At 46.0% G+C, this 144,179-nt stretch overlaps 2 protein-coding genes across 5 annotated transcripts; both read right to left on the reverse strand.

The window, feature by feature from the left end:
• Positions 1-847: 847 nt before the first annotated feature.
• Positions 848-20,022, reverse strand: LOC129703428 (PHD finger protein 13-like). 4 transcript variants are annotated; one of them, XM_055645858.1, is made up of 6 exons: positions 19,861-20,022; positions 18,891-18,922; positions 13,672-13,764; positions 8,174-9,077; positions 7,317-7,358; positions 1,353-4,399 (listed from the first exon to the last, which is right to left on the reverse strand). In XM_055645858.1, the coding sequence occupies exons 1-6, from the start codon at positions 19,892-19,894 to the stop codon at positions 4,173-4,175; spliced, it is 1,332 nt and encodes a 443-aa protein (XP_055501833.1). In that variant the 5' UTR covers positions 19,895-20,022; the 3' UTR covers positions 1,353-4,172. The 4 variants fall into 4 exon arrangements, with proteins under 4 accessions (XP_055501832.1, XP_055501831.1, XP_055501833.1 ...); XM_055645859.1 differs by lacking the exon at positions 19,861-20,022 and adding an exon at positions 19,169-19,323; XM_055645857.1 differs by lacking the exons at positions 18,891-18,922; positions 19,861-20,022 and adding an exon at positions 18,537-18,778 and having other exon boundaries at positions 848-4,396.
• Positions 20,023-24,106: 4,084 nt separating this feature from the next.
• abcf3 (ATP-binding cassette, sub-family F (GCN20), member 3) lies at positions 24,107-74,164 on the reverse strand. The gene is made up of 23 exons (XM_055645864.1): positions 74,008-74,164; positions 68,126-68,270; positions 64,599-64,675; positions 60,789-60,844; positions 60,346-60,443; positions 56,482-56,604; positions 54,673-54,939; positions 53,951-54,031; positions 51,228-51,287; positions 50,507-50,563; positions 47,097-47,119; positions 45,640-45,695; positions 43,784-43,984; positions 42,083-42,159; positions 39,994-40,038; positions 37,578-37,710; positions 36,339-36,437; positions 34,296-34,320; positions 31,024-31,046; positions 29,656-29,667; positions 28,666-28,823; positions 26,110-26,197; positions 24,107-24,976 (listed from the first exon to the last, which is right to left on the reverse strand). The coding sequence occupies exons 1-23, from the start codon at positions 74,153-74,155 to the stop codon at positions 24,818-24,820; spliced, it is 2,211 nt and encodes a 736-aa protein (XP_055501839.1). The 5' UTR covers positions 74,156-74,164; the 3' UTR covers positions 24,107-24,817.
• Positions 74,165-144,179: the final 70,015 nt, after the last annotated feature.

Raw genomic sequence — 144,179 nt, forward strand, 5'->3', positions numbered from 1 at the left:
ATAATTACATGCATAGTAGTTGGTTAAGATTACAACAGCTCTTGGAGCCAAGGTATTTCAGATGCTGGAATCTTGAGCAAAAAACAATGTGCTGGAGGAACTCAGTGGGATGGACAGGCGATGTTTCAGGTCGAGGCCCTTCATCATACTGAACCTGGAGCCCCATTGAAATACAGCATGGAAATAGGCCCTTCGACCCACCAAGTCCACACTGACCATCGATCGCCCGTTCACACTTGTTCTATGTTTTCCCACTTTCTCATCCACTCCCTACACACTAGGGTCAATTTACAGAGGGCCAATTAACCTACAAACCCGCACGACTTTGGGATGTGGGAGGAAACCAGAGCACCGGAGGACACAGGGAGGTTACGAGGTCACAGGGAGAACGTACAAACTCCACACAGACAGCGCCAATCTCACCTTTGTGCCATCCTGCAATCTTCGTAATCCATGACAAAATTCAGGTGATTAAGTGCAAGGAGCAGATCAGCCACATTCCCACTGGGGTAGAAAATGATCAAGGGTGAATAGCATCTTCCTGCATCATAGCTCCTCCCCTTCCAGTGGGAAAGGTCTGATTTAATGTTCAGTTTAGTTAAGAGGGCGAATGTATAAATTACAAAAGACAGCACCCAACGTCAGGATCGAACCCAGGTCCCTTGATCTGAGAGGCAGCGGCCCTACCCGCTGCACCACTAGTGGCAGCACAATGGTGTAGTGGTAGAGACGCTGCCTTACAGTGCCAGAGACCCGGGTTCAATCCTGACTGCGAGTGCTGCATGTGTGGAGTTTGTACGTTCTCCCTGTGACTGTGGGTTTTCTCAGGGTGGTCCGGTTTTCTCCCACAAGTAACTGTGATGCTCTACCTCAGGACTTTGACACAATGGGGAGGAAAGATCAGCAACACCACAGTGGAGGGTGTTACAGGGAGAACGTACAAACTACAGCAGCATACTGCACAGAAACAGGCCCTCCAGCCCAACACCTCCATGCCGACCAAGATGCCCACGTATGGCCCATATCCCTCTAAACCGTGGATAGACACAAAATGCTAGAGTAACTCAGCAGGTCATGCAGCATCTCTGGAGAAAATGGATAGGTGATGTTTCGGGTCGGGACCCTTCAAGCTTCTCCTGAAGGAGCTGGAACATGCAAAGACTCTCCTTGGACTTGGCAGAAAGTGTAAAGTGGCTGCTCCGAATGAAAGGGAACTCCCCTGGATTCCACCCTTTCCCCCCACATCTGCACCACAGACAGCTGCGGGATGAAGGTGGCTCCACAAACAAACTCTCTCCCACACGAGAGAGGTGCAAGAGGATGCAGTCTGACTCAAACCTGTAAATCAATCAGTCACAGACACCATACATCAACACCACACACCAAGAGGTTTATTCTGTGTAGATTTATTTTACCTCTCAAGAATAGAAAATCCAGCAACTGTGGTGATGGAAAAGGAGGTTGGGTCTGGGGGGGGGGGGGGGGGCAGGAGGAGTTGGGGTAGTAGAAGGATGAGAATGGGAAGGAGAAGATTGCAGAGTGAAAGAACGATGGAGCAAGAAAGTGGGTAAGGAGGGTGTGGTAGGGATAGGGAGGAGGGGGGGGGGAGAAAAGAGGTGGGGGAGCTTTAAAAATTATTTTCTCATTTCCATCTCCCTCGTGACCAAACCTTGCAGCACTATAAATCATTTGCACAGAAATAGCCTTACAGAATAAAATAGGAACACGGTGAACACCTGGCACTTTACATCCGGAGGTTTCACATATTTTACATTTGTTCAACATAACCCAGCCGAGCACTGTCCGTCCCCGGGTATCGTGGTTAACGATTTAGTGCAAATTTAAACCACCAATCCCCAAACTTCACGGGCCACTCCATAACACCCACTGTGCCTTTCCAGAACACTATTTACAGAAGAATTTCAAGGCTATTTACAAACGCACCGTTAAATGGCATTTAGCACTGGGCTACAAGACCCAGGTGTGACATTATTAAGACTCTCTGGGCTGTTTACAGGGGCTGGGGTAACCCCCAGCTACAGTGTTGTGAGAACATCACCATCCATCCCGTGACTGCATGCCCCACCACCGCCTCCTCCTGGCTGACTTTAGCTCCTATTGAGGTGCCATAGTCATCGGGCTTGCCTCTTCTCCCTTGCATCAACAGATGGCCACTCACCTGCTCACAAGAGAACCATGAGCTTTCTATGGGCAAAACTCACCAGGAGTGTATCGTGGGGTGATATGGACCAGAGTGGGGACTGTAGACCCACTGCAGACCCATTGACCCCATAATGGAGCCATAACCTGAGTACGGATCACCAGCTCATTGGACAGCCTTCTAACAATACCTCTCCTGAAAGCCCAAATTCCTCAAAACAGGAACTCGAAACAAAAGAAACATCCATCATGGTGGTAAATAAAGGAACCCATCAATCTGCCTGAGGAACATTGATTCCAGAGGTGTCAGAGGTCCTGTCACGCTGGAGTGGAAAGTGCACCAAGAACTAAAACCAGAGAGGTTCAGCTTAAGCAAGTGGACTCTAAACAGTGGACTTGTGCTATGGAACTCATCCAACTAAGCCGATACCCACCAACAAGACTGCTAAACAAAGCACTTGGGGATAGAAACCGCCTGGATCGTGGTTACAACTCTCCTATCTAGATCTGTACATAAACTGTCTGCTCACTGACAATTATACCCGTTCCAAGATGCCGGGAACTCAGAGCGAGAGGGTGGTGCCTGGAGAGTTGGATTGGACCCACACCCTCTGTGCTGCACTAGTTACCCCAGCCTCTATTGTTAAATACACCGCCATTAGTCACAAGCAGCCAACTACCCCCCTGCCTTACATCCACCTGGTTAAATGGAAACAGTGTAGGCCAGTCTGCATCTTCGGTGGTGGAACATAAAGTGCTGGAGTAAATCAGCAGGTCGGGCAGCATCACTGGAGAACATTGAAAGGTGATATTTCGGATTGAGGCTCAACATCACCAATTCATGTTCTCCAGATCTGCAGCCTAATCTGCCGAGTTACTCCAGCATTGTGCCCTATTAAACAGAATCTGCAGTTCCCTGTTTTTTCATCCTACAGTGGTGGGGACAGTGAGAAAGGCAGAGAGAGGTGGTTGCAGAGCAATTTGGCTGTGTGGCCAAAGATTGGATTAAGGCAGTGCAGAACGAGACACCTTGGCTAGGCAATCGAGTTGTGACTTGGCCAAACACTGCAGCACCCCCGACCTCTGCCCTTCTCCATCACAGCTGGGCTTTTAGCGTTAGACCCCTCGACACTTGCACACATCAGCCACAGGTAAGGCAAGGGACAGGTGTGCAGAGGCTAAAGGCCCAGCCAGTGTCTTGAGTCCATTGTCTGAAAACAGGACGATCACAAACTGCTCATCCCTATCATTCAATGGGTAACAATTCTCAAACTTTAATTGCACTTCGTTTTAGAACAATATACTGGCAGGGGTGCATGGATGAACCAAGTGGGGCTATTGAACCATAACCCAACTTCCAACGTTAACCATGGTAGTAGACACATTCATGGAAGCCTAGATCTTCTCAAACCTGGACCTAGGGCTACTCACGTGATCTTTGGTGGACAGTGAACAACATCCCGGACACAGGAGGGGGCAATATCTTTGTGTTCCCCCTCGACAGGTTTTGTGCACATCACACCGCTCTGAAAAGGATGTTCAGATGCCTCCACTCCCTACCCCCTGCCACCCCCGTACCAGCTCCAGGAGAGTCCCATGCCCCTCACCATAAACCACACCGCAACCCATACCCACCCACCAACTGTTCCATTGACAATGGGCATGGTCCACACTTCCAGTAACAAATAATCTATGGCATCTCTTTACATTGAAGTCCTGCTCCAAAGTCAGTGAAACCACAGGCCCTTAAATAGGACAGCGCGGAACATCTTGCCGCCTTGGTCCCAGTCTCCAAGTCCCAGATTTTAATAAGAACTCCACCAAAGAAACAAGGTACGACGGGTCAGATGGACTGAAGGGTGGGCTTGGATTATGTACACATTCAATGCACGGTGAATCCTGCACCATTGTGCCTCGTCTGAAAGGCATATCTTCCACGTGGGACCAGAACCAAAGGGTTTCACAGTTCCAAGTGTTCCTGATTGTCCATGAGACCAGCCAGAATCGCCCGGCTACTCACTGAATCGTTTCTTGGGCCCGGTCCGAGCCCGGTTCGACCTCCTGATGTCTTGCTTGGAGTCCTTGCACTTCTGGCAGATGAAGACCTCGGGGACGTTCGATTTCCTGATCTTAGCACAGGATAGGTGGATCCAGGTGCCACACTCGTTACATTCAATCATCGGTCTTCCCGCAAAAGGCTTCATACAGAAACACGTGATCAGATCCCAGGAATCGTCTTCTGAAAGGACACAATCAGTGAATGGAGGATACGTACAATATTCAGTGGGGATAGAGCCAGAGAGCAGGGACACAGGCTCGTTCACCCAACTCATCTATCCCAACCAAGATACTCCATCTAAACTAACCCCATTTGCACCTGATCATCCAAAAACCTCCCGTTATTTTTGCTGTCATTGAGCAGCTAGTCATTGAGATCATAAAGTTATACGGCTATCACCCCTTGTGTGAAAACGTTACCCCTCAGACTCCAATTAAATCTTTTCCCCTTCGCCTTAAACCTATGTCCTCTGGTCCCCTACTCTGGGCAAGAGACTCTGTGCATCTACTCAATCTATTCCTCTCATAATTTTATACACTTCTATAAGATCATCCCTCATTCTCCTGCACTCCAAGGAAGAGTCCCAGCCTACTCAACCTCCCCCGATAGCTCAGACCCTCTAGTCCTGGCAACATCCTCGTAAAACTGTACCCTTTCCAGCTTGACATCTTTTCTATAACATGATGCGCAGAACTGAACTCAATACTCTAAATGCAGGCCCCATCAATGTTTTATACAACTGCACCATGGCCTCCCAACTTCTATACTCATTGCTTTGACCAATGAAGACCAATGTGCCAAAAGTCTTTTTGACCACCCGAACTGCCTGCGACTCCACCTTCAAGGAACCATGCACCTGCACTCCTAGATCCCCTGCTCTACAATTGTCACTGTATAAGTCCTGCCCAGGTTAGACTTCCCAAAATGCAACACCTCGCATTCCATCACCATTCCCCAGCCTAGGAGTACACCAGCAGACTACCCCAGGAGTAGACCAGGAGACACACCAGGAGTAGTCCGGGAAACTTCCCCGGGGACTCCCGAGACTACACCATCCGACTACCCCGGGAGAGAGCACTCTCAGCCTGCAATTAGAAGGCCCTGGATACACACCCACTCCATGGTCTCAAACACAAAAGTATCAGCTGATGATGAGTTGCCATGTGGAGGGGCCAGGACAGGAGGTGGGTGTGGGAGGTGTAAGATATCGCCCTGCCGTTGTTGCTGGGCTAAGAAAATACTACCAAGCGCACACAAAACATGCACCAGCTGGGTAGCTCACAACTCTCCAATCAGTGTAAGATAATTCTTAAGATAGACACAAAGTGCTGGAGTAATTCAACAAGTCAGGCAGCATCTCCAAAGATAAAGGATGGGTTTAGGTGATTTAGGTCACGGCCCTTCTTCAGAAGGAGGGCCCAGACCCAAACGTCACTCATCCTTTTTCTCTACAGATGTTCCTGACCCGCTGAGTTACTCCAGTATTCTGTATTTAGCTTTGGTATAAACCAGCATCTGCGGTTCTTTGTTTCTAAGCTCGTCAGGGGAAGGGTCCCAACCTGAAACATCACCTATTCCATGTTCTCCAGAGATGCTACCTGACCCACTGAGTTACTACAGCACTTTGTGTCTTTTTCTGTAAACCAGCATCTGCCGTTCCTTGTTTCTCTCTAAGATAACGCATTTGGAAAGCAGTGACAGGATTGGTCAAAGCCAGCATTGATTTATGAAGGGAAAATCATGCTTGACTAATCCTCTGGAATTTTTGGTGGATGTAACAAGTAGAGTGGATAAGGGAGAGCAAGTGGATGTGGTATATCTGGACTTTCAAAAAGCCTTTGCCAAGGTCCCACACAAGAGATTAGTGTGCAAAATTATAGCACATGGTATTGGGGGTAGGATATTGACATGGATAGAGAACTGGTTGGCAGACAGGAAGAAAAGAGTAGGAATTAACAGATCCTTTTCAAAATGGCAAGCAGTGACTAGTGGGGCGCCGCAAGGCTTGGTGCTAGGACCCGTTTTTTACAAAATATATTAATGATTTAGACGAGGGAATTAAATGTAACATCTTTAAATTTGCGGTTGACACAAAGCTGGGTGGCAGTGTGTGCAACGAGGAGGATGCTATGAGACTGCAGGATGACCTGGATAGGTTGGGTGAGTAGGCAGAAGCAGGGCAAATGCAGTATGATGTGGATAAATGTGAGGTTATCCACTTTGGTGGCAAGAACAAGAAGGCAGATTATTATCTGAATGGTGTCAGATTAGGAAATGGGGTGGTGCAACAAGACTTGAGTGTCCTTGTATATCAGTCACTGAAAGCAAGCATGCAGGTACAGCAGGCAGTGTTGGCCTTCATGGCGAGATGATTTGAGTATAGGAGCAAGGAGGTCCTACTGCAGTTGTACAGAGACCACACCTGGAGTAATGTGTGCAGTTTTGGTCTTCTAATTTGAGAAAGGACATTCTTGCTATTGAGTGAGTGCAGCGTAGGTTCACCAGGTTAATTCCCGGCTTGGTGGGACTGACATGAAAGAATGGATCGACTGGGCTTATATTAACTGGAATTTACAAGGATGAGAGGATACCTTATAGAAACATATAAAATTCTTCATGGACAGACTAGATGAAGGAAAATGTTCCTGATGGTGGGGGAGTCCAGAACCAGAGGTCACAAAGGGGTAGGCCATTTAGGACAGAGATGAGGAAAAACTTTTACACCCAGAGAGTTGTGAATCTATGGAATTCTCTGCCACAGAAGGCAGTGGAGGCCAATTCACTGGATGTTTTCAAGAGGGAGTTAGATATAGCTCTTAAGGCTAACAGGTTCAAGGGATATGAGGAGAAAGCAGGAACGGGGTACTGATTTTGGATGATCAACCATGATCATATTGATTGGCAGTGCTGGTTCGAAGGGCCGAATGGCCTACTCGTGCATCTATTTTGTATTCTTCTTTAATTCTTTCTCTCTCTCTCTCTAAACACCATGTGGTCTTTTAAAATAATTCTGCCACTATTCTATTCCTGCCCTGATTAAACTAGTCCAATTTTCATCTCAAGTACACACACTCAGTTGGACCACCTTCAGACTTACCTTCAATTTTGAGGTTTTCTGTTGAAGTTGGGTCCGGAGGTTCTGTGGGATAAAACCTTGGTTTAGTTTATTGTCACATCCACTGAGGAACAGTGAAAAACTGTTTTTTATTGTGTGCTATCCAGTCAGCAAAACAACTATACATGATTACAATCAAGCCATGAACTGAAGGGGCCTTCGCCCCCTTGTACATGTACCTATTCAACACGATCAAAGTCAACTTGTACCCTAACCTGGCCTGGTCTGCAGTCCTGAACACTCTCGCCCAACATAAACCCATCAGTTAGTCTACACTGAGTTAACTCCAGGTCCAAGTGGGCAGGACACCAGTTCATTGCTGGTTGATGGTGGGGAATGGAGGGACATGGATCATGTAGGTGCTGGCATCATGTTTGGCACATATATTGGATGCCATAGAGCCTGTTCTTGTGCTGTAATGTTCTATGTTCGATAACAGAAATAGAGATCTAAGATGTTGGTTAATACACAAAAGGACACAATGTTCTGGAGTAACTCAGCAGGTCAGGCAGCAACTCTGAAGAACGTAAATAGGTGACATTTTGGGTTAAGACCCTTCTTTATACTGCCAGTCTGAAAGTCTTTTTCGCACAGAGGGTGGTGAGTATATCGAACGAGCTGCCAAAGAAGAGGTGAGGCAGGTGCTATAACAATATTTAAATGTTACTTGGACAGGTACATGGATGGGAAAGCTTTGAGGCATATGGGCCATATGCAGGCAAAGGACCTGTTTCTATGCTGCGTGACTCTGGTGATGCCAGGTCCCATGATTGTACACTGTAGCCTGCCATATGCTTTATATTCAGCAAATCTTTACGTTACAAGGTCACTGTCCTTACCTGAATTGGCCGTGGTCCCATCCAACACTCCAGACTCTGGCTCGTTCCTGTCCTCCCCCTCCTCCTCCTCCTTCTGATCTTCCATTGGCTGATCTTCCATTGGCTGATCTTTCACCGGCGGATCTACCGTTGGCTGATCTACCGTTGGCTGATCTTCCGTTGGCTGATCTTCCGTTGGCTGATCTTCCGTTGGCTGATCTTCCGTTGGCTGATCTTCCGTTGGCTGATCTTTCACCGGCTGATCTACCATTGGCTGATTTTCCACTGGCTGATCTTCCATGTTCTGACCTTCCACCTGCTCCTTTCCATCAGGCTGCTTCACCTTCCCCTGGTCTGTCATCACCTCTTTCTCTGGCTCGCTCACTGGGGTTGTCCCAGGATCTACGGCCTGCTCCTTAACCTCCTCCAGCACTGGGACTGGCTTGCAGATCTCTTCAGCCTGCAGGTCGATCTTCAGCGTTTCCTCGTCGGACTCAGTGTCGCTCTGCGGCATCTTCTCGATAGTTGGCCGGGTCTCCACTGCTTTGGGAAGCTGGACGGGAGGTTGGGACACTTCCAGCACCTTGTTGATGTTTTCCAAGCCCAACCTCTTCCCACCTTCAGGAGTCTTCCTCCTCCGTGCACCATCCAGACTAGCTTTCTTTGAGGAGATCTTCTTCTTCGGCTTCTCGGACTTGAACTTCTCGGGGGTGTTGAAGAGCGAGCTGGAGAACCCAGGCCGTTCCAGCCACATGCCGTCCACCTTCCCCCGCTTCGCCCCGTCTTTGGCACCCACGCACTTTAGCTTCCTGCCGCAGTGCAGAATGTGGGAGTCTGACGAGCGCGAGGATTCCCAGCTGTCGCTGTCCAGAGTGCTGCCCGTGCTGTTGCGAGGACTCAGGTTGGCGTGTGCCCAGGGGTCATGCTGAGGACGGAGAGGGACAGAACGTTAATTAAAACACATAGTGCTGGAGGAACTCAGACAATGTAAACAGTTAAACACAGAACAGTACAGCACGTGTTTGTGCCAAACAAGATGGCAAGTTAAACTGATCTCATCTGCCTGCATATGATCAATTTGCCTCCATTCCCTGCACCTACCTAAAAGCCTCTTAAATGCCATTATAGTATCTGCCTCCACCACCACCACACCTAGCATTGTGTCCCAGATGCCACAACTTTCTATGTAAAAAAAATTCCCCTCATATCTATATACTTAAAACTCTGATCTTCGATGTGTGTGTGTGTGTGTGTGTGTGTCTGTGATCACATCTTGTCGAAAAAACGACGCGCTAATGGCAACATTTTTGCATATTCCGGTAAAGATTTTTCCCCATGGAGTCCGAAATCGCCATCTGAAAATTCCATGCTTTATTACTGAAAATGTTCAAAAATCGGACACAACGTTGAAATAAAGATGACTGTGTTTCTCTGATGACATCACAATGGGTCTGCTTGCTGCTGTCACCCCCCCCTCTCCCCTCCTTACCTGGTGTGGGTGTGTGTGTGTGTGTGTGTGTGTGTGTGTGGGTGTGTGTGTGTGTGTTAGTGTGTGTGTGTGTGTGTGTGGGGGGGGGGGGGGGGGGTGGTTAGTGTGTGTGTGTGTGGGGGGGGTGGTTAGTGTGTGTGTGGGGGGGTGGTTAGTGTGTGTGCGCATGACGCCACAGGCCCCCCCCCCTGCAACCGCACGTTGAGGGGCCGGGACCCAACGGGTCCCACTTGGTTTCCCCTCACATCTCCACTAAACCTTCCCCCTCTCACCATATAGCTATGCCCTCACGTGTTGGACATTTCCCCACTGGGAAAAAGGTTCTATCTCTTCCTTTCATAATTGTATCAAGTCTCCCTGCTTCAGAGGGCGGTGGAGGCGGGTTCGGTGGATGCTTTCAGGAGAGAGCTAGATAGGGCTCTTAAAAATAGCGGAGTCAGGGGTTATGGGGAGAAGGCAGGAACAGGGTAATGATTTGGGATGATCAGCCATAATCACATTGAATGGCAGTGCTGGCTCGAAGGGCCAAATGGCCTACTCCTTCACCTATTGTCAACATTCCGGAGAAAAAAATCCAGGTCTACCCAACCTCTCCCTGAAGCTAATACCCTCTAATCCAGGCTGAGGGAGTAGGCGAGTCAAAACTGGGGGGAAAAAAGCGGTGGGGGTGGGCGATAACCTGGCAAGTGATAGGTGAATACAGGCGAGGGGGGCAGAGTAAGTGACAATGGGGATAAAAAGATGTCAGATACGGAGAGAAGAGGAGGAGTGAAATCTAAAACTGGAGGGAGAGATATAGGTTGAAGGGGCGTGGCGGGGACGATGGGAAAAATGTGTGCGCTCTATGGGGGAAAACAGGAAAGAGGGAGAGAAAAGAATAGGTGTCAAAGGTGAGATTTGGACGGGGAGAAAGCTGCTGTCACGAAAAGGAGGAAGATTTTCATTTAAATGCACTTCTAGCTATTTGCCAGTGTGTGGTCAGAGTACATAGTAATGCAGAAACAAGGAACTGCAGATGTTATTTTACAAAGTGAAACAGTAAGTCAAAGTCTAGTAAATTCAGTGAAGAATTAGCAAAATGAAACATGACAACACATCATGCTGTCTTAGAATAGTATTGATGCATTTAAGAGGAAGTTAGATACATTCATGAGGGAGAAGGTAGGAGAAAGATGGTGGGCACAAGATGCTAGAGTAACTCAGCGGAGAGAAGCAATGGTGACGTTTCAGGTCGAGGCCCATCTTCAGACTGAAGTAGAAAGATGTGCTGATAGGATGAGATGGAGGGGTGGAGAGAGAGGGAGGAAACTCTCAAAATGCATAAATAGACCAAAGAGCTGGAGTAACTCAGTGGTTCAGGCAGTATCCCTGGAGAACAAGGATAGTTATGTGGTGTTTCAGGTTGGGACCCTTCTTAAACCTGCATCTGCAGTTCCGTGTTTCTACTGGTGGACCATGTTCTTTTGCTGCTCTGTAAATACATTTTATACTCATCCCTTACTTTTCAGATCCATATATTGGACAAGTAACTGGAATCACAGAGGGTCTGAAATCACAGTCTGAAAAAGGGACCCGAAACATCACCTCTCCATATTCTCCAGAGATACTGTTTGATCCACGAAGTTACTCCAGCACTTTGCATATTATTTGGGTGAGTAACTGTTCTCCCACGCTGGAATGTACAAAGGAGCCCGATTCAGAATCAATTCTGGCACCATACCTACAGCAGGTGAGTGTTGTTTGACCAAAGACAGACCAGCCCGCGGTCAATGTCTACAAGAGAATACCAATGGCGAGGCTGATGTAAATACTTGCTACAAACCAAGATGCAAAGATATATGTGGATACAAGGAACTGCAGATGCTGGTTTACAAAAACAGACACAGCATATTGGAATTACGCAGAGGGTCAGGCAGAATCTCTGGTGAATAAAGATGGGTGACATTTCCGGTCAGGACCCTTATTCAGAAAGATACATAGCACGTTTGTGTGCAGCAAAAGGTATTACCAATTTTGCCAGTCTTAGGCAGAGCTGTTGGTGGAAGAACGTTAGCCAATGTAAAAGGGAAATTATGATTTTCACCAGATACGTTTTTAAGCCATCCACGGGGAGCATTGACGTAAAACCACATCAAACAGGTACAGCAAGTCTGTGATAAGAGTACAGGTACAGCATTGATTTGTTTCCAGACCCTTGGTTCCAGAACCTTGTCGGATTATCCATTTTGCCAGACCAACAGGGGTCACGTAATAATTCAACAATCCATCTCTGACCCACTAATTATACCCCTCATGTCTCTAAAGCACCATGGACTGCTAGAAACTTAAATAAAGAATTAGAAATTAACAAAGAAGTAAACCATTAACTCTTTTAGGACAGAGGCACACGTCCCAAAAGAACGTGCTCCACACACAATGCTCTCGGAATTTTGTCCGGAATAAAGGAGGCACCGGACCATCAGATGCTGGAAAATCGGTGGTTTACCTGTATATTATCAAAATACTGGACCATGTGAAAGTGGAGTACAGACCTGTGACCACCCTTTTCTGCCACTGGAAACATTTTCTCTTATCTGCTGAAGCTTCTCACAGATGCATACAGCGTGGAAACCAGGTTGGAACCTTCGGCCCAACTTAACCCGCTGACCAACATGTCCTATCATTCAGACATCAGCTAAATAAACCATTGACCACTCCTGGAAACAACTAGTCCCTTGAGATGGTTCCAACTGTGATTTGCCTTGGCAAGAATCCAAACCATATGTTTCTCATTTTTATTTAAAACAAAAGAATCACAGAATTTTGAAGCAGGAGGCTATGGCAGTGGCAGGTCTATGTCAACCCTTGGAAAGAGTCCATCCACCAGTCCCATTTCCATACAGAGGATCCTGCTCCATTTATCTGGTTCCCGTTGAATCTGCTTTCACTGTCTTTTCAGTCACCATGTCTCAAGTCACAACAATTTATGGTGTAAAAAAGATTCTCATTAGCCTGGCCGCTCCTTTGCTGCTCCCTGCAATCCTTATTGTCCAGCTACAAAAAAACTTGCCACTGGTAACATTTTCTCTTGATTTACCTGCTGAAGTCACTCACAGATTCATACAGCGTGGAAACATACCCTTTCATCCCAACTTACCCTCCTGACCAACATGGCCAAAGCTGAACACTATACTTTAAATGTGGCCACACTAACGTCTTATATAACTGCTAGATGACTCCTCAACTCCTACTTAATACTGACTGATGATTATGAACCAACCTCCTCTGCTCCAGAGAGCAGCCCTTCTCCTCCAGTCACCCCAACCAGGTGAAATCTTCCATTCACCAGACTACTCTGCTAAATCTCCTCTATATTCTTTCGAACACTTTAATATCCTTCCTAACATGTGGAGCCCAGAGTGGGACACAATCCTTCTGCTGAGGTCAAACCACTGATCTACAAAAGTTTAATAAGGGAGAGTTCCTCTGACAGATTTATCAAGAGTTTAAGGTCAAAACATTCCTTTGTCTAGAATGTTCTATTTAGTTATACTTTTTTTGCACTTTATTGAGGTTAAACCAACAGGTACACAAAAAGGCTGGAGAAACTCAGCGGGTGCAGCAGCATCTATGGAGCGAAGGAAATAGGCAACGTTTCGGGCCGAAACACTTTGGCCCAAAACATTGCCTATTTCCTTCGCTCCATGGATGCTGCTGCACCCGCTGAGTTTCTCCAGCTTTTTTGTGTACCTTCGATTTTCCAGCATCCGCAGTTCCTTCTTAAACAGAGGTTAAACCAACACTGTACCCAAGAGAAAAAAGCAGGAGAACTTACAGCTTGTAATGTCTGTGTATAACCCTGTTGTGGCTAGAACAATGAATACACATCCAACATCTTGCAAGAAGAGTTTATTTCCAACTAACAGAAACCCCTAGAAAGTCACTTGACCTCGGCCACTGGCCAACTGACCAGCTTCTACTCCTGGCCTCAAGGGGCGCTGGCATTTACATTACACAGCTGATCTAAGCAGAACAGGCAGGGTAGCCTTACCTCTTTGGGATATGGAATATAGCCAGCATACGCCAACACAAAGGTACAGAATTGGTTGAAGTCCTCCACTGTCCTTTGCCTCTTCTTTGGTGGCTAAAAATATAAAACAACATAATAAAATAACGTAATGTTTCAAAGACTTGACAAATCCATTTAGACAACCGACCCAACTGCTCCGGTAGATCGATGAGCCCGCGATTACCTGGACCCACTAATGACCCGGTTTGATTCCTATCAGATGTCTGACACTGGCCCATATTTCCACACCCATCCACCAGCTCCGTTATTCTACATCCACACCTTTGCCCGCTGTATAAACCTCCAGAGTCCTGTTGTTGGGGATGGACTGGAATAGGTGTCTTGGTTGTGGTGTTATTCTACGCATGGAAGATACAAGATCATGGAGAGCACTTGACAAGGTGGATGCCAAGAGGATATTTCACTGATGAGCTGAATCAAAAGCCAGCATAAGAGAGAAGATATAACAGTATCACATTCGGCCCACGATATCCATGCTTTACAAGGTGCCAAGTTAAACTCGTCTCCTCTACCTGCACGATCCATACCCTTCCTTTCCTACATATCCATGTGTCTATCTAAATGCTATTATCATATCTGCTTGCACTATCATCACTGACAGCGTGTTCTAGGCATCCATCACTCCTTAAGTTAAAAAAACCCGCAACGGGTGACGACTCAATATTAAGGAAATTAAAATCTCCCACTAATACTATGCTATTATTCTTATAGCTATCTGCAATCTCTCCAAACATCTGTTCCTCTAATTCCCGCTGGCTTTTTGGGACCTATAATAGTCCCATCCTTTACGGCCGACCTATAGAGCTCACTGGTTTATTCATCACGAATATCCTCTCCTAGCACTGTGTTTATGTCCTCCTTGATCAAAAAGACAGCATCCCTCCTTTTACTTGTACCTCTATTACACCTGCAGCACCTGTACACTGGAACATTGAGCTGCCTGTTCTGCCCTTCTCTCAGCCTGTTGAGGCTATACTATCCCAGTTTTGTCAGGCCAAGTTGCTTTTGGAAAGTCAAATGCAAGAAGACCCTGAGAATCATTGACATGCAGAAGGATATTGGGGTGCAAGTCCCAGTGCACTGAAACGGGAGAGGATGGTTAAGAACACATACAACATGCTTGTCTCCATCATTTGGGGCATTGAGTATAAACTTCGGGAGATCATGCTGCAACAGTATAAAGCGTCTAACAGCCACATTTTATAGCACTGTGTGCTCTTCTGGTCATCACACTATGGGAAGGATGCGACGGCTTGGGGCAGGTGCAGAAGTAGTTCACCGGAACTAGGTATAAGAAATAGAAGGACGGAGACCACATGCAGGCAAAAGGGATTAGTTCGATTGGCACAGAGAAGGTGTGCCGAAGGGCCTGACCCCGTGTGCACGAAGTGAAAGCAAGGGAGTAATGATTCAATGGCTGCAGATAAACGTGTAGCTATTACTATGTGTATGTAACAAGTTGCTAGCTATCAAAATAAGAAACACCATTAAACACTATACGTCGAGAAAGGTTAGATCATCAACTATAAGTGATTTATTGGTGTTCTAAAGGCAATGTATATCCTTAATTAACTATTATAAAATTGAAATGTCAGTCAACCAAGTCAAAATGGAAGGTGTCTTGGGCTAAGTACAAATGACTCTGGCATTATGCAGGGATGAACAGATGAGATTCCAGTTTGTTATCCCCACACCCACTGTTAAAACTACTTTAACCTCGTCTAGTCACCAACCGAGAGGGATGCACAATATCTGGAAATGTGTAGGCAGGCAATCAGGGCTCTCGTACTCCAAAGACGTACAGTTTGTAACTTTGTAAGTCAATTGGCATCTGTAAATTGCAGGATGTGACAGTGGGGTATCATAGACCTGGTATACGCAGTGATCGGTTGTCGGCGTGGATTTGGTGGGCCGAAGGGCCTGCTTCCACACTGTATTTTTAATCTTTGAACATATAACAGGAGATCCCTGAAGGCAGCAGGACAAGGAGAGAGATGGTTCAAGCAGATGAACTCCATGTACCTCTTTGGTTGATCAGAAGCCAGCTGAGCCACATCTAGATAACAGCAAAAAGTTCTGGTCTCCACATTACTGAAAAGGTGCTGGAGGGAAGCGATTTAGCAGGATGAAGCCACAGCTGAAGATTTGTGTTACGAATAGTGGCTGCCCATCATCTACAAAGCCATGGTCATACGGAGCACTCAGCCCTGGAGTGAGTGGCCTTGCTTTGCTTATTTCTATGAATGCACGATAACACACTGCATCTTTCTCCAAGGTGTTCTAAGCATAAACCACAATTCAGCAATTTACTCCACTGTTCTCAGACACAGCAATGGAACACCGGTAATCCACCATCTCATGTACTTCCCCACAACCAAGTCTGACCTTCTTGCCACATTATTATACAATGACAGCCCTGTCCCCACCGGTACAGTACTCCAATGTTATACAGACCCATCCCAATTAGTACTGTCTAAGAGCGTCATACAGTAATAGACATGTGCCCACCAGTACGGTACCATAGTATTATAGTGATAGACCAGTCCACAATGGAACTGTACCCCAGTTTTATATAGTCAGACCCGTCCCCACCAGTACTGTACCCGTGTTCTACAGTGACAGACCTATCCCCACCACTACTGTACCCCAGTGTTATACAGTGACAGACTCGTCCACACCAGTTCTGTACCCAAGTGTTATACAGCGATAGGCCCGTTCTCACCAGTGTTATACAGCAACACGTTTCACCTCTAGCCTTCGTCACTTACTTCATCCATCTGCCAATCAGTCCCCATCCTCTTCAATCATCTATCTCCACCTTTCATTTGCCAGGCTTAGTCCCTCTCCCATCATCCCCCCCCACCTTCACCAATCCGAGGAAGGGTCCAGATCCAGACCCAAAACATCATTAGTCTATTCCCTCACCAGATTCTGCCTGACCCAACCGAGTTCCTCTGGCACTTTGTGATTTTGCAACATTATCTGTACTGGCGAAGAAGGTGGGGTGGAGTGACCAAAATAAGGTGGGGCCACGGAGGGAATTGAGCACAAGGACAAAGTCAACAAATGCTGAACCCAAGAACCAACGCAATGCGTTAAAATGTCCAATAGGAACATCTTTAAAACGCATACCATTCCATAGTATTTGTTGTAGCCATAGCGATCGGATGCCCCATACTCGCCCCAGTCACTGGACATAGCCCCCAGTGCCCACGTCAACCTTCCCCACACAACTCGTCGTTTGGAGTGGAGGGGCGGTGGTGCAGTTTGGAAGCACTCAATGTCCACATGCTTTCTAAAACAAAACCCCCCGCCTGCCTCAACTTAAAATCGGGCACCTCTTGATTTTTTTTAAACCATCTTGTCAACGCGCGATCCCCTATGGCGAGCTCTTTGCAACAAAACAGAGGGAGTGGGAGGCAGGCAAAGGAGGAAGATACGGAGACGGAGGTGGGAGGGGTACGAGTGGGGGAGATCGAGTAGAGAGAGCCCGGGAAAGACAGCAAAAAGGAGGCGGGGAAACAAAAGAGGGAGAGAGGCACGGGAGGGGAGGGGGCAATAACATGAGCAACGCGAGCAATGGCGAAGCGCCGAGGGTTCTCGCTCCAGAGAGGGAAGGGGCGTTGGAGGGAGGGAATAGGCGGTAGAGGGAAGGAGGGGGGGGGGGGGGGGGGAAGAGGTGGAGGGATGGGGGGGGGGTGGAGGGAGGAAGAATGGGAAGAGGAGAGACGGAAGGGGGTGGAAGGAGGAAGTATTATGGGGGGGGGGGGGCTTGCCCGTGGTCCCACCGAACGAGCTAGCTAGTAGGCAGCGCCCAATGAACTGCAGAAACAGCAACGAAGGCAGCCGCGGGCATGCACACGCACACAAACGGGGCTGGGAGTCGCTGGCAAGCAGCGACCCGCTCTCACTGTTACATTATCGGGTCGTTACAACGCCCGCCATGAGGAACGAAACATTTTAACCAGTTTCCAGAATCCGCGACCATTTGAAGTCTTAGATTTCCCCGACAGGTCAATTGAAAAAGGAGCCGGGGCCGCTCGTTTAGGATCATCAACTTGATTTGTTTTTTAAACCGAATTATGTTCAGAGCACAGGCTGAAAACATTGGGCTCAGGAGGATTTGCAACATGAGAGCAGCCCGGGGTTGCGAACTCGCCGCCCAGTCCCAGACACCGGACGGAGCCTGCTCCAGATCCACGACGGCGACAAGGAGAGGGGGGGGGGATGTGAAGGGGGACAGCGAGAGGGCGGGGGGGGGGGAGGGGGGACAGGGTGAGGGGCGGAGGGGGGGGGGGAGGGAGGAGGAGAGGGGGGTGAGGGGAGGAGGGTAGTGAGGAGAGGGGGGGAGAGGGGGGGGGAGGGGGGGGGGAGGGGGGGGGGGGGGGGGGGGGGGGGGGAGATGGCTCCGTCCCTGGTTCTTGGCGAATAGCCCGGCAACCACCCCTACCCACAGAACGCGGGAGGGAGTGGGGGGGTGGGGTAGCAGGCTCATGGCAACACATGCTGTGGAGGGGGGAGGGGGGAGGGGCAGGGGAGCGCAGCCCGGTTAAAAAGTACGAAAATCGGGCCTACAGCGAGATTAAAAATAACATAAAACTAATGGCAGCACAATGGGAGCAGGCGGTCTGCAGGGCAGAGTTGGGTGGGGGGTGGGGGGGGGGGGGGAGAGAGGAGGTGTTTGGTGCCTCGGGCGGGGGGTCGCGATGGAGTAGAGACCCTCACTTTTCCTGTCCCTCCCCAGCATGGGCTGCGACCAGCCTGCTCCCTCCTCGCACCTACACTTCTGCCACTCTTTGCAGCCTTTTGTTTGAATCCACACTCACTTTTTTTTTGACATCCACCGGCAAGATGGCGACGGTGGAGCCGCGCTTGTACCCAAAGTGCTCAGACCGTCCACTTCGGGCTTTATCCCACGCAACAGGACCCGGAGGACAATACTGAAGCCGTGGACAACATCCCCGTCGATCTCTCATACATTTAGCCGACTTCACTTCCCCTACAATGCATCATCGATCCCGACAAACCCCCAAACACAGCTCCCCTCGGCAGCGTTTCCTCCCAGGCTGCCTGGTAGATACCAGGAGCTTCACAAGACTCCACTACACACACAATGCTGAGCTTCCCGCAAGGAAGCAAATCAGGAAAAAGCAAATACATCCTGGACTGTAGAAACTCACCTCAGACATCGCCGCCGCTCCGGTGGCCGGCTCTGCAAGAGATAAACGCCTTAAGATTAATTGTAACAAAATGCACACACACAAACAGCGAGAGACACGGGCAGCCTCATACACAGCCACAGGAGACACACAGGAGAGACACAACCAACCTCACTCGCTCACTCACTTACTCACTCACACGTAGCAGAGACGCAGGGAGAGAGACACACACACATACGGAGTTGCGAAAGAATACAGCGAGTGCCCAGTATAACTTGCGGACCTAAAGATCCACTCACAAGTCAACGTGGGGTCTGAGAGGCAACTCGGCGTGCTATCGTGTGCAGATCTGGATTAAATTGTGTCCTTGTTTACCGAGGATAAAAGTAAAGCAGTGGGAGGCAGAGGGAAAGGGAGAGGCAGACGGAGTGTTAAGCAGAGGGACGGGGAGGGACAGGCAGAGAGACGGGGAGGGACAGGGCAGAGAGACGGGGAGGGACAGGCAGAGAGACGGGGGAGGGACAGGCCGAGAGACGGGGAGGGACATGGACAGGGAGGCAGAGAGACGGGGAGGGGGAGGCAGAGGGACGGGGAGGGGGAGGCAGAGGGACGGGGAGGGGGAGGGGGAGGCAGAGGGACGGGGAGGGGGAGGCAGAGAGAGGGGGCAGGGGTCGGGGGGAGAGGGAGGCAGAGGGACGGGGAGGGGGGGGGGGGAGACAGAGGGAGGGGGAGGCAGAGAGACGGGGGGGTAGACAGGGAGGCAGAGGGAACGGGGAGACAGAGGGGGGGGGGGGGTAGACAGGGACGGGGAGAGGGGTAGGGGGGGGGGGCAGTGGGACGGGGATTCGGGGGGAGGGACGGGGAAGGGGGCAGAGGGACGGGGATTCGAGGGGAGGGAGGTGTCCAGCCGCTGCCCCACACTCACTCTCCATTGCCCCAAGCCGCAAATGAGTGAGCCCCACGATCACAAACTCGCCGCCAGCCCCCTCACCTGCACACTCTTGGCTGCTGATCGGAGATGTCATGCCGGTGTCCAGCCCGCGACTCGATGACAAAGGGGCGGGCGGGAGGGAGGGAGGGAGGAGACCCGGGGCGGGGAGGGGACGGCGGGAGCGCGGCGCCGGCGACAGACCCGGATCCCACCCTCAGCCACGCTCCGCCCGCCCCTCAATGACGTCAGCCGCGGCCGGACCGCACCACCGCCCGCCGATCAGGGGGCGTCGCGGCAACGTGAAAGGCAAACTCCAGTAAAACAGCCGCCACTCACCACGCAGACCAATAACAAACGTCTGAAATCTAGTTTAACTTATGTGGTGGAGGAATCACATGGTAACGGAGGGAATTAACGTTAAATCTGCTTCCTCGGTCTTCATTGCTCCCCCCATGCAGTGGCGTGGGGGCTGATTGTCAGTTGGTATCGCTCGCTCTGGTCGCCGTCTATAAATAGCACGGCGGAGCGCAGGCGCCTCAGTCCGAGCCGAGCGCTCGGCAGCTGCTGGTGGCGGGAGCATCTCACGGAAATCTCGCCCTCCACAGGACACGGAGCCGCGCGCCTCAGGTTTTTCCCGCCGCGTCTTTGTTAATTCGTTACCCAGTAACGTCGCGACTTTCACCATGGAGGCGACGGAGCGAGCAGAGGGTCGTGGTCAAAACGCTGAGGGATTCTGCTGTGCTACGGGCGGGTGAGGAAGCCTGGGCCTGGCGGCGCCAAGCGCTCACGTTATGCTCCTCTCGCTGCCTTCCGGAAACGCTGAGCGCAACCGGCCCTTCAGCCCTCAGCCAGTGCTGGTTCTTAACAGGTGTCTCAAATTCACTGACTGTGTGCATCCTTTAAACGCTTCCCCAACCCGTTCCAACGAGGAGCTCGTCAACTAGAGCACGTCTGTAGGTGACAAACAAGGACTTCCTGTGACATTCGCAACTGCCCTTGTTCTCTATTCACCTCCCACCTGTCTTCCCATATTCTTTTAACATTCCTACAGATGCTGAGCGTTGTCACTGTTGTTACCCAGCTTTGGGGTTTTTTATTGCAGCGTCCGAAGTCTTGTGTGATCAGCGCTATATTGATCTAGCCTATTATTCCTCTAAACCTTCCTGACATGTTGGGACTTCCAAGGTTGCTACAAATGTCCTCATTGGCCTTGGGCAGGCTTGGCAGGTTGTAAACCTGATGATTTTTTTATGATTTAACTGTTTCACTCTGTGTCTGCTTTTGGGTGATTTGGTTTAGTGGCATTGTTTAATTCTCAAACTAATCTGGTAGTTTGTGGAGATGCATGAGACTGCAGATGCTGGTTTACAAAAAATGAAGGGTCCTGACCCAAAATTTTAACGATCCATATTCTGCAGAGGTGCTGCATTACCTGAGTTACTCCAACACGGTCTTTTTCTGTTAATTTTTTTTTTTAACTCTTAAAATCACACCTCGGAATGGACATGTTGTAACTGCACAGTTGTGCTGTTTAACTTCCCCAGGATTGGAATAGAGCTAGTACAATCCCTGCTGCTATGTTCATTGTGATTACTTACTTGAACTCAACTTACTTGAACTCAATGAATTTTGGAAGTGCAAGCAGTATAATGTGCAACACATTGCCGTACAAGGCAAATTTCTACACACCCCCAACCCCACCCTGCTTTACTAAATGGATCTTTGTCCCTTGGCACCATAATTGAGTGAACAGTGTGTCAGTAAGGGTCACAATGGTCCGACTTGGACACACTTGGGGCTACAGTCTTGCTGTAGCCTGTTTGAGATTGTGATTTGCCTGGGAACGTGGCGCAGATGGAGTATGTTTTATCACTGGATTTATGATTTGGACGATTCTAAGAGGTGGTGTTCAGCTCAGAATATATTCTTGCATTTCAGACAAGGCATCCAGCTGTACTGTGAGATGAGGGCTTGGACATTATATTGAATGGCAGAGATTTCAAGGGTCAAATGGTCTTTCATTATTATAATCTGACCCTTAAATCATTTTTTTTGATTCCTCTGCTATCCACAAATCTCTCAATCTATTTTGAATTAATCTGTTACTGAACCTCTTGACTTTCTTGGGGTATAATTTCTCACCCATGACAGTATAATTACATCCTAAGATTTGAAATTTCAGTCTTTTATTTTGAATTTCTTCCCCAGCCCCCCAGCCCCCTCCAAGTTTCAGATGACCTAGCCACTCAAATATTTTCCATGACTATCCAATTGAGCCCTCAAACATAGTCACCTCTCCTCCTAAACTTGAGATTCTGCCTACTAGTTATAAAGAAAACTGTTAAATATTTCCCGCTCTCTTTTGAGATCAAATTTGTCCCCTTTTAGTAAGAACCCCAGAGATGTACCCAAAGATGGTTGTACCTAAATCAGATGTGTTCTTGCCCATGTCCTGTATGATTGCATTTTTTATTTGTACTCATTCTCTTGCAATGAAAGCCAACACATCTTCCTATGGCGGAATGGTTTGGATCATCAGCCATGATCATATTGAATGGCGGTGCTGGCTCGAAGGGCTGAATGGCTTGGATGATCAGCCATGATGGCCCGAAGGGCTGAATGTCCTACTATGTTCTGTTTCTAGGACACTCTGGATCAACATTTCTGAATCCTTTATTTAAAAAAAACACCTAATTTCTGAAATCTGCTACAATTACTGTCTCTTCACTAACCCCAAACAATTCCAGATGTTAATGGAGCATTTTTCCTTTCATAGGTCTACTGTCTTTTTTTTAGTAATATAAGGCTTTTGTGACTCCGGTTTTCATAGTGATGCTTGATTCTGAATGGGCGGACCACTTAAATCCCCTGTCCATTTACGTTCAGGCCCGGGTGACCTTGAGTCACTTCCAAACATATGTCCTGACTTGAATTAGAACATTTGTGACAAATGTCAGTGTGCTGGGTGGCTCATCCCCTAATTTGAGTTCCAATAGCTTGAATGACATTCTTGCAGATAGGTAAATGTCATGATCAGACTAACTGAATCTGTCAGTTTCAGCCTTGACTTCTCTGGTTGTACAGAACTGTGGGTGGAGAGTCGAAACGCCAGTAAGCATACGAAGACAGAAGACTTGAAGTACACAGGGAAGAGTTTTTTGAAGAGATCATCACGAAGATTGAGGGAAGTGAGAAATATTACCTACATGGACTTTACCATGGCCTTTGACTATGTACACTGGTTTGGAAGGTTAGATCACATGGGATCCAGGTGAGCTAGCCAATTGAATACGAAATTGGCTTGAAGGGAGAAAAGGGTCGTGATAGATGTTCAGACATGACCAAGTGGTGTGCCTTTGGGATTGGTGCTGGGTCCACTGTTTGTTTATATTCATGATTTGTATGTGAATGTAGGATGGCATTGATATTGGTGATAAAATAAATGATGAATGCTATCTACAATCACAACAGGATCTTGATCAACTGGGCCAATGGGCTGACAGACTGAGTTTAAATCTGATAAATGTGAGGTATTGTATTTTGGTAGGTTAAACCAGGGTAGAAATGTAGTGCCCATCAGAAGTCGTAGAACAGACCTAGGGATTTGGGTACATAGTTCCATGAAGGTGTCACCACAGGTGGACAGTGTGGTAATGTTATCATTTCACATGCTTTCCTTCATTGTTCAGTATTGTGTACAGGAGAGGGTAAGTTGTTATAGCTGTACATGATGTTGGTAAGGTCACAATTGGTGTACAGTTCTGGTCACCCTGCTAAAAGGATGCTTCTGTAAAAAATGCAAAAATAGTATGAGAATGTTACTAGTTCTGAAGGGTTAGAGAGGCTGGGTCTTTCCCTGGAGTGTAAGAAGCTACAGGGTTACTTTTGAAGTAGATGCAATGAATATCTAACCAGGGTAGGAAAAGTTATTTTCAATTTTCCCTTACGGTATTTCTTGACTATCGGTCTCATTCAAGATTTTGGCTTTGGATGGAGTTTGCCACCAGTTTTGGGCTGCATTCACAAGAAACCTAACTCCATGAAGACTCCATATAACTATTCCCCAGTTAAGTGTTATCCAACCCCTCAATTTCAAGATGCATGCATAGGTTAGTTCCTTCCTTACTAAGGTTTTAGAAGAGACCATGTGCATTATAGTGCTGAGGCAAAGATCATTCTGCTGTGTGGGTTTCTGCATTGTAGTGAGGAGACGGTTCTACAGAACAGAAGGGTTTTGATGGTGTGGAGGAGAGGACAATGACTATTAAACAAATAAAAAAGCATTAAAAGTACATTTTTGAAAACATTTATGGTTGTCAAATGATTTATTTATGTTACTCATTTTGAGAGGTTGTGCAATGTAGCTTGTTGTATTGAACAGTCCACACCCATCCCAAGGCAGCAGGACCTGGAGACCCAATGACATCCTTGTCCAATGCCTGGCTCAACACAGCCTCAGCTGCAGGTTTCAGTGACATTGCTGGGATAATCAGCCTGCACTGAGTAAAGGGGAAATAACAGCAATTGAGGGTGAACCTGAAAGCAGGTTCTGGCATCTCCTCACTCACTGAGAAACAACTGCAGCTGCCATTAACACTTATTCACACCGTCTACTTGGGCCTTTTTCAAAATCAGCACAGATGGATTTGTTAACAACTCACTGACGGTGACTGCATGTTGAGAAAAAGGCAAGGGGACTATTAGTAATTAATTACATTAAATAATAATAATGGGTTATTGCATTGAACTCCAAACATTGCTGAAAATTATCCACCCATTGGTTTGTCTTTACGTGGAACAGGTGGCGATGGTGCTTGGTTTAATTTACACCCAAGTTCATTGTCCCTGGATCAAACATCAGGGGATGTGGGCAAGGCCAGGTTGTGATAATGAAAAAAAAATGAAGTGACTACAGTGGGCCATTGTCACACTTGCCCACTGAAAGCAGCAAGTCCTGGATGTCTGGATTGCAATGGTGGGGGTGGGGGGGGGGGGGGGCACATCAAAGAGCAGGACCTCATAGAAATCCCTCCCTACGGAACTGTTCCTGGAGGATGTCCTTGTACTCGTCGAATCCTCCATCCACTCGCTTCACGGTGCCACAGCCACACACCCACAGCTCCCTGCACACCATGCGAATCAGCCGCTCGTCATGGGACACCAGTATTACTCCACCCTGTCAGAGCACAGTGTTACTGCAGCAACTACAACTGTGCCTATCCAAAGAACACACACACACAGTTGTAGTGGATAAATACAAACATTTACTGGTTAAACATCATTACCAGAACAGTGCTATGAAAAGTGCCTGAGGTGTAGGAGCCAAAGCCAATTTGTGCATGCTCAGTATCACACTAGGGCTTGCAGGATCTTGCTCAGCAATGTTTAATACTAAAGCAGTGTAATACTGATCTGTGTGAAAGTGGCTGTAGGAATGGTGGTTCTCTCATCCATTTTGCAAATTAATCTATGAGTCAGAATTTGTTAACTGCATTTTCAAAATAAGCAACAAACCGATGGCCTCCATGTATGCAGTTGAACTTTTACCCTTTATGGCAATTGTCAGTCAAGTGGTGAGAGAAGAGGGAATGTGTACAAATCTCAGTTACTGACTGGTACAACTTCTCAAAAGGGCAAGGACAGTAGGTATATGTACACACCTCTAGGTTCCCCTTCAATATACACATCCTGACCACAGCTGTTATTAATGTAATCCTGATTCCTACGTATCAATGCCATTGTTATGTTTATTATTATTCTCTTTGCTCTGTTTTTTATGTTTTTTGGGGGGGAAAAACAATAAAAAGATTTTAAGAAAGAAAGAAATTCATAGCTGTTCCTTTGCTGGGTCAAAAAATTCTGGCATTTAACAGCACGGTGGGAACACCTTTGGCGATTAAAGGAAATTTTAGATGGCAATAAACAATCAAGAACAACATTTAAAGTGTGCAAGATATTTAAATTGTGTTTAAGGTGTTTTCTGCTAATGCAGATATCTGGCTTAGAAAAGTACAGAATAACATCCCCTATTGTTGGTCAGTAATTGTTGGTCTTAAAAATAGTGGAGTCGGGATATGGGGAGAAGGCAGGAACGGGGTACTGATTGGGGATGATCAGCCATGATCACATTGAAAGGCGGTGCTGGCTCGAAGGGTCGAATGGCCTACTCCTGCACCGATTGACTATTGTAATGTATGCTTGACAAACAAAGAAATCTGGTTCTTCTGGTCCTGATTAGAGCACTCACTTCATACTTCAATCACATTTATGAAAATCCCCCACTCTTCCCCCCGCCCCCAAATATTTTACCTTAAACTTCTGTAATGATATTCCCAATGCCTCAATAGTCTCCATGTCCAGATGGTTGGTCGGTTCATCCAATATATAGAAATTGGGCCTGCAGATTAAAGCACAACACATTACTTATTAAGTGAATGAAAAATAAACATTGTGATAAGCAAGCAGCAAGACAAGACTCAGACATCATATACTGTACAGAAATGTAGCGAGAGAAGGAGTAAGCCGGTCATTCTTGTGGAACTTCACGATTGTTTAAAAAAACACAGACCTTGGTCAGCATGGATGAGTTGGTCCAAAGAACCTGTTTCTGTGTTCTTTAACTGATTCAATCCACTACATCTGGTCAGATTTTGCCCAGATGTCAGCAGCTGATGTAGACACCAAACCATTAAATTGAATACAGGGCGAGAGAGGACCACTTGAGCTGGCAAAATTTGAATATGTACTTAGCCGTACAGCGTGGAAAGAGGCCCTTTGGCCGAATTTGCCCAATGCAACCAATATGCGCCATCCACACTAGTCCCATTGTCCACGATGGGCAATATCCCTCGAAACCTGTCCTATCCCTGTGCCTGTCCAATTGTCTCTTAAATGTTATTATAGTACCTGTCTCAACTACATCCTCTGGCAGCTCGTTCCATATACCCACCACCCTTTGTGTGAAAAAACTCCTCAGCTTTCCCCCCCCTCACCTTAAACCTATGTTCTCTGGATCTCAATTCCACTGTTCTGGGCAAAAAACGACATTTACCCAATCTATTCCTCTCATAATTTTGTATACCTCTATAGGATCAACCCTCATTCTGTGCTCCGTGGAATAAAGTCCTAACCTACTCAACCTCTCCCTTTAGCTCAGGCCCCTGAGCCCTGGCAACATCCTTGTAATTGTGGCCTCACCAATATAACACTAAAAGTCTTCCTATTGTTTGTGTTTGTGCCCACGATGTGTCTCTGTGTCACTCTGGTTTTCCTATCATCTTCCAAACGCTAGGCCACAGCCTTCCCATTTTCACACATCCTACTCACATTTTTCCCGCGGTGGAGATAAACATTTTCCCGTCGCATTCCCACCTATATTTCCGAAGTTATTAATCCTTGAAATTTTTAATACAGCCCAATTTCTTCAAACTCATCCACTTTGGGGGAAAAAAATCCGAGTGACGTCACAGTGCACTCGCAAGGCAGGACGATACATTCCGGGATGGAGGGGCACTCCAGCGCTCGTGGTGAATGAGGAGTGGAGAGGCGAAAGATCCTGGGAAGGTGAGGAGCGTGGGGGGATTGAAGGAGAAGAGGGGGTAGAGAGGGTAATTGCCCTCTCACCCCCTCCCTCTACCCTACGTCCCACTCTCTACACCCTCCCTATCTACCTCACTCACACCCTCTCTACCCCCTCCCTCCCCCTCTACCCTCCCTCTAGTGACTGAAGAGGGTGAAGAGGAGGAGGGGGTGCTGGGGAGTGAGGAGAAATGAGCCACGCCTGCGCAGTTGAAGGCTATGCTTGAGTGGTGCAATATTGCGTTGGGGGAACTGGTGAGTGGTGGAATCTTGCGTTGGGGAGCAGACCAACGGGTCTGCACTTGGTCTAGTGTCTTATAAAACTGTAACATGACCTCCCTGGCAGAGTTGAATAGTTGTGCTCTCTGTTGGAGCTTCTGGGCTTGAATCATTCCGGCATGACCAGAGTCAATGCCAGCCAATACTTTAAGATAGCAGTTACAACAGCATGCTGCACACTTTGAACCCGGAATAAAACCCCCTCCTTTTGATCTTTATGTAGTGGAGGTGTGGGAAGTACTGACATTAAGACCGGGATAGGATTTTACTCAATGATGATGCAGGGAAGTAGAGTGGCTCAGTGAGTGATGCTGCTTCACAACCCCCCCCCCCCAATCCAGGTCGATCCTGACCAAAGGTGCTGTGTAGAGTTACTAGATTATCTTTCTGATTGTTTAGTTTCTTCTGGATTCTCTGGTTTCCTCACAAATCCTAAAAATGTGTAAGCATGAGAGTTGGCTATTGTAAATTACTCCTAGTGTAAGTGATGGGAGGATAATCACAAGAGTTTGATGATCAGATGCAAAAGTTCAGGTGTTATAGGGAAATAAGGGGGATGGGACTGATCAGATTGCCATGAGAGCTGGCATAAACCTAATGGACCAAATGGCATACATTGGAAGAATATTAAATATGGATGACATTCGTGAAGAAACAAGAACATCACAGCAAAAGACAACTATTGAGTGAAAAAGAAAGGACGTCAGAAGCTATTTTGTTTGCAAACTCCACTTCGGTGTCACTAGTAGTATAGGAGCTGGACCAAGGAAGGCAGCAGTAGAAAAAAGAGCAAGGAAAAGCATATGGTAGTTTTATGAGCACACTTTGTGGTACCTCCGAGATGCCCATTTAACTTGAACAAAGAAGTGATGCAAATAAGCAGAGGCAAAGGCAGCTGATTCGGAGCATCACGGCCAAGTTCTCCGGTTGAAGGCAAAGGCACTGGGAGTTTAGTCTGAAGCGAACTAGACAAGATGTGCAAATCAACAGGAAAGTCAGGATGATTACCGGGGCATCGTCATCTGTGCAAACGCCACCCTGCTCTTCTGTCCTCCCGACAGACTGGCGACAGGTCTCACAGCCAGGTCTCCTGATATACCATAACCACCCAGCTGATGTCGGTATTCCTCTTCCGTCCTCCCTGAAAATCCATAATGAAAAAAAATCTTTTAAAAGCAGCACGATATTATTAATCCATTCAATGGCCACACTAGTGCTGTCTACACTTGCTGTTTATTTCCAAGGTGTGTGTTACCCAAAGCAATCCCTGGACAATGACCCCAACTCAGTGTAGCCAAGCCCAGGTAAACAACTCATCAGGGATCACAAGGATTAAAATTATTGGAACAAACTAAAATCAGCCAAGACTTTCCTCATTATTTTCGCTTTGTTCTTTTTAGAACAAAAAGATTAAGAGGAAAACAACCAGAATCTGCTCTACCATTTTCAAAGAGGCACAAAGAACTGCAGATGCTGAAATAGACAATAGGTGCAGGAGTAGGCCATTCAGCCCTTCGAGCCAGCACCGCCATTCAATGTGATCATGGCTGATCATCCCCAATCAGTACCCCGTTCCTGCATTCTCCCCATATCCCCTGACTCCGCTATTTTTAAGAGCCCTATCTAGCTCTCTTGAAAGCATCCGGAGAACCTGCCTCAGAGGCAGAGAATTCCACACTCACTGTGAGAAAAAGTGTTTCCTCGTCTCCGTTCTAAATGGCTTACTCCTTATTCTTAAACTGTGGCCCATGGTTCTGGACTCCCCCAACATCAGGAACATGTTTCCTGCCTCTAGCGTGTCCAAGCCCATAACAATCTTATTTTCCAATGAGATACCCTCTCATCCTTCTAAACTCCAAAAGTCTCATCCTTCTAAACTACAAGCTCAGCTGCTACATTCTCTCAACATATGACAGTCCCGCCATCCCGGGAATTAACCTTGTAACCCCACGCTGTACTCCCTTAATAGCAAGAATGTCCTTCCTCAAATTAGGGGACCAAAACTGCACACTACTCCAGGTGTGGTCTCACTAGGGCTCTGTACAACTGCAGAAGGACCTCTTTGCTCCTATATTAGATTCCTCTTGTTATAAAGGCCAACATGCCATTTGCTTTCTTCACTGCCTGCTATACCTGCATGCTTACTTTCAGAGATTGATGAACAAGGACCCCCAGATCCCGCTGTACTTCCCCTTTTCCCAACTTGACGCCATTTAGATAGTAATCTGCCTTCCTGTTTTAGCTACCAAAGTGGATAACCTAACATTTATCCGCATTAAACTTCATCTGCCATGCATCTGCCCACTCTCCCAACCTGTCCAAGTCAACCTGCATTTTCAAAGCATCCTCCTCACAGTTCACACTGCCACCCAGCTTTGTGCCATCTGCAAATTTGCTAATGTTACTTTGAATCCTTTCTTCCAAATCATTGATGTATATTGTAAATAGCTGCGGTCCCAGCACCGAGCCCTGCGGTACCCCACTAGTCACTGCCTGCTATTCTGAAAGGGACCCGTTAATCCCTACTCTTTGTTTCCTGTCTGCCAACCACTTCTCTATCCATGTCAGCATTCTACCCCCAATACCATGTGCCCTAATTTTGCCCACTAATCTCCTATGTGGGACCTTATCAAAAGCTTTCTGAAAGTCCAGGTACACTACAAGCACTGGCTCTCCCTTGTCCATTTTGCTAGTCACATCTTCAAAAACTTCCAGAAGATTAATCAAGCATGATTTCCCATTCGCAAATCCACGCTGACTCGGACCGATCCTGTTACTGCTATCCAAATGTTCGGCTATCTCATCTTTTATAATTGACTCCAGCATCTTCCCAACCACCGATATCAGGCTAACTGGTCTATAATTCTGTTTTCTCTCTCCCGCCTTTATTAAAAAGTGGGATAACATTAGCTACCCTCCAATCCACAGGAACTGATGCTGAGTCTATAGAACATTGGAAAATTATCACCAATGCATCCACAATTTCTAGAGCCACTTCCTTAATTACACTGGGATGCAGACCATCAGGCCCTGGGGATTTATCAGCCTTCAGTCCCATCAGTCTATCCAACACCATTTCCTGCATAATGTGGATATCCTTCAGTTCCTCTGTCACCCCAGATCCTCTGGCCACTACTATATCAGGAAGATTGTTTGTGTCCTCCTTAGTGAAGACAGATCCAAAGTTCAACTCATCTGCCATTTCCTTGTTCCCCATAATAAATTCACCTTTTGCGGCCTTCAAGGGTCCAACTTTGGTCTTAACTAATTTTTCCCTCTTCACATACCTTAAGAAATCTGAGCACAATGTAAAGTGCTGGAGGAACTCAGTGGGTCAGATAGCATTGGTGGAGCAAATGGTCAGACGATGTTGAGTCTCAAGAAAGGTACTGACCCAAAATGTCATCTATCCATTCCCACCACAGATATTGCTGGATTGCCGAGTTCCTCCGTTTCATGGGTTAACAATTTTACTATTTGTTTTCTATTTTAGTGATAATATTATTGAATATCAGCTACAGCTAACCTAACTCTATGGAATAAAGCTTCCAAGTTTCATAGCACTGAGTAAACATCTCATCTTAATCCAAAATTAAGTTGGATAACTTCCTATCTTGACAGTGTTCCTACTTTACTCTGGGGGGAAAAGCCTTTGCCATAACCCTGTTAATTCCCTACAAAAAAAGAAAAAAGTATTGGATTAAATCAGTTGGTCAGGCAACATCTCAGAATAGATACCCAATGTGCTGGACCCACTGAGTTATGCCAGCCTTTTTCAGTATACCAGCAGCTGCAGTTCCTTGTGTCTACAATTCCCTTCTGAATTTCAGTTTGGTCGCTCGATCCAACCTCCACTAGGTACAAGCCAAGCCGTATTCTCCTGTTCCTCATAGAGCAACCTGTTTATTCCAGGGAATAAGCCAGTAAATCTAAACCACATAGTTTCCAAGGCAAGTATATCCTTCAAAACGCACCCTTGGGTACAGAGATCAAAACGACAGAGACTCTCTGCATTAGGGAAACTGGATTAAGCGGCTTCTGTGCAAACACCAAGGGTGTACACAAATGATCCTGAGTGCTGATCTTAACTCTCCAGCCATCTCCCACTTTAACTTTGTGTCCTTGACTCAACACAAGGTTAGAATAGCATCTCATCTTCCAAATAAGCACAGAATAGTCCTCAAGATTGGACATTGTTCAACAATTTCTGAGAGCGAGCCATTCAATTTTGTGTCAAATTTATATGTAACAATTGATATGGGGCTAACAGTGGCGCAGTTGGTAGAGCTGATGTCTCACCGTGCCAGGTTCCCAGGTTTGATCCCGACCTCCGGTACTGTCTGAGGTGTTTGCACGTTTTACCTCATGGATTTCCTACAGCTGCTCCAGTTTCATCCCACAACTCCAAAGATGCAATGGTTTGTAAGTTAAGTGACCCTATGTAAATTGTGCCTTGTGTATAAGAAAGTGGGATAAGAAAGTGGGATACCATAGAACTAGTGTGAATGGGTGATCGATGGTCCGCATAGACTTGGTGGGCCAAAGGGCTGTTTTCCTGCTGTATCCCTAAACTAAAATAATAAGCCAATTTTCCCCTCTCCACTGATGCTGCCTGACCAGCAATCTCTTCTGATATCCAGTAACTGCTGTGTTTTGTCTCTAGCACTTTTTTTTCCCACCCACCCACTTTCCTTCAGCCAGGTTCACCAGCATTCACCATCCTCTCCCAGCCAGCTCCACCATCTTCTGTGTCAATCTATCACACTAGCACAGGCATTACTTTTCTCTCCACCTCTCCCCCTCTACAAATTAATGTCCCATTTCCAGCTTACCTTGGGCTGAAAGACGTCAACCTGAAATGTTAACTGTGTTTCTCTCTCCACAGATGCTGCCTGATTTACTGAGTATATACAGCAGTTTCTGTTTACACTTGAATTGTACTCTTACTGAAATCTCACGTAACTGCTGTAAGGCTTCCTTTTCTACTCCAATCGTTCATCCATAATATAGAACCAAATTGCCTCAGTGCCCTGATCCATTGCTCTCACTATTATTTGTAGTGTTTATGTAAGCCGCATTGTAAATAACCAATTCACTATTTTAGTTCAAAGTTTCTAAGTATAACCTAACAGTGTGTACTGTGACAATCATCCTTGGACTTAATCATTTGTGATGTGATTTTGTTCATTTATATTTAGATGAGTATCAGATGCAATTTAATTCCAAGATGGGTGGTCGATTGGACTCGGTGGGCCGAAGAGCTTGTTTTTCCACGCTGTATTTAGCAATGTTACAAAATTTTGAGATTTAAAAAATCAAGTCTGCAATTTATCCCATCAGATAAAGCATAACAATAAGTTTAATTTGACACCAAATTCACTTTCATATCTCAAGTATTAAAAAAGTTATGACCATTTTCATACTCGGAAATTAGCATCTTGTTCCCTATTGATTTTCAATGTGATGAAGCCGAGTTTTAGTTAAAAATATAAGAAGATATTAAATTGGTTTCTGGGCTAGCTTACAGCTTAATTTAGTGTCAAGTTCCACCCTTAGGTTGTGGGTGTGGGAGATTAAATCCTAGCATGGTCCCCAATGACAGGCTAAAGATATCTTTGAAGTAGAGATCAAATAACCAATGTTTAAGCAGGCATAAAGGAAGAGAGAAATAAACCTTGTTCTTTGTAAACAAGTGACCTATGTTTATGAGGGACCAAATGACAGAGGAAGCAGCGAACAGAGCAAGGGTCGTCTCTTTGGAGATAAAACAAATGGACAATGTTTTTAGTATATCTTGTACCATGTAAAAAAAAGGTTTGATGTGATGCATTCTGTGGAAACCTTTTCCAGTACTTCTGACCATGACTAATGTCTGTGGAATGGGGTTTATTTAAAGCAATGTAATTCTGGTCAGAGAAGGTGACCGAGGACAGTCAAGTGTCCACCCATGTTAAAGTAAAGTTTTGAACTGGTCTACCAAACAGTTTTGTGTGGTGTCTGTTTATTAAGAAGCGAACCTGGTTTAGTAGTTAAAATAAGTAGCTTTTTCAAATGGACATTACAAAAAAGCTGTGATCTTGGATAATCAAACGCCCATTTCTTAAGGAAAGATTAACATTTTAAATAGCCTAAGTGTCCAAAGATTATTCACAAATAATTCACAATATAACATGATTTTGATATCTAATTTACATTAATTTATAGGCAAAATGGAAGGAATTTAGTGTTCAATTGCTGTAAATAAATGCCCATTTAAATCGGCTTTCTAGTGGGTTCATGTGGAACGCGCCGGTTTAGAATGTTGACATAGCGCTGGATTAGTGCCCTCAAATGCCGAGAAAAATACTGCCAAATACCAAAATGAGCTATTCGTTATAGATAATTTGATATAATATATCCCCATTTAATGTAAAAATAAGGTACATACCTTTAATTGTTTGACCATTTGCGGAATTAAACAGTAATTTTAAAACTATTCGAACTATATTATCGAGGCCTATAAAACTAATAATACCTTTTGCGACCGGGTCTTGCAGCGATTTTTTCGTTAATGGCTGAACGTGTATAACCCGCCCCCTCCACAGCGCCAAAATCGCGGGCCTGCTGAGGGCAGATTTTTCCCTACTGGAACTAAAAACTGTGCAGCTGACTGAAGTAGCCAAACTTTGGGAATGGCCATCATTTCACGTCCTCACACTGAAGGGGTTATTCACATTGGTCAGGTTCCAATCTCCTGCCTATTTCTCACACTTGTCAGCAACTAATAAACCCCAACCAGGGACCATGGTGCGAATTACCTGGGAATTTTGTAGCCATGAGAATGAACGGGATCCCGAACGTCCTCACAACTGGTCTTCATCACTCCACCCAGTATTATAATAGGAAACAAAAAATATAGATCTAGCCAGAAGAGGGACCATTGCTTTGTTTGTCATCCGGGGATATAACATAAACCAATCCAGGACTGTGCAGCCAAACTTTGGGAATGCGAGCAGGTTCCAATCTCCTTATGATTCACTTGTCAGCAATGAATGAGAAGAAACTGAGTGGAGTATGGCAGCCAGAGAGGAATTGTCAAGGGGAGGCAAGAGAGGTGAGGCAGAATGGGTAGAAAGAGAGAGGCTGAACAGGGGACATGAGAGCGCAGTGGGAAAAGAGAGGCTGAACAACTTGGACAGAGGGTGTAGAATAATTTGGACAGAGATTTGATGATAGACACGTGGGCAGGTCACTCAATAATGTCCCACTTCCATGTTATGTGGTGTACAGCCCAATCCCGCCAAATGGAAGTGTATTTGCCACTCAGATTGATTCTGGTGAATCTCCCTCTTTGGGACTGTTGCGCAGCAGGTTGAGCCAGAGCCTCACAGTGCCAGAGACTTGACCATCCTGACCATGGGTGCTGTCTGTGTGGTATTTGCATGTTCTCCCTATGACTACGTGGGTTTCCTCCGGGTGTTCCGGTTTCTTTCCACATCCCAAAGGTGTGCGGTTTTGTAGCTTAATTGGACTCTGTAAATTGCCCCTAATGTGTAGGACATAGCGCTAGTATACGGGTGCTCGATTGTCGACATACTCGGTGGGCCGAAAGGCCTGTTTGCATGTTACATCTCTAAACACTAGACTGTTACTGTAAATTGTAATAAGTTGTCCAAATAGGCAATCAGAGTTATATAGCATTGGAACAGGCCCTTTGGGCCAAATTGGGCAGCATGGACAAGATGCCCCAAATAAGCTAGTCCCATGTTTAGCCCATATCCCACTAAGCCTTAGATACATGCACAAAAAACTGGAGTAACTCCGCAGGTCAGGCAGCAGCTCTGGAGAAAAGTAATAGGCAATGTTTAGGGTTGAGATCCTTCTTCAAACTGAGAGTCAGGGGAAAGGGAGACATGAGAATTATACGGTGATAAAGAGAGATATAGAAAAAATGAATAAAAGATATGCAAAAGGTAATGATCAAAGAAAGGTGGAGCCCACAATGGTCTATTGTTGGCTGCGGTGAGGTGATAACGAGTTATATAAACATTGAAACTCAGCAGGACGACAGTGAAACTAGTACAACAACTAGGGTGTGGATGGACGGGGAGAGAAGAGATGCAACGGTTACTTGAAGTTAGAGAAATCAATATTCACACAGCTGGGTTGTTCCTTGTCCCTTAAGCTTTCTGTTCAAGTTTCTTTTAAATGCTGTTATAGTACCTGTCTCAACTACTTCCTCTGGCAGCTCGATCCATATACACACCACCCTCTGCGTGAAAAGTTGCCGCTCAGGTTCTATTAAATCTCTCCTTAAACCTGTGCCCTCTTGTTCTTGATTCCTCTTCCCCTGACTGTGCATTTACCCACTCTATTCCCCTCATGTTATTATGCACCTTTATATGATCACCCCTCAGTCTCCTACGCTCCAAGAAATAAAATGATAGCCTGCACAACCTCCGCCTGTAGCTCAGGCCCTTGAGTCCTGGAAACAGCGGAATTAGACTCAACAGAAACTGATATAGGAATTTGATAAGTAAGGAAAGCCATCGAAGAATAAGAGTAGTTGGAAAAGAAAGGGACAATTAGATATCTAATTAAAAGTCCTCTTCCTATGGTATACAACTATCAGCAGATTTAACCACAGTATCTTTCCAAGGGCACTCTTCCTCAACTGGGCAAAGTTATTTACATGGTTTTACAAGATTGTACCTGTGTGCGTGTCTAATGCCTTGAACTGGTGCTAGATCCCCGAGCAGTATCTTTAACAGTGTTGTTTTACCAGCGCCATTCTCCCCCACCTGTAGACAGAACAGAAATTATAGATCAACAACAGCAAGTGGCTTCTGCACTACAAAGTGTATGATATTTTGAGACACTGGAAGGACTTTGGAAGGACCTAGATCCCAGTAGAGGAGTATTAAAAAAAAATGCAGGTGAAGAGATATATTAATTGATAGAAGAATTATGAGGGGGAGGAGCAACCTGCACGTGTTCTCGAAGAGCCGTGACTGTAAGGAAGGTGGGATTAGACTTGATTTCAAACGGCACAAACATATCCTCTGTAAATTTTCTGTTGCCTTATTGCAGTGCTCACAACTGAAGCGCACACAGCATGCCCAGAGGGACCTTTCATTTGAGTGCTGCAGAGGCCGTTGTGACAGCAGCTGTGTATGTGATGTCCACACAGAGCACAGCAACACCCTCAGGCATTCACTGTTCCCATACATCCCATGTCTGCCCTTCCCTACTGATCACCATTGTGCTCTCCTCCTGAAATCATCCCTGTTGATGGGAACACTCAGACCAAAGCCTCTGCATTTTGCCAAAACAGCAATCATGAGACAGCAGTTCTGTTCGACCATGGAAAGACTAAAACCTGATCCAAAGCCACCGCAACTTCCATGGTCTGTTTTACACCGAGAGACATGGGAGACTGTAGATGCTGGAACCCAATTCAAAATCTAAACTGTGGTCAGGCAGCCTCTATGGAGGCAAACAGATGGTCACTGTTTCAGGTAAAGACTCAACACTAGGATTTCAAACCAAAATGCCAACATCTCCTGCCTCTAATGATGCTGCTTGACCCAGAGTTCCTCCAGCAATTTATTTTTACAGCTTCACATACAACCCATAAACCCCCAACAACCTCACAGGATAACAATCAAGAATAGGGACTCGAGTCAATTGTCCCTTTCTGAACACAAGGGAGCTGAGACCAGTTGTGGCCATATCACCGCTGCAGCTGAACACCATCTTATGCTGGGGATCAAGTCCTGATGTAACCATGCAAATGCTCTCCTCTGCCTAACTGGGTGAGCAGACAGGAGAACCGCATCGGCCAGCTGTCAACAAAAAGTGCACTTTCAACCACTCTGATCTGGTGCAGACACAGACATTAGGAAGTTTAAGGCATCCAGTAACAGAATAAATGTACTTACGATGCAAATTCGGGAGTCCTGATCAGCAGACACTGAGAGGTCTTTAAAGATGGGACTCTCGGGATTATAATTGAAGTCTACCTCAGTCATCTGTAAGATTGGAGGGGACAGCTTCTCAAAATTGTCAGGGAACCTGAGGAGGAAGACAGAGTGTCACAGTATGAATTCTCACAGGGGAACATAGAAAGTGTCAGATCACGGGGCCAAACTGATGTCAAATTACAAACACGCGCAAAGCCTTGCAATCAATGGGAAGAACAGTCAAACAAAAGAATATGCCTCCAAATCCTTTGGTCACCGGTTTTGCAAGGTTTGGTAATAACGTGCCTGCATTACACAGGATAATACCTGGCTTAGACTATAGTTCTCAGGCTTTTGCTTGCAGCCCTTCTTAAATAGAGACATATTAGCCACACTCGAGCTATCTGGCACCCTCACCCATGTCTAATGGTCATTCATTTATCAGGGCTCCTGCACTTTCTTCTTTAGCTTCCCAATATCCTTGGATGTATCTGATCAGGCCTGGAAAATGTATCTACCTTCGTACACCTTTTGACATCCAGCAGCTCCTTGACCATAACAAGGACTGTCCTCAAGATATTTCCATTATCTGTCCCAAATTCCCTAGACGTCTTTCTCCACGGTAAAATGAGAGGAGAAATACTAATTGAAGACCCTGCTCAAGAGACTCTTAATTCCAGTTGCCTACATCTGAAAATGCTTACTTTAAGCTTGACATCTTTGCCTTATACCCTCGCCAGAATATGCTGGCCCTAAGCCTTCACCAACTCTCTTTTAGAAGAATCCTACTCGTCAGATATCGATTTATTGATCATCTGCTCCCAATCTATGTTTGTCAAGTCCACTTTTGCACTGTTTCCTGCCATCTTAATTTGAGGACCACCTTATACCTTTCCAGAACTACCTGAAACAAGAGAATTGCAATCACCTTTCTCAGAGTTCACTCACGAACACTTCCACCAATTGTCCAGTTTCATTTCCTGATATAGAGTACCTACCTGTCTCTACTGCGACCAGAAATTGTCTGCAAAAACACTCTAGGAGCATTTAACAAATTCTGCCCCATCTAAGCCCCTTGCACCAAGTAAATCCCAGTCAATATTGGGGAACTTTAAATCCCCCATTATTGTAATCCTATGCTCTAGCACCTTTCTGTGGTTTACTTACAGACCTGCTCCTCTAATTCCCTCTGACTAATTGCAGGCCTGTAATTATAAACCCAAACCAATATTATAAACCCAGGCTCACCCCTCTCTTGTTGCTAGGTTTAACGTGTAAAGTCTCATTAGATACCTCCAGGATATTTTAAGTACAACCACGATGTTCTGCCTATTTGGCAGTGTGACTCTCCTTCATTTCAGATTTCCAACAGCTGTAGTATTTAATACCTTAGTTCCACCACCCATACCTCCTCCAGTAGGAGGATTTGATTAAAAACCCTGCACCTTTCTCTCTCAGTGGTCTCCAGATCTTAACCCCCCCCTTCCCTTTCCATCCCCACCCATCACAACTATTCTCCTTTACTGTCTACAAATAAAACAGTTGATTTCTAGCATTTCCTACTCCTGATGAAATGCCATTGGCCTGAAACGTTAACTGTTTCCATCCCTACAACCAGCTGAGAACTCCCAGCATCTGTCATCATCACTGTGGTTGGTCTGAGATTCTCAGGTTTTATTGGACAGACATTCATCTGCACAAGAATATTCCATTATATTCCTTGTAAGTGGTGGAAGGCTTAACTATTCACCATGGACCTCCTAACTTCTCCTGAACGCACTTATCATTGGGTCTCAATCCTGAAAACCCCTACCCAACAACTCCGTTGGAGATCTTCACCAGGACTGCAGCAGTTCAAGGCAGCTCAGCCTAACCTTCTCAAGGGCAGTTAGGAATGCTGCCCAATCAGTGATGCCCAGACTCTACAAATTAACTCACTCTCAGCGTCTCTTGTAGCCACAATTTAGATATCCGTGCTCTCAAGATTACAAAGGTCCCTGCCTATTTCTCTTCTCAATCGTCGCTCACTGATCTTTCGGGGCATGTAGAAATTGAAATTGGAAACTACAACAGATTTGAAGCAGTTTCCTCATTTTTGACACTTCAGGGAATGTTCTAATCTGCTGGGATATGTTGGGGACAACATTCTCAGTGCAATTTCACCAGTCTCCTCAATATTGAGCACGTCATCCAGTATTCCACTTGCACAGGAACAAACCAGTAACTCATCATACAGACTGCTGAACCACTTGGAATTGGCTCTCTCTTTGCCTCTGCCTTTCTCACTGACAGCAGCATTGTTAAGTTTGCAGAGATAGTTCCTGTTCCTCAGCACATACACCAATGGCTTCACTCTGAGCCACGCCATTCCTTGGTCCCCACGCATGCTTCTCACCTGATCGTCACTTCTGGCTCCTTCTCAAGAGGCTTCAGCTCGGGCCTGGGGAATAGAAATGGCTCAAATTCAAAATGCATTGGAAACTAAACAACCAAAGTACAACTTTTTAAATTACACAAAAATACCACAGATTACGGAGAACAGATCACTTAGTTAGAGTTATCAAAACTTCAATCTAAAATTATAAAATTCTCTCTCTCTGTTCTAACTCCAGAATTTGCAGGTTACAAATTAGATTATGCAGACATATGGCAGTTCGGCACATTCAATTAAAAAATCTCCGCTGCAATATCTGGGGATTTCATTGATATTGTCACTGAATAGATCAGCAACTTATTCCATGATGTATTCAAGCATTACAACCAGAATACACTCATGAGTTAAAGTCCTGATGGTAATGAAGCTGGTCCATAAATGGAGAGGCTAGATCCAGTAAATACTTCACTAGTAAGCTTCCAGCACACTCTTAACTCATTCTGGTTTACCAAATTCTGGTTTACTAGAATGATGTCAGGATTAGAGTATGTTAGCTATAAAGCAAGCTTGGGCAAACTTGGATTGTTTTGTCTGGAGTGTTCGAGGTTGAGGAGAAGCCTAATAGAAATATGTATAATTATGCAAGACATAGATATTGTAGACAGTCAGAACCTTTTTCGCAGGATGGAAATGTCAAGGATCAGAGAGCATAGTTTTAAGGTCAGAGGAGCAAAATTCAAAGGGAAAGATATGCGGGGGCAAGTATTTAAAAAAAAAGGTGAGTGCCTGCAATGCGCTGCCAGGAGCGGTGGTAGAGGTAGATATGATAGAGGTGTTTACAGGGCTTTTAGATAGGCACATGGCTATGCAGGGAATATAAGGATATAGATCACAGCAGGCCGAAGAGCCTGCATCTCTACTGTACTGTTCTATGTTCACTCACTGAATTATGTGCTAACTCAAAATGATAATTATTCGCCTTTACGACCATCTTTTACATCACTTTCAGGACATCCCAAAATCTTTTTGGATTGTAGCCAAAATCCATAAAGCTGAAGAAAAGGAGCTAGAAATAATTAGTGGAGGCACAAGGAACTGCAGATTCTGGTTTACAAAAAAAGATCCAAAGTGCTGAAGTAACTCAGCGGGTCAGGCAGCATCTCTGGAAAACATGGATAGGTGACGTTTCGGGTCGGGAACCTTCTTTGGTCTGTAGAAGGGCCTTAACCCTATCTATGTCCTCCAGAAATGCTGCCCGGCCCACTGAGTTATTCCAGCACTTTTTATCTCTAGAAATAATCAGTCTCAGACAAATACCCTGTCAGAATGCATCAACAACACACTGGCCTTATCTCTTGAAGAAATATTTAACATTTCAGGTAAAACTCTCCATCAACTTTTCACTCGAGCCGTGTTCACTATTTAGCAACCAGCAGCCAAGTGTATGCTGCACTTACCTAATGATAACACACTGCATTACTGCGAGCAACAGACTGTAACATTCAGAAAATATCAGCCTCTATTCTTCTTACATGATAGTCAAGATTCATGATTTATTTTAATGTTGGATAACAACTTGTAACCAGTTTTACATCTAAATTACCACATAGTGATTAAATGGTGCAAAACTGCCTTTAAATAGGTGGCACAGTGGCACAGCAGTTAGAGCCAGGTGTTGTCTATGTGGAGTTTGCACGTTTTCCCTGTGACCGCATGGGTTTCCTCCAGGTGCTCTGGTTTGCTACCATATCCCAAAGACGTTTGGGTTGGTAGGTTAATTAGCTTCTGTAATTGCCCCAGGTGTTAAGGGGGTGGATTAGAAAGTGGGATAGCATAGAACTAGTGTGAATGGGTGATCGATGGACGGAGTGGACTCGGCCCAAAAGGCCTGTTTCCATGCTGTATCTCTGAACTAAACCTAACCGCTGATCCATGGAACAGCAATGCCAGCTGTGTTTTGAAAAATCGTCCTTGGGAACAAACTGACAACTCCTCCAGATTTTTCATTTCAACAATTATTCAAAGAGAGCATAGAACAGCAAGTCCAATTTAATTATCCAATTGTTTTGACTTATTATTAAAGTCCCTGTTGTGTGCCTCCAATACTTACAGTTTTTCCAGAAGTTTCAGCTTGCTCTGTACTTGTGAAGCTCTGTTGGCATTGTATCGGAACCTATCAATGAACACCTAAAGGGTTTAAATACATTGTTTGTTTAATAAAAAGGATCATCACCAAGGTTCACATGTTTTCATTCTCAGGATCTTGCTGTCTTAAGTGCAGCGGATAAGCACTGGTCCCACACTGCTCCCCCTTTCCAGCAGATCTCAGTTGGTGTATACCTGAACCACAGTTCCTTACAATCTAACAGTCTGAACATTGAGTTCTCCACTTTTAGATAAGCAACTTACAAACAATCCCCCCCCCCCCCCCCCCCTCTCACTACTCCCCTCCTCCCCCTTCCCTGTGACCCACCTGTATTGCACACATCCCTCCCCCCCCCCCCCTCCTGTCCCCTTCCACCTATATTCCTGCCTTTAATTTCACAATTCGTACCTCTATCCTTATCACTCACTGGGCACAGTTCTATGGTCTGGGTCTCACAGGATATAAAGTAAAGCTGCCTACATGTGATCCATCTCTCTCCATTCCCTGCATGTTCACGTGCTGTCTAAAAGCCTCAAACACCACTGTTGTATATGCTTCAACAACCACCCCTGACAGCTCGTTCCAGGCACACGCCATTCTGTGTAAAAAAAAATTGCACCATACTTTTCCTTTAAACTTTCCCCACTGTCCTTGAAGCTATGTCCTCTATTATTTGACATTTCCACCTGGGGAAAAGAGTTCTGACTGTCCCCCGTCTAATTTTATGTATTGCTATCTGGTCTCCCCACAGCCTCTGATGTTCCAGGGAAAACAATCCAAGTTTGTCCAACCTCTTCTTATAGTTAATACTGTCCAATCCAGGTAGCATCCTGGTAAACCTCTTTTCTGCACCCTCTCAAAAGCTACACATACTTCCTATAATGTAGTGCCCACAGCTGCACAAAATACTCAAAAAATGGCCCAACCAAAGTTTTAGAAAGCTGCAACATTAGTTCCTGACTTTTTTTTAGAGATACAGTATGGAAAGAGCGCCTTCTGCCCACTGAGTCCAAGCCAAACATTAATCTCACACTAGTTCCATGTTCATGCACTCCTTGCACACCATGGGCAATTAACACAGGCCAATTAACCTACAAACCTGCATATCTTTGGGATTTGGGAGGAAACCCCACAGGTCACAGGGAGAAAATGCAAGCTCTGTACAGACAGCACCCGAGGTTTGGATCTAACCCGGGTCTCTGGCGCTGTGTGACAGCAGCTTTACCAGCTGTGCCACTATGCCCACATGGTGTCGCTGTTCCACGCAATGCCGTGCCCAACTCACCACACGCCCCATGCACCTTAATCTTACGGATCAGCCTACCACGAGGGACCTTGTCAAATGCCTCAATGACGTCCACTGTAAGCAATATCTATGCCGTATCCTCATCAATTACATTCATCAACCCCCTTCAAAAAGCACAAGGCATGCTGACTTTTCCTAACATGCCCATTCTCTTTCAAATGGGAGTAATTCCTATCCCTAAGAATCCTCTCCAACAACTTCCATACTAATGACCTGTTTTCCTTCCTAAACAAAAGACAGCATTGGCTACTTTCCAGTCCCGGCCTGTGGCTGGAGAGGATACAAAGATCATCAAAAGCCCTAAACAATCTTCTCTCATTGCAAGCTGCCAGGGTTCACCTGCACTGCTGAACATTTACCTGTATGTGCTCTCTGTACTGATGCTGAGCCTCATATTCCCGCTGCTGGTTTTTCAGCCTTTCCTCTTTAGTCTTTATGAAGTTTTCATAATCGCCTCGATACGTCTCCAAACGCTGCGAATGCAGGTAAACAATGTCGGTGGCCACGGCGTTCAGGAAATTGCGGTCATGCGACACAACCAGGATAGTGGACTGCCAGGTCTGAGAGTAGAGAGAATGTTTCAGCACACGTTAGAATCGCAACAGCTGGATATGAAAAGCCCTCTCAACAGCAAGGGCCATTCCAATTGTTTGTTTGCTCCAATTAGCAGTATATTTTGCATAAAAATGCATTTAAAAGAATAAACAAAACTTTCCACATTTGAAAGCAGGGCCAGGAACAAATTAGCAATAGGATAGGTTTTGGGAGATGAACACAAATCATCAAATTAAATCCAAAGGGAATGCTGTACATACTCAGAATTTCAGGCAGCATCTGGAGGGGGTGCATTTTCAGGCTAAGGTCTTTGGTCAGAACATTAAGCAAGGTGACAATTTGGTGAGATGACCATAATTGCTGTTTCTGCCCTTTGCACTACAAACTCCCCAGGAATAAGCAGGATCATAAATTTAAAGCAGCAAACGGCAGAAAGGCCAGTGGAAACCTGAAACTCTCGCCTTCAAAAAGCTGATGGAAATGCAGGCAAGAAGGAAAAAAAATTAATAGGAACTTGAAGGGCAACCTTTTCACATAGAGGATGGTACAGGTCCACCACCGGTTCTCGGCACACTTGGTTCCAGAGTACTTTCTAGATTATTTGTTTTGCCGGAACAACAGAGGTCACAGCTTCGGAGAGGAGTCCAAAGGTATCGGAGATATCAGGCTGAAAGTCGGCTACGGGAATGGAACTGCCGGTTCTGGCAGGGCTTGGGGTTCCAGTGCCCCGGTCACATGGGGCAAATTCAACCTGCCAATCGGCGCGGAAGTCCCGATGAGGTTGAGATCAACCGTCTCACCCATCCGAGGCACCACATTTTCAGAGGGACTTCGGGGTCTGGATTTCAAGTGTGCTATCGTAATTTTGACCAGATTAAAGGAGGTGCCGTCTCCAAGCGCCGGGAAAATCAGTGGTAGACCGTACTTACAATCTATCATTGGAAGTGGTTGAAACAGGCACAATAAGAACATTTAAAAGACACTTGGTTTAGATGAATATAGGTTTAGATGAATATTGGTTAAAACAGGCAAATGGCTCACTTGCACGGGGGCCGAATGGCCTGTTTCCATGCTGTACGACTCTCTGAACGAAGATCAATGGGAATATGAAGCTGAATTAACAGAAGCGAGTTCCCGCTGATTTTATGAAAATATGGTAAGTAAATAAAATCTCACTCAGCACCGATCAAGGCACGACAGAGGCAGTGGGGGGGGGGGGGGGGGGGGGGGGGGGAGAGCAGGTATGAAGAGTATGATTTATCTGGGTATGTTCAGTGAATAAGATTAAGGCAATTCAACTCTTCTGATGTTGACCGGATGAGGAGATGAGCATGAATGAACCTCTCGATGATCTTCAGCCAAATTTACACTTTGTTTCTATGAGTGAAGTTTCTGAACGAGGTAGTGAGCAGCACAAACCTTCCCCCATGGGTATTCTGCTGTATTAAATGCCCTATTAACAGCCATAGTGTTGATTCCTCTGCTTGAATCTACACGACTCACAACCAAGAATTCAAGGCAAATCTCCCAGCAAATGGAAATCCCATACAGCTCCGCAAACCCCTGTCCACAAAGCAATCTGCCAAAGTCCGTCTCTCTACTGAAGGACATGCAATGATATAGCAGAGATGGCGTCAGTGCTAGCGGAGTAAGGGCTCACCTGCAAGTAGTTTTCCAGCCACAGGATGGCCCGCACATCCAACATGTTTGTAGGTTCTGAGAAAAACAGAAGTTAGTTTTAGTTTAGAGATACAGCGTGGAAACAGGCCGTTTGGCCCACCAAATCCATGCCAACCAGCAATCACCCATACATTAGCACTATCCTACCCACCAGAGACAATTTACAGAAGCTAACTAACCTACAAACCCGCACGTCTTTGGAATGTGGGAAGAAACTGGGCACCCAGAGAAAAACCACGTGGTCATGGAGAGAACGTACAAACTCCGTACTGAGAACCCCCGTAGTCATAATCGAACCTGGATCTCTGGTGCTGTGAGGCAGCAACTCTATCATTGCTACACTGTGCCACCCGGTAAAGTTTATTCATGTCACATGACCGAGAACATGAGAATCACCAGGGTTGAAGACAATGCTCTATCTGTACTTCTCTATAGATAGGAAGTCAGCCATTTCATTGTGTTCAACCTCAAATATTTCCATAGGAGATTGTATGGATATACACAAGATTTATGAAACATTGTACTTCAGAACGGTTCTAAGACTATGCTGATACCCATGGCTGAATACAATCGCAGGGATAGGAGCCCACCATTTACAGCGGCACTACAGTTAGGACCAGGTCCCATTCCCACAGCAGATTCCTGAACAATGTTTGGAGAAGAAAGCCTGTCAATCTAGACAGGCTGGCCCAACATTTGCATTCAGTTCCACACTGATGTGGGTAACTTAATTGTTTTCTGACATAACCGAGGAAACACTTTACTTCATACTATTAGGTGAAATACCAGGATAACCAGGGAGGGGCAATAAATACCAATGCAGCCACGTACACCCACAGGCAGAGAAGGAAGGAACAGATTCTCTTTGTGCTGTGGACAGTTTGAAAGGACAGAGTTTGAGAAACGGATGATTTGCATCTCCCCTGCTCAATGACTATGGTCCACACAGCAGGCATGAGCTGCAGTGCTTGTTACTTAGCCTGGCCCCGTCGCCTGCCTCATTTACTGAGGTGACCCTGTCCTGTTACTCAGCTCTCATTGTCTACAACTGCTCATCTTAGCCACAGTGCTGCTCCGATGAAGCATGCACATGTGGTCATTGTGGACAATTTGTGACCAACAATCAGAGCTGATGCTTCTTTCATCCAGGAGTAGCAACTGGCAGGGATCAGAATTCACCCTTCGATAGCTTAAACCAGGAGTGTCGGAATGTGAGAGGTATCGACAGGGGCATGCAACTTCCTACTGGCATGGTGTCACTTTAATGCACATGACACGCAAGTGAAGGTGAGAGAGAATTCTTGTTAAGCACAATCATTGATATTGTAACACAACACTGATTAAACAAGAGCTCTGGCACCAACTGGTTGCTTTAGAGATTGCTGAGAACTGCAACAAGGTGAAGCACAAGTCACTTTTCAAAAAGAGTGAACTTACCATCTAATAACAGAAGATCAGGCCTGCGATTGAAGGAGAGAAAGATTAATGCAGCCAATTGCCAAATACCACACTGCTTGCTTCAGGTTTGAACCCTAACTATCAGTAAGGGAACATGTCAACCTCGAATTTCTGGCTGACTAAACACCAAGGTTGAGCACTGAGAATCAGCGAAGGGCAATTTGTGAGCAAACATTCAAAAAAGGTGGTAGAGTGAAACTACTATGGTATGGAGTTTATCAAATTACAACAATGGCTTATAATCTGCTAGGTTAGTATTTTGCACATACTGTAGTGGAGATCACGTTATATTTTCTGTTGTTGTGGGCTGTGTTCTGCCCTGCAGAACAACTTATTTGCCACCCTCAGCATATCTGCTATTGAAATTAAGACATAAACTTGCTTTTTGCTCAGTAAACTAGCAGTGCAGGACCTTTACACCTGAAGGCCACTGTTTTCAGACTCCTGTACCTTCTTCCCCATGGTAGGTAAGAAATGAGAGTGTGGCCAATGAGCTGTGCGTCTTCGATGATGCTGTATGCCTTTTTGAGGCAGTGCCCCCCATAGATCCATTCAGAGTCACACAAAGGGTTACGGGTATATGTAACAAGCTGCCAGAGAAGGTAGTTGAGGCAGGTACAATAACAGTACTTAAAAGACATTTGAACAAGTACATGGATATGAACGGTTTAGAGGGATATGGGCCACAAATTGGCAAGCGAAACTGCCTTAGATGGGGCATCTTGATCAACATGAACAGGTTGGACCAAAGGGCCTGTGGCCAGGCTGTATGATTCTGTGCAAACAAGAATCCTGCTCGAGTTCAACCGGAATTTTGCACAGTACACGGGATGGGATTTTTGCAACCAGTTTAATGATGCAAGAAGATTTGTAAGGGCACTGCCAATGTATCAGACTGTCCTTTCCGAACCTTCATGTGCGGAGATGCTCACTTAAGGTAAACAGAGAGAGAACATGGGGCTCCATTTCAGTACAGTTATCCAAGAATTATTTTAATTAACAGATGGGAGGGAAAGAAACAATCTGGTCTCTACACAAGGATAAGGTGTATGCACTCAAGTGTAGCATAAACAAAGCTTGCAACAGGGGCGAGACTGGAAGGTTTATCAACTGTTGTCCCAGCAAAACATTCAAAGCCAAGCACAAAAATTATAGCACAAAAACAGCAGTGCCCATTAACATCAGAGAATTCAGGAGTTGGCGGCAAATGCAGCTGTGTGGAAGGCGTGGTACATGGGAGCTGGTCACCAGCACATGTTCTACTCTGGCATAGACTATTCTGCAAGGTTGTCCAGCATGGAAACTCTTTTTTTTTTTTTTTTTTTTTAACATATTTTTGTGATGGAGCATCTCTGACATATGCAGAAATAATTTTCAATCCTTATTTACTATTGAGAAGGTGTTGGCGAAGTGTCTTGCTGAAATGCTGCAGACCTGGTGAAGGTGCTCTCACAGTGAGTTTCCAGTTGAAATGACACCCAGCAATAATGAAGGATTGCTGATATATTTTCAAGCCAAGATGGTGGGAACGGGAGAGGGGTAAATGAGGATGGGGGTGATTCCAGATATTGTAGATTTGGGTGATTCTGGAGGACCTCGGTAAGTAACTGCAATGCATTTGTTGTTACATGATACAGACAACAGCCACTGGGCACTGGTGTGGAGGAAGTTAGTGTTTACGGGTGGAAATATAGGGTGTCAATCATGAAGACTGCTTCATCGCATATGTTGATAAGCTTCTTACGTTTTCAAGCTGCACTCACCCAGACAAATGGAGAGTGTTCCCGACTTGTCCCTTGTAAATTTTGGGTGTCAGGAAGCATGTCACTCTCTGCAGGATATTCAGCCAACCATGGTATTTATCATAAGGTCATATGTGATAGGATCAGAATTAGGCCATTCGGCCCATCAAGTCTACTCTGCCATTCAATCATGAGTGATCTATCTCTTTCTCCTAACCCCATTCTCCTGCCTGCTCCCCATAGCCCTTGACACCTGTACTAATCAATAATCTATCTATCTCTGCCTTAAAATATCCATTGACCTGGCCTCCACAGCCTTATGTAGTAAATAATTCCACAGATTCAGCACCCTCTGACTAAAGAAATTCCTCCACATCTCCTTCCTAAAGGAACATCCTTTAATTCTGAGGCAATGACCTCTAGTCCTACTCTCCCACTAGTGGAAACATCCTCTTCACATCCACTATCCAAGCATTTCACTATTCGATGTGCCTGGTCAAGCTGACTTTCTGCTCCATGGTGACTCCAGGATGTTGGTGGTGGCGACGTGGTGACAGTAATGTCACTGAACATCATGGGTGGGTAGACTCTATCTTGTTGAAGATGATTATTGCCCGACTCATCAGCCTACATCTTAATGTTAGCTGGGGCTTACTTCACCTTCTTGCCAGGAAAGTGCAAATGGAATGGATATTACTTTTTGCTGATGAATTCACAGAAATGCAAAACAGAAGTTTGCAATTTGAAATTATACAGAAAAGGCTAGTAAAACTGTTGAAGGAGAAAGTTAATGTTTCAGATCATTGAGCCTCAATAATGAAAGGACATTGACCTAAAAGGTTACCCATACATGTCTTTCACAGATATTGTCTGCATTGAGCATTTTCAGCATTTTGTGCTGTAATTGGTTGTCAACTAAAATAAATGGGGAGACCAAGATATAGTAATAAATATTATTAACATAAATACAGGTAAATCTTTTGGCCACCAAATAAACATTGTGTCAAATGCGACTGCTATGAATTCAACTCCCCAAGGCTCGACATCAATTGGTACTGTTGTACTCAACAGTTTACTGAATGCTATTTCAATTATTGCAAGAATACTTTATCAATCTTCTACCGAGCACACTGACTTGTTGGCCTGGATTGTTGATTCGAACACCAACAATTTAGGAGGCTATAACAGTGGTAGACTTTGCCTGGCTCATCACAAGTACTGACTTCCCCACCATCAAAGGGAGCGACAGGAGGCGTTGCCTCTAAAAGGCAGCCAATACCATCAAAGGCCCACGGAACCTTGGCCACATTCTCATCTTGCTACAATCATCGGGGAGGTGGTACAGGAGCTTGAGATCCTTGTTTAAGAACAGCTTATTCCTATCAATCATCAGGCTCTTGAACCACACTGCACAACTCCAACTTAAACCCTACCTCTGCAACTAACAATGGACTATGTACAAGTACAAGACTTCAATTTGCAGTATTCTGGTCCGACTACTATTACTGATAATTCATTGTATAATCATTTGTTGTGGTGTTGCGATAACGTGCCTGTAAAGTTGCAGAAAGCAAAAATGTTACCATTCAGTTCCCAGTGGATGTGACAATTAAACATTCTTCACTCTTGACATGGAAAACCACTTACTTGGCAAACAGTGCCCTGGCTAGAGCCAGTCTCATTCTCCAGCCTCCAGAGAACTCCCTGAAACAAGCACAAAATCACCATTAGGCTCTCGAACAGAAACATCTCATCAATCTCAAATCAATGAAGGAGTAACGCAGGATGAAAGGCGGAAGAGAATAGAAAGCAAGTAATAGTGGATGGAAAGGATGTACTCTTCCAATATGCTCCCTCACTCAATAAAATCAGGGAATTAAACACGTGGTCCCCAATACATTCAGTCTGAACCCTATATACTTGCCCCGCAGTTCAAAATCTATCAATCTCAACATTGAGTGCACAATATATCGCCATCCACAATTCTCTGTGGCACGGAATTTAAAAAATGTATGACCTTTTATGAAACATTATCTATCTTAAATCGTAATCCTCTTATCTCAAGTCTATCTATGCCCCAGGTCCATGATTCCTCCATAGCAGAAACATACATAAATCACCCTCACCATCCAAATATTATGTTTGAATTAGGATCACCTCACACTTCTAAACTTATTTGTAGAATTGCAGAAGTAAAGTAGGAAAGAGGAAACCAAGTGCATTTGAGGTTACCAAAGGAAATGGGTAACATGGATCACCATTTCATGATGTCATCCAATGTTCTATGATTGACTAATTACCATCAGTGATAATTGACTATCTGATATTCCCATGATTCATTTAACAATTATTTTTTGCAACTTCTTACCTAGTCATTTGTTTCTGCATTTTGGAGCTGAATCCCAAACCTGCTAGAACAACCGAAGCCCTAAAAATAGAAAAATGAATTATCAGACCAGACATAGCTGCAGGTTTCTATGCAGCATAATTCATACGAACTAGGGAGAGAGAGAGCAAATGTGCATCAGATACACAGCACTGCATGCTCTCTCTCCCTCTCTCTCACACATATAAAACATTAGCAGACAGATTTCCCCCGATGATGGTACCAAAGGCTCAAGGGGCAGAGACAGTCAGACATCACAGCCGTGGCTCCAGTTCCGTTTAATGGATGGACTTTGAAAGACCCACTGACACAACAGGTCTTCTGGTGCTTTAGCCCAACATTTATGCTTGTCAACATTACCATATTGATTACCATGTTTGTGGAATCTTACTCTCCACAAACTGCAATTGTTCCTTCATTATAACACGTCACATCAAACTGTTACATCACAGGTTTAGTGCACTGGGGTATTGCCAGGTTGCAAAGGGCAGTGGACAAGTACATGGAGAGGAAAGGTTTAGAGGGTTGCGCAGGCAGGACTATCGTAGATGGGGCATCTTGATTGGCATGGGACGTTGGGCTGAAGGGCCTGTTACTATGCTGTATAACTCTATAAATGCTTCTTTGTATGAGAAGTTACAAATAATGCGGAACATTGTGCAGAAGAACATCCCTACTTCCGACCTTAGAATTGAAGGGGGGTCATTACTGAAGCAGCTGAAGATGGTCAGGCTTCAGAAAGTGAAAAATATTCTCCTCGAGAACAATGGGATCTTGATTAACCTGGGCCAATGGTTTAAGGAATGGCAGATGGAGGAGCTTGATTCAGATCAATGCAAGATGTTACATTTCGGTAGGACAAACCAGAGCAGGACTTTCATAGTAAATAGTTTGATCTTGGGAGTGTTGTAGAACAAAAAGACCCAAGCATGTAGGTGCACCGTTCCAGAAAGTGGCAGACAGGTGGACAGAGTGCTGAAAGCATTGACAGGTTTGCTTTCATCAGTCTAGTATGGGATGACAAGACATTGGTAAGGCCACACTTGGAGGTCTGGAGTTCAGGTTACAGAATGGTGTTAAATGGGGAAAGGTGTAAAAAATATAACAATGTTACCAGGTCTGAAGGGCTTCAGTTCGGAGGCTGGGTTATTTTTGCCTGGAATGTGGGAGGCTGAGAGGTGACCTTGTAAAGGTTTACAAAATAATGAGGAGCTGAGATTAGGTAAATGGTCGCAGTATTTTTCCGAGCGTCTGAGAGTCTAAAATTAGAGAGCATAGATGCGAGTGAGAGGAGAAAGATATTAAAGGGGGCCCAAGGGGAAAGGTTTTCACCCCGAGGGTGGTGCGTACTTGGAACAAGTAGACAGAAGAAGTGTTGCAGGCGGATCAATTACGACATTTAAAAGACACAGATAGATACATGGATAGGAAAGGTTTGATGGGACATTGGCCAAGATAGGCAAGTCGGACTGGTTCAGTTAGGCGGCTTGATTGGCATGGATGGGTTGAGGTGAAAGGCCAATTTCCCTGATGCATTAGCTCTAGGGCATGACTCTGAGGGACTCCTGCACAGATGTTCTGTGGCTGAGATGGTTGACCTCAAACCACTTCCGCAACCTTCGTTTGTGCTAGGCAGGAATCTAACCAGGAACCCCAGATTCTCTTAAATTTCAGTTTAGCCAGGGCTCCATGAAGCCGAAGCAATGCTGCCTCAGTTCCACTCACTTCACCTCTGGAGTTCAGCTCTTTTGACCGTTTAGACTAAGGCTGTAACGAGGTGAGGAGCTGAGCAGCTTCAACGGATCCCTAACTGTGCTTCTGTGAGCAGTTGTTTCCTCGTAAGTGCTGCTTGATACCAAGATGGCTTATCCCTTCTAACACTTTACTGTTGATTGTGAGTAAACTAAATGGGATAGCAATTGGCCAGGTTATATTGCTTTGTCAGATAAAAGGTTGGTTATATAGGAAGGTAGCTGAGGTGTGCCTGATGAAGCCGAGTTTTAGTTAAAAATATAAGAAGATATTAAATTGGTTTCTGGGCTAGCTTACAGCTTATATTTAGTGTCAAATTAGGCTTGCCTTAGGTTGTGGGTGTGTGTGAGATAATAAATCCTATAACATTGTCTCCCAAGTGACAGGCAGAGGAGCAGCTAGAGAGATAGCTGGTCAAATCTTTGAAGTGAGATGCCATAAACCAAATGACCAATGTTTATGGGGAGGAGGCAATAAAGGAAGAGAGAAATAGCCAGTCACATCTTTGTAAACAAATGACCTATGTTTATGAGGGACCAAATGACAGAGGAAGCAGCGAAAAGAGCTAGGGTGGTCTATTTGGAGATAAAACAAATGGACAATGTTTTTAGTATATCTTGTACCATGTAAAAAAAAAGGTTTGATGTGATGCAATCTGTGGAAACCTTTTCCTGTACCTCTGACATGATTAATGTCTGTGGAAGGTGTTAAGGGGACAAAAAAAACCCTATTTAAGGCAATGTAATTCTGTTGTTCAGAGAAGGTGGCTGAGGACAGTCAAGTGTCTGTGTTGGTCACTTGACTGGAGTTCTCCCTCCCTTCCATCGGCCGATGTTAAGTAAAGTTTTGAACTGGTCTACCAAACAGTTTGTGTGGTGTCTGTTTATTAAGAAGCGAACCTGGTTTAGTAGTTAAAATAAGTAGCTTTTTCATGCCCACCATTGAAAACATACCTGGCTGGAGCCTTGTCTGCCTCGATCTCCTCCAACTTGGCATAGATTTCCGTCAGCCGACCGCTCTCTGTACCATTGCCTCTGGAAGAGAAATTCATAAAACAGGTTTGTTTTGCACGATCGCTGAACTCCATTGTTAACTTACATCTTGTCCTTCATCCATCTTCTCTTCTCATTGCTTGACTTTCCCAGGATGCACAAACTGCTGAACAGGCATTTCCAACTCGGCCCAATCCATCCTCATTCACCAACACAGTCACACTATCCCAGCAGGGAGCCACCTTGAGTAAGCTGGCCAATTTGTCCTCTCCTCAAGCGGACTCCAAGGACAATATCGGCACCAACGTCACACACAGAGATCAAATGTGGGTATTTCTACTGTCTCACTCAGCAGAATTACCTAATAGTATTACCCAACTCATAATTGGTCCCTTCGATTAATAAGTTGGAAAGAAATTGACAAAGGTCGATTGTGGAAGATCCATGGAATGAATTCAGGTCAGTTTCCTGAAGCGACATGTTGCGAATCAAACCAGTGGAACATAGGTACAAGCACAGACACTTTGGCCCACAATGTCCGTGCTGAACATGATGCCAAACACGATGGTCGGCACGGACTCGGTGAGCCAAAGGCACTTGCTCCCATGTTGTATATCTAAACCAAACAAAGCGACTAGTGAGCTTTTGCAAACACAGCGCACCCGCTGCTGCACTTTACTTACAGGCCGATGTTCATTTTTGCTGTTAGCTCCCTCTCCTCGCACACCAGGCTTTCACGCACCGTGTCGCACTCAAGCACACTCTGCAGAGCCAGCGTGTCATCGCCAACCACCTCTTGCTCCACGTGCAAGATGCTGATGTGCGATGGAATGCGGAGACCCCGTGCCGACATCATCTTCAACAGCGTCGTTTTCCCCAAGCCGTTCCGACCAACTAAGCCATAACGCCTACCGTAAGCAAGATGCAAATCTGCACCATTAAGTAAGGCCCTGCAAAGCAGAATGGTCAGGTAGTGAAATAGATAAACTTTGCCGAATAATTTAATATTCCACCATATTCTTTTAGGACCTCACCTATACCTTCAGGCTCCCACGTACAGATCACTATGGTCCCTAACGGGCCCCATCTCTTTGGCCCATAATGAACTTATAGAATGCCTTTGGATTTGCCCAAATCCTACCTGCCAGCGATTTCTCATGAACACTCTCAGCCTTCCAAATTTCCCTTTTAAGGACCTCTCTGCACTTAGTCTCTACATCACAGGACTCTGCCCCTCTTAGATCTCCACATCTGTCATAAGCTTACTTTTATCTCTTTACCCATCCCCCAATATCCCACGACATTCAGGAGATATTAATTGTAATATATCAAAATCTCCTGCATTTTGGATGGATCCCTGAGATTTGAAGACAAATATTATGTCAATATAAATATAAAATCAAGAACAGGGAAAGAAAGAAAGCACAAAACCAGTAATTAGCTTAGCCCAAAATCTCCACTTGGGGAAAATGCTCAACACATTGAGGTAAGAGCAGAACATTAAGAAAATAATTTGACAAATTCATTGGAGTTCTTTAAGGATGTAACAAACAGGGTGCATAGCAGTGTATTCAGATTTCCAGATGGCATTTGACAAGGTGCTACATAGAGGTTAAAAATGCACAGATTGGAGGCTTTTCCTGTTTAAGTTCTTGCATTTTCTCCTGAACCGATGATTCCTACACAGTCACTCCTGGCATCCTGAGGAGTATCCATTTGCTGTAGTCTGTTATGTTCAGAATCAGAAGCTCTTAAAAATAAAGTACCCCCTCCACAACCAATTTATGAGACAATAGCAATAAAATTTGCTTGTTAATTTATACGTTTCTATGCGAGATAAGTGAATACCCGTGGTATGCTTTACCAATGTATGCTATTAAGAACACTGCAGGACATTTGAAGTAGATCTGCTATCAAGCTTGTTTTTCAAAAACTAATTAAAATCATGGTGAAATCTCAAAATAAAAAAGTTCCCTCTACATCTCAATAAAGACTGCCTGTGTGTGTGTGTGAGTGGACTAATTGGGACATGTAGGTTTGATTATGGGATTTGACCCTCACTATCACAAACCATTATTCAGCAGGGAGACCACTTTCCTGACATTAAGCTTGCTGACATTTAAATGACCCGGCAATTATGGAGGCCTCAGGAGAGCTACTTCTATATTAACCATAACTACATAACCCTGATCTACATTGTAATGCATGCAGTTATTTCTTCGATCTGCTCTCTGTAATGTATGGAGACCATCAGAAGCTGCCATTTTCCCCCGAGTCGAACATACAAGGAAAAGATACCAGGAATTCTGAACATGCATAAACACAGAGCAACACGGGAGGAGGAGAGTAAAACAAAACAAGATCCACGCAGTTAACATTCTGGCAGAATGGAGATTACATGGCAAAAACATGAAGTGTTGCCTGGTCATGGCAACTGATGTCTATCAGTTTGCAAGAGGTCCAAACAAGAGTCAATGTCAAATGATACTCACCTGTCTCCATAGGAGACATCAAAATTTTCAATTTTAATGTCATACGACTTGTTCTTTCCAGAGGCTTCCAAGCGAGTTTCTTTCTTATTGGAAGCTTGGCTGGCCGATGCTTCCTCCAGGACCCTGGTATAAATAACAGACAATTATAAAGCAAAGACGAAAAATGATTGCAGAGCAATCAATATTTTTATTCAGGAGACGATCACAAATAAGCATCAATTGCTGTTCTAAACTGTAACATTTGAACTGTGGAAATATTAGATTAGTGCGAGCACTAGCCTGGACAATATTGCAAGGCTTTTTCTATTGTCAGATACAAATAATAGTTTTGGCATTCCACCTCACTTGTCAAACTATTTTACACTGATAGATTTAGTCATAGAATCATACAGCACGGAAACAGGCCCTTTAGCCCAACTTCCCCATGCCGATCAAGATGTCCCAACTAAGCTGGTCCCATTGCCCACTTTTGGCCCATTTTATTCTAAACCTTTCCTATCTGTTATTCTAAACCTTTCCTAAATGCTGTTATAATATCCAACTCAACCTCTCCCTGTAGCTCAGACCCTCAACTCCTGGCAACATCCTCATACATCTGGTCCCCACTCTTTCCAGCTTAACATTCTTCCTATAGCAGGGTCCTGAAATTCAAAACTGAACACAATAATCCAAGTGCATTCTCCCCAATGTCTTGTACAACTGTAACATAGCATTCCAACTTCTATATTCAAGAATTAAGCATATGCCAAAAGCCACGTGGTGGATCCTCCTATTATTGACTGCAAGAAATTGCAGAGATGTGGATGTAGGCCGGCCATCACACAGACTAACCTCTCCACCCATGACTCCATCTACAACTAACACTGCCTTGGGAAAGCAGCCACCATAATCATGGACCACTCACACCGCAGACATTCCCTCTTCCCATTCTCCCTTTAGGCAGAAGATACAAAAGCTTGAAATATACCACCAGATTCAGGAACACCTTCCTCCTCGCTGTCATCAGACAGTGAATGGTCCTCCCACAAGATGGGCAGCTGCCACCACCTTGTTTAAACTGCACTTTCTCTGTTTCTGTAATGCTATAATACCATACTCTGCACTCTGGTATGTTTCTCTATGCTCTACCTGTTGTATGGCTTAATAGTATTCATGTATTGTATGATTTGACTGAACAGCAGGCAAATAAAGCTTTTCACTATATCGCAGTACACGTGACAATAATAAATGATACAATACCATTCCACTGATTGCTAAATCTACCTTTTAAATTAGTATGGGTTAAACGAAAAAGGAAAGACTTTGCCTTGTCTTACTGTACCTCGTCACTGCTAGCTCTCCTCACCAAAGCATCTGCTTAACGCCTCTTCACTTTGGTCTCAAGCACGGCACTTCCAACTCAAACCAGCTGCTCCGAAAATAGTTGCTCCATTGTAGCTTGCAGCCTTTTTGAACTGCTCCTTCCCCGGCTGACATGCTGCTGGCATGCTTACACTGCATCTGGAATTCTATGATATTGTGGTCACTAACACGTGGAGATATGTAACCACAAGATCTCTTATTAAACCTTCCTCATTACTCGTGACTAAATCTAAAGTAGCTTGTTCCTAGGTAGGTTCTGTAACATACTTCTCTAAGAAATAATCTCTGACGCACTCCACACATTCTTCTGCTGCACCCCCCTTGTCACTTTAGTTCATCTAATCAATATATAGATTAAAAGCACCCAGTACAATTGCAGTTCCCTTCAAACATCCCAATTTAAGATTCACCTTTTCTCGAGCACACGTTCTGGAACCACAGTACTATCCACTACCTCTATATTGTAACTCAACATAGCCTGGCGTCTAATTAAAATTGAATCTGAATTGCTGCTGAATACTATTCTGCTTCCTTTTCCTTTTGGTCTGTTTTCAGCGCCCAGTGCTTTCAGCGCCCAGTGCTGGTCACGCTGTAACTATAGCTATTAGACCACACTTGGATGTTGCCATCTGCACTGTCAACTCATCTATCTTACTGCATGTGGTACATGCATTCAAATAAAGACCATTATGGTTTGATCTTTAAGTTTAGTGTATTATTGTCATGTGTACCAAGGTAGTGTGAAAAGCATTTCGTCGTGTACCTTCAAGTCAAAAAGACTACACATCATCACAATCAAGCCGTTAACAGTGTGTAGATACAGGATATGGGATATAACATTAAGTGCAAGATAAAGTCTGATTTAAGATAGTTCAAAGGTCTCCAATGAAGTAGTTGGCAGTTAGATAGTTGATACCACAGATCCTAAATTGGAGCAAGATAGACCACTCCTGCTAAATGCAATGGGCTGACGTGTAGTACGCAACAGAACGGAACGTGGGCCTTTTTTTCATCCATTTCCGTAACCGGACCCGACCCAACCCGACTCGCAGTGTAATCAACATTGCGGCGGAACAGTTTGTGTTAATAAATTAAAATTCTGAAAATAATATATACTGATTTTTACCAAATAACATTTATGTTTACGAGGATGTTTCCGTAACCGGCTTCCGTCTCCACACTAGTATCTTTGCTCCGCTATGGGATCTTTGGTGCGGAGACGGAAGCCAGGTTAACGAAATGGGGACGAAAATTACCCATGAATCTGCCCATGACTGTACTATGTCTTTTTCGTCGAGTGGACTATCTTGCTCGCTATAGGATCTTTGGTTTATACTAACTCAGAATTTGTTCTGTGCAGCGAACGTGTGCTTACATTTTACTGCACACTTTGCTTGTCGTTCTCCTTCACTATCCTATGTTACCACGCACTAATTTCCTCAATTTATTATCAACCCGTCCTTGGAAACCTCTGACCTCCTATTTAGTTTATTGCCCTGTGACAAACCTTCAGAGTCATATATAAATTAGCAAGGTACAGGCACATAGTTCCTCCAAAAGACATGTGGGACTGATGATAAACTAGCAGTTTCAGAGGCACCGTCTTAACTGTTTTGGTCCAGAGTTAGTGAAGTGACTTTACAAGACCATCCTGGCATGGTGAGTCTCCAGTTCAGGATGTGCATCATATCGGAGGATCAAACTATGTTACACTCATGATCGCACTGAGTGTGGAATAGATTCAAAGATATGAATGATCAAATTCCGCTCATTCTAAAACATGACTTAGTAAAAAAAATTGGAATTTTAGTTACAAGCTCTTCAACAGAGCCAACAGATGATCGGTATTTAAGGAAACCAGTGGTTACCAATTTCAGGTTTACAAACAAGAGCATTAAAGATATCTTCCTAGACTTGAGATTGATATGCAAGATCGGCAACACTCAAATAGCTGTAGTGCTTGTGAATGGCCATTTATTTCCTACAGATGAATATGCTCAATTGCTATACACTTTTAACTCCCCGTCCCATTCCCACACTGACCTTGCTGTCCTGGGCCTCCTCCACTGTCAGAGTGAGGCCCAATGCAAATTGGAGGAACAGCACCTCATATTTCGCTTGGGCAGCTTACAACCCAGCGGTATGAATATTGACTCTATAACTTCAATAGCACTTGTTTTCCCTCTCTCCATCCCTTCCCCCATCCTAGTTCTCCAACCAGTCTGACAGTCCTCCTGATTAAATGTTATCCTTGTATACTCCATTGTCACCTTCTCCTAGCTAACAATGGTCGATTCTACCTTTTCCTTGATCTCGTTTTCACACCTTACCCTTCCATATCTCTGCGTCCCCCTCTCCCCTACTTGAAGAATGGTCTCGACCCGAAACGTCACCCATTCCTTCTATCTAGGGATGTTGCCTGTCCCCCTGCATTACCCCAACATTTTGTGTCTCTCTTTGGTGTAAACCAGTATCAGCAGTTCCTTCCTACTCAATACTTACAAGGGAACTGCTGGTTTCAGGGAGGTCTTCTCCGTCCTCTTTTCTTGCTTTGCTTTTAGCTTGGCTTCAGCTTTCTCCAGTTTCTTTGCATCTACCGTCTTAAATCACAATTAGTGAAAGCAGGAGAAAACGTTAACCAATTTATCTATAGTATATATTGCAGTGAACATACACACACACGTATATTTTTTGTTGTTTATTATGGTGTTTACAGCGTACCATGTTTGCATATCTATTGTGCCGCTGCAAGTAAGAATTTTATTGTTCTGTTTTGGGACATATGACAATAAAACACTCTTACACACTATGACTTAATAGATTGGTTACATTAAGATTTTTCTATTTCAGAACTTAGACTTTCACTGGATCAGATCTCAAATCAGTCAATCATGTCAGTAACACAATAGTTAGAGGAAGTTGCCTTTAACAAAGGAATCGCTTACCGTCCCCAAATCCCGTCTCATCATCCAGATTCCTTTGACCTCTTCAGTCTTGTAGTCTGTATCCAATAAATAATAAAAATGTCAGACCATCCCCTATAACTGATATTCTTTAACCAATGTAGTTCTCATATTGGCGAATTTAGCTTCAGTACTCATAGCGCACTTAGGGGTGAAATAAACTTCCCGATGTAGTTGATCTCTATATTGGTCAAATTGTCAAACATTGTTCCATTTACTTTTCTGCTTAACAACAAAACTGTTTAACAATAAAAAGCCAGAAACCTTTACAAGAGCAAAATAAAAATGAAGTACTTCACTGCTTGTAGTTCACAAGTGCAGGGAAAAGCAGGAAGAAAATTAGACTAATTAACCCTAAATTAGCTCTACCTTTCACTGAAGTCACAGCTGATCAATGTCCATATTCCCTCTCCAAACAATTGTTCAACAAATAGAAACATAGAAATTAGGTGCAGGAGTAGGCCATTCGGCCCTTCGAGCCTGCACCGCCATTTAATATGATCATGTTTATCAACTTGAGGTCATTCAGCATCAGATCTATATGGTGACAACCAACCAACCAGGGAATTTAAAGTAAAACATAAGTAGAAAATTGCAGAAATACTTAGGAGGTCAGACGACATCCACAGAGAGAGAAATAGTTAATATTTCAGAGGTCAAGCAGGTAAAGTTAGCTGCTGCCTTATTCAGGTCTTTCCTGGTTGAATGATTTTATATTTCAGATTTCTAGCATCTGCAGTATTTTGCTTCTGTAGTAGATCACCAATCATTGACCACATTAAGACCTCTAGTTTTATAGTCCAGCTCCTTTGGCATAAAACCAGACTTACTTTGTTTTTTCATGAACCCCAATCGTACCTGTACACTTGCTTAGTGTTGCATTTTTAAGAATTCCAAATTTGCTGGTCCAACAGCCAGTTATTTAAATAATCTATTTCACGAGTATTCCAAACAGAACAACTTTATGATTTATCACAGAATATTCCATTTACTAATTTCTATCACACTTAATTATCAATTTCTCTTCAAACTGTTTGTATCATCTTCGCAAGATGATAGGGCGAGAAAGTGGCGCAGCAGTAGAGTTGCTGCCTTACAGCGCCAGAGACCCAGGTTCAATCCTGACGACGGGTGCTGTCTGTATGGAGTTTGTACGCTCTCCCTGTGACTTTCTCCAGTTTCCTCCCACACTCTAAAGATGTGCAGGTTTGCAGGTTAATTGGCTTCGATAAAAATTGTAAATTGTTCCTAGTGTGTAGGATATTGCTACGCGGGCGATCATTGGTCGGCACAGACTCGGTGGACAGAAGGTAGACAAAAATGCTGGAGAAACTAAGCAGGTGAGGCAGCATCTATGTAGCGAAGGAATGGGTGACGTTTCTGATCGAGACCCTTCTTCAGACTGATGAGGGGATAGGGGGGACGGGAAGAAGAAAGGAAGAGGCGTAGACAGTGGCCTGTGGGAGAGCTGGGAAGGGAGGGGAAAGAGGGAGAAAGCAAGGACTACCTGAAATTGGAGGTCAATGTTCGTACTGCTGGGGTGTAAACTACCCAAGCGAAATTTGAGGTGCTGCACCTCCAATTTACAGTGGGACTCACTCTGGCCATGGAGGAGGAGGCCAGGGACAGAAAGGTCGGATTCGGAATGGTAAGGGGAGTTGAAGTGCTGAGCCACCGGGAGATCAGGTTGGTTATTGTGAACTGAGTGGAGGTGTTGGGCGAAGCGATCACCAAGCCCACGCTTGGTCTCATCCATGTAGAGCAGCTGACACCTAAAGTTCTAGGTGAGGTTGGAGGAGGTGCAGGTGAATTTGAGTGCTGGATGGAAGTTTGTGGTGAAATGGATGAAGTCAGTGAGTTCTGCATGGGTTCGGGAGGTAGCACCAATGCAGTTGTCAATGTAGCAGAGGTAGAGTTCGGGGATAGGGCCATAGTACGCCTCGAACAAGGATTGTTCGATGTACCCTACAAAGAGGCAGGCATTTGGACGTTCTCCCTGTAACCTCATGGGTTTCCTCCTGGTGCTCTGGTTTTTTCCCACATCCTAAGGACGCATGGGTTTGTAGGTTAATTGGCAATATAAATTGCCCCTAGTGTGTCGCGAGAAGATGAGAAAGTGGGATAACATAGAACTAGTGTAAACTGGTGATCAATGGTCAATGTAGGTGGCGGGCCGAAGGGCCTGTTTCCTCTTGCTGTGCCTCTAGCTTAAACGTAAGATATCAGACAGCTTCTCTGGAAGACATAGATAGGCAATTTTTCAGTTTAAGACCCTTCTTCAGACTCAACATGGATAGGCTGAATAATGGTCCTGACCTGCAACGTCGCCTATCCATGTCCTCCAAAGATGCGGCTTGACCTGCAAAGTTACAACCTTTGTTTTTACAACCTCTTTTTGCCTTCCATCCTTTTGGGAGGTCATCACATTAACAGTTTTCCAATATTTCGATACCTTCGAGAATCTAAAGGTTTTTGCAAGATTATAAATATATCTATTATCTATAAGCAATCATAAAATATGGCAAAATAGAGAGTTCCAGTCAGCAGCATAAAGGAGCTTGGCTAATGCTTGTAAAAGCAACACGGGCCCAACTAATTGTTAATTGGGCTTTTATGAAATCATCAGAATGCTGGAATTATTTAGACATTTGTGGTGAGAGTACCTTCTATTTCAAGCAACCAGTATTAAAAAAACATTATACCTGAAACAATACAGGCAATTTACTGAATGGAACTCTTCTTGCCAGTATCCTGTCTTTGGACATGACATTATAAATGTTCATTTCAATTTCCTGGTATATTAATCAACTAATTTATTAAAATAATGAGTTATGTTCAACCCACAGTGAACATACTCCTCTCACTCCTTTGGCAATATTTTTCAGGATGCTAATACTGCAACAAATGACATGCTGGACAGAGGGGTTTGTATCTGAGCAGTGGAGGTTTCAAGTTTAGCCATTACTGCCACTGAAATCTGATTATTTGCTACAGAATTTACACCTTGTCGCCATGGTGTATCAATGGTTAATAACATTTTGGTACCCTCCAGAAAATTGACACATGGACAGGTACATGGATAGGAAAGTTTTAGAGGGATATGGGCCAAGTGCGGCAAGCAGGATTAGCTTAGACCGGGCATCTTAGTCAGCATGGACAATTTGGCCGAAGGGCCTGTTTCCGTGCTGTACGACTCTTGACTGTAAGTAGATATTTAAGCAGATGGATGGGGTGCTGATTAAGGAGTTTAGTTCAACTTGTGCAACACAGACATGTCATAGTGTCTGTTCCTGTGCTATATATGTTCTATGCTCTAGAGCTATGAAATGTGTGGTTTGAGAGTGAGAACACAAATCAAGAAGGTTAGAGTGGGGGTGGAATGAAGTATTGAATTGGCACTTTAAATCTGTCCAGAAAGGCCCCAGGTTTGAGGTGCACTGCTAATCATTTCACAAGCAGCAGCAAATGGTTCCAAAAATTATTCCGGGCCTCAGATAGAAATGGCGAACATCTGCTGTGGACTGTGTTCTCATCCTTGTCCATCAACCGTCACAAAATTAATGCAATGTGAAGTCAAGATCATTGAAGCCACCATATCAGAATGGCCTGTGAATCCTCAGTTGGTTTCGTTGCCACAGAAAGAATATCAACTGTGCGAGATATCACCCAAAACATGCAAGCATTTTAGCAAACTCTTTCAAAAAAAGGGAAGACAATGGATATAAGGATTAGCAAATAGCAAGTAAGAAAATTAAAACTCCGTAGCATTGCAGAAATGAAAGTGTTACTCACCAGTGCTACCAGTTACTTGCGAGAGCTGTATTGGTGCTTTCAGTAGTACGTTTGACTTTGAGGAGTTGGATGTATTGCTAGCAAGGGAAACAAAAGGGTTAGGCTAGCTTTTAGCCTCTCACCGTTGGAGGCAATATGGCATTGACGTAACACACAATAATCATTTTGTAAGTTATGAAGAATTTCATGTAGATTAAAAGTCCCGATCTGGAGCTAGAATGTTGTAATAAATGTATTTAATCTACTGTGGCATCAAAAGTAAAAGGAGTCACCTGCTGAAATATGTGTCAATGTTTAAAGAAGCCAAATATATGGACCAACGGATGAATTAGTCAAAGGTTCTACAGTATAACAAAAATAGTGAGGACCTTTAGTCATTCACCCGTCAAAGGAGCCATGAGCCTTTCTTATGATCTTCAATGATGATTTCCCTGTTGATCAAGCTAGGATTCACTCAACAGTTTTTATCTTGCTCTTGAGATCACCACACTATAGGTTATGTTGTCACCACACTTCAGGAGAGTTGTGAAGGCTTTGGAGTGGGTGCAGAAGAGGTTTACCAGGATGCTACCTGGATTGGAATATATAAGCTACAAGGAGAGGTTGGATAAATTAGAATTGGAGCATCAGTGGTCAAGAGGCACTCTGATGGATGTTTATAAAAATATGACAGGCATAAATAGGGAAGACAGTCAGTCTTTATTCCAGGACATAAATGTCAACTACTAAGAAGGCATAAATTTAAGGTAAGAGAGGCAGGTTTCCTGGATTGTGCTGCTAGGGAAGGTGGTAGAATCAAATATGATAACATTTAAGAAGCATTTAGCAGACACTTGAACAAGCAGGGAATACATGGATTTGGACCATGTGCAGACAGATCGTATTAATTTAGATTGTCATCACGGTGAGTGCAGACATGGTGGGCCACAGGGCCTGTTGCTGTACTGTTCTATTTTGTTACTATAAACTATAAAGAAAATTGAACGTTTGAGAAATAAGAAGGAAGCATATGGCAGGTCTAGGCATTACCGTAGCTCTCCACTCTGTGCTGAGCCATCTGGAGCAGGGGCAGAGCTACGTCCGGATGCTCTTTGTGGATTATAGCTCAGCTTTCAATAGAATCATTCCGGACATTCTCATTGGTAAACTGGTCACTCTCGGCCTCCCCACTCTCACATGTGCCTGGATAAAAGATTTCCTCACCAACCGGCCCCAGACTGTGAGACTCGGCCCCCACCTCTCCTCCACTCGCAGGTTGAGTACCGGCTCCCCACAGGGCTGTGTGCTAAGCCCCCTCTTATACTGTCTCTACACCTACGACTGTAGTCCGGCCCACAACAACAACCGCATCGTCAAATTTGCTGACGACACTACTGTAGTCGGACTTATTTCAAAGGGAGACGAGGCAGCCTACAGAGAGGAAGACCTGAAGTTGACAACCTGGTGCTCAGAAAACAATCTGGCTCTGAACACCAGGAAAACAAAAGAGCTCATTGTCGACTTCAGGAGGCACAGCACCGACTTAGTCCCCCTACACATCAACGGCGAGTGTGTGGAGAGGGTCAACACCTTCCAGTTTCTCGGCGTCCATATCGCTGCTGATATCTCCTGGACAGACAACACGACAGCGGTCATCAAGAAGGCTCAGCAGCGGCTGCACTTCCTGAGGGTCCTCAGGAAGCACAACCTGGACTCTAACCTGCTGCTGACCTTCTACCGCTCGTCCATCGAGAGCCTGCTGACATACTGCATTACAGCATGGTATGGCAGCTGCACCATGGCAGACAGGGAGAGGCTTCAGAGGGTAACTAGGACAGCGCAGAAGATCATTGGTTGCCCTCTCCCCTCCCTGATGGATATCTACACCTCCCGCTGCCTTAGCAGGGCAAAGAATATCATCAAAGACAGCTCCCATCCTGCGTTTGGACTGTTCGACCTGCTGCCCTCTGGAAGGCACTATAGGTGCATCAAATCCAGGACAAATAGACTCAGGAATAGTTGCTTTCCGAAAATTATAACTACTCTTAATTCAAATTCACACATGCACTGACTTCACAGCCCAACACCCGGACTTCCATCTGTATATATGTATATAGCGCCGCAGTATTGTGCACCTATCCCCCCCCCCCCCCCCCCCCCCCCCTTCTCCCTTCTGTTTTTGTTTTTCTGTTTCTTGTTTTTTGTACTAAATTATATGTATGCACTGAGTACGAGCAGCTTTTAATTTCATTGTACATGTATAGTGACAATAAATGGCATATCTATCTATATCTATATCTATTTACTTTTGAGTGAATCGTAGAGGTTGATAAGGGATGCAGGAGTGAACTTGAGACAGAAATTAGGAGGTCTATAAGGGGACAGTTCTGTTTGCTCTTCTATAGGAAGGATGCTGTGGGGTGTATAAAATCACATGGTTTAGATAAGGTATATTGTCACAGTGTTTTTCAGTTGAATGGAGCAGTAGCAGATAGAATTTAATACGCAAGTGTAAAGTAATGCACTTTAGGACTTCAGTAAAGTAAAACTGTAACAGGACATATACCGTAAGTGCAGCGACCTCAGGCATGTTGATGTATAGCTTGACTTTAGGGTGCAAGTTCCAATCCCTACCAAAACGAAGTTCAGAAACTTAATTTTGATAGGGCTTAATAGATGTGGTGAAACAGTTTTCATATGTAGATGAGTCTGGAGTCAAATACTTGACGGCATAGTTTTAAGTTAGGTGGGGCAAAGTTTAAAGGACATTTTGGGGCAACTTTTTTACATAGAGGGTGCTGAGTGACTGAAACATGCTACCAAGAATAGTGGTTGTGGCAGATACAATAGTGGCATTTTGGATAGGCACATGGACATGCTAGGAATGGAGGGATATGGATTATGCGCAGGTAGATAAGAGAGAGTCTTGACATCATGTTTGGCATGGACAATATGGGCCGAAGGGCCTGTTCTTGTGCTGTACAGTTCTATGTATGTACAACTAAGGTCAGCTTCCCGGACCTCACAAAATTGTTTTTCCTCATCACTAAAATTGACCATATTCTATAAGTTTACCATCCAGTGGCTAAACATTCAGTAACTAACAATGGCAACAAATGCAGATTTTGCTAGCAACAGCAACGTCCCATTGGACAATTAAAATCCAGCTGTTTAAATTCACACACCTCATCCTTCCTCCAACTAATATTTTACATTTCCTTTCATGATGTAGCAATTTGGTTCTCCTTTTATGTGGTGACTAAATGGCCTTACAAGACTTTTTGGGATTTTCTGCAGAGATAGCCAAGAGTTTATTGGTCATTTCTCAATACTGCACAGTTACAAGTTTGTTTGGGGGGGGCGGGGGCAGTAATGAACTGTCCCTTGAGACAGTAATGAACTGTGCCTACATACAGGCCTCATGTTCCTGATGCAGATATCTAATTATAATATCTTGGTAGAGTTTAATTTCCAATAATTAATAACTCACAACTTAGTAAACAAAACATCCGACAAAACCAAATGTCAGAATAAAAACATTTACTCACAGTTTAAGCGTATTAAACATTTTTTCACAGATCTCGCGGACGTCATCTTCGTTTTTTGAGACTGACACTTCCTGAAGAACATCGCCAATTGCTTCAAAAATCTCATCAACAGATTCAAAATCAGCGGCACTGCTGTCCAGCACACCTGAGGGAAAAAAGACCCAATGGTCACTGCGAGGTTCAATGATATAAGCAAAGTAAATGCCAATAGAAAGACAGCAGATATCACCTTATAAAACAAGCCAGAATATACTGGCACAAAATACATCACAAAACCACTACACTGGTTTAGAACCTTTCCCTTTGAATTTGTTCAGGTTGTCATAATTTTGTGCATTAAAAATTGGATTTCAGTAGTGTAATGTTAGATATATGAAAAATGTACTCACTGTTAACAAAATGAAAAACATACTTATAGCAATAAAAAGCTTTTCACTGTACTTCGGTACACGTGACAATAAACTAAACTGAGCTCCACACAAATACCACTCTACTAAACTTTCACTGTGTCCTTTACAGACCATACTGAGCTAGTGGCTTAAGAATTGTACTGTTGTAATTCAGCTCCGTCACTGTGTAACATCAAAACAATGCTGGTGGCGACAGTGCTGTCACTTTCTCAGTGTGGGTCACAGAACTGTTGGGTACAGGTCCATCATTATAGAAAACCTGATAACATAAAACAGATATGCGAGCAGAAATGGTTTAAGGCCAATAAATCTACAAAAATAACTGCGTGACAGTTATTTAAGAACAGTCCACTGGACAATTTTTTAAAGATGTTTGGATACGTGCTGTAGCTTAATAAAACTTCAAAGCTGTCCTTGGATGGCAGCAAAAAATCTTGCCAATAGCTGGAGGCACTGGCTTTGTGAAAGCATCATTTGCCACAGTAAGTGACTTGTTAACAGGGTACAGTCAGTCCTGGCAGAACAGGAACATATATTTCCAAAATTATGCTGATTAGAACAGAATCAAATGGGAAGGCTCTGAAGGAGTGTAGTGGTTTCATGGTGTATCCTTCATCAGCTTTGAATTACAGCATGATCTACAGTCCCTTCATACAACTATCTCCTGACAATTAATCGCAAATGCTCTGATTTGAACGTGACTGCTGCATCACATTTTTTCATCAATACAATCTGTATATTATTTGCACTAGTTGCTAAACTAACAATTACTCATCACAGCAAACTGTGGGAAATGTTTCCACTCTTTTCTTGCTCCAGTGCCAGTATAAATATGCTCAATGTACCCCAGTGTCAAACATAGCCGAGCAGTCAGTGGATCACTAGCATTCAGCTATTCCATTGAGTCATGAAAAATAGTTGGACATAGTTTAGCCAATAGTCCACCGGGTGACACCCGTAATGGCCGCCTCGCCAGCAGTTTGTCTTGTCCCTTCTCTGTTTTTTTAATTTTAAGTAGGTCTTGAATGTTTGTTTTAATGTCTCTTGGTATGTTTTGTGGGGGGTGGGAGGGGGGAGGGGGAAATCGGGAGAAAATGTTTCCAGTCATTTACCTCAAAGGAGATGCAATTTTTCTCTGTGTTGCATCTCCGTCCCTCCCTATTGCCTACACGTAGAGTGGCGGCCTTTCCCGGAGACTGGCCCGGTGCTTCACGCTGTGGTTACGGCACGGACTTACCATCGCAGAGCCTGGGATCTTTTGCCGAGGATCGCCAGTGTTGGAGCTCCGACCGCGGGGCCTGTGGACTTTAATACCGTGAAGCAGCGGTCTCCGTTAAGAAGCAGCCGATCTGGGAGCTCCATGGTCCAGTGTTCTGATCCGTCCGGACGCCGGAGTTTCAATCATCCCAACAAGAGGGCTTGAACGGCGGACCGTCAGCAACGGCAAGTGCAGAGGGTTCAAGGCCCCGACCATGGGTGAACAAAGGAGGAAGATGACTGAACTTTATTGCCTTCCATCACAATGAGGAATATTGATTCCACTGGTGGATATTTATGTTAAACTTTATTTTATGTGCTGTGTGTAGTTTTGCTATTTCACTTAGTATGGCTGTATGGTAACTCAAATTTCACTGTACCTTAATTGGTACATGTAACAATTAAATTGAATCTGGAATCGTGAATGAACTTGTATGGAAGGGGGATTTCCATTGCAGGTGGATGAGGCCCGGAGCTAGGAGGTAATCAGCACGTGGGCCTGCTGGTGCCAACGCATGGTGGAATGGAAGGAGATTTCCATTGCAGGTCTGGATATATTCGGCATACTCTGAAACTGAGCTTAAACAATCTAGGACATGGGCTCAGCTTTGAAAAAATGTATATCCTAAAAATTCTGCATGAAAGTAGTGAAAATTCAAATTTAAAGTCACGTTTGTACAGCACGGAAACAGACCCTTCAGACCAGGCACGTGCCGTGAGTAATTACAAAGGGTAGGCAGCCAGTCGGCTTTTAAAAAAAATCTTAAACTGCGCATGCGCAGTACTGGACCAACAAATGAGATATCAAACAGACGAAATGGCACAAAGAGATGTTTCTTCCACTTAATGGGATGAGGTGTAATTTCAGCATTGGAAGGGAATACCAGTGAATTATGGGTTCAACAGAAGCAAGCAGGGGATTTGTTAGAGTGAAGATAAATGTCAAATAATATAAATTGATTAGTCTTCCTTGGCTGTTTCTCAGTTTCCGTGTCTCTCTTGCGTTTTATTTTTGTGATGCCTTGAATTCTAGAAAATGGAAATGCCATAGAAGCTGAGACAGGTGGGTTAACATGAAATGTTTGAAGTACCTTTCACCAACACCTAAAGTCACAAATAGTTGGTTGGCCTAAAAAACAATCTTAAAGGAAACCTCATAGCGATTGGAAAAATGTCAAGCTCTGACAAACATATGAAAGGTTCATTTATAAATAGCTGATCTGTCATCCTGGCATAAACACTTTCCGAGGAACTTTCCTATTTCTAGGTCTCTAGAACTGATGCACTACAATGCTGAGAACTACATCCTGCATCTTCCTCTTTGCTCTATCTATTATACTCGAGTTTGACTTGATTGTATGTGTCGTATATATGTGTAGGGAGAAACTGGTATAAACCGAAGACAGACACAAAAGGCTGTAGTATCAGTGGGTCAGGCAGTATCTCTGGAGAAAAGGAATAGGTGACGTTTTGGGTCGAGACCCTTTTTCTGAAGAAGTGCAAAAAAAAATCTAAATTGCAATAACAGTGGGTGCATTAAATTTGTCTTTAGGAGTGTATGGTGCACATAAGCTGGTGAAGTGATAGAACTGATTTACTGAGAAAAATAAAACTTGAAACATTGAGCTCCAAATAATAATTACAAGCACGGCAGTAATACTATGCACAGCAAATTCAATAATACCTTCTTTTATGACCTTGGGGAATTTGAGACCTGTTTTCAACACCTTAAGGGCCTGTCCCACTTATGCGACTTTCTCGGCGACTGCCAGCACCCGTCATCGGTTGTTACAGGTCGCCAAAAATTTTCAACATGTTGAAAATCCAGCGGCAACCAGAACAAGGTACGACTCTTTGGGCGACTACTCACAACCATACAGGCTTCACCCCACGACATGGCAGTCGCCCAAAGAGTCGTAGCGTCTTTCTGGTCGCCATTGAATTTTCAACATGTTGAAAATATCGGCGACCAGCAACGACCTATGATGGGTGCCGGTAGTCGCTGAAAACATCGCGTAAGTGGGACAGGCCCTTTATTATGACAGGACAATGAATGCTGAAGTTCGACTGCATACATATTAGCATTAATTTTCAGAACAATAATCACTTTCTGGATTGTGGTCACTGTAGTTTTCATACCTTGGACAAAGTACCAGTGAAGCATTTGGTACGTTTACCTTCTTACGTCATAATTCAAACTTCACACAAACTATATTCAAAAACACTGCTGAACGACTAACACCATGGTGCAATAGACCCATGGAAGTTAACGGAACTTCAGAAGTCATTAAGATGTTACGTTGGGAATGAAGATAGTTCCAGTAAGATAGGTCGTGGTCAGATGATTCTGTGACCCTTAAGAATTAATGAAGGACGTTTGAGGATCTCAAGAATTTGCAAACTATTTTGACATGCTTCACAGTAGTGAAAATAATGTGTGTAGTAAGATCCTGCAACTTGAGAATAAATCGGATTACAAATTATAAATGCAAACAATAAAGTGCTGGAGAAACTAAGCAGATCAAACAGTATCTGCAAAGGGAAATGGACATTGTTTTGTCAGAACCCTTCTTCTGACTGATGGAGTAGGTTTTCCAGCTTTCTTTCCCCTTCTCCATGAGTCTGAAAAAGAGTGCCGACCCAAAACATCGTCTGTCCATTCCCTCCCCAGATGCTCCCAGCACTGCAATGTCCTGTTTCTCCAATAACCAGCACACACCACTGTCAGCGCTGACTGGCCAAAAATGCAATGCAGCAGCAAAACTAGCCATCTGACTGGCGGTGGAGGGCGCAGCGTATCACTACTTGGTGATACCCTGTGGTTAATGGTCTTGCTTTGCACCGAAAATAGAACATAAAAGAGTACAACACTGGAACAGGTCAGTCGGCCGCGATGTCTGTGCCGAACGTGACCAATCTCCTCTACCTGCATGTGATCCACACCACCCCGATCCCTGGATATACGATACAATACGATAGAACTTTATTTATCCCAGCAGGGAAATTGGTCTGCCAGCAGTCATAAAAGATAACAAGATACATGAAACATGAAATTAAAGTGATGAGTGGAAAGTGCAGGATTGAGGATGAGATATTACAGTGCCCAGCTTGAAGCCCTCCAAGACCATCTCCAGTGAATCCAACTCCACCCCTTGTATGGAGCCAGCCTTCCTGATGAGCTTGTTAATTCTGTTGCCATTCGTGGCCTTCGCTCTGCTACCCCAGCACACGACAGCAAAGAAGATGGCACTGGCCATTACCGATTGATAGAACATCTGCAGCATCTTACTGCAGTCGTTGAATGAGCGGAACCTCCTCAGAAAATACAGACGGCTCTGTCCCTTCTTATATAGTGCCTCAGCTTTCCTGTACCAGTCCACTTTACTGTCCAGGTAAATTCCAAGGTACTTGTACTCCCTGGTAAACTGCATATCCTCACCCTTGAGGGAGACAGGGGGACAGATCTATGTGCCTATCTAATAGCCTCTTAGATGCCACCACCCTTTCTGCCATCACACCCTTTCTGCCGTCACATCATACAGAAATCCATGCAGATAACATTCACAGCCTACCCCCAGTGATCACTTTTGTTCACCTCCCCCAAAAACACGCTAAAATTAGTAAGACTGAATTCTCTGGTGGGAGGGTTCATTTGATATTGCTTGGAGTTTCTTCTTTCATTATTGATTCAAGTCTTTGAAACATGCTCATATATCGTCACATCAGAGTGGGAATGTCAAAGACTAGAGGTTGAAACTTAAAGCTGAAAAGGACAAAGTTTAAAGATGTGCGGAGCCAATTTCGTTTGTAAAGATTTGAATGCCTGGAACATATTGTAAGTGGCGGTGGAGGAAATTTTGAGTGTGGCGTTGGAGGAGTGTGTATTATTTGCTGGGAGATGAGATTAGGTTAATTTGGCATGACGTTGAGCATAGACATTGTGGGCCGAAGGGCCTGTCCCTGTGCTGTACATGTTGTAACACGGCTGGAATCACTGAGAACCGCTGCCAAGCGGCATGGTATGGGGTTTGGTGCCAACAACCCACCCAGACGCGTGGCTCGGTGCCGACACGCCCGGTGTCCCGGGGTCAATTAGACGCCGGTCGGCCGGCCGGCGAGTCCTTTCGGAGTCCCCGGGACAGTGGGGATTCCGCAATTTGGGTCGCGGCTCTGTGGGAAGGGGAACGCACGGCTGCAGTAGCCCGGCCACCTCACCTGTCACGTATTGGAAGAGTTCTAAGTCAATGTCCGGGAACTCGTGCCTGATGATCTCCACATAAGTCGCCATGTTCCTCCGCCCAGAGCCACGGCCGGCCGGCCCGTGGCCACCGCGACTGCGCGGCTCTGCCACACCGCACGGCATGCCGGGACCAGTAGTCCGGAGCATGAAAATAAAACAGGGTTTACAGTGAACTTTCACTACAATTCCCAGAGAGCAGTGCGGACCGGCTTCTAGATCGCGCGAGGGTTTGCGTGGGGCGGGGTATTCGCGTGTGATTGACAGCAGCGGTTGCCAACTCGGACAAGCGGCCTGAGTGGGCCAGGCTGTCTCTATGGTGAGGATGTACGTGGACGGTCGAGAGTTCGAGTCCGGATTGGGACCCTTCTTAAACTAGCCCGTTCCTTCAGTTTGACCGATGGCTGTTGTCTACTTCCAACTGTAGTGAGAATGGCCCAGGTTATCAGCAGTTACCCTATCATACAGTGTTCCTCACTGTTTCTCCTCCTGGACAAGACAAGGCCGTGTTAGCCAATCCCATTCACACCTATTGGTGCAGCCTGGTGGTAAGGGAGGTAATGCCTCACATTCATACAGTCGTACAGCCCAAAGATCTTATACAGTCGTACAGCCCAACGGGTCTGCACTTGGTCTAGTTATATATTAAAACTGTGTGGCTGCCGCCTGGCATCCGGCTGCCTTTCTGCCTTTTGATTCGCTGCTCCTTCCTATCAGCTTCCAACACACTTCAAAACAAAGACTGGAACACTCTGAACTTTTCACCTCAATGGGATATCACAGCAAGTGCTTCAACAGGAGGGGGAGGGCCAATTGATATTGCAATTGGAACTGCTGCTGCAGCAGGCAGGGGTGGTGCAATTGGAGGTTTTTTTCAATCCACTGCTGAGGGAGGCAGGGGAGTGCTGGAATCTTACATTTGGGAACGGGTTCAGTTCCGTTGGAGGAGACGGGTGCATGGTGGAATATTGGGTTGGGGGATCACACCATTGGGGAGCAGACCCAACGGGTCTGCACTTGGTCTAGTATCTTTTAAATGTTGATACTGTACCTGCCTCAACTACCTCTGGCAGCTTGTACTGTACACCCACCATCCTCGGTATGAAAAAGTTACCCCTCAGGTTCTTACTCTCACCTTAAACTATCCTCTGGTTCTTGACTTCCCTCCACTCTCGCAATTAGAAACATAGAAGCAGGAGTAGGCCATTTGGCCCTTCGAGCCTGCACCGTCATTCAATATGATCATGGCTCATCATCCAACTTCGTATCCTGTACCTGCCTTGTCTCCATACCCCCTGATCCCTTTAGCCATAAGGGCCACATCTAACTCCTCCTTAAATATAGCCAATTAACTGGCCTCAACTACCTTCTGTGGCAGAGAATTCCACAGATTCTGAGGAAGGACATTATTGCCATAGAGGGAGTGCAGAGACGCTTCACCAGACTGATTCCTGGGATGTCAGGACTGTCATGAAGAAAGACTGGATAGACTTGGTTTATACTCTCTAGAATTTAGGAGATTGAGAGGGGATCTTATAGAAACTTACAAAATTCTTAAGGGGTTGGACAGGCTAGATGCAGGAAGATTGTTCCCGATGTTAGGGAAGTCCAGGACAAGGGGTCACAGCTTAAGGATGAGGGGGAAATCCTTTAAAACCGAGATGAGAAGAACTTTTTTCACACAGAGAGTGGTGAATCTCAGGAACTCTCTGCCACAGAGGGTAGTTGAGGCCAGTTCATTGGCTATATTTAAGAGGGAGTTAGATGTGGCCCTTGTGGCTAAGGGGATCAGGGGGTATGGAGAGAAGGCAGGTACGGGATACTGAGTTGGATGATCAGCCATGATCATATTGAATGGCGATGCAGGCTCGAAGGGCCGAATGGCCTACTCCTGCACCTAATTTCTATGTTTCTAGATTCACCACTCTCTGTGTGAAAAATGTTTTTCTCATCTTGGTCCTAAAAGATTTCCCCCTTATCCTTAAACTGTGATCCCCTTGTTCTGGACTTCCCCAACATCGGGAACAATCTTCCTGCATCTAGCCTGTCCAACCCCTTATGAATTTTGTAAGTTTTTATAAGAAACTTCTATCCTTCGATTCCTAGCAACCTCCTCATAAATCTTCTCTGTACTCATGAGATCTGGAATGGTCGTGGTCCTTGCATGTCCATTGGTTGTGGCTGGGGATTCAGAATAATTGTTTGCAATGTTTCATGCAATCATAGAACTATGGAAATGATATAGTCATAGCATAGAGTGATACAGCCCTTCAGCCCAATTTGCCCACACCGGCCAACATGTCCCTGCCACAGCAGTCCCACCTGCCGGCACTTGTTCCATTTCCCTCAAAACATCCTATCCATGTACCTGTCTAACTGTTTCTTAAACGTTGGGATAATTCCAGCCTCAACTACCTCCTCTGGCAGCTTGTTCCATACAACCTCCACCCTTTGTGTGAAAAAGTTACCCCTCAGATTCCTATTAAATCTTTTCCTCTTCACCTTGACCCTATGTCCTCTGGTCCTTGATTCCCTACTCTGGATGGCACAGGGTAACCAGCAGCTAATGCTCACCTCCATCTCCCCTGAGAAGGTCTTGGTGAGGCCTTGTAGTTTAAATTGTTTTTTAAGCATCCTTCAGTTTTGTGAAGCTCTGAAGGTTCAGTTCTGAAGGTGAGCAGCAGAGGGCATCATCACCCTCCACTTACTGAAAGAGCATGACAGGTGTGCTGAAGAAAGATATTACAGTGCCCAAGTAATATCCATTTCTGTTGATTTTTAAAAATAATTTCTACCTTCATCTATGAGGTCAGTTTTGATGTAATAGTGATGCTGCTTTATGCTAAATTTAGACACATGGTAAACAAAATGCTGGGGTAACTCAGCGGGACAAGTAGCATTTCTGGAGAGAAGGAATAGGCGACGTTTCAGTGTTGAGATCATTCTTTAGTCTGAAGAGCCCCTGAATTCACCATGATGGAATTTCGGTCACAGTCACAGAGGTCGACGTCAGAAAATCCTTCAGAGGGGTGAACCGTCGGAAAGTGCCTGGACCTAATGGTATACCTGGTCGTGTTCTGAATACCTGTGCGGACCAACTGGCTGGAGTTTTTACGGACATTTTCAACCTCTCACTTCTGAGGTCTGAGGTTCCCACCTGCTTTAAAAGGGCATCAATAATACCGGTGCCCAAGAAGAGCAAGGTGACGTGACTCAATGACTCGACCAGTGGCACTAACGTCTGTGGTGATGAAGTGCTTTGAGAGGCTGATCATGGCGCAAATCAACTTGTACCGCGACAAAAACCTGAACCCACTGCAGTTCGCTTACCACCACAACAGATCAACGATGGATGCGATCTCGCTGGGTCTCCACTCCGCTCTGGACCACTTGGACAACAAAAACTCATATGTCAGGCTGTTATTCATTGACTACAGCTCAGCATTTAATACAATCATCCCCTCCAAGCTGGTTACCAAGCTCTCAGAACTGGGTCTCTGCGCGTCCCTCTGTAATTGGATCCTCGACTTCCTCATTCACAGACCACAGTTTGTATCGGTGGAAATGTGTAAGCCTCGATAACAATCAGCACGGGAGCACCTCAAGGCTGCGTACTCAGCCCCTGCTGTACTCACTCTATACTAACGACTGCGTAGCCGGTCATAGTGCAAACTCCATCATCAAGTACACCGTCGACACCACTGTTGTGGGACATATCACTGATGGAGATGAGTCAGAGTATAGAAGGGAGACCGACCGACTGACCAAATGGTGCCAGCACAATAACCTGGCTCTCAACACCAGCAAAACCAAGGAACTGATTGCAGACTTTGAAAGGGGTAGGATGGGGATCCGCAGTCCCGTTTATGTCAACGGGTCGATGGTGGAAAGGGTCAAGAGCTTCAAATTCCTGGGCATGCATATCTCCGAAGATTTCTCCTGGTCCCAGAACACGGATGCAATTGAAGAAAGCACATCAGCGACTCTACCTCCTGAGAAGATTACGGAGATTCGGTATGTCGAGGAGGACTCTCGAACTTCTAAAGGTGCACAGCAGAGAGCATGCTCACCGGTTGCAACGTGGCTTGGTTTGGCAACTTATGCACCCGGGAGCGAAAAAGACTGCAAAAAGTTGTAAACACTGCCCAGTCCATCATTGGCTCTGACCTTCCTACCATCGAGGGGATCTACCACAGTCACTGCCTCAAAAAGGCTTGCAGCATCATCAAGGACCCACACCATCCTGGCCACACACTCATCTCTTCGCTGCCTTCAGGTAGAAGGTACAGGAGCCTGAAATCTGCAACATCCAGGTTCAGGAACAGCTTCTTCGCCACAGCCATCAGACTATTAAACTCAACGCAAACAAAAATCTGAACTTTAATAGCATATTGCACTTTATATACTTATTTATGTGTGTATATAAATATTCAATGGTATATGGATACACTGATCTGTTCTGTATTTATTTATGCCTACGATATTCTGTTGTGCTAAAGCAAAGCAAGAATTTCATTGTCCTCTCTGAACACATGACAATAAACTCTCTTGAATCTTGAAGCTAGTGGTGAAGTCAATGAAATTAATGATTCTTGCATGGGACCCTTTTATGCATGCAAAATCTTTATTTTGCATGCTATTCAATCAGATCAAATAATACTATAAATAAATACAATCAAATTAAACTCGTACAATAGGTGGAGCAAAGGGGAAGAAACAGAGACATTTACATATTAGGCTATACAGAATATAATTCTCAGCACTGCAGCGTATCAGTTCCATAGACTAAGTAAAATGTTTCCAATGAAGTAGAGGTGAATTGGACAGTACCCTATCTTATGGAAGGATCATTCAGAAGCCTGATAATAGAGGGGAAGCATGTCTAACGTCTGTGTATCTGCCCCAGGATTGTGTGACAGCATGGTGCAGAGGGACTATAATGTAATGCTGTGTCTAACCCCTGCTGACTCCATTTTGGAACTGCGTGACAGTTTATGGTTGTCTAACCTGTACTGTATCTATTCCGAGATTGTGTGACAGGATGCACAGAGGGACTATAATTATGCTGTCCCTGGACGGTGTAGAGGGTGATTTGTCCTGTCTCACACTTGCTAAAATTGCCCTGAAATGTTTGTTGAGTTCCAAATACCTACAGTATATTGAAAGCCCGCTCTAATATTCCTGCAATAAATAGAACTCGTGTGAACATTCAGCTGAAGCAGTGGTCCGTTGATTTGTGGTTGTCGGCCAGTTAGTGAGGCTGTCCCAGTGAATTAGTAACGTGTTTCAGATGTTAAAGGGCCTGCTGTGTTCTTCCATTTGTGGTTTTCCTTTCTGCTCACTAACGTACTTCAGAACAAGTCCCAAAAGAAACAACAGAACTTGGTGAAATTAAAGCAGGAACTAAAGAGGTTGGGCAAGCTAGGACTTTATTCCTAGGGATGCAGAAGGCTGAAGGGTGATCTTATAGAAGTTTATGAAATTATGAGGCGAATAGATAAGGTGAGTGCACAGTCGGGAAGAGGAATCAAGAACCAGAGGGCACAGGCTTTAGGTGAGAGTGGAGAGATTTAATAGGAATCTGAGGGCAGCTTTTTCACAGAGGTGGGTACATGTAACATGCTGCCACAGGCAGGTACTATAACAATATTTAAAATGCACTTGGACAGTTGCATGGATAGGAATGGTTTAGAGGGATATGGACCAAATGCAGGCAGGACCAGTGTAGGTGGGACAAGTTGAGCTAAAGGATCTGTTTCCGTGCCGTATGATTCAATTACTCTATAACTACCAACATGGTGATTGTGCACGTTACAATGAAATGAAACTTTACAAGAACCCTCTATATTAGTATGCAGATCCTGAAGCCCTATTGGATAAATTAAGTACAATTAACGGATATTAAATGAAAGACAATCTAGAGTGAAAATGATCACTGGATTTGCACGAGGCATTTTCCTATCTATTATGTGGGATGTGGACTCTGCAGACTGAGCCTGCATTTAAATGCCCCTCACTAGTTGCCCTTGGAACGGTGGAGGTGAGCCGCCTTTTTGAACCGCCACAGTCATTGAGGTGTGGGTTTCCGCAGTGCAATTGGAGTGTGAGTTCCGAAATTTGACCGAGAGGCGGTGAAGGAACGGTGATATATTTCCAAGTCACAACCTGGTGTGTGGCCAGGAGGACAACTTCCAGGTGGTGGTGTTCCCTGTGCTTTTGCTGTCACTGACCTTCTAGGTGGCAGAGGAGGTGGGTTGCAAGGTGCTGTGTGAGGACCTCCAGTTGCGGAGTTACTCCAGTGCAACAGGTAGATTAATAGACGTTGCTACTGTGCTTCGATCTTAGTTGGTCGTACAATATTTCATGCCCCACACGGATTTTCTGGGTTCGTAATGATGCTTCTGCTTTGCGATGTACCCAAAGTGATTGTGTAGTGGGGGTAAACAAAAATGCTGGAGAAGCTGAGCGGGTGAGGCAGCATCTATGGAGCGAAGGAATAGGCGACGTTTCGGGTTGAGACCTTTCTTCTGAGGGTAATTGCCACGTCAGCAGTGCCTGAAGAGGTGGAGGTAGAAACTTGGATGCATTTCACCAACTCTGTCCCAACATCACTGTGCGAGCACCTTCATCAAAAAGACTGCTCAAATGGTTCAACAAAGCTGCTCACCCCCACATTCTCAAGGGCAAATAGGGATGGGCAGGAAAAGCTGACTTTATTAAAAAGATCCATATCCAGCAAGGATACAGCAAAATCAGGTGGCAGCTCAATTGTCAGCGAAGCATCACTCCCTGACAAACTCAATGCGTTTTATGCACACTTTGATAGGGAGAACACTGATGTGCCTTCTCTCCACTGCCATCAGGTAGAAGGTACAGGAGCCTTAAATCTGGTACATCCAGGTTCAGGAACAGCTACTTCCCCACAGCCATCAGGCTATTAAACTCACCATCAAACAAACTATAACAGCCTATTGCACTTCATCTGTTTATTTATGTATATATATATATATATATATATATATATATATGTGTGTGTGTGTTTTTGTGTGTGTGTGTGTGTATATATATATATATATATATGTGTATATATCCCCCTCACAGTGAGTAGTTGTGTGTGTGTGTGTGTGTGTATATATATATATATATATATATATAGTCTATGCTATATAGACACACTGAACTGATCTGTATTTATGCTTACAATACTCTGTTGTGCTGCAGCAAACAATAATTTCATTGTCCTATCTGGGACAATAAACTCACTTGACTTGACTTGACAAGGAAAGAGTGTTTGCAATGTTGGACGGCCTTATGTAAAGGAGGCACTTTAAAAAACAAAACAGTGTCTAATTGGTGACTCATTATTCAACCCATGAGTCACTTTAGTTTAGTTTATTTATTGATACATGTAAAAGATACACAAAAACCTTGTTCTGCATGCTATCCAGTCAAATCAGCCAATACACGAGTACAATAGATCCTCTTCAGGAACAGCATGTAGAGAGTAGCAACGTTCCAGCGCATCTTGCAACTTCCAAGTCTCTGAAACGTCTGATCTATGGCCCAAGGAGTTTCTTACTTTAAAGCCCAGTGTCCTAGTGGCACTGGATGGATGAAGTAGGGGTCGGCCTGGCCCAGTTCGATGCCGTCTGCTCCTTCTACTGCCCTTCCGTACAGCTGCCGCAGGCTGCGCTCGATCCGCTTGCTCACCCGGCTGCTGTAGGGCCTCTTACGGCCACCTCCTCCAACAACGCCACCCACGGTCACTGCAAATGCTCCATCCATCGCCTCCAGCTGGAGCCCCTCCGCTTCTGTGCACCGAGGTCGTCGTGTCCTGTTTCCTGAGCCGGTCACGGAACTTTAGGGCATACTCCTAGGGCGCGGAAGGTAGGTTTGTAAACTGTTCACAGAAGCCAACTTTCCCCTTCACCATCCATCACCACCACATCTCCATGGCTTCTTTAGTCTCAATTCACCATTCTGTTGTAAAGGATTGTAAAGACTAAAATTGGACTCTTGAAGACTGAAAAAGAAGAATTTATTATGAGGAAGAAGGAAATGGCAGATGAGTTGAACAGGTACTTTGGATCCGTCTTCACTAAGGACACAAACAATCTTCCTTATGTACGAGTGACCAGAGGATCTGGGGTGACGGAGGAACTGAAGGAAATCCACATTAGGCAGGAAATGGTATTGGGTAGACTGATGGGACTGAAGGCTGATACATCCCCAGGGCCTGATGGTCTGCATCCTAGGGTACTTAAGGAAGTGGTTCTAGAAATCGTGGATGTATTGGTGATCATTTTCCAATATTCTGTAGATTCAGGATCAGTTGCTGTGGATTGGAGGGTAGCTAATGTTATCCTACTTTTTAAGAAAGGCGGGAGAGAGAAAACAGGGAATTATAGACCAGTTAGCCTGACGTCGGTCGTGGGGAAGATGCTGGAGTCAATCATAAAAGATGAAATAGCAGCACATTTGGATAGCAGTAACAGTATCGGTCAGAGTCGGCATGGATTTGCGAATGGGAAATCATGCTTGACTAATTTTCTGGAATGTTTTGAGGATGTAACTAGGAAAATGGACAAGGGAGAGCCAGCCTGTGGATGTAGTGTACCTGAACTTTCAGAAAGCATTTGATAAGGTCCCACACAGGAGATTAGTGGGCAAAATTAGGGCACCATGGTATTGGGGTTAGAGTGCTGACATGGATAGAAAATTGGTTGGTAGGCAGGAAACAAAGAGTAGGGATTAACGGGTCCCTTTCCGAATGGCAGGCAGTGACGAGTGGGGTACCACAAGGCTCAGTGCTGGGACCACAGCTATTTACAATATACATAATGATTTCGATGAAGGGATTCAAAGTAACATTAGCAAATTTGCAGGTGACAAAAAAGCTGTGTGGCAGTGTGCACTGTGAGGAGGATGCTATGAGAATGCAGGGTGACCTGGACAGGTTGGGTGAGTGGGCAGATGCATGGCAGATGCAGTTTAATGTGGATAAATGTTAGGTTATCCATTTTGGTAGCAAAGGCAGGAAGGCAGATTATTATCTAAATGGTGTCAAGTTGGGAAAAGGGGAAGTACAACGGGATCTGGGGGTCCTTGTTCATCAGACAATGAAAGTATGCATGCAGGTACAGCAGGCAGTGAAGAAAGCGAATGGCATGTTTGTCTGCATAACAAGAGGAGTTGAGTAAAGGAGCAAAGAGGTCCTTCTGCAGTTGTACAAGGCCCTAGTGAGACCACACCTGGAGTATTGTGTGAAGTTTTGGTCTCCAAATTTGAGGAAGGACATTCTTGCTATTGAGGGAGTGCAGCGTAGGTTCACAAGGTTAATACTCGGGATGACGGGACTGTCATATGCTGAGAGAATGGAGCGGCTGTGCTTGTATACTCTGGAATTTAGAAGGATGAGAGGGAATCTTATTGAGACACATAAGATTATTAAGTGTTTGGACACGCTAGAGGGAGGAAACATGTTCCCGATGTTGGGGGTGCCCAGAACCAGGAGCCACAGATTAAGAATAAGCGATAAGCCAATTAGAACGGAGATGAGGAAACACTTTTTCACATAGAGAGTTGTGAGTCTGTGGAATTCTCTGCCTCAGAGGGCGGAAGCCGGTTCTCCGGATACTTTCAAGAGAGAGCTAGATAGGGCTATTAAAGTTAGCGGAGTCAGGGGATATGAGCAGAAGGCAGGAATGGGGTACTGATTGTGGATGATCGTCCGTGTTCATATTGAATGGCAGTGCTGGCTCGATGGGCCAAATGGCCTACTCCTGCACCTATTGTCTATTGTCTATTATGGGACATACTTCAAGGTTTGTTCCACAGTTTTATTTAAAGAAAAGTCTGACAGACTCCAACATCTTGATACTTTTCCACTATAAGGAGACCTGGAGCAACTTTGTGCTTATATTCTTTCCAGATGTTGATACTTCCTACACCTCTATGGAGCTATTACATTAAAGCTCGCATATTGTATAAATATGGCAAAAAAAATCTGGCTGGATGCTTCATCCAAAAAAATTATTTCACAATTCTCTGCCAGATCCGCAGACTTCACAACTGCTCCTTCCCCTCAGTTTTTCTGTTCTGAAGGTGTCGACCTGTGATCAGTTCCATTCCACCCACACAGGTGTTGCCCTCAATTGCCGTTTGCTGCATTTGAACCCTATTCATGGTCAATGTCTGCTCACAAATTTGCTCCGGCATAGACTGTAAAAGAATAATCTGGGGGGCATGGATGATTTCATAAATTCATAAGGGAAAGGAGCAGAATTAGGCCATTCAGCCCATCAAGTCTACTCCGCCATTCAATCTTTCCTAATCTATCTTTCCCTCCTGCTTTCGCCCCATAATCCCTGACACCCATACTAATAAAGAATCTATCTATATGCACTTTAGTAATATCCATTGACAAGGCCTCCATCGCTGTCCGTGGCAATTAATTCATCAGATTCACCACCTTCTGTCTAAATACATTTTTCTTCATCTCCTTCCTTTTATTCTGAGGCTATGACCTCTGATCCTACACTCTCCAACTAGTTGGAACATCCTTTTCGCATCCACTCCATCCAGGCCTTTCACTATTCGGTAAATTTCAATGATCCTTCTAAACTCCAGCAAGAACAGGCCAAGTGCCTTCAAATGCTCATCATATATTAACCCAATCATTCCTGGAATCATTCTCATAAACGTCCTCTGGACCCTCTTCAATACCAGCACATTCTTCCAAAGGGGCCCATAATTGCACACAATACTCCAAATATTTATATTCTTCTGTTTTCTCTTAAACCTAATTTGTGATGCTGGTAAGATATCCATGTTAGCAAAGGATCAGAGAAACTCGAGAACAAGCCTGGGATATTCAGCCACTTAGACCTGTCCACCAGTCAGTGAGACCGTGGCTCATCCACACTCGCCCACCTTGATCATGAACCTGTAATACCCCCACCAACAGGCAGTTCAAGTGTACCTCCATGGTCTTCTTGTGGAAGGAGTCCCATATTTACACCAGCCTTGGTGTAGACATCCTTTCTGATATTACCCTCGTCCCTTAATTTAATGTAAACCTTTTGCTCTATTAGAATCATACAGCACGGAAAGTGGCCCTTTGGTCCAACTCGTCTATGTCGACTAAAATTTCCCATCTGAGCTTGTCCCATTTCCCTGCGTTTCTTCAGCCTGAAGAAGGGTCTCGACTCGAAACATCATCTATCCATGTTCTCCAGAGATGCTGCCTGACCTACTGATATACTCTAGCACTTTGTGTCCTATAACGTTGTGTGTAGGATAATGAGAGATGAACGCTGAGAGATATATAAACATTGATAACAAAGTCAATTATCAACATTGCCAACAACCATCTTCAAGACTGACCTAGCCTGCACTAACAAGACACAGCGTAGCCATTTATTTTTGACACTCAATGTTGAGCTCCTCAGCATCAGCATTCTGCTGCTCATTATTGCCCTCAAATGGACCAGACATATAAATGCTTTCAGTGCAGCAACAGGTTAGAAGATGGGTATCCTGTAGCAAGTGACACTTCCTGCCCCTCAAAACATGTATACCATGTCAGGAGTGTGATGGAAGACTCTCTGCTTGCCTGAAGATTGGAACCTCAAATATAGTTGAGAAACACCACCATCCAGGACAAGACATCCAGTTCAATATGCACCCCGTACACTAACCTCAGCCACTGGCACACACTGACCACCAATAGAGCACATGTGTAAGAAGGAACTGCAGATGCTGGAAAATCAAAGGCAGACAAAAACTCAGCGGGTGAGGCAGCATCAATGGAGCGAAGGAAATAGGCAACGTTTCGGGTCGAGAGTTTTTTAAGGTACACAAAAATGCTGGAGAAACTCAGCGGTTGCAGCAGCATCTATAGAGCGAAGGAAATAGGCAACGTTTCGGGCCAAAACCTAAACTCAGCGGGTGCAGCAGCATCTATGGAGCGAAGGAAATAGGCAACGTTTCGGGTCGAGACCCTTCTTTAGTCTGACCCGAAACGTTGCCTATTTCCTTCGCTCCATAGATGCTGCCTCACCAATAGACCAATAGAGTACAGTTCATCGGCCAAACTACACCAGCAGCATCTTCCAAACCATGACCACTTCCATCAAGACACACACCATCTCTACCTCGAAGTAAACTCACCGTTCTTTCATCATCACTAGATCTCAGTTTTGGAACTCCCCAATAGCATCATTGTCAGAAGGACTGCAGTGGCCCAAGAAGGTGGTTCACTTCCATCTACTCAAGGATAATTAAGCATGGACAATACTCACAGATTCCTGTGGGTATATGGAACGAGCTGCCAGAAGAAGTAGTTTAAGCGGGTAATATAACAACATTAAAAAAACACTTGGACAGTTACATGAATACTCAAGCCACTGGCACACTAACCCTGACCCTAACCCTCACACACTCCTACCTCTCTCACTTTGCAGAATTCAATACTTGCTGCATATTCCCTGACTTTGTTTTGCAGGACTTCAAAACTGAGGACAACTCATCAACAGGCGTTGAGAATCCAGACTTGATGTGGCCCTGATTCTTCCCTGTTACCCTTCAATCAGTCGAATTTTTATAAGGAAAGAACTTCATTTATGTTGCACCTTTCTGAACCACAGTACATTACAAAGTATTTTATTGCTCCTGAAGTATTATTGTTACAATGAAGAGAAACAGTCTTGATAGTTTCCACTCATAAAGTTGTCAAGAACAGGCGTCACAGTGGCTCAACAGTGGAGTAACTGCCTTTCAGAGCCAGTGACCCGGGTTCGATCCTGAATATGGGCGCTGTCTGTACAGAGTTTGTACGTTGTCCCTGTGACCTGCATGGATTTTCTCAGAGTTCTCCGGTTTCCTCCCTCACGCCAAAGACGTACAGGTTTGTAGGCTAATTGGCTTGTAAAATTTAAAAAATATGTTCCTAGTGTGTGTAGGATAATGTTAATGTCAGGGAATCGCTGGTCAGCACGGGCTTGATGGGCCGAAGGGCCTGATTCCGTGCTGTATCTCTATATTGTCTCTAAACTAAACTAACAGCAAAAACTGAACTGTTGACACAGCTAGCTGAGACACATTTGTTGGTAGTACATCAGTATAATTTTTTCTGAAAGGCCAGATGAGGAAATAAGAAGAATCTGTCAGCAATGGGAAGTTTTTTGATAAAAACGGTTCACAAGGTTATTGTAGGAACAACCACTGAAGACTATTTAATCCCTCAAGATGATACACCACTGAATGCCTGAAGAAGGATCCTGACCCGAAACGTCACCTGTCCATGTCCTCCTGAGATGGTACCTGACACTTTGATTTACTCCAACACTTTGAGTTACTCCAGTTCTACACCAGATTCCAGCAAAAGCAGTTCCTTGTGTCTCCACCATTCAATTATGTCAGTGTTGACCTGTTGGTCAGGTCGGGAGGAGTTTCCCCCCGCCACGGGTAGCATGTAATCCCGTGCTACCTGCTCCATGGTCAGATAGTCAACGACTAAACTGTCTCCCCCACCTGGTTTGCCAGGTGAGGAGGGGGCTGTGGACGCCCAGCAGGACCAAAAACAAAACCTGTCAAAGACGGATGAGCTTCTAGCGAGCCAACGCCCATCCACACTTCAGTAGAAATTGCGATCACTGTGGTACATATCATTGTAAGGGATAATGATAAAGCACACACACCAAAATCCTATACTTCCAGTGGCGGAAGTCTGCAGGAACTGGAGGACAGAGATGTGTGGTGCGTCCATCACCGTTCCCATTGGAAACCAGCACCACTGTGTTGCTAATGTTTGCAACAACGATGATGATGATCTGTGATCTATTTAACTGTGAGCTTCCTGAGAAGGTCATTTGCCTTTGGATAAGACTGTCCACATATGTATTTAATATGGACGTACAGAGTGCATCTCATAAGGTTCTGCACAAGGGATTCTGAGCACAGAACCTTTGAATGTAAGAAAATGTTTGTTGTATGTTCAAACTTTGACTTCCCCTCCAGGGAATGTGAGCTAGATGTAGTCTTGATGGGTTGGATTCGGAGGTCAACAAGGCCATGCACCTATCATAATGTTTTAGACGGCAACTCTAGCTGGTGTGCTAATGCAATGAAAGATTACTGAAGATCGTAAGTAAAATGGAGACACAAGAGACTTCAGATGCTGGAATCCTGAGCGAAACACAGTGCTGGAGGAACTCAATGGGACAGGCAGCATCCAGTGCTTACTCACACTCAGTACTACTCTGACTGCATTATTTGTGTTGTATTGTGAGGGCTTTTTATTCATCATTACATTGTTAGATTATGTTGTTGGAAGCTTTTTAACAAAACTCAGAAAGGAATGAAAATGTAAAGCTCTCTGAAGCCAGGTGCGTATAATAGCTAAAACAGTAGAAAGTTAGAAAATTACCGTGCATTATCTTGATATTGCTGTATCATGAACATAAAGTTGACTTGGTGGAAGTACATAAATCTTACATGAACTGCCTTTCTTTGTTTTGTCTGAAGTGCTAGATAATAGCTGACTGATTCCATCTGGACTTTGGTCTCACACCTTCAGAGGTACTGATGAAGGTTAACAGTTTGAGACTCAAGAGGTTGCTTGTTACATTCCCAAGAAGGCTATTATCCAAGCGTCAACTACAGTTATTTCATGGCACAAATACACGGGAGTGGGTGAACTTGCTCGCAACCTCAGACAGTAATGAGAACATGTATAGATTGTCTTGAGCTAAAGAACAAATGCTTCTAACATTCCTAAACACAGTGCTTTTTTTTTATAGACAATGTGCTAGCGTACATACCATTCCTTGCTGTTAGTATCTATGATGGATCATCGTTCTACAAGCTATTTAAGCTGTTAGGGGTTGGACCACCTACTTTTATTAATTCATGTTATTTTTTAATTGTTAATAATCTTTTTGTCATATTCAAAGAAATAACAAATTGAAAACCTCTGGTTGGTTCTGTATAGTCACCATGGCCTTCCCATTAGTCCTGCAGTTCCATGGGAAGCTTGGGTTCCATGTGCCATGCAAGACTGAAATTGGAAAGGTAGAGAAAGGACACAGACTTGTAGGTGTCTATGATTCTGTGGCTCGCCTAACACCAGCCACCACTGAGATTGGCTCTGATGTGGACCTGTTGGCTAGGATCATTGCTTGCATGCTATCATGAAGCAAGGTAAGGTCGAGGTGAATTTCGAAAATTCAACTTTCGCCGATCAGTCCTTGGTGTGAGCTGTATATAAATAGGACTTCCAGCTGCACTTTTATACTTTTAATACAACAGGTATGTGAGGGAACAATCAAGTAGAATATTTCCGTGATTGAACAAATTCTTGGCTCACAGTCTTCCAGCTGAGGAGGGTAAGTGGAATGTTTTGGTTTGTTTTTCACAGAGTAACACATTATCTTGCGATAAAATGTTCCATGCCTGGTATCTAATTTAATGTGCTGCAAAGAAAATGACACATTTTTGATTTTTCTACTCTAATTAACATTGGGAGTGATTTTTTTTTGGCTTCATCTGAAGGGAGTTGGATGTAAAGATAGACACAAAGTGCTGGAGTAACTCAAGGGGTCAGGCAGCATGTCTGAAGAACATGGATAGAATGTAAATTTAGCTTTAGTGATAGGACGCTGAGGGTAAGGTGACGGATGCTTTTCTGAATGGAAGTCTGTGACCAGTGGTGTACCACAGGGATTGGTGCAGGGACCTTTGCTATTTATGACGTATATTAACAAACTGGATCTGACCACAAGAAATTGCAGAGAATTGTGGACGCAGCCCAGACCATCACACAAACCATTTTCTCCATCTACACTTCACGCTGCCTCTGCAAGGCCACCAGCACAATGAAGGACGAGTCTCACCACAATCACTCCCTCTTCTCCCCTCTCCCATCAGGCAAGAGGTACAGAAGTGTGAAAAACGCACACCTCCAGATTCAGGGACAGTTTCTTCCCAGTTGTTATCAGTCAACTGAATCGTCCTTTCACCAACCAGAGAGTGGTCCTGAGCTACTGTCTACCTCATTGGAGTCCGTCAAACTATCTTTACTTGGACTTTACTGGACTTTATTTCGCACTGAACATTATTGCCTTCATCCTAAGGTACGTTGGTACATGTGACAATAAACTAAAATAAACTAAAACTAAATTCAATTGAATGTAGGAGATATGTTTAAGTTTGAAGTTGATGCAAAAATTAGTGAGGAAACTTTTCTCAGACAATTGTCCAAGCAGTCAATAGATGTGATGAGAAGTTGAGCAGACCATTCGCAGATAGGATTCAATGCTGACTAGTGCGAGGTGGTGCCTTTAGGGAAGTCGAATAACGATACGACTTACGTATATGTAAATGATACGGTGAAAAGGAATGTTGACAAACAACGGAATTTTAGGATTCAAGTCCTTAGTTCCCTGAAAGTGGCAACACAGGTGAACAGGATGATAGAGGCGTGATACAAAGTACTAGACTGACTCAGCGGGTTAGGCAGCATCTCTGGAAAAAAGGAATAGGTGAAGTTTAAGGTCGGAACCCTTCCTCAAACTGAAATATAGAGAAGGCCAGAACAAAACAGGGCTGTCAACAGATGACCTCAGGCAGGGTGGAGTCCATAATAGTAAAACTGGTCGTAGTGCCAGAGAGCAGAAGGAATCACAGAGGGGGAGCAGTGAGAGAGGGTGTTGCAGAACTCCCTTCAGAGATGGAACTTCTTCAAAGTAGGCATATGTTAAGGAGCTTTTGCAATGGAGCCGACAAAATGTGAGGGAAGGAACTGCAAATGCCGGTTTATACCAAAGATGAACACTAAATTCTGGATTAACTCAGTGGGTTAGGGAGTATCTCTGAAGAAAAGAAATAGGCTATATTTTGGGACAACATGTATAGGAAAGAACTGCAGGTGCAGGTTTATAACAAAGATAGACACTGAATTTTGCCAATTTATTTTTCAATCTTAACCAATGTACAGTTTGAGATCTTCCCAATGGAGCGAGATCCATAGATTCCTCTGTTAATACCCCACCAATTGCTCCTTTAACCAGTTCCTCACCATTCACAGCCTCGAGTGTACCCTAAATTAGTTCTTGAACTATTTGTTCCATTTTCCTCAATCACCTAATAATTCTTTCCTTCTATGTCACAGTGTTGAATAGAAGCCCCTTGTAACTCAGACCGGGTATTGAACCTATGACCCTGTGTGCTGGGTAGGATCAAGTAAGCATTCCAAATTATTTAGAGGAGGGTAGTGAAGTCTTTATCCAATTACACAGAACCTGATGTAAAGTGGGTGAAGTTCCCTAGGAGCCACAGTCCTTACTGGAAGCGGACATATGTTGGTCACAGTCCAGTTGGCAGGGAAACTGTGTCTACAATTCACATGGTCTGAGGAAACCTGAATTCATTTTTCCTAAGTTGGATCCCATTAATTTTTATGAGACAAGCTCATTATCGAGAACCATATGCAGATTTCCCCTCGCAAATCAATCACCGCAGCATGCAATACGATGTTTAGCCCGATTGGCAACGCTCACTGTGATCCCACTATCACGCAAGAACATACTGTCAGATTCTAAGGAGCTGAAGGCATGTCAGTAGATGTACAGGTAGTTTAACAACAAAGAACTGCAGATGCTGGTTAATACACAAAAGGTCACAAAGTGCTGGAGTAACGCAGCAGGTCAGGCTCTCTGGAGAACATGGATGGGTGGCGTATCTGGTCAAGACCTTTCTTCTCCCATTACAGAGTTCTATGTTTACACATCTGTTGTGCTGCTGCAAGTATGGATTTCATTGTTCTGTTTCAGGACATAAATTCATAAACTGTCGGAGCAGAATTAGGCCATTTGGCCCATCGTCTACTCTGGCATTCAATCATCTTTCCCTCTTAACCCCATTTTCCTGCCCTATCCCTTAAACCCATGACACCTGTACTAATCAAGAATCTACAGTTTCAGTCTTCACCTTAAAAATATCCATTGACTTGGCCTCCTAAGCCTTCTGAGGCAATGAATTCATTAGATTCATCACCATCTGACTAAAGAAATTCCTCCTCATCTTCTTTCTAAAGGTATGTCCTTTATTCTGAGGCCATGGCCTCTGGTCCTAGACTCTCCCACTAGTGGAAACATCCTCTCCTCCTCCACTGTCTAGGCTTTTCACTATTCACTATTGACACATGACAATAATATACTCCACTTGACTTGCCTTCTCCAGAGATGCTGCCTTATCTCCAGCACGTTGTATTCTCTTCAGTAGATATAGTTAGTCAACAATAAAATCTCAATAAAGCTAAAGAAAGAATGACTTCGGAATGACAAAACCCTCTTCAGAGACAAGTTATACGTTATTATGCAATTCCTTTCATAACTTGGAAACATAATTTCCGATTTTCATAAGGTTTATTAGGTTTAAGTTTATTATTTTCACATGGATTGAGGTACAGTGAAATCCTTTGTTTTGCATGCTATCCACACAGATGAGATTAGATATTCTGTACCTTCTGAGGATGGGAGCAGGGAGAAGAAGGAACGACCGGTTTGGACAAGTCTTTGATTGTATTGGCTGCTTTTCTGAGGCGGCGTGGTGTGGATGGAGTTAATGTGGGGAGCCTGGTCTGTGTGATCACTGAGAGATAATCTTGTTTTGGTGTTGATTATCAAGCATTGGCCATGGACCTCAGTCAATAATGTGGTGTAATAGTAAATGCTGGAAACACTCAGTAGACCATGCAGCATCTGTGGCGAGAGAAACAGTTAACAATTCAGGAGATGCAAGTGACTACAGATGCTGGAACCTGGAGCAACAAACAATCTGTTTAGTTTCATTTAGTCTACTTTACTTTACTTATGCAGAATGGATACAGGTCCTTCGACCATCCGAGTCCATGCCAACTATCAATCACCCGTTCTCTGTTGGAGGAACTCAGCGGGTTGATCTGTTGGGGAGGGGAGAGAAATTGCCAACATTTTGAATTAAAACCCCTGCGTCAGGATTGAGAGTGGGGAGAGGAGTGGGGAGCCAGGGGCCAGTAGGTGGATCGAGGAGGAGCGCAGGATGATGGACAGCTATAACCGGACAGGGTAGGGAGAGCGGGGAGTTAGGAGATAGAGGCAGGTGAATGATGGGTGGAGGGATACTAAAATGAATGTTTTAGTTGTTGGACTCTGTCAGAACTGGGAAAGAGAAAGAAAACAAGCAAGATTTCTAGTGGAGAGAACATGGGATAGAACAAAAGGATAGGGTGAGTCCAAACAGGTTAACGAGGGCAGTTACTAGCACATAACACGTCTTTGTTTGAGGCGTGTGTTTTAAGGTGAGGCTGTGGGGTAGGCCTAGGATACCAGTCCATGCAAGTAGAATAAAAAACAGCTGAGCAGACTTGGCCAGTTTGAATACAGACAGACAAAGAGAGAGAGAGAGTTGCCGGAAGTAAAGAATTGAGATAAACTCCTGACAGCTGCAGTAAACTCCAATCAAAGGTGAAGTGACAAAGAGAGTAGCAGGCCCTTCAGCCCACCAAGTCATGCCGAGCATCAACCACCCAATTATACCAATCTTGCATTAATCCCATTCTACTGATGTCTATCACATCACTCGGGTTCTACCTGTCACCTACACAAGAGGATCAATTTTCAATGGCCAATTGATCTACCAACTCACATCTTGTTATGTTCCTCAGCTTTGCGTTGGACCCCATTGCCACAGTTTTGGAGAAATTTACGTTAACAATTTTAATAAGGATATAGGTGACAAGATTAGTTTACGCATATCCCCAAAATTAGTGGGATAGTGGACGGTGGAGATGGTCGCCTGAAGTTACAGCGGGATCTAGATCAACTGGGAACTTGGACAAAGGAATGGTAGATAACATGAGGTTTACTTGATGGAAACATGAAAATCTTGCATGAATTGCAGCTCAAAAAAACAAAGTGCTGGAGGAACCTAGCGGGTCAGGCAGCATTTGTGGAGGGAATGGACAGGTGATGTTTCAGGTCAGGACCCTTCTTCAGACTTCAGAGAGGGGTAATAGCTGGAAAAGAGATGTAGGGGATGGGACAAATCTGGCAAGTTTTAGTTGGTTGCAGGTGAGAGGGGTGTGATTAGTGGTGTGACAAAGGCTAGAGGTGAAAAGGAGACAAATGGTGTCAGATAAGGCAAGAAAAGGACAAATAAAGTGCAAAGCCAGAGGGGGGGATATGGGTGGAAGAGGACAGGTAGGCGGGTATGGAGAGTGAATGGGTGACTCGGAGATGGGAGGAGGGGGAGATAAGTGTATGGATGAGGGGAAAGGAGCAGGTTGTCCAGTCTTGGACAGATCAGAAATTGATGGGTTAATATGCCCACCATGGTCCAACCTGTCAGGAGCATTAAGGATGACATTTAGAGAGAGCTGAATGCATGATAAGGGCCATGCACGATGGGACCACAGCTCCCATTTCCCACTGCCTCGGCACAGAGCAAACCCACCAGAGACAACCTGTAGCTGTCTGGAAAACTGAAACTCCACTTCCAGCTGAGAGTGAACTAGCAACCACGAGACAATGAGGCCACCGTCTTGCTACTGCTCCACCACAGTGCTCAGGCTGCTAAAGTAATATTGCATATTCTTGCTGGGAAACCTACCCTTCATGTTACATAGTGATGCTTCCACCCTGTGACACTGTTGAACAAAGAGGTGTGTCAAAGGCTTAGCTGGCACTGAGAGGTCCAGCCTTAATACTGACGCATTAACATGGAAGTTGGAAAAAGCGTTGGCCACTAGAGAAATTGCAAGTAATTTATTTTGACTTGGGTCCAATCTAGACACTACAACTAATGTTCTGTACAGCCCACAAGCAAAACAATGAACCTGCGAGCTTGGGTCCACCCTAGAGGAGCAATGCAAGTGTAGGGAATCTAAGGCCAGGATCATTGGAAGAGACAGTAAATGTTTGTTCTGGCTTCCCAGATTTAGAATTGCATTTAGAAAGAAAATTAGAGTATTCCAAAAAACATATCTTTAAAATATTGTATGCTCTTGAAAGGAAACTGAGCAGTCATCTGATGTTCACCCAGAGATTTAGTTCACAAAAGAATTACAGAAGCAAAGAAAGAGACCATTGTGTCCATCAAACCCATGCTGGCCCTGTGCGAGCGGTTCAGAAATGTTTCCCTCAAATCTCACCCAACAGTTCTTCGACATTCTTCTCTTTCAGATCCTGGCCCAATTATGCTTGAATCTCCCTCCACTTCCCTCTCCTCCAGCCATGTGTTCTTCATTCCACCACGTCGCTACAGAGGAAGCTTTCCCTCGGCTTGACTGAGGTGCTTTTGACAATCTGCTTCACTCTAGGTCCCCTAGTTTTGGCCATGCTCGTACCCCACCTGGTTCCATCTGCCCATCATCCTTTATCCCTCCTTGGCCCACCTATCACCCACTGTCCCCTGTCTTACTCTACACCCCCCCCACCCCCCCCACCCCCCCCCCCCCCCCCCCCCCCCCATCCTCTCCACTCCACTATCTTGGCTATCTCCCCTGCACGCTGTCAGTCCTGATGCAGGCCCTCATTGCAACTGCTGACAATTTGTACCCACCCCACATGCTGCTCGACCCACTGAGTTCTTCTAACTGCTTGTTTGTTACTTCTGTCTCTTTCACACCTGTCTCCACCCTTCCAAATTTTAAATCTGGCTATCAGATCCCCTTGTAGCATCCTCTACAGCCACAGATTCACCCGTCCCTCATCTCCAAAATTATTTCTGTACCTTCTCCAGATCCCTCACTTCACTCCAACAGTCCAGCACCCAGGACTGGGCCCAGCACTCTAGCTGTGGGCAAACCAGTGGTTCACAAAGTTTCATCACTCTGTGTTCTAAGACAATCATCTTCATGATCAATAATGCCTCCAAAAATGCTTCCAATCAAGAACCAGAGGGAATAGGTTTAATGTGAGAGGCGGAAGATTTAATAGGAATCTAAGGATGACTTTTTCACACGGAGGGAGGTGGAACTATGGAACAAGCTGCCAAAGGAATTAGTTGAGGCAGGTACTATAACAACATTTTAAAGACTTTTGGCCAGGTACATGGATAGGAAAGGTTTAGATGGATATGGGCCAAACACGGTCAAATGGATCTATCTTAGATGTGGTATCTTGGTCAACATAATGCCTCCAATTTGTGTGTCATCTGCAAAATTATTGCCTCTTATCACATCAAATTCATTTATGTATTTAACAAACAATGGCGGCACCAGCATTAATCACAATGGTACACCACTGGTCACACACTTCCAATTACTAAAAGAACACTCCATCAACATCCCTGCCTGCCATTACCAAGCCAATGTTGCATCAATTTGACAATGTATTCTGGATCCTATGGGCCCAATCTTTCAGCACCTCCTGTGTGAAAAAGTAACCCCTGGATTCCTATTAAATCTTCTGTCTTTCACCTTAAACCTATTTCCTCTGGTTCTTGATTCCCCTGATCCCCTCTTTATTTTATACACCTTTATATGTTCACCCCTCAGCCTCCTGGGCTCCAAGGAAAAAGTCCAAGCCTTCCCAATTTCGCCCTATAGCTCAGTCCTCAAGTCCTGGCAACACCCTCATAAATCTCCACATCCTTTCCAGCTTATAATGGCGTCTTTCCTATAGCAGGGTGAATTGACCACAATATTCTGTGCAGCCTCACCAACTTCTTGTACAACTGCAACATACGACCTATGTGCTCTGGCTTTGTCTGAGCCTGAGGTGCATTCAAAAGTTTGCCCGCCCTTCCTTCCTGTTGAGTTATTTCCCCAATAATCGTAGCTTTGTCCTCTAAAGAGTTTCTCTGGGCTGCACTTCTCAGTCCAAAGGTGTTGGAAACTATTTTGAGTTTGCACATGCCTTGAGAAATAGAGGGAGTAAGTTGAAAGTCCTCTGGTTTTGTTTTCATCGTTCTTCTGCCTCCCTGTTCTTTGAATCGCAGTTATACGATACGATACGATACGATACAATAGAAGTTTTTTTTATCCCAGGAGGGAAATTGATCTGCCAACAGTCATAAAAACACAAAAACACCAAATACATGAAACATGAAATGTTTTGAGTTGGGTGTAAGAAAAGAAAAGGCCTGTTTAACTGTGAATGGAAAGAAAACACAACAGCCAGAGCAAGCTGAGAGATGTGTTTGAAGGTTGCGTTAGCTGAAGGCTCCTTGTGGCGTTCACTCAATGTTCACTTCCAATGTACACAAGTGACTTCCCATCTCCACTGATTAGCTCAGGTTCTTCATCCAGTCATAACACCAATGTTCAACCAGTCTCCAAGTTCAACACTCCACCATGTTATTTGTGCTTCACAGCCCTCTCATGGCAGTGCCAATCCACCGACTGATCTCTCACTCTCTCTCTTTTTGTTGGCTGTGGTTTTCTCTCCACTTCTCCTGACGCAGGTTGGGGTGTGGTTCTACCAGCTCTCTCTGACATTGTGTGACTGACGTGTCCCCTGGTGTGAGAAGGTGTTCCTGGACTGTATCCCCATCTTCATCTGACACACACATACACATCAGCAAACAGAGACACGTGTAAACATCAGCAACGAGAGACACATGCGTACACATCAGCAGAGACACATGCGTACACATCAGCAGAGACACATGCGAACACATCAGCAAACGCAGACACTCGTGCACGTTAGCAAACGCAGATACACACGTACACATCAACAAATGCAAACACACGTGTACACATCAGCAAACTGACACATGCATGCCCATCAGCAAATGCGGACACTTGCAACCGCATCAGCAAACTGTCACATGCATGCACATCAGCAAATGCAGACACGTGTACGCTTCAGCAAACGCAGACACGCATACACATCAGCAAACGCAGACATGCATGCACATTAACACACGCAGCCACTTGTATACATCGAACACAGACATGTGTACACATCAACAAACACAGACACATGTATACAAACGCAGATACACATCAGCAAACACTCATGCGTACACATCAGCAATCAGAGACACATGTGTGCACATCAGCAAATGCAGATACACGCGTGCACATCAGCAAACAGACCCAACTAAATGACCTCTGATCAGGGAAGATGTGAATGGACCTCATGTGTAGGAAATAACTGCAGAAGATAGACAACATGCTGGAGTAACTCAGCAGGACAGGCAGCTTCTCTGGAAAGAAGGAATGGGTACCGTTTCAAGTCGAGACCCTTCTTCAGACCTCACGATAGGCTGCTGTAGAGGAGAGAGCATCCATGTGTGGTTTAAGAATCAAGAGAGTCAACAATGTTTAATTGTCATGTGTACCAATAAAGGAACAATGACATTCTTACTTACATAGATGGATATTTGATACGGTGGGCTCACGGTACTTACCCACCTCAGTCCAATCTACCCTCAGTGTTCTTTTTTCCAAACAAAACAACCCCACCTGGACCCTCTCTCTCCATAGCTACAACCCTGCTGCATCTACAACAATACTGCTGGAAGTAAGAATTTCATTGTTCTGTTTTAGGTACTTATGAAAATTAAACCTTTTGACTCTTGGCTCTATACTAATCCCATTGAGCAGCACTAGGTATTGATTCAATAGCTCACAGTCTTAAAGATTTCAATATCTTACATTTAGATTTGGATAACTGTTGTGAGACTCTACCTCCACCCTCTCAGGCAATGCATTCCAGATTCCAACTACATTCGGGGTGAAAATAATTCCTAACCTGTGTAGGGATGAACTGTAAATTCTGGTTTATATCAAAGATAGACATGAAATGCTGGAGTAACTGAGCTCGCCAGGCAGCATCTATGGAGAAAAGGAATAGATTATACCAAAAGAAAGGCTCTAACCCAAAACGTCACCTATTCCTTTTCTCCAGAGATGCTGCCTGACCCGCTAAGTTACCCCAACATATTGATCACCAATAGACATCGTATCCCTTAAACCATTGTCATCTGGTTCTATTCTGCCATGCAGGGAAAGGTTTTTCACTGTCTGTCCTATTTGTGCCGCTCATCATTCTATGCACTTCTGTCAGGTTTTCCCTCAGCTCATAAGGTCATGTGATAGGAGCAGAATTAGGCCTTTCAGCCCATTAAGCCTACTCGGTCATTCAATCATGGCTGATCCATCTCCCTGCAAACCCCCTTCTCCTGTCTTCTCCTCATAACCCCTTGCACCGAACTAATCAAGAATCTATTTATCTCTGCCTTATCTCTGCCTCCACAGCCTTCGGTGGCAAAGGATTGCACAGATTCACCACCCTCTGACTGAAGAGATTCCTCCTCGTCTGCTTCCTAAAGTAGCGTCCTTTAATTATTTGACTATAACCTCTGGTCCTAGACTCTCCCACTAGTGGAAACATCCTCACCACATCCACTCTATCCAAGCCTTTCAGTATTCGATACGTTCCAATGAGGTCCCCCCCTCATTTTTCTATACTCCAGCAAGTACAGGCCCAGTGTCGTCAAACACTCATCAGATGTTAACCCACTCATTCCTTGGATCATGCTTGCAGTCATCCGCTCCAAGGAAAACAAACCCAGCCTATTCAGTCTCTCCTCAATGATGAGACACTCCATCCCAGGACCCCCAATGAATCTCCTCTGCAGCCTCTCCGTGTCCATCTAATGGTGTGGCCACCACTACTGTTCACAGCAATCCAGATATGCCCTATGAATGGTTCATAAAGTTGTACTGTAATCCCCCTGCACTTGCCTTCTGTGCCCTGGCTAATGAAGGCAGCAAGTCGTTATGCCTTGTTCACCACCTTGCCCACCTCTGCTGCCACCCTCAGCATGTTTGCCTTGCCCTTATTCTTGTTTTGCAAAGTATATTATCTGAAACCATTCATAGGGTATGGTGGACAATTCTGGTAGCCTCAGTTACATCTGCCAGGATTAAATTATATTAATAATCCTCTAGCTAGTTTCCAGATCACCAATATTATACCCTCTACTGACTACAACATTCATTTTCAAACCATGAATGTATATACCCCCTCTGTGATATATCTCTCACTTCCCGCCTCTGTGATAGCTTGACCTACTGAGTTACTCCAGGATTTTGTATCTATCTTCAGTGTAAGCATGAAACTAAACATGCAGGTACAGCAGGCAGTGAAGAAAGCAAATGGCATGTAGGCCTTCATAGCGACAGGATTTGAGTATAGGAGGTCCTACTGCAGTTGTACGGGCCCTGGTGTGACCACACCTGGAGTATTGTGTGCAGTTTTGATCTCCAAATTTGAGGAAGGACATTCTTGCTATTGAGGGAGTGCAGCGTAGGTTCACCAGGTTAATTCCCGGGATGGCAGGACTGATCTATGATGAAAAAATGGATCTACTGGGCTTATATTCACCGGAATTTAGAAGGATGAGAGGGATTCTTATAGAGACATATAAAATTCTTAAGGGATTGAACAGGCTAGATGCAGGAAAAATATTCCTGATGTGGGGGGAGTCACGAACCAGGGGCCATAGTTTAAGAATAAGGGTAGGTCATTTAGGACTGAGATGAGGAAAAACGTTTTCACCCAGAGAGTTGTGAATCTGTGGAATTCTCTGCCACAGAAGGCAGTTGAGGCCAATTCGCTGGATGTTTTCAATAGAGAGTTAGATCTAGTTCTTTGGGCTAAACGGAATCGAGGAATATAGGGAGAAAGCAGGATCGGGGTAGTGATTTAAGATGATCAGCCATGAATGGCGGTGCCAGCACAAAGAGCCGAATGGCCTACACCTTCACCTATTTTCTATGTTTCTATGTAAAGCACCATGTGCAGTTACTTACTACACACTTTGCTTGCTCCACTATGAGATCTCCTGAAGGTATGCCTACTGTGAAGTTCTCCTCTCTGTGATGGGATTTCTGCAACACCCCCTCTCACTGCTCCCCATGTGTGATGCCTCCCTCACTGCTCCCACTCTGTGATCCCTGACCCGCTGAGTTATTCCAGCATTTTGTGTCTTCCAAACAATAAGGTCCCAGCATTGATACATGTTGGTCACCACTAGTCAAGGCCTCTGATCATAAAGTCAACTCTCCACCATCACCCCCTTCTTCCGTGGAAAGAAAAGGTTTAGGTGGATGCGGGCCAAATGTGGGCAATGGGACTAGTTCAACAGAGCTGATGGCAGCAGTTGAGCCAGGAGTCGAGGGTATTTATTTGTCAAATGCACTGGATATGAACTGAACCATTACACTCGTACTTGCTGCAGTTTGTACTCTAGTGCATATGATGGGTCCTGATCCTAAACAGCATCTATCCATGTTCTGCAAAGATGCTGCCTGAGTGCTGAGTTACTCCAGCACTTTGTATACGTTGGGTATGCAGCAAAGAGTGGGACGGGGGGACAGTGGCAAGGAGTGGGGAAAGACTGGGGAGGAGAGGTGGGGAGGGTGTCGAGGTGGGGTGGGGAAAGACGAGATGAGGGTTGGGGAGAGACTGGGGGAGTGGGGGAAAGACTGGGGATGGGGAGGAGAGGTGGGGTGGAGAAAGACGAGAGGAGGGTTGGGGTGTGTGTCGAGGACTGGGGAAAGACTGGGGAGGAGGGGTGGGGAGGGTGTCGAGGTGGGGTGAGGAAAGACGAGAGGAGGGTTGAGGAGAGACTGGAGGGGTGGGGAAGGCGCGGCTCTACGCTAATGGAGGCAGCGAGGGCAGAGGTCCATTACACGGGTCATTCATGGTTGCGGTTCGAAAGGCCGAAAAGCTTGCTCCTGTCCCTGTGTTCCTGAGAGATCGCGGGGTGGAGAGTGATTGGAGAGTTCTGTGGGAGAGCGCTGGCGGGGGGGTCAGTGTCGGGGGAGGCGGTGGGGGTGCCCGGGACTCGCTCCTCCCAGCCGGCGGGCGCCCAGTTACCGGGAGGAGGGCAGCGAGGGGCCGCCGCCCGCTGAGTATAAATACAACCGCGGCGAAAGCTCATCGACACAGTTTGCGAACGCTTCGCAGAGCGGCGCTGAGAAGGTGAGACGAGGGGCGAGGGTGAGAGGCGAGGGTGAGGGGCGAGGGTGAGGGTGAGCGAGGGTGAGGGGCGAGGGATGCGGATGAGGGGCGAGGGTGAGGGGCGAGGGTGAGAGGGGAGGGTGAGGGGCGAGTGTGAGGGGAGGGGCGAGGGGAGGGCGAGGGTGAGGGGTGAGGGTGAGGGGCGAGGGGAGTGAGGGGCGAGGGTGAGGGGCGAGGGTGAGGGGTGAGGGTGAGGGGTTGAGGGTGAGGGGCGAGGGTGAGGTGAGGGGCGAGGGGTGAGGGGGGGCGAGGGTGAGGGGCGAGGGTGAGGGGCGAGGGTGAGGGGGAGGGTGAGGGGCGAGGGTGAGAGGCGAGGATGAGGAGAGGGTGAGGGGCGAGGGTGAGGGTGAGGGGCGAGAGTGAGGGGGGAGAGGGTGAGGGGCGAGGGTGAGGGGCGAGGGTGAGGGTGAGGGGCGAGGGGAGGGTGAGGGGCGAGGGGCGAGGGAGGGGGAGGGCGAGGGGCGAGGGTGAGGGGTGAGGGTGGGTGAGGGGTGAGGGTGAGGGGCGAGGGGGCGAGGGTGAGGGGTGAGGGTGAGGGGTGAGGGGCGGGAGGGGCGAGGGTGAGGGTGAGGGGCGAGGGGTGAGGGTGAGGGGCGAGGGTGAGGGGCGAGGGTGAGGGGTGAGGTTCGAGGGTGAGGGGCGAGGGTGAGAGGCGAGACGGGACAAGAAAACCATTTCACACATTGAAATCCACCGGTTTTAACAATCTTTTGCAAAGAGCAAAAGCTGGAAACACCAACGTGTTAAAGCCGCGTTCTTTGTTGCAATGTTTTAGCGCGAATTCCTTGCTGTTCTTATCCCAATAGTGATTATCCCGTTAGAAGTTTTAAAAAAAAAAGCGAATTCGGCACTTTGCGGTTTTCCGTTGTGTTCATTCTCAATGAAACACGTTCGCTCCCCAAATGTTTCAGACATGAGATGAGAGACACGCTCGGGGTTATTCGTTTCCACGGGAATCTCCGCCTCCGATGTGTTTAGATACTGTTTCATGTTATTAATGTGTCTGACGCCCGTACTCGGGAGCCGGCTCGCTCACTGCTACAACTTTCCTCGCAGATGCTGAGCCTGCGGCGAACCCTCCTTCACCTGTTCCTGCTGATAGTGCCCACGGGATGGGTCGACGGTGCCACACTGGAGACCGAGGGGGCTGCGGAGGTAAACAGAGAGGGAGAGGGCATGGGGAGGGTTTTATGTGTGTGTGTGTGGGGGGGGACATAGAGGGGGCCTGGGAGTGCACGAAACACGGCGAACAGCGGATGCTGGAATCTCGGGTAGAACAGAGTGCTGGAGTAACTCAGCGGCTCAGTTTGTGGGGAATATGAATGTGGCGCTTCGAGTCGGGACGCTTTTTTAGACTGATTGTGGGGGGAGGGGGGGGTAAAAGCTGGTAAATAGAGGTGGGGGGAGCGCCAAAACCAGACAAGTGATAGGTAGATACGGGTGCTGGATTTTGAGCGAGAGAAAGAGCGTGATGGGAGGAACATACATCGGTGTGGAGACACAAAGAACTGCAGATGTTAGAATCTTGAGCAAAACACAAAGTGCTGGAGGAACAGCGGGTCAGGCTGCATTTGTGGAGGGAATGTAGAGGGAGGTGGGGGGGGGGGGGGGGGGGGGGGGTTGTAAGCCAGTACCTGCTGTTATACTATGTATAGGTGTAAGGTCTGTATTCAGTATAGTCCCTGGTGGACTCTTCGGGAGTGATGACCACAAGGTATTGGCAGATGTTACTGGAGTATCCTTGTGTTACTACCAGCAAGCGGGATCGGCACGGGGTGAGGTCACCAGCACTCCTACTGGCCTTGCTCCATAACTTTGTACTGAACTGTGAACCATTCTCAGTCCTCAGAGCTGTCTCCTTGGGCAACGGCAGTCCGAGCTCCAACGTCCATGCAGGGGGCGGTGATGGGCAGATCCCTCTGGCTCCCTCCCCTCGACCACCCCGTCGCCCCCAGAGCCGCGGAGAGAAGGAAGAGGACCATAACCCACCGTGACGGTTTCAACCGACGCGCGGCCAAGCCCAGGACCCTCAAACCCAAGCCGCGGTGAGTTGGTCTCCTTCTCGACTCTTTCCGCGTCTGCCACTTCATTAATTCTCAGTGATGCAAAAGGCCAAAGTGAAATAGTGCTGCACAGCACGGAAACAGGCCCTTCGGCCCACCCTGTCCATGCCCATATTGGGCTCGTTCTATTTACATACATTTGACCCATATCCCTCGAAACCTCGATTGGTGCGTGTATCAAGGGTTATGGGGAGAGGGCAGGAGAATGGGGTTGAGAGGGAAAGATAGATCATCCATGATTGAAAGGCGGAGTAGCCCGATGGGTCGAATGGCCTTATTATGCTCCTATATCTTATGAACTTAAACCCTTCCTATCAATATATCTGTCTAAATGACTTTTGAAAATCTGCTTATATAGCTCTCTCTGGTAAAAATGATGTTAAGGGGTGGAATTTGAGTGATGGAATTTGAAGGGTGGGATTTGAGAGCCTTTGGCTGGAAAATATTTTGGAACAGTTCCTGTAATTTATAAACCAGAGGCGAAGATAAAGGGCATTCTCGTAACCTTACTATTCAGCGAAACAAAACACAAAGTACTGGAGGAACTCAGCAGGTCAGACAGCATCTGTGGAGGGAATGGCGATGAATTCGGATCAGGCCCCTTCTTCATGGAGTTGGGGGGAGAAAGCTAGAAAAAAGAGGTGGGAGCAGGGCAAAGCCTGGCAACTGATGGGTGGATACAGGTGAGAGGGTAATTGGCAGATGGGTGGAGGAAGTGACAACGGCTGGAGGTGAAAAGGAGACAAAAAGGTTTTGGATAAGGAGAGAAGAGGAGGAGTGAAATGTAAAGCCGGAGGGAGGAATATGGGTGGAACGGGATGGAGGGTGGAGAAAGAGGGGAATAAAAGGGAAATGGGGACTCGGGGATGGGAGATGAGCATTGGGAGCAAGGGATGGGTGTGTGGTAGGGGGGGTGGGTCTTTTGGTATTTTACCCAGAGTAGGAGAATCGCGATCCAGAGCACATCGTTTTAAAGTGATGGGGGGGGGGGGGGGGAGATTTAGTAAGAACCTGAGGCATGGTGGTTGACATGGCAAAATTGAGCAAAGGGCCTGGTTCCACACTATGACTATGAGAAGGAGCAGAGTAACTGGGGTGGTGGGAGACGGTGGGGAAATATGTCTACACCGGGGTGCAAGGGGAGGAGGGGGATTACTTTACATTCAGTGGTTTTCATTCAGCATACTCCAGCTGGGACACTTGGGTTGACAGAGTGAGGAGATTCGCTGAGCAAGTGGATCTTTACAATATGGACACACTGGACATCTTCAGAGCGGAGATTTGTAGATATAATTTCAGAATATGTGTGGTGTGAACTAAGTTAGTTTAGTTTATTTAGTATTTATTTTGTGACATGTACTGAGATAGAGTGGAAAGCCTTTTTGTTGCGTGGTATCAGATCAGATTCAGATTCAGATTCAACTTTGATTGTCATTGTCAGTGTACAGTACAGAGACAATGAAATGCAGTTAGCATCTCCCTGGAACAGCGACATAGAATATGATTTCAATAAATAAATCTTTTTACATGTATACAGACATAGTGTTTTTCCTGTGGGAGGAGTTGGTGAGTAGAGTGTTGAGTAGAGTGACAGCCGCAGGGAAGAAGCTGTTCCTCGACCTGCTGGTTCGGCAACGGAGAGACCTGTAGCACCTCCCGGATGGTAGAAGGGTAAACAGTCCATGGTTGGGGTGAGAGCAGTCCTTGGCGATGCTGAGCGCCCTCCGCAGACAACGCTTGATTTGTACAGACTCAATGGAGGGGAGCGAGGAACCGGTGATGCGTTGGGCAATTTTCACTACCTTCTGCAGTGCTTTCTGGTCGGAGACAGAGCAGTTGCCATACCATACTGTGATGCAGTTGGTAAGGATGCTCTCGATGGTGCAGCGGTAGAAGTTCACCAGGATCTGAAGAGACAGATGGACCTTCTTCAGTCTCCTCAGGAAGAAGAGACGCTGGTGAGCCTACTTGATCAGAGTTGAGGTATTGTGGGTCCAAGAGAGGTCATCGGAGATGTTGATCCCCAGGAACCTGAATCTGGAAACACGTTCCACCTCCGTCCCATTGATGTGGATGGGGGTGTGCGTGCCACCCCTGGACTTCCTGAAGTCTACAATGAGCTCCTTGGTCTTCTTGGAGGTAAGGGCCAGGTTGTTGTCGGCGCACTATGCTGCTAGGCACTGGACCTCCTCCCTATAGGCCGACTCATCGTTGTTGCTGATGAGGCCAATCACCGTTGTATCATCTGCATACTTGATGATGGTGTTAGTATCATGTACAGGTGTGCAGTCGTAGGTGAAGAGGGAGTAGAGGAGGGGGCTCAGCCCACAGCCCTGTGGAACGCCGGTGTTCAGGGTGAGGGTTGAAGAGCTGTGCTTGTCTAACCTAACAGACTAGGGTCTGTTGGTTAGAAAGTCCAGTATCCAGTTGCAGAGGGAGGGGTTGATGCCCAGGTTACCGAGTTTGGTGATCAGTTTAGATGGTATAATGGTGTTGAATGCTGAGCTGTAATCGATGAACAGCATTCTTACGTAAGTGTCTCTGTTGTCGAGGTGGGAGAGGGCAGAGTGAAGTGCCGTTGAGATGGCATCCTCCGTACTTCTGTTCTTGCGGTAGGCAAACTGATAGGGATCCAGTGTGGGGGGTAGGCAGCATTTGAGGTGTGCCAGGACCAGCCTCTCGAAGCACTTGGTGATGATGGGGGTAAGTGCAACTGGGCGGAAGTCGTTGAGGCTTGCCGCAGTGGAGTGTTTTGGCACTGGCACGATGGAGGTGGTTTTATGGCACGTGGGGACAACTGCTTGGGCAAGTGGCAGGTTGAAGATGTCAGTCCAGACGTCTGCCAGCTGTGCAGCACAGGCCCTGAGGACGCGCCCGGGGATGCCGTCAGGGCCAGCAGCCTTACGTGCATTAGTCCTACTCAGTGCCACGTACACGTCGTAGGGGGTGAGTGTGAGGGGTTGGTGATCAGCAGGGAGCACAGCCTTGATGGCTGTCTCTAGATTGTCCCTGTCGAAGCGGCCATAGAAGTGGTTAAGCTCCTCAAGGAAGGAGGCGTTGCTGGATGTGGGGGTGGTGTTGGTGGGTCTATAGTCCGTGATGGCCTGGATGCCTTGCCACATGCGTCGGGGGTCAGAGTTGTTGTTGAAGTGCTCCTCAATAGCTATATTTAAGAGGGAGTTAGATGTAGCCCTTGTGGCTAAGGGAATCAGGGGGTATGGAGAAAAGGCAGGTACGGGATACTGAGTTGGATGATCAGCCATGATCATATTGAATGGCGGTGCAGGCTCGAAGGGCCGAATGGCCTACTCCTGCACCTAATTTCTATGTTTCTATGTTTCTATGTTTCAATCCTGAGCTTATGGCATTGCTTGGCCTTCCTGATGCCCCTCTTCAGGTTAGCCCTGGATGAACTGTAGGCTCGAGCATCGCCTGACCTGAAAGCGGTGTCCCGTGCTTTCAGCAGTAGCCTGACCTCGCTGTTCATCCATGGCTTCTGATTCGGGAATATGGTCACCCGTTTGAGGGGGGTGACACTATTGATGGTGAAGTTTACAAAGTCCAGAACAGAGGATGTGTAGGAATCAATGTCAGTGTGGGAGTCAAGGGTGGCCTGGGCTGCAAACGCGTTCCAGTCAGTGTTTCCAAAACACTGCTGAAGTGTGGAGTCCGCTTCCTCTGACCAGACTTTAACTGTCCTCACAGTTGGTTTAACCCGTCTGATGAGTGGGGAGTACTTAGGGAGCAGGAACAATAAGAGGTGATCAGACTAACCAAGGTGGGGGAGGGGGACGGCTTTGTAAGCCCGTATCCAGTCAGCGAAAAGACTATATATGATTATAATCATGCTGATTCATGATCATACACTTAATGAAGGAGAGCGAGTGTGGGTCACACTGACCATGTACCAGGAGGGAGTACTCTCGGGGCAAGTAGATTGGAGCTGGTCTACAAGTCACCATTCCTCAAGGCCCATGGCAGGAGCTCTGAATACAGTTCACAGTGTCCAATGAAATGCTGCTTTGAAGAGATTTTGTTTACTTCCAAAAATAAATTTATTTCAGAATACGAAATATATACAAAACAAAATTGTGCAAAAACTCTTCAGACATTGTCAGCGTCTACACTTTCATTGCGTCGGAAGGAAGCGAAGATGCTGGTTTATACAGAGGATAGACACAAAAAGCTGGAGTAATACAGCTGTTCAGGCAGCATCTCTGGGGGAAATGAATTGGTGACGTTTCGCGTCTGAAGAAAGGTCCCGACCTGAAACGTCGCTATCCGTATTTTTCAGAGACGCTGCCTGACCCACGGAGTTACTCCAGCATTTTGTGTCTATATCTTAATTAGTGGCACATTGTTCGCAACTATCCTTAAACCAGGCGCCCCTGCCTCTCATGTGCCCCCCTGGGATGATATCCGTCCACTTGTTTGGGAGGTATCCTGACCCCACCAGACTCCAGCAGCAAAAGGACCCCTTCTCACACAGATTAGAAGGGACAGGTCTGGTTGGAGCCAGACCTGGTTAAGGGTCGTCTTATGCCCAGAATGTAACGTGGGGAGAAGAGGAGCTGGATGACCCTGTGGGAAATGTGTGGGGAGTCGGGTGTTGGGGCCCGTGTGTGATCCTTGTCTGGTGGTTTACGGAGGTTTAGCACCATGCTCTGATCTCTGTCTCTCCCGCAGGAAAACCCTCGGGGACCGGAGGAGACGGATCAGTTTTCCGATGGATAAGATTGGCCGCAGCTATTTACCGAAGATCAAACGCTGACCGATACCGGGTAGGTGCGGAGACAACATGCCCCTCCCCGTGCACAGCCCCCTCTCCCCGTGTACAGCCCCTCCTCTCCTCGTGTACAACCCCCTCACCCCGTGTACAGCTCCCGCGCCCCTAGTACAGAGCTCCCCTCTCTCCCCGTGTACAGCCCCCTCCTCCCCTCGTGTACAAAATCCCCCTCCCCCGTGTACAGCCCCCTCTCCCCGCGTACACAGCCCCCCCTCCCCCCCGTGTACATCCCCCTCTCCCCCGCGTACACCCCCCCTCCCCGTGTACAGCCCCCTCCCCCGTGTACAATCCCCCTCCCCGTGTACAACCCCCTCCCCCCCGTGTACACAGCCTCTCCCCGGTGTACAATCCCCCTCCCCGTGCACACCCCCCCCCTCCCCGTGTACACCCCCCCCCCCGTGTACATCCCCCTCCCCGTGTACAGCCCCCTCTCCCCGTGTACATCCCCCTCCCCGTGCACAGCCCCCCCCCCTCCCCGTGTACCCCCCCCCCCACGTGTACAGCCTCCTCCCCCCGTGTACACCCCCCCCCCCCCCCCCCCCCCCTCACCCCGTGCACAGCCCCCCCCCCCCCCCCCCCCCCCGTGCACAGCCCCCCTCCCCGTGTACCCCCCTCCCCGTGTGCAGAGCCCCCTCCCCGTGTACAGACACAGATGGGCGGGGAAGGAATGTCGGTGTTACTTGAAATTAGAAAAATCGCTGGCTTGTAAGGCGCGTAAGATAAATATGAGTTGCTGTTCCTTCAATTTGCATGTGGCTTTACTGAGACAGTGGAGGAGGCCCAGGGCACAAAGGTCAGTATGGGAATGGGAGTAAAAATGTTTAGCAATCGGGAAATCGCGTAGGCCAAGGCGGATTGAGGAAAGGTCTGGACTTAATGCGGGTAAAGAGGATTAGTGCAGATCGCCCAAAAGGTCGGCACAAGCACGATGGGCCAAAGGGCCCATTTCAGAGCTGTACGACTATGACTGCAAACATAGAGCTTGGAAGCAAGTCCGCGGCTTCAGGCAAGGAAGGGAGGTTTATTCCCTTGTGCTGAGATACTTTCTTTACCTTTCTCCACAGTTCACCGTCCAAGTTTGGATTGTACCTGCTAAAGCTGCAGCAACGTCACCCACTTCCCCGAGATGCATGCGTTTCTGCTTCTGTTTTATGCTCTATTTCCATTAACGCGACGAACAGCTCATCCCTCCTCCTTGTATTTTCACGATTAAATTTTAATGGATTTTAAGCAAGAGAGATGAGTGAAGCATCTTTCACAGCCACTGCCATTGCAAGCAGGGATGTAATGTTGCAGTCTCTGTGCTGGTGTTGGAGGTTCCGAATAAACTCCGCACAGCAATGTGATAAGTGCTATGTACAATCTTCACTGAGTATTCTTCCCCTTTGCTCTCTCTATTGTACTTGAGTTTGAACTGACTGCCTATGTGTGGTGTATCTGATCTTGGTTTTAGTTTAGTTTGGAGATACAGCGTGGAAACAGACACTTCGGCTCACCGAGTCTACGCCAACCAGCGATCACTAGTATTGTCCTACACAATAGAGGCAATTTACAGAGACCAATTAACCAACAAACCTGCATGTATTTATGGCGTGGGAGGAAACCGGAGCATCCGGAGAAAACACACGCGGGCACGGGGGGAGAATGCATCAATCCCGGGTCTCTGACTCTACCGCGGTGCCACTGTTTGGGGAGGATTCAAAACAAAGCTTTTCACTGTACCTCGGTACACATGACAATAATGAACCTAAACCTAAAAACACAGTCATATAGTCAACTCTAATGGAAACAGGCCCTTCAGCCCACCATTCAGTGCTACCCCTCAACTGCCTGTTTGCATCAATCCTAAATTAATTCATTTCTTTAATTCTCCCCCACATTATCTTCAATTTACCCCCGGATTCCACCATTCACCAACACACTAGAGACATTGTACAGAGGGCCAGTACATCGACCTGCACCTCTTTGAGATGTGGGAGGAAACCGGAGCACCAGGCGAAAACCCACGTGTAAACGTGCAAACTCCACACAGACAACACCCGAGGTCAGGATTGAACCTGGGTCCCGAGTACCGTGAGGTAGCAGCTCTAACCACCGAGTCTCCGTCAAAACACTGGAAACAGAACACAGATCAATGTTTCAGGTTGACGACCATTCTGGTGAGATACTGCCTGGCCCCTTATGTTTCCAACATTTCTTTTTTAAATTTCAGACTTTGGGCATCTGCAGATATTTGATTTATATATATACTGTGAACTGGTCGAATGATGATGTTGTAAATGCAGGGTCTTTCATGCTTGTGTGAATCTACATCTTTTTTGCAACTCAAGCAGAAGATATTTTGTATCTGAGGATAATATCCATACTATATTTACTATACTTTATATAGCGGTACATCACAGGCTATTGTACCTGCTCCCACCACCTCCCCTGGCAGCACGTTCTATGCATCTTTGCCGTGGAAATCTCCTTTGAACTTGATCCCTCAACTTAAACTTATGTCGTCTAAACCTGAAGAAGTGCCTCGACCGGAAACATTGCCTATCCATGCCCCCTGGAGATGCTGCCTGGCCCACTGATTTCCAGTGCAGTGAAAAGCGTTTGTTTGCGTGTTATCTAGTCAAATCAGACAATACTGTACTTTAATACAGTTAAGTTACACATAAGAACGGGGAAGAAGCCGTTCTGAGTCTGGCGGTATTTTCACTTGTTGCATCAGGAACACATGGAGTCCTGCTATATGCAGCGGGACAGAGGCACCTCACAGACCCTTCTGCCCGCCCTATCAGTGCTAGTGTGATCGCTGTTCGGTGCGGACTCGGTGGGCTGACGGGCTTATTTTCGCATTGTATCTCTAAAGTCTAAAGGGTCTGTAGTCCCACGTTGGCCTCCACAGCCACCTGAGGACCCACAGAACCAGAATGGGGGCAGGTCGCCCAAATCCCTGAGAGAAGTGGTTGTGATGCCGCTTCACCGCGAGGCAGAGGCAGATGGCAAGGGATGGCAGGTCGTGGGAGTTATATTTAACACTAATGGAAGAATGCAATTCTATTTTTTAATGTATATTAAAAATATACATATGTATATATAAAATATGTATATATGTAGGGGAGGATACATATAAATAAAAGTATATATATATATAAACACCCACACACATACTATACATAAATTTGGGGCATGTTGGTCGACGTGGGCAAGTTGGGTCGTAGGGCCTGTTTTCATGCTGAATTAATATAAATCCAATCAAACTGAAATACAATAGATAAAGCAGCGCGGCGCTCCCTCGGGACTCCCCCCCCCCCCCCCCCTCCTCCCAACTGCGCGGGCGCTCCTTCTATGGTCAAAAGCACATATATGTGTCGGATGTTTGGCAAATGCAGTATAATGTGGATAAATGTGAGGTTATCCATTTTGGTGGCAAAAACGGGAAAGCAGACTATTATCTAAATGGTGGCCGATTGGGTAAGGGGGAGATGCAGCGAGACCTGGGTGTCATGGTACACCAGTCATTGAAGGTAGGCATGCAGGTGCAGAAGGCAGTAAAGAAAGCGAATGGTATGTTAGCTTTCATAGCAAAAGGATTTGAGTGTAGGAGCAGGGAGGTTCTACTGCAGTTGTACAGGGTCTTGTTGAGACCACACCTGGAGTATTGCGTACAGTTTTGGTCTCCAAATCTAAGGAAGGACATTATTGCCATAGAGGGAGTGCAGAGAAGGTTCACCAGACTGATTCCTGGGATGTCAGGACTGTCTTATGAAGAAAGACTGGATAGACTTGGTTTATACTCTCTAGAATTTAGGAGATTGAGAGGGGATCTTATAGAAACTTACAAAATTCTTAAGGGGTTGGACAGGCTAGATGCAGGAAGATTGTTCCCGATGTTGGGGAAGTCCAGGACAAGGGGGGGTCACAGCTTAAGGATAAGGGGGAAATCCTTTAAAACCGAGATGAGGAGAACTTTTTGCACACAGAGAGTGGTGAATCTCTGGAACTCTCTGCCACAGAGGGTAGTTGAGGACAGTTCATTGGCTATATTTAAGAGGGAGTTAGATGTGGCCCTTGTGGCCAAGGGGGTCAGAGGGTATGGAGAGAAGGCAGGTACGGGTTACTGAGTTGGATGATCAGCCATGATCATATTGAATGGCGGTGCAGGCTCGAAGGGCCGAATGGCCTACTCCTGCACCTAATTTCAATGTTTCTATGTTTCTATAACGTCGGCGTGTGCAGTGTCACAGCGACTTGTTTATTAAAAGCGACCAATGTAGCCAATTGTCCCAAAGTGTCAGGGAGCGTTCGGCAGAGGAGCGAGGGGGCGCCCCCACGCCTCCCGATTCGCTCATAAGTTCCACCACCCCACGTCCTATTCCCCAATCCCCACGGTCTCTGCGCCCCCAACCCTACCCCACCCCGACTGTGAATAAAACAGAGACAACAGATTAAAATGGCATCGATTTTAATGTCCCGTCCGAATTGTTCCTGGCGGCGGGTCCGCTTTAACCTGCGGAGTCCGATGATCCGCCCTCAGGGGAGGGGGACGGAGGAATAGGAGGAGAGGGGTGAGGAGAGAAGAGAGTGAAGCGGGTGGGTGTGGGAGGAGGGAAGGGGAGAGAGTGGAGGAGAGACGGAAAGAGGGGAAGAATGGGAGAGGGGAAGAATGGGAGAGGGGAGAATGGGGAGGAGGCAGCGACCTCACTGCGCTGTGGCCTTTCACCAGTCGACCCCTGCTGTCCACGCTGCGGCGGCCGGGGGGGGGGGGGGGGGGGGGGGGGGGGGGGTCGGGCCGACTCCATCACCGGTCAGTGGAGCGCCTCCTCCGTCCGACGCAGTATTTCCAGAAGCAAGCTGCGGGGGAAGGGAACAGGCAGTGAGAGACACATAGAAGGTGATGGCAGGATATCCCACCCAGGGGAATGAGGGGGAGATGGTGAATGAGTAGAGGCTCCACGATCCCGAGTCGGAGACTAGGCAGCATCTACAGAAAGTGGTGGACTCTGCCCGGTCTATTACGGGTACTGACCTCCCCACCATTGATGGGATCTACACGACTCTAATGGGCAATCCTCACAAGCCAGGATTGAGCCTGGTGAATCTCATGCCGTCTCCCTCCAATACGGCTCATCTGTTAGATGTAAGATAGACACAACATGCTGGAGTAACTCAGCAGGTCAGGAAGCATCTGTGGGGATAAAGAATATGTGATAATTCGGGTTGGAACCCTGCTTCATTTACTGAAAGAGAGGGAAGGCCAGACAAAACTGAACTGGGAACAGGTGACCTAAGGGAAGGTGGAGTCCATAATGGACTAGTGTTGGCTCCGGAAGACGTACTAATGATAGGGATACAAGAATGGGAACTGTGGACAGCAACAGTGACTTGAAATTTAACAAAAATCACAGTTCCTACCGCTGGGTTGTAAGCTGCCCAAACTAAATATGGGGTGCTGTTGCTCCAAACTGTGTGTGGCCTCACTGTCTTTCCCACTATCTATCTTTTTTTATGGGATAGATACTGTTCCAGTCCCATGGTTTCAGGATTCAGCTTCCCTGGAAAGGAGATCCGGGGTTGGTCAGAATGGTTCAGGACAAACAGCACCTCGTGTTTTGCTTGGATAGCTAACATCCGATGGGTGAACATTGAAATCTATAATTTTAGATAATTATAACCCCACCTCCCCCCCCCCCCCCCCCCCCCCCCCCCCCCCCCCCCCCCCCACACCCTTCCTGCCCCCCCCCCCCCCAACCTCTCTCCCCTGTGCTCCATCTGGGCTCGCATCTATTTTGCTCTCCCTTCCACCTAGATTCTTACCTCCAGCTTCAATCCTCATCAGCTCCACCACCCACCCCTCCCTCCCAATCCCCATGGTCTCTGTGCCCCAACCCCCAACAGTGACCGGGAATTCGTAATTCTTCAATCCTTCTGCCTCAAACCTTCTGTCTTTTCTTCTCCGGCCTTTGTCTGTGGAATTCCCTGCCCCAGAGGGCGGTGGAGGCCGGTTCTCTGGATACTTTCAAGAGAGAGCTAGATAGGGCTCTTAAAGATAGCGGAGTCAGGAGATATGGGGAGAAGGCAGGAACGGGGTACTGATTGGGGATGATCAGCCATGATCACATTGAATGGCGGCGCTGGCTCGAAGGGCCGAATGGCCTACTCCTGCACCTATTATCTATTGTCTACTGTCCTGCTGGTCACCAAACTCCCTCATCTGTATCCGCCTATCACCTGCCAGACCTTGACCTTCCCCACTTCTTTTCCGGCTTTCACCTTCCCGTCCTTCCCCCCCCCCCCCCCCCCCCCCACCCCTACAATCACTGAAGACTGGTCCTGACTCGAAATGTCATCTAGCCATGGTCTCCCGAGATGAGAGATGCTGCCTGACCTGCTGAGTTATTCCAGCTCTTTGTGCCTTTTGTTTTGTAAACCAGCACCTGCGGTTTCTACATAGAATATCCCTGTCCCAGCCCAATGGCCATGGGGCAAGACTACCAGAAGTTAATCAAGCAATTTGGTGAAGGTTGGAGTTGAGAATGCCTGGGTTGTAAGAGGATGCTCACCTCGTTTCTTGGATTTCAGCTGAGGTCGCCTCCTGAGGGTGTGGAGCCTGCTGAGCTGAGACTGACGGGCTGCCAACTCATCCTGCCACAGGAGAATAATGGGACATTATCAGGCACTGAGGGCAGAGACAGTCCCACACAGTCTCCTCCCTTGGTCCTCCAGAACAGGCCTGAAGATACCTTCATGCAGGCCCAACAACTGAGGGCCATCAGGCTCCTGAAAACTACACACCACCAACCTCAGCAACTAGGAGCTTCCATGGACTGTTGTTGGTTACACCACAGACTTCGATTTCCAACCTAGTATCAAGCTTAATATATTATTACATTTCTTTAAATTATTTTATATTATCTCTGTGTAAGAACACCTACAAGCCAGTAAAGCTACAGCAAAGCTTCACCACATTTGGAGTATTGTGAGCAAATGTTGGGTCGCATATCTAATGAAGGATGTGCTGGCTCTGGAGAGGGATCAGTGGAGGTTTATGAGAATTATCATGGGGATGATTGAGTTAACATATGAAGAGCATATGTTATGGCTCTGGGCCTGTAGTCACTGGAGTTTAGAAGGCTGAGGGGGGGGGGAATCTCATTGAAACCTACCGAATAATGAAAGGCTTGGATAGTGCGGATGTGGAGAGCAAGTTTCCACTAGTGGGAGAGTTTAGAACCAGAGGGCACAGAATAAAAAGGTGTACCTTTAGAATGGAGAAGGAATTTCCTTAGCCAGAGGGTGGTGAAACTGTGGAATTCATTGCCATGGGCAGCGGTGGAGGCCAAGTCATAGGATATTTTTAGTGGAGATTAATGGGTTCTTGATTAGTAAGGATGTCAAATGTTACGGGAGAAGGCAGGAGAATGGGGTTGAGGGGGAAAGATAGATCAGCTATGATTGAATGGCAGAGCAGACTCGATAGGCTGAATGGCTTAATTGTGCTCCTACGTCTTATGATCTTATGAACATAAGATTTTCATTGTTGCATCCTTGGTATGGATGACAAGTAAAGACTCGTGACTCGCTCTACCATTCAAGCAAACCACGGCATATCTGACTGCATTATCAACTCTGCAGTCCCTTCTTCCCTGACAATCTTTCACCATTGTCTTGCAAATAATCTATTTTATATCCTCCTTTAAAATATTTCAGTATTCTGCTTTCACTGGCCTTCGAGGGAGAGAGTTACAAAGACTCACTGACGTCCAAGATAAATTACTTGTCTCAGAAATTGTGGATGCATTGGTGATCATTTTCCAATGTTCGATAGATTCAGGATCAGTTCCTGTGGATTGGAGGGTAGCTAATGTTGCCCTACTCTTTAAGAAGGGTGGCAGAGAGAAAACAGGGAATTATAGACCAGTTAGCCTGACATCGGTGGAGGGGAAGATGGAGTGAATAATAAAAGATGAAAGAGTGGCACATTTGGATTGCAGTAGCAGAATCGGTCCGATTTACTAAGCATGGATTTATGAAGGGGAAATCATGCTTGACAAATCTTCTAGAATTTTTTGAGGATGTAACCAGGATAGCGGACAAGGGAGAGCCAGTGGATGAAGTGTACCTGGACTTTCAGAAAACATTTGATAAGGTCCCACATAGGATATTAGTGGGCAAAATTTGGCAACATGGCATTGGGGGTAGGGTGCTGACATGGATAAAAAAATGGTTGGCAGACAGGAAACAACGAATAGGGATTAACAGGTCCCTTTCAGAATGGCAGGCAGTGACTAATGGGGTACCGCAAAACCCGGTACTGGGACTGTAGCTATTTACAATATATATTAATGATTTGGATGAAGGGATTAAAAGTAACCCCTTGCAGATGACACAAAGCTGGGTAGCAGTGTGAACTGTGAGGAGGATGCTATGAGGATGCAGGGTGACTTGGACAGGTTGGATGAGTGGAAAGATGCATGACAGATGCAGTTTAATGTGGATAAATCTGAGGTTAACCACTTTGGTGGCAAAAACAGGAAGGCAGATTAGTATCTAAATGGTGTCAAGTTGGGAAAAGGGGAAGAACAACGGGATCTGGGGTCCTTGTTCATCAGTCACTGAAAGTAAGCATGCAGGTACAGCAGGCAGTGAAGAAAGCAAATGGCATGTTGGCCTTCATAACAAGAGGAGTTGAGTATAGGAGCAAAGAGGTCCTACTACAGTTGTATAGGGCCCTAGTGAGACCACACCTGGAGTATTGTGTGCAGTTTTGGTCTCTAAATTTGAGGAAGGACATTCTTGCTATTGAGGTATTGCAGCGTAGGTTCACAAGGTCAATTCCCGGGATGGCGGGACTGTCATATGTTGCTAGATTGGAGCGGCTGTGCTTGTATACTCTGGAATTTAGGATGAGAGGGGATCTTATTGAAAAATATAAGATTATTATTAAGGGTTTCGACATGCTAGAGGCAGCAAACATGTTCCCAATGTTGGGGGAGTCCAGAACCAGGGGCCATAGTTTAAGAATAATTGGCATGCCATTTAGAACGGAGATGAGGAAAGACATTTTCACACAGAGAATTGTGAGTGTGTGGAATTCTCTGCCTCAGAGGGCGGTGGAGACTGGTTCCCTGGATGATTTGAAGAGAGTTAGACAGAGCTCTTATGATAGTGGAGTTAAGGGATATGGAGAGAAGGCATATCTGATTGTGGATGATCAGCCATCATCACATTGAATGGCGGTGCTGGCTCGAAGGGCCGAATGGCCTACTCCTGCACCTATTGTCCATTGTCTATTGTCTATTGTCTATTGTCCGTCTAAGTCGACAACCCATGATTGTTGGCCAACCCAAGTTATTGCTTCTCCCACAAGAGAAAACATCCTTCCACGTTCACCCTGCTCCTGGGAACCAGTTGCCAGGTTGATATTCAGCTTCATATGTGTTCCCAGGATATGATACAGTCAAGGGTGCCAGACAAGCAGTAAAAACAAGCTCCGAGCAAAGTTTCAAGGGTGGTGCGGTGGTAGAGCTGCTGCCTTACAGCATCAGTGACCCGGGTTCGATACTGACTACAGGTGCTGTCCATATGGAGTTTTATGATCTCCCTGTCACCGTGTGGGTTTTCTCCGGGTGCTCCGGTTTCCTCCCATACTCCAAAGACATACAGGTTTGTAGGTTAATTGGCTTCTGCAAATTGTAAATTGTTCCCAGTGTGTGGGATAGTACTAGTATATGGGGTGATCGCATGGACTCGGTGGGCCGATGGGCCTGTTTCCACGCTGTATCTCCAAAGTCTAAAGTGAACTCTAAAGTTAGCCCATTCACCAGCAAGCCCAGGCCAGTGCCCGCTCCACTGGATCAGAAGCCTGAGTGCGTTTCATCCACTCCAGGGAATGCTCAGGTTAAAGGAGGGAAGTTCCCCTGGGACCACTGAGCTGCTACAGGTAGTCACAGGTCAAAGGAATGTAGCAGAAAACGGAGGTCAAATATTTTGGTGAGAAAACTAGAGAGGCAGTCTGTTCCGTGAGTGATGATAGTTCAGGCGTTTGAGGGATCTGTGCGCTCTTGTTCAGCAATCTCTGAAAGTTACCTGGTGCTACAGCAAGTAAATGGTCACTGCCATTGATTGCAGGAGGATTTGAGTACAAGTGGAGAGACATCCTGTTCCAACTATTGAGACTCAGGCATTTGTATCTGAAATAATCTGTACATATCGGGTCTTCCCACCTAGTGATTGGGGATTGGAGACTGGGGGAATATTGGGATTGGAGACTAGGATGGGTATTGGGATTCCCTCACTACCAACGGCGACTGAGGGACTATTGGGGACTGGGAAACGAGAGAATGCCTGGTTTGTGGATTGTCATGGTAATGTTAAGTTATTAATTGTTGGATTGACTCACCTCTGCAAGTTCGGCCAGTTTTTGCCTCAGTTTTATTTCTGGAGAGATAAAGAGCATGTTCTGAGTTATTGGCTGCTCTCTACTCTTGTACTTCCCCGCCCCTCATGCGGACTCCTTTACCCCACTACCACATCACCTCATTCATTTCTTATTCCCTTTCCACTCATCTCCCATCCTCCTTAACTCCGAGTCCCCCATTTATTTTTTACCTCAATCTTTCCCCTCCCGTCCGTTCCCTTCCATCCATATCCCACCCTCCTGCTCTGCATTTCACTCCTCTCTTTATCTGACACCTTCTTGTCTCCTTTTCACCACCAGCCTTTGTCACTTAAACCATGAATCTGCCAATCAACCCCCCCCCCTCCCCCATCCCTTTACCTGTATCCACCAATCATTTCGTACACAAATTTTCTAGCATCTGCAGTTCCTCCTTATCCACCAACCATTTGCCTGGATAGACACAACATGCTGGAGTACCTCAGCGAGTCAGGCAACATTTCTGGAGAAAATGAATCGGTGACGTTTCAGATCAAGACGCTTCTTCAGACCCAAAACGTCACCTATTCCTTTTCTCGAGAAACATAATCACTTGTCTGGCTTAGTGCTGCCCCCGCCTCTCTTTTCCAGCTTTCTCTCCCTTATTCCCTCCACAGATGCTGCTTGACCTGCTAAGTTCCTCCAGCACTTTGTTGTTTACTGGTGCTAGAGAAGACAGGCTCTCTCACTGCCCCTCCCCCACTCCCCCCCACTCCCTTTGCCCACCTGTTGAATGTAAACGACCTGAAGCCAAATAAGGCAAATAATGAATGAATGAAAAGATTTGATTAATTCCGTACGGCAGAAATGGGGCAGGTTTTAGTGTTTGTTGTTTGAATATGAATGGAAGGGTATGAAAGGGAACTTTAGCAACGAATTCATGGATGGGTTCTCATTAGACAGATGAGAAGATTCTGCTTCTTTCATCTTCGTTCGGTTTTCCATGACGAGGTGTGATTCACCCGGGCGTGTGCACGTGAGTTGGGACAGCTTTCCTGCTGGCTTCAGCCGAACGAGACGGCGACGGGACCCAAGGAGTTCATAGGCACCGGAGCCAGGGTGAAGGGACTAGCAGGGCAATGTCAGGTTAACCCTACACATTCCCCCTCTCCCACCCTCTCTAGTAGCTCAACACCACACGATCCCAATTATATAAATAGAGAAGGTAGAATCAGTTGTGAAATCCCAGAGTCGGTAATTGCAAACTGCCAGATGTGGTCACCTGGACCCTTGTGCTGAAACACAGCCAGATAGGGACAGGGCGGCACAGTGGCGCAGCGGTAGAGTTGCTGCCATACAGCGCCAGAGACACGGGTTCGATCCTGATTGTGGCTTCTGTCTGTGTGTCGTTAGATTTTCTCCCTGTGACCACGTGGATCTCACACTCCACGTACAGCGCTGTATCAATGCCAAAACTAAACCGACTGCCCCGCCCTGTAGCCCCGTCTGTAACAATCCCCACACGAATCCCATTGCAGGGCTACAGGAAAACAGGAGGTGTGAGACTGGTATGGGACGATGTGCCTGAGGTTTACCTGGTGTTCCACCTGTGTCCATATCTGTCCGTTCCAGACCGGTCGTCAAGCGTGAAGCCACCTGCAGACCCCGGCCGCTCCTCGCCTCCGTCTCCGTCTCCGTCTCCATCCTCCTCCCCAGCAGAATCGCCAGCAGCTGGCTTGAGACCCCTACCACACTGGTGTCACCGACAGGGGTGGCGACCTCTTCTATAGGTTGGAATAACAATGTTCTCACAGCTGCCCCAGAGTGAGCCCGTTTAGAAAGACGAGGAGGGACCTCACTGCAATATACCGAATAGTGATAGAGTGGATGTGGAGACGATGATTCCACTAGTGGGTGAATCTAGGACCAGAGGGCACAGGTTCAAAATAAAAGGATGTACCTTTAGAAAGGAGAGGGGAGGGGGGGGGGGGGGGGGGGGGGGGTTTTTTAGACAGAGGGTGGTGAATCTGTGGAATTTATTGCCACAGACGGCTGTGCACGCATTGAGTAATTTTAAGGCGGTGAATGACATATTCTTGATTAGCAAGGGTGTGTCATTGGTTATGGGGAGAAGGCAGGAGCATGGGGTTGAGAGGGAAAGATAGATCAGCCATGACAGAATGACGGAATAGACACGATGGGCCGAATGGCCAAATTCTGCTCCTATAACAGTAAGGTATGATAATACCCAGTCTGACCCACCTTCGCAAATGTGGTATACACCCCCCCCCCCCCCCCCCCCCTCTCCTCCTCTCCCACATACCATGGGTCTGTTGTCCTCCTGAAACCAACAGCCCATGGTTCAGCTTTGTTCAATAATCACGGCGGCGCAGCAGGTAAAGCCGCTGCTTCACAACGTCGGAGACCCGGGTTCAATCCTAAACTCGGGTCTTGTCTGGCGAGAGATTGGACAGACTGGGCTTGTTTTCCCTGGAGCGAAGGAGGCTGAGAGGCGATGAGACACAGATAGAATAGTCCGAATCTTCTTTTGTATAGTAGGGGTATTAAAAACAAGAGGGAGTAGGGTAAACAAAAAAAGACACAAAGTGTTGGAGTAACTCAGCGGATCAAGCAACATCTCTGGAGAACATGAACAGGCCATGTTTCGGGACCCTTCGGGTTTTTTGGAGAATATGTTAAGATGAAAGGAAGGAGTTTTAAAGGCGGTTTGAGGAGTAAGTTTTTATACAGTGGCTGATAAAGGAGGTTCCAGGCGAGGTGGTGGAATCAGATACAATCACTATTACAAGACATTTAATAGACATTGAGACAGACACTCGATGCAATACATCAAGGAAAGCGATCTAACGCGGGTAAATGGGATTAGTGTGGATGAGTATATTTGCCAAAGAAGAGACAACGAACTCCAGATGCTATAATGTTGAGCAAAATGCAAAGTGCTGGGGGAACTCAGTAAGTCAGGCAACATCTGTGGAGGGGATGGACAGACGACGTTTCGGATTGTGTCTGAAGTAGGGTCCCGACCAGGAACATCGCCTATCCATCCCCTTCACAGATTACGCCTGAGCCGCTGAGTTCCTCCAGTATTTTGTTTTGATCAACTACAAAGAGGGAATGGCTTGTTGGGTTATTTCTCTGGCGCGTCGGAGGTTGAGGAGATACCTGATAGCAGTATATCACATTGTGAGAAGCTGTGATTTTTTCCCCTAGAGGTAGAAATGTCAAAGACTGAAGGACATAGGGTTTACACAGTGGATGCCGAGTTTATAAAGCACCCCGGGCTCCCGCTCTCCCGCCCGGGGCCGGTCTAATGTGGACAAAGCCGGACATCGGCGTCGCTGAGCAGCCCCGAGGGTGTGTCAAGTGTCGGAGATGGGGCAGAGATGCACCCAGTCCCACAGAGGCAATTGACAAAGGGAGCACTGCACTGACTGAGGGATCCAGGGCTGGCAGAGGGAGCGCCACACTGATTGAGGGAGCGCCACGCTGATTGAGGGAGCGCCACACTGATTGAGGGAGCGCTATGCTGACATGGGCAGTGGACTGAGGGAGCGTACACTGACAAAGGGGTAGTTGAGGGAGCGCTACGTTGACAAAGGACTACAGGAATGAGGGAGCGCGCCGCCGGCGCCGGTACCTACCCCGATCAGGGAGCACCACACTAACAGAGGGGTACAGAAGTGAGGGATAGCACCACCGGCGCCGGTACTTACCCCGGTGAGGGAGCGCCACACTAACAGAGGGGTACAGGAGTGAGGGATAGCGCCACCGGTGCCGGTACTTACCCTGGTGAGGAAGCGCGATGGTCTCCAGCACTAACAGCGCGGACAGAAGCAGCGCAGCTCGTGTCCGGGTGGAGAGCCCAGTCGCCCGGTCCATGCCGCCCGTCCGCTTGCTCCGCCTGGAGTGGAGCCGAGCGGAGAGCGGAGCTTTTAAACCACCCGCCCGCTCCCGCCGCCTGACCCGGGGCAGGTCTGGTGCGCGTTTAAACGCACGGCACGGACAGATCCTGACTCACCGGCGGCGCTCAGACGCCTTGGAGACAGGCCAAGTGTCGGAGATGGACTGGTGAAACTTCTCTGCACTCCCTCTAATGGCAATAATGTCCTATCCTTAGATTGGAGACCCCAAACGGGGGGGGGGGGGGGGCTCAGATAATGAAGAAACAAGACATCACCATCACTTAATCCCCCATTATCAATACCTTGGGGGTTACTATTGATCAGAAACTGAACTGGAATAGTCACATCCACAATGTGCAGGTAAAAGACTGGGAATCCGGTTGTGAGTAACTCATCTCCTCACTCCCCAAAGGGGTGTAGATGTCCACCATCTACAAGGCTCAAGTTAGGAATGTAACAGGGCACCCTCCACTTGCCTGGGTGAGTGATGCTTCAGCAATGCCCAAGAGGCTCGGTTGAAAGTGGGAGCACAGATAGATAGGAAGGTCAACAAGGCTTTTGGCACATTGGTCTTCATCAGTCGGTGTATTGAGTATAGAAGTTGGGAGGTTATGTTGCAGTTATATATGATGTTGGTGAAACTGCATTTGGAGTATTGTGTTCAGTTTTGGGCACCATGTTATAGAAAAGATGTTGTCAAGCTGGAAAGGGTGTAGAGAAGATTTTACGTGGATGTAGCCAGGACTTGAGCGTCTGTATTATTGGGAGAGGTTGAGCAGGCGAGGACTTTGTTCCTTGGAGAATGGGGAGTGATTTTATGGAGGTGTACAAAATCATCAGAGGAATAGATAAACATAATTTGTTGCCTATAGTAAGGGAATCGAGAACCAGAGGACATACAGTATGTTTAAGGTATCTGGAAGAGTCAACACAAGTGGGATGGTGAATTGGTGAAGAAGGGTTTCGGCCCGAAACGTCGCCTATTTCCTTTGCTCCATAGATGCTGCTGCACCCGCTGAGTTTCTCCGGCACTTTTGTCTACCTGGGATGGTGAATTGTTGGGCTGATGGTATCAAGGACAATAAGGCAAAGGTAGGAAATTGGATTTGAAGCAAATTTCAGCTGTGATTGATGGGGAACAGTATTGAAGACACAAACTACCTCCCCCTTTTCATCTCCATTACATGTCACCAGTCGGTTATTGTCTCCACTCTGAATCCCATCCTCTTTCACATAAAGCAGAGAACACTAGGGATTCTCAGCAGATCAGGCCATCTCCAAAGAGAAGAAGTGTGCCAATGCTTCAGATCAAAGACATTTCATCAGCGTAGCTTCAAACCACAAAGTGCCGGAGGAATGCAGGGAATGGACAGGTGACGTTTCAGTTAAAACCCTTTTTCAGAATCCTTTTTCATTTCTACTCTTAGTCATCATCTTCACCCATCTGCTGATTCCCCCAAAGTCACTTTGTCCCATCCCCACCTCGCTTGTGCAGCTTTCTCCCCCCTTCCTCCCTACTCGATCAGTCTAAATGGTCCTGACTTGAAATGTCACCTGTGCATTCCTTCCACAGATGCTGCCTAATCCGCTGAGTTCCTCCAGCACTTTGTTTTTTTTTCCCCCCCTCAGGATTCCAGCATCTACATTTCCTGTCTCCATCTTCATGAATCACCTGTCTCCCTCTCAGTCACAGTTCCCACAGAGAAAGCTGGAAACACTCAGCAAGCTAAACAGCACAGTGGCATTGTTGCCTTACAGCGCCAGAGATCTGGATTCAATCCTGACCACGGGTGCTGTCTGTATGGAGTTTGGACGTTCTCCCTGTAGGTGAGATTTGTGTGCTTTCTCTGGGTGTTCCGGTTTTCTCCCACGTGGGGGTTTGTAGGTTAATTGGCTTCTGTAAAATTGTCCCCGGTGTGTAGGACAGAACTAGTGTATGGGTAATCGCTAGTTGCCGTGGACTTAGTGGGTCCAAGGGGCCTGTTTCCACACTGCCTCTCTAAATTAAACTAAACTAAACTAGCATCAGTGGTGAGGGAATGTCCCGGGTTTTGGACATCCTCTCTGTAATGTAGTAAATAACTGCACGGAGGACCAACCCAGATGTACCAGGGGGCAAAGGATCTAGGGTGACGGAGGAACTGAAGGAAATTCACATTTGTCAGGAAATGGTGTTGGGTAAACTGATGGGACTGAAGGCTGATAAATCCCCAGGGAATGATGGTCTACATCCCAGGATACTCAAGGAGGTGGCTCTAAAAATCATGGATGCATTGGCGATCATTTTCCAATGTTCTATAGATTCTAGATCAGTTCCTGAGAATTGGAGGGTAGCTAGTGTTATCCCACTTTTTAAGAAAGGAGGGAGAGAGAAATCATGGCATTATAGACCAGTTAGCCTGACATCGGTGGTGGGGAAGATGCTGGAGTCAACTATTAAAGATGTAATGACGGTGCATTTGGATAGCAGTAACAGGATCGGCCCAAGTCAGCGTGGATTTATGAAGAGGAAATCTTGCTTGACTAATCTTCTGGAATTTTTTGAGGATGTAACAAGTAAAATGGATAAGGGAGCGCCAGTGGATGTAGTTTATCTGGACTTTCAGAAAGCCTTTGATAAAGTCTCACACAAAAGATTAGTGGACAAAATTAGAGCACATGATATTGGGGGTAGGGTATTGACATGGATAGAAAATTGGTTGGCAGACAGGAAACAAAGAGTAGGAATTAACGGATCCCTTTCAGAATGGCAGGCTGTGACTAGTGGGGTGCCGCAAGGCTCGGTGCTGGAACCGCAGCTATTTACAATATATCTTAATGGTTTAGATGAAGGAATTAAGTGTAATATTAGCAAATTTGCAGATGACGCAAAGCTGGGTGGCAGTGTGAACTGTGAAGAGGATGTTATGAGGATGCAGGGTGACTTGGATAGTTTGGGTGAGTGGGCAGATGCATGGCAGATGAAGTATAATGTGGATAAACGTGAGGTTATCCACTTTGGTGGCAAGAACAAGAAGGCAGATTATTATCTGAAAGGTGTCAGATTAGAAAAGGGAAAGTGCAAAGAGACCTGGGTGTCCTTGTACATCAGTCACTGAAAGTTGGCGTGCAGGTACAGCGGGCAATGAAGAAGGCTAATGGCATGTTGGCCATCATAATGAGAGCACTTAAGTATAGGAGCAAAGAGGTCCTTCTGCAGTTGTACAGGGCCCCAGTGAGACCACACCTGGAGTATTGTGTGCAGTTTTGGTCTCCTAAATTGAGGAAGGACATTCTTACTATTGGGGGCGTGCAGCATAGGTTCACGAGGTTAATTCTTGGGATGGTGGGACTATCATATGATGAAAGAATGGAATGACTGGGCTTGTATTCACTGGAATTTAGAAGGATGAGAGTGGATCTTATAGAAACATATACAATTGTCGAATATCACTGTACCTTAATTGATACACGTGACAATAAAAAACATTTGAACCTTTGAAAATTATTAAGGGATTGGACGAGCTAGATGCAGGAAACATGTTCCCGATGTTGGGGGAGTCAGGAGCCACAGTTTAAGAATAATGGATAGGCCATTTACAACTGAGATGAGGAAAAACGTTTTCATCCAGAGAGTTGTGAATTTGTGGAATTTGCCTCAGAATGCAGTGGAGGCTGATTCAGTGGATGCATTCAAAGGAGAGTTGGTTAGAGCTCTTCATCAAGAGATATGGGGAGAAGGTAGGAATGGGGTACTGATTGTGGATGGTCAGCCATGATCACATTGAATGACGGTGCTGGCTCAAAGGGCCGAATGGCCTACTGCTGCTATTTTCTATGTATCTATGTGACTGGTGTAATCTCCAGTTCTAGTATAACCTCTCCTGGCGAGCCAACGGCCACCCAAACCTCAGTAGAAGTTGCGATCACTGTCGTACATAGTATTGTAAGGCACCGTGCCCATAGATGTTTTCAACAATGATGATGATGATATGTAACTGGTGTAATCTCCTGTTCTAGTATAACCTCTCAGGTTGAGTTCCTTCCTCAGGCTGATTCAAACAATACCAGTTTCTTGTGTCTCTCATGATCACAATGAATGCTGGCAGTGCTGGCTCGAAGGGCCAAATGGCCATCTCCTGCACCTATTTTCTATGTTCCATGTTTCTATGTCTATGTTTCTATGTAACATAAAACAGTACAGCACAAGAACAGGTGGTTCGGCCCACAATATCTGTATGGCACATGATGTCATGACCCAAGAAAGAGGCAAAATGCTGGAGTAACTCTGTGGGTCAGGCAGTATCTCTGAGGAATATGGATAGGCGATGTTTTGGGTCAGGACCCTTCAGGCCGATTGCAAGGGGAGGATAAGCAAGCTGTCAAACAGGAGGGGCAGATGCCAACATGATGCCAAGACCTACTGGGATCAAGGTTCATTTCTCTAACTCAGATTGTGAAGGGGTTAATTGTCGAGTAGCTCCCAGGGGTGTAGTCATGGGAGTGAACCCAAGGCTGAGACCCTTCCCTGCTTGGCATGTGGGGGCAGCAGGTTTGTCATCAGCAACAGTCACACCAGCAGTGACATGGAGGAAGCAAATCATCTTTTACCTAAAGAGGATTAAGTTTTCTCCCAAAATCAAACCTCGTTTTAATTAAATTGTCATTGTAAATCTTCCGTCAGTAGCGGAACTGTGGTTACGTGGCCGGTGATGATTCAGGATGAGGTTACCGAGCGCAAGGACATGAGGATATTCCTTCAGCAGAGAGGGAGGAGCAGAGGAAAGTAAATCAGCTCATGGACCTTCAGTGGGACAATACGTAATCGGACCTGCCGTGACTACACAATGTAGTCCACGGGTGGTGGAGGTGTTTGCAGGAAAAGGTGACACAACTGGGCCATCTCAGCACCTACCTAACAGCACATAGTTAACTTCAGCAGCTGTGGAGAACTCAGTATCATAACGCACCATCAGCATCGACCCAGGGTGAAGCAGCCAGGTTAGGGAGAGTCAGCATGGCTTTGTGTGGAGAGATCATGTCATGCTAATCTGATTGAATGTTTTGAGGATGTAACCAAAGTGTGATGGAGACAGGGTGGTACATATGGTTACCCTACGTACCCAGCAGTATGAATATTGATTTATCTAACTTCAAGTAACCCTTCCTTCCCTTCTCTCTTGGTCCCACCCTCACTCTAGTCGTTGTACTAGTTTCACTGTCGTCCTGTTGGGGTTTCACTGTCTGTATAACTTGTTATCACCTATCCCACAGCCAATAATGGACCATTGTGAGCTCCAATTTTCCTTGTCTTTTTGCACATCTGTTTGCAGCCATGAAGTGGAAAGTTAAGATCCTAAAAGTTAGTGTGAGTGAGGAAGGTTGTCTATTTTGAGAAGTCAAAAAGGATAGGACATGGATATAAATAGTAGGGCGCTAAGAAATGTTGACAATCAGAGAGACCTATGGATCTAACTGAAAGTGACCACATAGGTATATAGGGCGGTGAAGACGGAAAATTGCATGCTTGCCTTCATAGATTGGAGGGTAGAAAGTAAGATTTGCAACTTCGCAAAATATTGATTCGACCACATTTGGAGTATCATGTACAGTTTGGATCGCCATGCTATAGGAAGGATGTGATTGCTCTGAAGAAGGTCCAGAGGGGATTCACCAGGATTTTGCCCGGAGTGGTGGTTTTTAGCTGTGGCGAGAGATTGGATATGCTGGACTTGCTTTCTCTGTAATAAAGAAGGCTATGGGGTGACCTGATAAAGATATATAAAATGATGACAAAATACATAGTCCGAATCTTTTCCCCCAATGTAGGGGTATCACAAACAAAAAGGCATAGATTGAAGGTGAGAGGAGTTGTAAAGGGAATTCGAGGGGTAGCTTTTTCACACAGGGAGTGGTTGATATCTGTATACTTGGAGGTGGTGGAATTAGTTACAATCACTATTTTTAAGAGACGCTTAGACAGGCTCAGGAATAGGTATAGAGCGGTATTGGCCATATTTCAGGCAAACAGGATTTGTGCAGATGGGCAAAGTGTTCAGCGTGGACTAGTTCAGCCGAAGAGATGATTTCAATGATTTGCAACTCACTATGACTCAAAATAATCAAACATGATTCACTTTTCAAGAATTCATTTAATTTCTATTCATTCACTTGTTACAAATTCTGTGTGCATTCCAAGGGCCATCAGGTTTAATGTCTTGCTGTTTTTTGCAGATCTGCCTCGACCTTGAGACACTCTTATAAAGTCTCAGTCATAAAATCATACAGCACCGAAACAGGCCCTTCGGCACAATACATCCATGCAAATCAAGAGACCGCATTAGCTATCCTCATTTGGCCAAATTCCTCCAAGCATTTCCTATCCATGTACCTGTCGTGTCTTTTAAATACGGTTATTGTACCTGCCTCAACTACCACCTCTGGCAGCTCGTTCCATATACCTTCCACCCTCTGAGTGAAAATGTTGCTCCTCAGGTTCCTATTAAGCTTTTCCCCCCTCATCTTAAATCCATGTCTCCTCGGTAGAAGACTGTGCACTCTGCAATCTATTCCCCCCCATAATTTTATACACCTCAATTAGATCATCACTCTGCCTCCTGCATTCCAAGGTATAAAGTCCTAGCCTGTGTTCCAAGGAATACTTAGCCTGCCCAACCTCTCCTTATAGCTCAGGCTCTCGAGTTCTGGCAACGTCTATTTTGTTGTATGCCTGTCTCTACTTTGTCTTTGGTTCCCATCGCCCTCACTGTACTTTCGCAAGCTTTTTGACAAGTTTTGTGCATGATATGCTGGTGTAGGAGGTTGGGACATGAGGCATCCACATGAGGCATTCATATTGGTAAACTGAACTCAAAATGGGTTGGGGAATAGAGGCAAAGGGTTATGGTAGACGGTTGTTTTTCTGACTGGAAGCCGGTCACAAATGGAAAACTGCAGAAATCAGTTCCGAGCCCTTTATAGTTACTAATATATACAGTGCATGTATGTGTGTGTTTGTGTTTATATGTATATATATATATATATATTTATATAGTTGGATGGATGGTGTAAGTGACTAAGGCTATGGGTGAAAAGGAAACAAAAGGATGTCAGTTAAGGAGAGAAGAGTGAAATGTAAAGCTAGAGGAAGGGAGGTAGGTGGAAGGAATGAAGGAGGGGAAGAGGAGAAGGCACAGTCTTTCTCCCAAACAAAAGGAATCAAGGGCAAAAGGCATAAGTTTAGGGTGAGATGGGAAAGACATCATTTAGCGGCAATCTTTTCATCTTCCCTCTGCTGCGACCACCCCTCTACCCATCCTCATCGCCACCACCCTCGATGGAGGCACTCAGAAAGAACATTCTGGAAGCTGTGCATTGGAGCCGGGCTCCTCACCGGAGAGTCGCTGTCAGATTGCTCCACTCGTTGACAGCTCTCATTACTCTGCTCCCTTTATCATGAGCTGCAGATTGATTTATGGGGAGCTGATTCTTTACTGTGTGCTGGTGACGTCAGGGAATGATGCACTGTGCGTCCCCTCACCCTTTATTAATGCACAGCACAATGTTTCTCCTGCTTTACCATTACGTCACCGTAACCTCATTAAGCTGAGTATCTGACCTGTGCGTGTGGGACATGAAGACTGAGTGGTGGGGTCTGCTGTGGGGCAGATCAATAACAGGAGGAGTGACGGCACTTCAGAGGCAAGCTGGCAGCGGCCAGCTCTTGACAGACACCATGTACTGTCGGCACTCTGGCCGGCTGCTGCTCCCATCCCACGGTGAGCTCCTTCGACAGAGGAACATGATGGCTCTGGAGAGGGTCGAGAGGAGGTTTACAAGAATGATTTCAGGAATGAGTAGGTTAACATATGATGAGTGTTTGATGGCACGTGGCCTATATTCGGTGGAGTTTAGAAGAATGAGGGGGGATCTCATTGAAACATACAGAATAGTGAAAGGCTTGGATAGAGTGGATGTAGAGAGGATGTTTCCATTAGTGGCAGAGTCTAGGACTAGAGGCCATAGCCTCAGAATTCAAGGATGTTCTTTTAGGAAGGAGATGAGGAGGAATTTCTTTAGTCAGAGGGTGGTGAATCTGTGGAATTCCTTGCCACAGATGGCTGTGGAGACAAAGTCAGTGGATATATTTAAGGCAGAGATAGATAGATTCTTGATTAGTACATATATCAGAGGTTATGGGGAGAAGGTAGGAGAATGGTGTTAGTAGGAATAGATAAATTAGCCAAGATTAAATGACGGAGTAGACTTGATAGGCCGAATGGCTTAATTCTACTCCTATAACTTATGATCTTATGATCAAAAAATTTAAAAAAACTCACAAAGAAAGCTTTAGATGCCGGAAATCTAAACTGAAAAGAGAATGCTGGAAACATTCAGAAGATCTGGCAGCATTTGTGGAGAGAGAGGAATTTGTGGTTACGGCAGGGTGGCGCAGCGGTAGAGTTCATGCCTTACAGCGCCAGAGACTTGTGTTCGATCCTAACTACAGGTGTTGTCTGTATGGAGTTTGTATGTTCTCCCTGTGACCATGTGGGTTTCCTCTGGCTGCTCTGGTTTCCTCCCACACTCAAGACGTGCAGATGTGTAGGTTAATTGGCTTTGGTAAAATTGTAAATTGTCCCAGTGTGTAGGATAGTGCTGGCGTATGGGGTGATCACTGGTCGGCGAAGACTGCTTTTGCGATGCATCTCTAAAATCTAAAGAAACAGAGCCAACATTTCAGGTCACAGACCCTTTGATAGAATTGGGAAGGAGACAAAAGAAGCTCATGGAGCTGTAGTGAGGGTGGGGAAGGAGATGGTCCCTGACCGGGAAAAACCAGGGGGACCATGGGGATATGCAGTAAACGAGGTTACTGGCCACTGAGTTTATGGTTATGTCCAGAGATCCCTAAAGGTGGAAGCACAGGTAGGTAAGGTGGTTTAGAAGATAGTTAGTCATAAGGTCAGCCCTTCTGCCCAACTTGCCCGCACTCTACCAATATGGCCATCTAAACAGTCCCACCTGCCTGCATTTGGCCATTGAGTGGATGGTTATTTCCAGAGATCCATAAAAGTTGAAGCTCAGGTACTTGAGGTGCATAAGAAGATATATGGGATACATCCTCAAGTCAAGTCAAGTCAAGTCATGTTCATTTGTCACACACACATACGAGATGTGCAGTGAAATGAAAGTGGCAATGCTCGCGGACTTTTGTGCAAAAAGACAAACAACCAAACAAACTATAAACACAATCATAAACACACATATTCTTTTACATAATATATAATGAGTAGAGTTAGTCCCTGGTGAGATAGGCGTTTACAGTCCGAATGGCTTCTGGGAAGAAACTCCTTCTCAACCTCTTCGTTCTCACCGCATGGCAACTGAGGCGTTTGCCTGACCGTAGCAGCTGGAACAGTCCGTTGCAGGGGTGGAAGGGGTCACTCATGATATTGTTGGCTCTGGAGTTGCACCTCTTGATGTATAGTTCCTGCAGGGGGGCAAGTGAAGTTCCCATAGTGCGTTCGGCCGAACGCACTACTCTCTGCAGAGCCTTCTTGTCCTTGGCAGAGCAATTCCCAAACCAGATGGTAATATTCCCGGACAAGATGCTTTCCACCGCTGCTGCGTAGAAGCACTGGAGGATCCTCGGAGACACTCTGAATTTCCTCAATTGCCTGAGATGGTAAAGGCGCTGCCTTGCCTTACTCACGAGTGCTGAGGCGTGTGATGCCCATGTCATATCCTCGGAGATGTGGACTCCCAGATATTTAAAACAGTTCACCCTATCCACAGGATCCCCATTTATCCTCAATGGAGTGTACGTCCTCGGATGATGTGCCCTCCTAAAGTCCATGATCAGCTCCTTCGTTTTTTTGATGTTCAAGAGGAGGCTGTTATCCTGGCACCAGAGTGCTAGATCAGCCACCTCCTCCCGGTAGGCCTTCTCGTCGTTGTCTGAGATCAGGCCCACCACCACAGTGTCATCAGCAAACTTAATTATTGAGTTGGAGCTGAACCTAGCCACACAGTCATGTGTGTACAGGGAGTACAATAGGGGGCTGAGGACGCAACCCTGGGGCGATCCTGTGCTCAGGGTGAGGGACTTTGATGTATTCCCTCCCATCTTGACTACCTGGGGCCTGGCGGTGAGAAAATCCAGGACCCAGGCACACAGGGAGGTGTTGAGCCCCAATTCCATTAGCTTCCCGGCCAGTCTGGTGGGGACTATCGTGTTGAAGGCTGAACTGTAGTCTATGAACAGCATCCTCACATAGCCCCCCTTCTGGCTGTCCAGATGGGAGAGAGCGGTGTGCAAGACCTGGGAGACCGCATCGTCCGTGGATTTGTTCGGACGGTATGCGAACTGCAACCGGTCCATGTTCCGAGGGAGGAAGGCACAGATGTGTTTCTTCACCAGCCTCTCAAAGCATTTCATGACTACCGAGGTAAGGGCCACCGGACGGTAGTCATTCAGACAGGGCATAGTCAGGGCATAGATTATAAGAACAAAGAGGTCACATTACATCTATGTGAAACACTACAGCTTGAGTAATGTGTGCAGATCTGGTTGTGCTGGAGGTATAGAGGAGATTCAACAGGTATGAAGAGAGTGTACTGAAGTACTGTGAAAAGCTCGGTTTTGCGTGCTATCTAATCAGATCAGATCATGCTATACATAAATACAATCGTCAAACTCAAGTACAATAAGGTAGATCAAAAGGGAAGATACAGAGTGCAGAATATAGTCCTCAGAAGACTGGATAGGCTGGGTTTGTTTTTTATTGGCTGGAGAGGCAAAGAGGGGAATCTGATCAAGGTATACAAATTATGAAGGGCATGATAGTGACATCTTTTCACTGTTTGCGAGGTGACTATAATCAGCAGGCAAGGGGTAGGAGACCTAGATTTAATTAACTCTTTTTGAGTGTGATTGAAATCTGATTTTTAATCATGGCAAGCACTCTCGACTGTTTAGCTTATTATGTGGAAGCATTTAGGTTATTACGTGGATTGCCAACATGTAGAAAGCTACAGGTTGGAAAATAAAATTAGTATAGAGGTACTTGATGGCTAGCATGGATTTGGTGGGCTGAAGGGCCTGTTTCTATGTCATAGTTTAGTTTAGTTTATTGTCACATGTACCGAGGTACAGTGAAAAGCTTTTGTTGCATGAAATACAGTCAGCAGAAAGATAATACATGATTACAATCAAGCCATTTACAGTGTATAGATAAATGTTAATGTAATGTAAATTGTTAATTCAATGTAAATCCAGCAATTTCCAATCAAATATAGTCCAAGGATCGCCAAAGATAGTTCAGCACTGCTCTCTGGTTGTAGTAGGATGATTCAGTACAGCTTGAAGGTTCTATGGAGACACAAGAGACTGCAGATGCTGAAATCTTGAGTAAAGATCAAAGTATTGGAGGAACTCAATGGGTCAGGCAGCATCTGTGGAGGGGAAGAGAAGTCCCAGCCTTTACAACTTCTCCCTATAACTCAAGTTGACGAGCCCAGGTAACACGCTGGTAAATCTCTTTGGCACCCTTTCCAACTTAATGACATTAATGACACCAAGTTTCCAACTTAATACACTGACCATTTCACATTACTACTGGTTTGGAATCCACAACCAGCAGACTATTGTGGCAGTGTCCAGCGACCTGACCCACTGGGGATGACCCACTAAAGAGATGATCGTGAACTACAGGAGACAGCAGGGGAGGGGTGATGCTGAGGTTGAAAGGGTCAACAGCTTCAAGTTCTTCGGTTTTTTACTGAGAAGAGTGAGGAAGTTTGGCATGAACGCCAGCATCCTCACAAACTTCTACAGTTGCACCATCGAGAGTCTGCTGACGGGCTGCATCACAGTCTGGTACGGGAACTGTTCTGCCCACAGCCGCAAATCACTACAGAGAGTGGTGAAGGCGGTACAGCACATCACTGGCAACTGTCTCCCGGCCATTCAGGACATTTTCCACAGGCAGAGCCTGTGGAAGGCACACAGCATCATCAAGGACCACAGCCACCCAGCACGCAGACTGTTCTCCTTGTTACCGTTAGGCAGACGATATAGGAGCATGGCTACAAAAGACTTAAGAAGAGTTTTTATCATCATGCCATCAGGCTTCTGAACTCATAAACACATCATATATGTTGAATCTTTTATTTATTATTGTCTTTTACCTACCAATGTCACTCTTATCTTATATATTTTTTACCTTAATTTTATCCTTGTAATATCATTGCTGAGGTGACCCGTTGTCTTGTAAAAAACATTTCATTGTACCGTTGACCCTGTGTTAACCTACATATGACAAATAAAAACTGAACTGAACTAATACAGCCAGGTTGAGCACTCGCCAGGTTGACCACTAACCAGGGCTGTTTTAGTTGGATGTAGACAAAAGTGCTGGAGTAACTCAGCGGGTGAGGCAGCATCTGTGGAGCGAAGGAAATAGGCAACTTTTCGGGCCCAAACCCTTCTGTTTTCCTCGGTCTGATTTCCTGCAGTTCCTTTGATATCCAGCAGATGTCAGTGAGCCTTAAGCTGCACAACAGCCGTGTGAAGTTTGGTCAGTGCTGGAGTACCTCAGCTGGTCAGGCAGCATGTCTGGAGAAGATGAATAGATGACGTTTCACTTCAGGACCTTTCTTTCTGTCAAAGAGTAGGAGATCAGCAGGAATCACAGAGGGAGTGCAATGAGAGAGAGTGGGTCTCACAGAACTCGGAGAGATAACTTCTTCAAAGCTTGAGTAGATTATGCAGTGGGGCAGTATAACGAGACATAAGACTGCAGAAGCTAATTTACAAAAAAAAATCTTGGTGCACGTGACAATAATAAACCTAAATCAAAATCCTAAACCAAATGTTCCAGTGGGAATAAACCAGGCTGATCCAATCTCTCCTTACACTGGAAGGCATAGGCTTTTGAGAGGGGAGAGATTTAAGAGGGACCTCGTGCAATTTTTTCACTCAGACAATAATCTGTATCAGGAATGAGCTTCCATAGGAAGTTATAGAAGTGTATACACATATTGTGTTTTACGACTTTTAAAAGATTGGGACAGATGTATAGATGGTGTCGCTGGAATGTGAGGGAGAGTGTTAGTGACTGTGAGCGGTCGGGAAGCTTACCTCCTGCACCCACAGAGGGCCCTAGAGTGTCACGGTTCACATCGGAGCTGGACATGTCCACCTTGGGCAAAAAAGGAGGTTACTGGAGGCGCCTGCAGTGGCCTTGAGTTGTGCTGGCGGAGATGGCCACAGGAGGTCCATCTATTCTATTATATCTAACTATCTATCTATCTATCTATCTATCTATCTATCTATCTATCTATCTATCTATCTATCTATCTATCTATCTATCCGAAACTAAAACTCTGATGTTGTGCTCTTCCGGTTTGCACGGTTTTACTATTTGAGCAAAAACGTATGCGATAGCGCTACGGTTTTTCGTCAGCTCACTCACCGTTCTCCTTTGCTGCGAGTGCAGCAAGTTTTGTTCCAATCGGTAGTATATTGTAAAAGTTAGTGAGGTATAAAAATCATGTGTGCACAGATCGATCTCCTCTCCTGCCAGTCAGCACCACGCAGATTGGTCTCTTCTCCTGTCACTCCGCGCGACAGTCCGCCCCTTCCTGCGCCATCGCCTCTTTACTGGAGCTGAGGGACGCTGTAGGTGGCCGGCGGAAGCCTCCAACCAGACACAATTTTCAGAGGGACACAAGAAAGGAGAGGAGTGGCAACCTCGAGATCCTGGAGAGGGAGAGTGGGGGAAGAGAGGGGATAGAGGGAGAGGAGGCGAGTAGGGAAGGGAGAGGAGTTATGGAGGGAGGGAGTGACTGAGGGTAGGGAATAGGAGTGGTATGGGATTGGGGGAGGGATTGGGGGAGGGTAGGAGGAGAGGGACTAGAAGAGGGAGGAGGTTTGGAGGGGGAGTGGGGGAGGAGGTGGAATAGAGGGAGAGTAGGGGGAGTACAGGAGGGGGGAGTGGGGGAGATAGGGAGTTGGGAATAGAGGGAGAGGAGGGCAATGGGGGAGGTGAGAAGGGATAGTGGGGAGAAAGGGGGAGGTATGGGATAGAGGGATAGGTGGGGCGTAGGGAGGGGAGAGACGTTATGGAGGGAGGGAGGGAGGGAGTGACTAAGGGTAGGGAAACGGAGAGGGAGAGAGAGGTGAGGGAGGGATTGGGGGAAAGAAGGAGGAGCGTGGAAAGAAGAGTGAGGGTGCGAGAGAGTGCTAGGGATGAAGGGTAATGAGCTGCGCCCATGCAGTTGGGGGCTATGGGTGAGTGGTGGAATATTGTGTTGGGGGACCAAGCCTCCAAAGTATGACAGGGTCCCAATGGGTCCCACTTAGTTTCGTTCTCTTTATAACTACAGCTCTCCATTCCTGGTGAATCTATTTTACACTCCATTGCATTCACATCCTTCCTGTAGTATGGTAACCTCAATATTCCGTGTGATCCATCTAATGATTTGTACAGGTGGACACAAAATGCTGGAGTACCTTAGCGGGTCAGGTGGCATCACTGGAGAGTAGGAATGGGTGATAATTCGGGTGGAGACCCTTCTTCAGACTTATAGATTTGTACAGCTGCAACATGACCTCCCAATTATGATACTCAATGCTTTGGCATTTGAAGGAAAGTATACCAAAATAATTCTTCACTACCCTATCATCTGTGTTGCCACTTTTTGGGAACTATGGATTTGAACCCCAAGGTCTCTCTGTATGTTATGTCATACCATAAGTCGCTACTTCACACTTTTCTGGATTAAACTCCATCTGCCATCACTCTGCCCAAACTTTCCAGCTGAGGGAAGCACAGTGGCACAGTGGTAGAGTTGCCACCTTACAGCTCTAGAGATCCTGGTTCGATCCCGACTATGAGTGTTGTCTGTATGGAGTTTGTACATTCTCCCTGTGACCGCGTGGGTTTACTCCTTGTGCTCCGGTTTTCTCGCATATTCCAAAGACGTACCGGTTTGTTGGTTATTTGACCTGGTGGAATGACACTAGTGTGTGGTTGGTCGACCTAGACTTGGTGGGCCGTAAGGCCTGTTTCCATGCTATATCTCAAAACTAAACTAAATTGATTGATTTCTTGCTGTATCCTCAGGCAACCTTTTTCACCTCCAATATTTGTGTCATCGGAAAACCTACTAATCACACCCTCTACATTCTTACCCGTCATTTATTCCAAACAGCAAAGTTCCCTGCGCCACTCTCTGTTGTACACTACTCGGTGCAGCCAACCACCCACCACCACTCTCCCCCTCCTCTCACCAAGCCAACAATGGATCCAATTTGCTTACAAATGTGGCATTCCTTGTGCCTTCACCTTCTGGACCAATCTACATTCGGAAACTTGTCATAAGCCTCACTGAAGTCCAATATCATACATGCCACACCTCCAGAGACTTGAGACTCTTTCAGCAACTCCTCCCCTGAGCTATTAGGAGTTACACCTGCATTTAATCTGCTCCCCTAATCTATCACTTGGTATACATACGTGAGATCATAACCAATTGGGTGCTGACTAATCAGTTCTGCATTCTGTTGGTTCGAGGTCTATATCTTTCGGTTCCATTTGCTTTTGGATTTTCTTCAGTATGTTCGGTGACCCTACATTGAGTCCTTTCCGTTTCTGAGCCGGCCAGTATCAGCTCGACTCGGGTTTGGATGACCACAGTTCCAGGGCTGAGGAGATGTTGGTTCATCCTTACAAGACTGCTCAACACCAAGGCTCCACTCTTGGCACCCATGAAGTTCAAATAGACCAACTTACTGTTCGAATAGACCAACTTATGTATACCATCGAGCAGTTAACAGCCAGTGTCGACCAGATCCTGGTACACCTCGCACCGCCGCCAATTCCTCCCGTCTCCGCTGATGCCTCTCCACCTCTGTCCACTTCCAGCCATATCCAGCCCATTCTGGAACCAGTTCATCCAACCCCGGAGAGGTACCATGGCGATCATTCTACCTGCAGCTCATTCCTATCCCACGCTCTTTGGTTTTTGAGCTCAAATTGTCCGGCTTCAGTGCAGAATGCTCCATAGTAGCCTATGCCATTTTCCCTGCTGTCAGAATGTGCTTCAGCATGGGGACAGCTGCCTGAGAGAGACAGCTAGGACTTTGCCTGTTTTTCGGCAGAGGTGAAAAAAAATGTCGACCACCCTTTGGTCGGAAGGGAGGCAACCCAGAGGATGCCTGCAGCATGCCACCATGTTTACCAAGCTGGATCTACGCAATGCATGCCATTTGTTTCGCATTAAGGAAGGAGATACGTGGAAGACAGCCTTCAACACATCCAGCTGGCATTACGAGTACCTCGTAATGCCCTTCGGCCTGATAGTCTTGCAGACTCTGGTCACGCTGGGACATGCTGAACCAGTTTGTCTTCGTTTACCTGGAAGACATGCTCGTTGGCTCTGCATCGAAACATACCTGGCTGCCATGTCTGTCTCATCCTGCAGCGACTATGGGAAAACCAGCTGTTCGTCAAGGCAGAGAAGTGTGAGTTCCACCAGCCCACGGTGTCCTTCCTGGGATACATCCTCTCTGCTGGCCAGGGCGAGATGGACACAGGAAAGGTGGGAGCGGTGATAGATTGGCACGGGTCTACCAGTCGGAGGGAGCTACAACACTTCCTCGGCTTCGCCCATTTTTACCGTCGCTTTATCCACAACCACAGCATCCTGGCTGCGCCTCTCACTGCTCTCACGTCTACCTCCTTCAAGTTTGCCTCATCCCCTGTTGCTGAGGGGGCATTCCTGGATCTTAAGCAACGCTTCACTACCGCTCCCATCCTGGAGGATGCTGCCCCGGTCTGTCAGTTTGTGGTGGAGGTTGGCCCCTCTGATGTTGTAGTTGGGGCGGTGCTTTCCTAACGCTTCTCCAACAGAAGTTGCTCCCCATACATTCATCTCTCACAGGCAACAGAGAGCTGCTGCCAGTGAAGTTGGCGTTGGAGAGGTGGAGGCATTTGTTGGAGGGCACTGAGACTCTTTGCACACTCCTCCCCTGAGCTATGAGTTGTTACACCTGCATTTAATCTGCTCCCCTCATCTATCACTTGGTAAAATTACCTGAGATCATCACCAATTGGGTGCTAACTAAACAGTTCTGCATTATGTTGGTTCGATAGCAGTTCTGAGTTCTGTTGGCTCCAGGTCTATATCTTTCGATTCCATTCGCATTTAGATGTTGAGTTTTCTTCAGTCCTTTTCGATGAGCCTGCATTCAAGTCCTTTCCATTTCTGAGCCTTCTGACCAAGTAAATCATGTCTACTTCATTAGTAAGTAAAGTAAAGTAAAGTAAAGTAAACTTTATTGTCAATTCAAATAATGCAACAAGTAGTTACACAGAGGACTGAAATTACGTTTTCCCATACTCCAATGTGCAAGTAATATTTATAACACAGACAGACTATATACCAATAAAAATAGACAGGACATATACATTATATAAAATATTCACAGAGTGCCAGAGTGTAGTAAAATTTTGAGGTATGTTATTAAGGTGCAATAATAAAAGGTGCAATATAGAAAAGTGCAAATGGCATACTGCAGACATTGAATTAAAGTTATTTTGACAGTCAATTGGTCTTAGTTTGTGTAATGTTCATGGAATTTTCTTGAGTGTGTTGAGTAGTCTGATGGCCTGAGAGTAAAAGCTATTTTTGAATCTGGTGGTTTTGCTCCGCATGCTGCGGTAGCGCTTGCCGGATGGTAGGAGGGTGAACAGTTTGTGTGTGGGTGGGTAGTGTCTTTGATGATATTGGTTGCTCTCTTGCAACAGCAAAATGGGTATAAGTCCTGGATTGCTGGTTGGGGTGATCTGGTGATCTTCTCCGCTGTCCTCACCACGCTCTGTAGGGCCTTCTGGTCAGCAGCATAGCAACTGTCATACCAGACTGAGAGACTGCTGGTAAGAATGCTCTCAACGGCACCCCTGTAAAAAGTGGTGAGGGCAGAAGGGGGGAGGTCGGCTCTCCTCATCCGTCGAAGGAAGTGGAGGCGTTGCTGTGCTTTCTTGACTAGGGAGATGGTGTTGGTGGACCGTGTCTGATCATCTGTGATATGCACTCCCAGGAACTTGGTGCTTTTCACAGACTCCACTGCTCTACCATTGATGGTGAGTGGGGTGTGTGCTGTATGTTCCTGAAGTCCACAGTTATTTCTTTTGTTTTATTGACATTGAGTTGAAGGTTATTGATGTCACACCAGTTGATGAGTTGTTGTACCTCCTCTCTGTAGGCTGTCATCATCGTGGCTGATGAGACCCACCACTGTTGTGTCATCTGTGAACTTGATGATGTGGTTCGAATTATGTCTGGCACAACAGTCATGTGTCATCAGCGTGAACAACAGAGGGCTCAGCACACATCCCTGTGGGACCCCGGTGTTCATGATGGTGGTCTCTGATGAGTTTTTGCCAACTCTTACTGTCTGTGGTCTGTCGGTGAGGAAGTCCAGTAACCAGTTGCATAGTGGGGTGTTGATGCCTATTTCGCCGAGTTTATTCACCAGGTGTTGGGGGATGACTGTGTTGAAGGCGGAGCTGAAGTCGATGAACAGCATCCGCACGTAACTGTTATTGTTTTCCAGATGAGCCAGGCTTAGGTGGAGTGCTGTTGCTATTGCATCATCAGTGGAACGGTTGGGACGGTATGCAAACTGTAATGGGTCAAGTGTAGAGGGGAGACTGGATGTTATGTGGGCCTTGACCAACCTTTCAAAGCACTTCATCATGATGGACGTGAGTGCTATGGGCCGGTAGTCATTCAGTGTTGAGGCTGGGGATTTCTTGGGTAACGGTATGATGGTGGTGGCTTTGAAGCATGCTGGTATGATGGCTTGGCTCAGAGAGGTGTTGTAGATGTCAGTGAGAACATCTGTGAGTTGGTCAGCAGTCTCTGAGCACACACCCCGGTATGTTGTCAGGACCTGCAGCTTTTCTGGGGTTCACCTTGAGTAAGGTCCTCCGCACATCAGCTGGGTCCAGGTGAAGTGTTTCATGGTCTGGGCAGGGAGGGGCTTTTGTTGGTGTGATGGTGTTGTCCTCCTCAAACCGGTTGAAGAAGGTGTTAAGTGTGTTGAAGAAGTCTGTGTTGTCCTCGCACGGTGTTGGCCTGTAGCCGGTGACAGGCTGGATGCCTTGCCACAGGCGCTTGGGGTCCTTAGTGTCTGTGAAGTGTGCTTGAATTTTCTGTCCATAGACACGCTTGGCTGTTCTCACACCCCGGTTCAAATTGGCCCTAGCAGTACTAAGGGCGTCTTTGTCCCCGGACTTGAAAGCAGCATTCCGTGCTCTCAAGAGCTCACGTACCTCCCTGGTGAACCACGGTTTGTTGTTGGCCCTCGTGGTGAAGTTTTTGATGACAGTCACATCTTCCATGCATTTGAATATATATCCAGTCACAGATTCAGTGTATTCCGTCAAGTTGACATGATGGTTGGTAATGGCAGCCTCCCTAAAAACGGTCCAATCTGTGCAGTCGAAACAGTCTTTGAGAGCTGAGGTGGCTCCCTCTGGCCATGCTCTGATCTGCTTCACAGACGGCTTGTTCCTAGTCAATAGAGGTCTGTAAACTGGAATTAGCATAACAGAGAGGTGGTCTGAGTTCCCCAGGTGGGGATGGGGAGCAGCTCTGAATGCCTGTCTGTTGTTGGTGTAGACTTGGTCGAGTATGTTATTTCCCCTGGTTGCAAAGTTCACATGTTTATAATAATGTGGTAGTACTGTCTTCAGTTTGGCCTGATTGAAATCGCCAGCGATTATGTAGACAGAGTCCAGGTTAGAGTTCTGCATTGAGCTGATAGACTGATACAATGCAGACAGTGCGTCCTTTGTGTTCGCACTGGGTGGAATGTACCCAGCTGTGATGTTGATGGCTGTGAATTCCCTTGGCATGTAGAATGGTCGGCATTTAATTGTCAAAAATTCTATATCCTCAGAACAGTAGCTTAACACAGTTTCGGCGTTTGTACATCAGTTGTTATTGATGAAAATGCATATACCACCCCCCCCCGAGATTTACCGCTGAGAGCATGACTCCTGTCCGCCCGGAATGTTGTTAGTCCGTCCAGCTGAATGGCGTTGTCCGCAACGGAGTTGTTAAGCCACGTCTCTGTGAGGAAGATGGCGTTGCAGTCTCTGACCTTTCTTTGTGTAGTTAAATCCAGTCTGAGGTAGTCCATTTTGTTTTCAAGCGAAGGAACGTTGAAGCGAAGAAGCGGGGCAGCCAAGCGGGTATCAGCGCCAGGCTAAAAGCTAACCCCTACAGACCTGCACTTCCTTCTATTCTGCTAGGTCTAGCACACCGCTTGCGCTGCAAGTTAGGTCTCGCACGCCGCATGCACCGCCTCCAATGTCGCCTCCAGTGTCGACCTGTGATGGGAGGAGAGTCCGCTGCCTTGCAGGCCCCTGGGTCTTGCCGGTGTAGGATGCCTAGCTCGCAGAGTGCCTCGGGTTACAAAGCCAGTGTAACTCCAGAAAGGTTTTCATAAAAGTCGAAATTTCTTAGTCCAAGTAGTGTAGTTCTGTTATAGACCACACTCGCACAAGACTGTGACGGTACAGACAACATATTAAACATAAAACGCACATCGCTATCGGGAGCTGGAGTAGCCGCTGCCGTACAAGGCGCTGCCATCTTGAGGTCTCAACTGAGTTACCCGAGATTCTAGACTAAATTCTTTGCCCATAGGGGGTGAATGGAATTTGGACACTGCATGAAGGGGTGGTCAAGGCAGAGACAAGTGGTAAGAATCGAGACAAGCATTTGAATTGTCAAGGCTATGGACCAATGCTGGTAACTGGAATGAGTGTAGATGGGCACAATGATCAGCATGGACTTGGTGGGCCGAAGGGCCTGTGTCTATACAATATAATTCCTGATTCTGAGAGACAATGTGAAGCGAGTGAAGGTGCAGAGAAACAAACCAACTCCACTGAGATACTGCAATTGAGTAAAAAAAATAAGCGCTGGAA

The sequence above is a fragment of the Leucoraja erinacea genome, chromosome 14 (genome assembly GCF_028641065.1).
Source record: "Leucoraja erinacea ecotype New England chromosome 14, Leri_hhj_1, whole genome shotgun sequence".
Taxonomy (NCBI): Eukaryota; Metazoa; Chordata; class Chondrichthyes; order Rajiformes; family Rajidae; genus Leucoraja; species Leucoraja erinaceus.

Bases quoted from the DNA above. Each gene is read 5' to 3' on its own strand.
- LOC129703428 (XM_055645856.1), bottom strand. From the start codon at position 18,686: ATGAGAGATCGACGGGGATGTTGTCCACGGCTTCAGTATTGTCCTCCG. The intron at 13,765-18,536 runs GTGAGTGTGGAT...TTATATTTTTAG, and splicing joins CGGTGGATGTCAAAAAAAAA to CCACCAAAGAAGAGGCAAAG. The intron at 7,359-8,173 runs GTAAGGACAGTG...TTTATCCCACAG, and splicing joins TGGGACCACGGCCAATTCAG to AACCTCCGGACCCAACTTCA.
- abcf3 (XM_055645864.1), bottom strand. From the start codon at position 74,155: ATGCCGTGCGGTGTGGCAGAGCCGCGCAGTCGCGGTGGCCACGGGCCG. The intron at 51,288-53,950 runs GTATGTTTTCAA...TTCTATTTTTAG, and splicing joins GCAGACAAGGCTCCAGCCAG to GGCTTCGGTTGTTCTAGCAG. The intron at 50,564-51,227 runs GTAAGAAGTTGC...TGCTTGTTTCAG, and splicing joins ATGCAGAAACAAATGACTAG to GGAGTTCTCTGGAGGCTGGA.